Below are 123,643 nucleotides of genomic sequence, written 5' to 3'. Positions count from 1 at the left end.
ACTTACAGGGTTAAATTTATTATATTCACAACAAGGTACTCAAGTTGATATATTCAGTGTACTCACAAGAAATATATTTATTGCTCTCACAGGGATATATTTTGTAATACTCAATGGGATACATTGAGTGTAGTTCACATGGATACATTCAGTGTAACTCACAGGGATATATTCAGTGTAATTCAATAGATATATCAGTGTAACTCACAGGGATATATTCAGTGTAATTCAATGGAATATATTCAGTGTAACTCACAGGGACATATTCAGTGCAATTTAATGGATATATCAGTGTAACTCACAGGGATATATTCAGTGTAATTTAATGGATATATTAGTGTAAATCACAGGGATATATTCAGTGTAATTCAATGGATATATCAGTGTAACTCACAGGGATATATTCAGTGTAATTCAATGGATATATCAGTGTAAATCACAGGGATATATTCAGTGTAATTCAATGGATATATCAGTGTAACTCACAGGGATATATTCAGTGTAATTTAATGGATATATCAGTGTAATTTACAGAGATATTTTAGTTTAAGTTACAGAACCAATAAGTGACGACTGCCGTTTCCTTCTGTACTTACACTGTTTACCCTACCCTTGTGGTTAAACAACATTTCTTTTTTTGATACTGTTCGTTCATTGCTCTTTATTGAAAGATATATCGGAGGATTACCAGAAGGGCTTTATATTATATACAGACTACACACAAGGTGATTCCTCACATATCAAGTGTTATATAAACTTTCTACTAACAGAATGTTCGTGTTGGGAAGCGATGGGGTTTAAGAGCTGCCTTTCTATAATATAATTAACACGTGCCTTTTTCCCATTCAAAAGATATTGGGATTTACTATATATATATCGCTGGTTGAAATAGGAAACTCTAAGGATCCGGCTTGAGTTTTAGTGAGTTGTAGACCACACAGGTGTTAAGTAAGTCATACAGTACTTATGCTTGTATGCCTCTCCACTTTGCATACCATATAGGGAACTGTCATACGAATGTTTTATTCCAACAAGCCTTACTAATTTCATTGCCCTGTGATGTTAACACGAAGTTATGATATTTTCATCACATTATCTTAGTTTTCGAATATTATACATAAATATTTCTACTGCTGGCTTATCTCAGTATGTATGTTCTACGTCACAGTGTAACACGTCATTTAGTGTAGTGTTTAACTTGTCATATAACATTAGGTTTCTACGAAGTAACAAGTCAACCTTGCGATAAAGTTACAAAAAAAATCAAACAATCATACGTGATACAGACCTGGAAAACACGTATACTGTCGGAAGTTTCTTGAAACATTTGAAACAGAGAAAAACAATAAATAAAATGTGCTAGATAGAACTTACATGAATAGATAACATACCAATACACATGGTCTTTCATTAATAGGAGGTATCATATCAGTGGATATACACAGGACTAAAGACCAGAGAAAGCTGAGCTAACACATTTCATGAAAAACTGTACTGTATAATTTGATACAATTCGAACCATTCGTGCTTTGTTGTCTCGCCCATTTAAACTAAAGTATTAATGATATTATATACGACTCTATCTTGCTGCCTGATTAGTGCTAACGAAACAGATAAGTATTCAACAATATCCATACTCCTGTACAACCTTCAACAAACAATCATTTATCACGCCACTAAAACAAACCAGCGACTAGACAAGACCTAAGCAGCTTAGACAGCACCTGGCTATCTCTAGCTCGAATTATTACGATTATGATACACACAAACTACAGGTACAACAGGTGCGAATCAATATTTTTGACGGGCTATAGAGGAAACTGCCAATTACCTGATGTAGGGCTAAACCTAATGATAGGGAATGGTTCTGTCGCGGATGATACCATCCCGGAAACTTTCATTCATCGAACCAGTTAACACACAAATTACAAGCATAAACATTTTACTAGGATGTTTTAATGTGTAAATAAGTTAATGACGACGACAAGTGACCTCACGTGATAGACCAATATCTAAACTGCCTCGTAATAAACGGCCAATTTTATGTACTAGTAATATTGTCAAGGGCGATTGTGACAAGGACAAATACAATTGCTGTTCTAGAAGCTGGTGTCACATACGATGTGCTCTATAACTGTCCTAAAGTTAAAACTGTTGATAATGGTACAGAATCTTATTGTTTCTGATAACAATAAAAGGCATTAGAGCAGAAACTGTTAAAGTACTGTAGCACGACTTAATTGTTGGGACTAATTGAGCTAATGAGTGTTTACGCAATTTCTGCATACAGTTATGCAAGTCAGTGGAAACATGGAATTTTTAAGAACTTTAACAAGGATAACAACAATGTTACAGTAATATTTCACTTTGTTGGAGGAATCAACCCATATTTCTGTATGTACATTCAAGACCAGTCATTGATACTCAATAATCAGTGCGTCCCATATACCGTAAAAATCATGGAACATTTCAGCATGCTCAAACGTTAAAGTGTGTGACACGGCGTTTTCCGTATCACATATCACTTATTTGCTGAATTAAACCATTCCAATCATATATCAATGAACAGCAAGCTGCTTCACACAAAAGCTGTGGACGATAAACGCACTGTATTGACGCTAAACAAATCAACGCCACTGCCATATCGTCATAACACACTTGGACATGCGGTTTGGTGACGAAAGATTGAAACAATCAGAAGCAATGTTTTTAAAACAATGCACGATCACAGCTATGTAATTGGGTTATCGACAAAACCTATTGGATGGTTTAGCCAGAACACGCAAGATATAGTTTAACATTTCTTTTTGCGTCATAGTTATTTTTGTATTACGTATTATTCATCAAATCAATACCCCGATGATAGTTAAGACCTTTTTTGCTGTAATGATAATTCATAATTTATTTCGCAGGATTAAGAGTGCTTCATGTGCTGTGTTACAAGTGTTAGAATCTAGGGTCAACATCATAGTTGATTTTAGTTCCCACAGCCTGAAGAGTGCCTAATGTGTTGTGTTACAAATACTTTTACAGGGATTGATGGAATTCAACTAGCAAATATTATAATAAATCTTTATAGAATTACTGATGCATTCATTTCTCATCCTTTAGATTTTTGTAGATAATATTTCGCATTTTGCCTCTGATAGCTTCCTCAGCTTTTATTTTTAAATACCTGAATCACACTGATCCATAGAAAAGTGGGTAAGTGAATAATTTCCTCTGTATAATGCCGTATGTACGCCTACTTCTCCCATCTAACATCTTTTCATGTTTGTCAATGTCATATTATTTACCTCCAATAATACTCGATCACAACGTCAATAGTTTGCGGTATCTATTTGTTATCAGAAGTTTGTATCGCTGGACAGTAAGCTGTAATAAAGTAAGGTTTTATTGTGTTAACCTCTTCATGATTAGCAGGAAACACAACACTCTTTCTGTGGGCAGTAGCCCACGCAACGAACAACTAAGGTTAGTTAGATAGAGAAGTGTTTTAAGTATTACCACTCAATAGGTCGTTAGAACAACAAGCATTAAATATATATGACCAGTTGAGCATTATTTCAATTGTATAATGAATGAATATGTACTATACCTGCCATTTAATCCGCAAAAGCAACGAATGGTATAGCGATATGTCTACATAATCTTTATTAAAGCTCACGATCGATGAACTGAGAGATAAACATTTACATTGGACGGATTCATAGAGACCACGGAAAAAGGACATGGAAAATAAAACCAGGTAATCCAGAAGGATCAGCGTCTTTTGCTTCATGAACAACTCCTTCCTGAATTAATACACCTTTGTCAATTCAAGTATGTAATGTGATGTTCCCAAGTTTCCCAAATGAGAACCGGGTTGATAACAACAGACACTGTTGATTTAAGGATATACATTCTACCCGAATATGAAAGCATACACAAACATGCAGCTTCTGGATGCTAGTCTTTATGTCACAATAGGATGGACTTTGTAACTGAGGGAGTTCGCTGTGAACAAAATCTCAAAATTGTATTTGTGTACGTCTAATACAATCATGGTTCAACTTTATAGATAGCACATTTTAAAAGCACATCTGGTATATACACAATGTAATGTAAATTTCAGATCGATACTCGTATGGAAAAGCGTCTGCAGTAAAATTATGGATTTTGCCTCCTCTATGCATGGGGAAAAGACGAATAAAAAACCTGAAATATAAATAATGACAAAATCCATACTGTTGTGATGCATTGTTTTATGAGTTCGTCCCTGTCGATACAGAATATGTGTGTTATATTGCTATGTTCAGAACAATACCGACTACGTTATTCCGAAAAATATTCAAACCATTACATCCAAAATAAAATTACAAAACCACGCAAAAAATATTTAGTGTTAAAAAATAACACTGCACAGCTGGTGTTCAACGTGACATGGTGACCAATAACTGTAAAACAAAATGATAAGATAAAAAATCCATTAATTTTTCAATATTGTTCATATTGTACATTGGCATACTCAGATCAATGTTCACAGGCCAGTTCTCTATGCTCTCGATGGTAGTCTGGACATATTTACAACGAAAAAAGAAAGAAAAAAAGATAAGAAGATGGTAATACACACTTTGGTAACAACGATACAGTAGTTTGTATACAAAAAAAAGTAATGCTTGTCTATATTTGAATGTGAAGCAAAAAATATATCCGTAGTTTAACGTCCTGGTCTAAAGCCTATCCATCTAAATTATTCGGCCGATAGGTGATAAGCCACTGTTATTGACTGAAGCTGTCAGTTTATGTCGTCCTGCATAAATAATGGGACAGGAACAATTTTTGTACAACCCTTAGGGATAATCCTAACGTCAGCATGCTCTGGGAATCCTCAAAGCCTAGAAGATGTTCCAACAACAACCAAAAAATTATCTAAAATACACAAAGAGCATAATTCACAACGATATCCTCAAAACTATTACAACATGAACAAATTTGTTAGTCTATGAACTCCACTATCCACGATCACGTGTGCTCATATTTTTTTTTTTTTTTTTTTTGCGATTTTTTTACAAACTGAAAAGTGAACTTATCATGTTTCTATCATAGTGGAAAAGGACCATGACAACATCGCATCGACGGAAACATGCTAAATAAAAACATAGACATATATTGAATTGAGCGTATGAAATTTCATGTAATTTGTAACATGTTGAACACCACCAAACAAAGCCCGGTAGATCGATGTTGTAATGTTTGTGATGACTGACTGTTGGTAGGAGAAATTTCCCTTGACAAACACGCCAGTCTTTCACTGTTGTCCCAAACGTTACGGGGCAGGGCAATAGTCCTATCAATAATTGACTCGTGACAGTATCGTTACTGGACCATATTTCCTATATGTATCAACTTTGTTATATAACTACCAGACCGTATTTCCGAGAAATGTCATCAATATCAATCAATCTAGTACTCATATTTCACATAGTTGTAAACTCTGCTACGTAGTTCAATACGTCGTACTTCCTATCATTATTAAATGTGATATGATCCCAAGGCCACGCTCTCCATGACCAAATAGAAGCACCAATACATCATATTTACCATAGTTGTGAAATATGTCGTTTAATATGTCGTACTGCCCATAAATCAGTCTTCAGACCAAACCATATTTACACTAGCTGTCAACAATTGTAATTCCTAAACCGTGATGTCTATTGCTGAATTTGAACGCATTTCATGGCTATCTGAAGTGTCATAATGTGTATTTACCATTAATTGTGTCAGGTCATGATAATTTTGATGTTTTACGGACGATTAGCATTTCAGTTGTTCTTTTTAGGCTCTATATCCTACACTCATTCTTAGATGGATAAACTTCTTTGATATGAAAAAAATGATAATAGCAGGTAAATAGTCCGCCACCGTTGTGTCCGTCCGTCCGTCCGTTCGCCATTTCGCTATATTATCTGGACTCTATGTATGGGTCCACCTTGGTTTGGTTTGGCATTGTGTCAGCGGGGATTGTTACAGATGGTATTGTTTAATATTTTCTACACGCGATATTGCATGAATATCGGCAACAAATATTATCCTTTAATTTAATTTGAAAGTTATTTGGAATTGTTTGAAATGGTACTAATGTTGAAATCGCCTGCGTGAGAACGTCTTAAGATGGTATCTAATTCGAACGTATGATATTTGAATGAAATGTTGTGTTTCACTGCCTAGACTCTGAGTAGGGTGTGTATACGAGGCAAATAAAGGCATCTAGTCCCGATCATTTGATAGCTTTTATGAGTTTCATACTTTGGATATCACACGCTGTTCGTGACATCATATCCGGTGACCTACTGACAGGATTCCAGATTTATTCGGTCAATTCGTGACAAGCCAGTACAAAGAGGATTGCGAATTAAAGTATACAGTCGTGATACAGATATTTGCTGACAGGTTTTCCTATCATTTCACGTCGATAAGACATTCAGTAAATCGGATGCGGTAATCAGAGAAATAAAAAAACCCACAAAACCATAACACACTGTACGTCTAATGCAAGGATTGTCGGATTGTGTACCTATAAACAATATTTTGTCACCAACGGCAGAGTCGTTAATCCACGACTACCAATTTCCTCATATCATTCAATATTTCTGTGAATGGCGATAAAACGGTGAGTGAGCACGGCCGAGTATGAAGTGATGTGGTAGCGACAGTAGGTGTGGGACGAAATAATCAGATCGATGCAAAAACCTGACAAAACAGCAATAAACCTTATACACAATCTTGAAATGACACGGCAGATAGTCGCGACTCGTACAATATCCTTTGATAACGGACTAAATAAGCGTACGTATCGCCTATTACATTCGACAAACTCGTAAACAGTCAACAATATAGAGTAATCCGAAACGGTAGAGTGCACACTTTCACGTCCAGAGACGTAAATGTCGGTGTATTACACTCACTTAAAGAGTCTAAAAACGGAAACTATATACGGATTAGTATACATATACACTGTATGTAATCAATTGCTTTAATAAGCTATTATTAAGATTAAATTAATGACTGTTTTAATCTTTTCATATTGATTGGGTTTTATTTAATATCATTATGTTTTATTTCTTGTCCTTCAATGTATCGACATGCCACAGTAGCACAGATTCAATTACTACATCGAGCGATATCGACTGGAATGTTATAAAATTACATAAGTAATATTCAATATTTCATTACAGGAACTAAACAGCTGAAATTATAGGTTACGTTTTCACTTTATATATCATAGATGTTTCTAAATGAAAGACTCCCGAACAAACAAACAAATGGCATATTTGAATAAAAAGGGAAGTAAGTTTTGTCTATGTTTAGTACAGTACAATACTCACACTGGTTAATATTGGAATAACCCTATTGGCATAACCCTTCTCTGTGGTAATTACAGGTTTTATGCTTACAAAAAATAATTGAACCCGATTCTTTCTATTTGCAATATGAGTTAATTATTCATCATTGTCCTGAAATCACCATTTTATTATATAACATATCTGTTTCATATTTAAGAACTTATTAAATATGAAATATATCATTGGCGTTTTATACAGTGTCATATATTATCCATTTAACATCTGTATGATGAGATTGTATCATAGCTTGGATTCACTGTATCTAATTTAATTTGCGACCGACTGTTTTCAATCGTGACGTCATGCTGGCATTAAGTATTGTTGACAATACAAGCCCTATACAAGAAAAACATATGATCATCAAAGATTGTAAGACACAAGTGAATAGCGCCTTTAAAAACAACTTGAGAATTATATACAGTAGAGCCCAACAATAAAGTTACTGTAACATACAGCTGTTTCGTCCATCTAGGACTCGTCAGTGATGCTAAGGGAATCAGTTTGGAGGCCTAAAAGGAAACATAGGACTATGTCAGAGAGCTTGATTACTAGGCCATAAATAGGATAGAGTCTATGATACAACTGATCAGGTATACATTCAAAATTTGATATTCGTAACTCCCATACATAAATTAAATTTAAAAAAATGTTGTTCATCGCATTTGTAGTGACGATATATATTTAAGACTATTTTTTAAAAAAATGACAAAATTACATATATTCTGATTTAAGCTATACATATGCTGATTATGCTATAATCTGCTGATAATGATATACATATGCTGATTACGATATATATCATTATGCTATAAATATGCTGATTGTGCTACACATATGCTAATTATGCATTACACATGCTGATTATGCTAAACATATGCTGATTACGATATATATATATATAACTATGCTATAAATACGCTGATTATGCCATACATATGGTTATGCTATACACATGCCGATTGTGCTATACATATGCTGATTACGATATATATCATTATGCTATAAAAATACATATACTGATTATGCCATACATATGCTGATTATGCTATATATATACACTGATTATGCTATATATATGCTGATTATGCTATATATATACTGATTATATATATATATATATATAACTATGCTATATATATACTGATTATGGCAATATATATGCTATACACATGCCGATTGTGCTATACATATGCTGCTGATTATGCTATATATGCTGATTATGCCATACATATGCTGATTATGCTATATATGCTGATTATGCCATACATATGCTGATTATGCTATATATATTCTGAGTATGCTATATCTAAGCCTTTTGGTAAATGATTTATGAAATGTGGGTAAGATATTAGGATATGGATTGATTTTGTTTTAGGCTGTCATCCTAACCGACACAATTTGAACTGTAAATAGGTTTATTTACTCCGTTCTCTATATATTATACACATACTAAATTCAAATGTCTTTAGAACGGTACGTTTGGTACATCTTCTACTCATTGTTAGGGGATAACCCCACCATAACTAATGTAAACTATATGTACCTACAAATGTAGTTAATTACCGCGGAAGTCTCTTCTATTTCAAACGTATATTTATAACCATGATGAGAGGTTGCGAGGACAACAAGAACAAAGGCTAACACTTAAATGAAATAAGATGTAAATTCACATATCTTGATGATGAGTGTGGAATACGGGAAGGGGGAGATTAAAGTATAACCAAATAGATAATTAACTGACGCAATTAAAATACATTTATTCTTCAAGGATTTCCCCATGGAATAAACATTTTACTAAATGTGACAAAAATAGTAGTGTATTCCATCATATTTTGGATTGGTTGTGTAAACGCATTCGCTCTAATGTAAAGCTGTCTAGTCTTCGTCCTTCAGCAAAGTCTAAAATCTGAAGTGTCGTGTTTTATGAGACTGGAAAATTGATTATGTTATCAGCAGGACTGAACATGGGAGCAAAAGTATTTGGTTTTAAGAAGGATTTTCACTAACGAATCCTGGAAAGATGAAATAGGTGTATGATGCTGTTATTCTGATAATTCCAGACGTTTGTAATTCTTAATTTATATTGCAGGGCTATTCATTCGGGTGTCTTTTGCACAACGGTAGATAATAAGCGACTATTAATTAAAGTGTTAATTTAAAGTTGAACGACACCAAACATATTTTATCACAAACAAACGCAAGGTAGGTTTGGTAAAAGAAATGAAAATAACATAAAACCCATATTTATGGGGACTCGTGTAAAGTCTTCTATATATCAAATTTGTGGGTGAGGGAAGGGCGACGGAAGCGCAGAAGGAGAAGTTCATATAAAGGATATGATAGCCAGTCATTGATGTAGATATCATTTCAAGTAACCTAACACATACTTACCATCACTCGCAGATTCCCGAATAAAACCTTAAATCCCACTTTCCTTCCTTTGTCAAACATTCGGTTAACACAGAATAGTAATCTCAGGGTTAAAAACACTTAATGATACATCAGTTCATTAATGTTATAAGCCGTAATAGTATTCCCAGCCTTATAAAACAAGAGCGGAACCAAGACACACGATGCTGCAATGATATTTCAAAAACGCATGAAAAAAATAATTCTTTTGTTTAAATATCAAACGAAGTGTAACAGATCGGGCACATAGACATCGGTCCCATACACCTGACGAGCACGTCATACCAATGGCAACACCTGTGTTGGTAAGTCTACAGACACAAACTCAACAGAGAGAAGTTAAACTCCGAAAGTCTGGTACCAACATAGCATGCATGGCTGAGGCCATAGCCCAGTACAAAGCTGCGCGAACATCCAATCGATGGTACAACACCGCAGCTTTCCGCCATCCACACTGTTATAGGTGGCTTCGGAGGATAGCAATGATATAAATTCAATGCTTCGCCATTTATGTTAACATTTTAATTGGCTAATAAATAAGGTATAACTTGCTGCGTTGGTAACAAATCAAAATATGTATTGTCAGTCGAAAACAACCGAGCAGGTCATGATATTTGTTCTAAATTCTATCCAGTAACTTAAATGATGTAATTTGTTCTAGATATTTTATTGTATTCACAGAAAAGAGATAAAATTATCTTTGAGATACTGGTCCGCTTTTGTATTAGGCTTTATAAATTGATCTACACAGGATAAAAGTCACGTTCGATACAAGGAATTGTCAGTGACGAGCACATTAAAGTGACTTGCACATTACACTTTAATCGTGCGTCATAGCGTTCTTATGTGATAAGAAATTTAATACGGGTACATCTTTATTCCTTGTTACCTCATTAAATAACAAATACCAGCCAGATAAATAGACCAGGATCTTTCACTATAATTGAAGGAATAAAGACGAAATGTTTATTTCAAAGGAGCGTCACACGATAATTTCAAAATATTCGGAAACATCACGCAAAAATGTTGTCATTTAAAATTAGTAACTTGATCACGGGAAACAGTATTCCGTCTTCATCAAGATACGGGAAGCTAGGAGTCAACACCAGGGAAGCGGCATGCACATAATGGCATTAATCACGTGATCATAAGTCAATGGCAATGGGGCTCAAGTGACGTTGAGGTGGAGGATTTTCTTACACTAGACTGTGTTTTTTACTAGGAAAGACATCGTTGTGTTGTATGTCTGCAGACTTTGTAGTAGTGTAGGGTCAGACAGTTAGTTGGAGAGGCATTAATCTCCACCAGGGAATCCCAGCTATATGTCTTTCAATGACTTAAATGGTTTCATCAGCAGTGATGTAGTAGTGGTGTGCGAACATTTTCTTCAATACCGTAGACTGATTTACCATTATCCTGATGCTTTGTCCTCGGAGTGTGATTTGGCTTCTTCCTAGCAAACAGAACAACAGTGTTCTCTTGTCTTCTATGACAAGTTTTATCACATCAAAGCGTAAATTGACACGTTAGAGGGATAGAAACGGATTCTGACGTAGGACACAAATCTTGTTATAGAGCATTCATCAACGACTCCCAAGACGATTGGTTACCACATTGTCAGCAGGCTCATTGAAAGCTGCGAACCCCAGCACAGAGATCATAGTATTAACGGAGGGAGGAAAATACATTTACAAGGATGTGGAAGTTAACATGTCTTAGATGGAATGAGATGAACACAGATGGACAAAAAAGCGGCCATCCAGATCCAGATTAACGAAGGCAAACATAATATCTATTGAATATAAAATGTATTATTTCTTGTAAATGGAACATAGTTATTGTGGTATTGTGGATAAGAAACCTATATAAACGTTACATCGTGTTTATCATTAGATATATGTAAAAATAGTACACAGTAAACGGGTACATGCAAATATAACAACATTGGGGACCTCGTTATCTATAGCTTCAACTGTTGCCATGTAATACAAGTCATAGTAACGTCAAAGACTTTTATACTTTAATTTTTCTCTCTTTCAATTTTTTATAGTTTACAGGTTCAATAAGCTTCTATAAGAATACTGATTTGAAATTGGTTTTGACCGTCTAGACATGATTGAGAAATCGTGTTATAGATGTAGCTGGACTGTTTATTTATATTCTATTCCATCTCTTGCAAATTGTTCAATGAACCTTTGTTAAGATGCAGCTCTATCACAAACATTTACGATAAACACGGTGTCAGGAATATTTTACTAGTGATTTCATTGTTAAGATGTTTGTTCTTCCTGTAACAAAAAAAATCGTTTCAATTACAGTTATCGTCTTGAAGTTTCCTGTCGTGGTGTTGAAATAAAGCAATGAAAATAGATTAATTGTTTTTGTTGTGAAAATCATTCTTAGAAAATATGTCTACCGATCGCAGTATTGAATCCTGAAACATTACGTAATCTCATGTTGCAAAGACTCGACACCATGTTTTATATTCACATCATTCTATGCTTCATAACCCGAGGAATGCTCTTTTCTGTCCATATGGAGTGAAATGAGCGCAAAGAGAACAAAAAATGGTCAGCTACCTGTTACTGGTATCACATTTATATTTAGCACTGAACATCAATTGCCAAGTATCACGACTCTGCAGTCTATTTGTAGAGTCGATTAAAACACCGCGACTTGTTTGGGTTGTTAAGCCTGACAAACATTGCGTTGCTCACTGTCACGACCATCACCCTCGAACCTTCATCAACAGACGCTAACACTGACGATACCACAGGGATTTGTACAGTAAGCCTGAATTTGATGCTAGTTAAGATAACGATAATAGCTTGGTTTGCTTCACTCTTCATGCCTCAAACATGTCTCAGTCTAAAGCTAGACAATACATTGGTTACAACATAACTACAGAAACCAAACTAGATGCCTAAGGTTTGCCTTTTTTCTGGAGCTGGAAAAAACACCAATACTTATCCGTTATCGTTAATTAACTACATTCACCAACAGCAAATAATTGCTTACTTTGACATTACAGGAATATTTTTTTCGTTTGTTTACTCAAGCATATATAAAGTGCTACATATTGCCATCAATATGTCATAAATTTAATAATTGGGGCCTCTAAATGAGGACTGAAGTAGGTCAACTGACACAATGCTTCATGAATTTACAAAGTCTACCAGCACACTATTACAAGGTAATGTATGCCTTCACGCAGTCACTAGTAAATGTTTTTCTTACTATGCAATACTTTACAAACGGGATGAAAGAATATTTAAAGCAATGTGCTACACACAAACCCAGTGCTGGGTTAGTTTTTATTATTGGTAAAAAGCCTTTTCTGAAACAAGAACATATCCGGTTTATTTATTTGAAATTGATGAGATTGACTTTCACATCCGAACATAGTTTTCTTTGTCACACACCGACAGAAAATGTATAACGTTATTCAAAGTCAACCATTAATAAAAGATTGCAAATTTCTTTTAATGTTGATTAACAAATCTTTCATTGGAAATTAGGAGAAAGATTATCGAATGAGCTTTTTGTTACAGATAATTATTCATTGGAATGCAAATGCTGGTCTGTTATTTAGAGCCATGTCTTTTAATGGTCACACGTTTAAATCGGACTCCGCAACATCACACTGGAATTGTTGAATTCAAATCCCGAACATATATGTGGATTTGAATATCTTTTTTAAAAAACCTTACGCGTACATGTGTTATAGTATCTAGTTTGTAACCTTTATATAACATTATCATACCATTTTAGTCCCAGCAGAAAATATGGTGTTTTCCTGCAAAAGCAACCAAAATGCTCAGATATTGTCGCTCTTTTCATTTGTCTCATCATTTCATGCCAGTGTTATTCATATGTTCACATCACGTCTCCCTTAGCAGTGCACTAATGTTCTCCTGTCACTATCTTAATTGCCATAACATCCCGGCGTTGATGCATTTCAAGTAAGACGCTTTTCAAAATTTAAATGTAAGTTTGTATCTAAAAAATGGTTCTTGCTCATTGCATAGTTTGGAATAACACTAATGATGCTCTTGAAATTATTAGAAAAACGGAACAGTTATTGTCTTGAAAACTCTTTCTCCAGTCAGAGACATGAAAATTGCTGCCAAGGCATTTCTACGAAAATTTCGATGACTTCAGCATCTATTGACGACCTTTAACCGTAAGGAGAAGAATTTACCACGCTTTGACTGATATCCCACTAATGCTGACTAGGTGGGAGGCGCTACAGTATGGGACCTGAAGAGATATTGGGAGGTATTACAGTTAACAAAATGCGCCAAATTGATTTTGAATTATATTCTACCATCTGTTAGTCTGATGAACGTGTTAAATCTACATTCCATTTAGTACTTAACTTCACCTGTGTACAGATATAATACGTACCATGAAGTAAAGACAAAGCTTATGTAACTATGAAACCATACATCATTGTTATTAATAACTAGTCCACAGCATTAACACTGAATCAAGAAATTTTGATTGATCTCTGTTTATCAGACTCTCTAATAAAATTAAACGTAAACACCACTACAGATACGACAGTTATATGTACTTCCCGTAAGAGATTGACAGTGTTAGCATGCATTACAAGAAATATCTGGAGTGATTTCAGGATTATTTTGTGATAAAACATAGTAGAAAAAATATCTCTAATACTGGCAATTGCTAAATGTTACTTAACTGTATGTAATGGTGTATGTTTCAAACCACAATATCACGTTGAGTAAAATAGCGACAAAAACAAATATTATTGATAGATTTGATTATCTTAATGTTCTGAACAATGCTTATTTAAAACAATGTATGGTAACTTACCACTAAATATCAGATATTGATATATTTATGCTAATCTACAATTCAAATATATACCTCAATTATGAAACTTGAAAAAACGTTCTCTAAAACACGAATTTTTGTTGTTGTTTTGTTTTTGACCTACGTTGTCTTTATGGAAGTTTCGAGTACCTGAATACTGATTAAATTATCAGAATCCAAGAATCTGAAGCTTGACCTTTTCATATTGACATTTTACCTCCCTAACACAAAACTGGTGCTGGGAGTAATGACGAACGGAGCTGTTCATAGGTTCGTTATTTGTATATCCTTATTGTTAAAAAACGAAACAAAAAAGAAGAACAATAAATAAATAAATGAAGACTGATGGTTAAAATACATAGAATGATTTGTCCTTAATGCCCAATCTACGATTAATTAAGCTAACAATACGAAACAAAATTGATCGTTTCAACGTCATTTTGATAGATATGATAAGCATATTTAAGCATGTGTACTTATGGTACACAGTCTCTTAAAACTTCCAACATGGGATTTGAAGGGATGCGGATTAATGAAAACCATGGAGACTTTTTCTAGTCGTCATCAAAATCTCGATAAAATTGCCTGGTACTGTTGTATTGATACAATATTCGTAAGAGAGCCGAGCGCTTTTATTTTCAATACACCAGTTCCACACTTAGAGAACATAACTTGTATTGATTAATCTAGAATCATCTATACTTCGCATCGTTAACCTGATAACAACAATATGACATTAATAAATCTTACAGTGGTCAACAAACATTAATATTACTGTCCAGAGTCAGATAAATGCATATTCTTTTCCTTTCATACCCTTTTGTATATGTAATATAATGATATGTCTACGAGTTATAGATTTAAAACTCAAGCCAATGGAATAATCGTTTAAAGAACTAAAACAATGTCAAGAAATCCTGTTCAAAATCGGAGTGCAACAACCTGTGCTGAAAGAAATGATGTACTTTAATCAACTTCAAACTTTTTTAAGCGATGCCTGATAAATAATCCATATTATTCCCGATTACAGTTGGACTTGGACTAGATGTCGCCAGTTTCCATCAACGAAACCGACTCCACAACGTGCACATGTCGTTAACATCGGAATCAGGTCTCAACGAGATCTGAAATAAAGCGTTGTGAGCCGTTTCTAAAACGCCGATGAAGTAATTTTCGTAACATCGCTTTTTAAAATGCAAATTGTTTATTAAAAAGGTTACAAAAAATAACATTGTACGGGCAGATTTAATAGGAGAGAGAAAAATAATCATAGTTGGATTAACAAAAAAATGAAAACATGTTCATTTTCAATAAAGAATAATTGGTTTTGCCAGCATTTTATATTTGTGATTAGCATGGTATTAGGCGATATGACTCACCTTACAACCATGCAGCATTATGGTAGCCCATGTGTATGGAGGAAAAAATGATGTATAACACAAATTGTGCTCAAAATTTATTGGTTTAACCAGGTCTGGCATGCTGAAGTATCTCAAAAGCAATAAAAGTCATCGAATTCACGGAAAATGGTTGATGATATCATCATTAACTCCCAGTAAAACACTTGTATAAAATTATAAACCGTTAAAAAACTGCCAATATTATAGTGTGCTACACACTTCTGTTTGAGAAAGTCTTCAGTCAAATGAAATAAAATAATAAAATTTCTGCCGTTGTAGATATCAGTTGATAACATTTATATGTCTTGAATGGGACAACAAATAATCGTTTGTACCGAAACATGGATTACATGGAGAATATAAATTACATCTGGTGTTTTCACAACTGTTCGCGAACTTGGTAACAGGACTGGAAAGCTCTGATAAAACACGTAGAATATCTAGCTGTTCCACGATTACAGGATTTCAAACGCAGAATTATGTCACATTGAAATATAAAATGTTCGTTGAATTTAAATCTATTTGTATGGGGTTTGTTATTCAGATTTTCGCGGTAATTATTTCGAAAATGTATTTGGAAATAAATGAATAAAACTTTGATATAATCTAAGATAAACTTATTGGCATGCGAAAATGTGAAACAGATGGCTTATATAGTTTATTGCAAAATATAAACGTCAATTTTTACATGATTATATGCGTCAAATCAGTTATCAATATGCGATATGGAGGATACATCTTGACGACAATGAAGGAACCCTACAAGAATGTGCATGAACAATAATAAGGTTATATTCAATCCAATCCTCGTCCTCAAACTAATACTTCTTTGTATATTTTAACAATGTAATTGTTGGTTTTATATACATGATGTAATATGACACTAATCCTGGACGATTATAAGCCGTTCGATACTAAACTGTCGACATAAACAACACTTGTACAGGGAGGCTTGAGATATTATTCTAGCCTGCTGTAAAGCTGGGTCTCCTATTGGGTCGTGTTCTCTAATACTAAAATCTGGTATTCTGGAGAAAGGAAGAGCGAACAACAATGCAGTGATTCCTGCGTGAGACACAGAAAATTGCACGTGTATCTAACATCTGAAGGGCAGTGTTAGGTAAATCTGGTAAGGGGAGTAGTCTTAATTCTAGCACAAGTCGACATGCCACCTGGTCAGTGACACCGTAAAACAAGCTTATTGATAATGCCTCTTTACTACTCGGATTATGGATTAACTTTTCATGAAAAAATGTCTCGGTTGTGAAATTATTATGGCTATGCGTCTTTCAGCCGGGATCTAAGCCATTATACACTGGTATACAGATATGGGGGATTGCGTTTACGATATTGATAAATGTCATTGCAAAATGCTTGCAAATAGCTTCATTTGATCTTCCAAAACATATGGACAAAAAAAAATATCCACAGATAATTCGATGTTACAGCCCCTGTAATAATGTTGGGCGTCTATTATGAATTACTTACTCAATGACGCTACACATGAAGTATTTAACTACTTAATCCCAAATAATAGGGCTATTAGGACCTCATCATTTTCTCTAGGTGATACAATAAACAAACATGGAGATATTTATAATAACTGTGTTTACAGTAGAACGACACAGAAAATCATGTCAAAACACAAAGATAGAATTACTGAGGAATTGATAGAAAAATAGAAAAAGAAACATGGTTTCAGTACCATAGCAGAAACAAATATACATTACAAGGCAAATACTGGAAGATTTATAAAAGGCGTACAAGTGAATAGTACCATTTAATAGGAATTTAGATTAAGATACAGCAGAGCCAGATAATGAATTAAATTGCAACAACTGTTTCTTCCTTCTAGCACCCGTCATTAATACTACTGGCACTAGGAGGTAACTTCAGGAGAAACGACGAGGAAAATATATAATAATTAGCACACTACACTGGTAGAAATGGCATTCATTGAAGAACTGAGAGGAAAAACTACAAAAATTAGGTAAAACCAGGACAAAGTAAAAGTTCAAGGCACATGTGGTACTATCGTAATGAGCAATATTTGTGTTTGGAAAAACATGAACTACGCGAAAGATACAAAACCCTTTTCCATGTAAAACAATGGGAAGAAACAGCCTCCACGAGGATGGTTCAAGAATATCAGCTACACTGGCTATAGCATTTCTAAATATAACATCTATACATGGAAAACTGTTATTAAAATCACACGTTCAGTACAATATTATGTAGACAGTCCAATAACCATGGAGACATTCATCTCTGTCTATACCAGTACATGTATTAGTACAGTGCATTAGTCAACAATGTTATCGTGGTATATATATGATAAATGTAGACTTGATTAAGGACGGATACAATATTGTAATGTTAGAGAACAACAACATATACCTAAAATAAAAAAAACGGCATGTTATAATATCGGCATGTTATAATCTCGGCATGTTATAATCTCGGCTAATTTAAGTTGTTATCACGAAAAATAAACTGTGCTTATCTTTTAATTAAGTGTCATTGTTTTTTCACATGTTGAAAGTTGCTGGTCGCGTTACTAAGAAATTCTGGGAGTTTGAAGGAAACCTTGGGTGGATTGTTAATGAATTACAGATGCTAATGACGTCATCCGAGCTATCCAGTATGAACAGTGACAGTGAGGAAATAGTACTTATGTATCACTCGTCCTACATAGAGCAGAAGAGGCTATTATTTTGGACTTGAGCGTGTGTGGGATATTTTAAATTATTTCTTCCTGTTTCCGTTTTAGATATAAATGATGAGCTGAATTTTTCGACATTTTTCTAAATCTCAAATCACTTGACAAGCATAAATTATGCGTTAGAACGTAAACTGTTAAGCTGTTTTCTACCTCTGTGACATATCTACACTAACTTGACATCTACGTTTCTTGTTCCAACGAAAAAACCTACCAATAGAAATAAAGAACTGTTGTCAGTTAGATGTTCTACTATCACCTTTCCTAAATAGATCCAATCGCTAATATCGCTACACATGTATGAATTATTAATTGTATCCAAGTAACGGGCTCTGGGTCTGTGTGTTCTACGTGTACCTAATGCCATGTTTAAATCAGCCTTAAGAAATAAAGGCGATAGGCACGAAATAAAGGGTAGAAATCTATTTCTATTGACAAAAACAACAAGAAGATATCGACATGTTTTTTAGAATGTTAATTTACACCAAAATTGCCAAAATGTCAAGGTCTATGCCACTAAGTTTATATAAAAATAACTTTTCCTGACTTTAATTGGTTTCGAATATTTCTGTAATAAAAGTAAGACATTCTGGCGATCACAGTCTTAAAGAATAATTTTGTTGTCAAAATTAAAAATTGTATAACTGATATCAAATTATCTTAATCTTCTGTACATGACAATACAACCCCAGTGAAGTGTTAGGGTAGATGTGACTTACATTGTAAGATACAGATGTGTCTTGTTAACATTGTCTGATACATTTGTTTAAAAAAAATGAAAAAATATCAGCGACTAAATTGATTATTTTATAAAAATTCCTTAAATGTCATTAATTCATTCTAATGAAAGGTAAAAAGAAATACACGAGACATACGGAAGCCGCTTTTTAAAAGCAATGAGAACATTCAGGTTTGAAAGAAAATCGAATCATTTTTAAAAGCGTAAATATTTGGCCCCAAAATCGATAGTGTTATATTAGTTTTACACAGGCGAAGTGTGGGAATATGGTACAATTCACTGGTCTGAATCTACTCTGTCAACATCGTTGTTGTTCGCATCCTGCAAATGGAACTCAATGATTTTATGTAAATCACCCCAGCCTTTTCAAACCCTGACTCGTGGAGGTGTAAATACATTCCAATCTCTTTTCAAAGAACCTACCTGGAAGTATCCGAAATCGATTCCAAATCTGATCTTGCATACAGCTTTAAATTGCAAGTATCTGAATCCATCCGATCCTTTCGGTATGATGACGTTGTCAAGCATCACTGTGTACACACGAAGTCAGGTAGGTAGGTACAGTTGGTGGTGCGTCAAGGTTCTGGTTCCATATGACTGATGTTTTCACCAACGAAGCACTAATTCGTTAAAAATATATAAAGATCTCAATGGGCCTCGGATCAGCAGATGATAAGTAAAGCGGTTCGTTTCTAAGGAGATAGTAGTAAATTTGAAGCACCTTTTACTGTTTGGATCTACTTCTATCGTCTGCTACGTCTCGAGCGGCAATGGTACGCGCGACTATTGTACGGGATGTTCGGAAAGTACACTGAGACATTGACGACATCAATCAATGTTTACCACATTAATATACTTAGTTAATAGACACTCATCATGTACCGTATCGAGCGCCCTTACCATCCATGTGTATACACATCCAGCAATCGACCTAATTCAATCTCTCAACCCTCTCTCACAATGCTATAAGAGTATTATGAATTTGAGAATGACCAGATTTACGTCACTTCTACAACTGAATGTCATACTGGTCAGGATAATTCTCCAGACCTACTTGACCGGAACGAACAAAATTGGGTTTAAAGCTGTCCGTATCGACTTGCCGAAGGTTTACGTTAAAGGAAATTTTTCATACTGCGATACACAGACGCTTAACGATTAGTAATATAAAATACACACGAAGGCGGTCATTAAGACATTTCAAACTTGTTTTACGTACTCAGTCCTGTAACCGACTCAATCGTTTCCCATCAAACTTATTCCACTCTATACATAAAACACATTTGACATTTAAGTTAATAAATTAATGAGACATTCGTGAAACCTATCGGTCCGTTCGTCGCTCGTGAGTGGGACAGTATGATATCTTTTGGCGCCAGCTCGTGTGTGGCAAAGATTTATGGAATTCAAACCAATAATGATGGATTAGTGAACACATGAAATGCAGCTGCAGTTTAAAAAAATTACAATCGACTAGGATATAAAAGAGATGGTCATATTGGATATTTTGGAATTCATTACAGCATTCATGACGGCTAATTCTGCATTTTGTGGTGTTTTATATCCTTGTTCGTACATTTAAATGACCTTTATTTGTGTGATATCGGTGTCGCTTCCAAACAACAATCTGCTTTGGGATGTGATAGTGTTTAAATCTAGGCGTTCAACATTCTGTTGTGTACACTGTATACGAAACAAGAGATGACGTCACGACAGCAAAGCTTAAAACATGGAGCAGACACGGGGATGACGTCACGACGGAGTCGATACATTTTTGAGAAAGGGGAGGAGGGGATCAAAAATCCTTTGGATATGTCGGTAAAACAAGACGATTCCATGCCAGGAAACTACACAAACATGTGAATGAGAGGGGTGGGGAGGGGGTTGGGGACGACGGCACGTACTCTGCTGGGCATCTCACTGAAGAACAGCGAGATTTTAAAAGCGCAATGTCAAGCTAGCACGTTTGTAGTAAAGTAGGAATGAGACAATGCGGTATAAAGGCGATGTCATGCTACATCAACAATCTAATCGTGATACAGACAGTTTTATGTCAAGCGATAAAGGACAGAAGATATATAGCAGCGGTTCAGGTAACGTCATGCTTGTTCGGCCATCCAACCGTGGTGCAGAAATCTCTTTACAGTTAAGGCAGCGTCAAGCTAGTTCCACCAGCCAGCAGAGTATGGAACGGGTAGTGTCACGATTGCTGAGGGCGACGCCATGCTTGGCCGACAATCAAACCGTGGTGCAGAAACATTAGAAGAAGAACAAAGATCAAGTAGCGTCACGCTACCACGAACCACAAGATCAGGAATGAGGCAGTCACACAGTTTTACCGTCATCCACCACTGGGATAGTATAGGGTCGAGGCGAAGCTTTGCTAATTTGACCAGCAAACCTTCGAACAGACGTCTATCGCCGTATGGTAAATATCTGGAGGACGGGCAACGTCAAACTAAGGCGTAAACAAATAATAATACTAACGTTGAGTACTGTATAAACAATATAGTTTATCTCTATACAGAACATACAAAACTTAAACATATTTCAATTTAGGTAATTTAGCAACATAACATTACATATATGTACAATCGACTTTGGTGAGACTACACAACAGATTGAGGTGTCCTTCGATACCGTCAATGTGTTGACAACATCATGGTTGAAACTGTTTGATAATAGGCCACATAACAACATGACTTCAAACACACTTCAATTAGTATAATTGACTAAATTGTGGGTGATATATATATATAATGGTAATACCCACGGCGTCATAGACCTTACCGTACCAATGAATTATATAGTAACGACAAATTACGGGCGTGAACATGCAAAGTGTTATTATAGCGCTTACAGACCCATATTATTATTATTATATATAGTACTAGTTTTGTCAGAAAAAAACTGGTGTTGAAAGGACCATTTCCTGAAATAAACATACGTATACTTTTAGTTGTCATAATAATTTAATAACGTATACGTCGTAGTTGTATAATATACACCTGGATCAATCTATATGCTTAGGGAGAATTATTTCACCTTTAACACGTGTTTGAACCAAACTGAGCAATTCACGTCACGCATCATTGATTTGAAATTGCAGCTGTTTCATTGTTTCTAAGAAAACAAATAGTTTCTCAGATGAATCATTGACGTAATAAGTGACAAGTGTTCTGAAAAAAAACTTTAATGGCTGTTGTTTATGTTTCATGTAACACTTTCTCCATGGAAACCGTAAAAACCTCGTTATTAGCTAATATATGATACGTATACGTTTTTATATAATAAGAGACTTTCATAAAGTAATGCTTAGAGCAGTGATTGTAATACTCGCAATATCCACATACATATCATTCAGAATACTTGATCTTCTTGTAAATAAACTGTCTTTAGAATATTTCAACGTCACCCAGAGTCTGAGGGCTAGTCTGAAAACCTAAACGTGTTTCCACGGATGTGTTGTGCTGCACTTTGAATATTTTGGGACTCATTGATAAACTACGACTGGGATTAAAGGGTTTTTTTCAGTATAACAAATAAAATGCGAAAATTCTGAGTCCATTAACCTATGGCACTAATGTACATATGAAACGAGTCTAAGAAGTTTTCATTTTGCGAGCTTAAATGGACAATTCGTGACGAGTTTCATCATTCACAAACCAAAACGAAAATATAGATCCCTTCTGTCACATGATCGATATTTTAAACAAACATGGTCGATGATGGACATTTCTTCGTCAAACTTTAAATCATGTCCTCTCTATGGTCTCCATTGTTACTACACAATACAATCAGTATGGATATCATATTTTATTTTCTAAAGTGACGTCACAATACAGTCAAACCTGTCTTAAAAACCACCTTTAGACAAAGGCCACCTGTCAATAAATGCCACCTGTTTATGAAGACCGATTTTTTTGGTTCCCTATGTAATAGAATTCAAAGTAATTCCATTTCAATTTAAGGGTCCCTTTTCTATAAAAGTCACTTTTCTCTGTTGAATGTATGTTTAACTTGTGTAATACACTAAAACATTACACGAGATATTCACTGAAAATCAAGGCAATCGTGTGGTATATGTTATGATATAAAACCAACAGGCGTACACAGTATGGAAATGGCTTTAGTACGTTACGTACAATATTACAGTAGCATATCATGTATGGAATTCTGGATGCATTATACACATGTAATACTGGCACCATTCAGGAGTTACAAAGATATCCTCAAGCATGTTTTCACGTTTGTTGTCCTTTTCACGGGAAACAATGAAGTAATATCATAAATATATAATTTGGTACAATTTTTTTTACTAGATAAGGACAAATCAGCAATCAAACGTATTGTCATCAATAGTAATAATATATTGATCTTCAATATGTACAGGTATATACATCCTAATCATGGGTTTTAGGATATAGACAGTAATCAAACTTTAATATGTAATTGTCGACAACGATATATTATTTCCACACGCATGATCTTCTCTATCAATTATCATGTTTATGTAAATAAGCTTTCGTCAACTAGAGCGACAGCGTGGATATTAAATTAATATTGCATGACAGTAATTTTGTTTTTCTCTTCGGTAGTGCCGATGAGAAAAAATCATGTTAAACCATCCCAGCGGAGATAAAATTAGACAAGCGACTCCTGAATACTGATAAAAAAATGTTTAATTACCAAACTGGCAATCAGCGGCCAATTAGAGACAAAAACTGACAAAGACATCACACTATATATTTACTTCCGAACTGACAGTAGTGCATTTTCATTCAGTACAATTCCCGTAGCCGTGTAATAAATGATAAATTGCCCGGAAGCATGTGACACAGGCCCTATAGAACATCTCTTCAATCGCTGTATGAAAGCATTGTGAATTGTGAAAAAAAAAAAAAACCTTTTTTGATACATTTACAGCTAATATAAACAGCATTAGCATGTCCAATTACACAAAAGAGTAGATAAATCGAAGTTTGGTTTCAGGCGTTGTGGCGTTATTGTATGATTTCACTTTGAATCTGCTCACGTCATGGTGTGTACCAACTGCCAGTTTCACGACTACATACTGCCTTATTTTGTGTAAATTCATGAAAAGCAATGTCGTGTTTTGGATTAAATATTTAAAATATGATAATCCATAAAATCACTAGGGACCCATATATTTGAAGCACAAGATAAGCTGATCAATATCGTTCTTAATCACCAGAAAACAATGTCATATAGTGTTTCACAATGGTTTCCATAGTATCACATCAATAACATCGTCACAAAGGAACTAGTTTTTTGTAACGAAAATGTGACCAGACATACTCTATTGTGTGAATAACAGTCAATACTAAATACGTAATGTCAATAAATGATTGAAATGAATACCAGGAGAAAGAGTCAAATCAGGTAAAAGATGATGAAATATTCGCAAGAAGAAATATTTACAAATACACCTGAAAAATACAATGAGAATTACCAATTGAAAGATGGCGCATTTTAAACCAAGGCTAAGACATATGACGTTTTCAAAGTCAAAGCGAAACTTGAAAAAGACATCAAATCACTATGTGTGAGAAAAATTTTGAACATGTAAAATATCACACCATATATTACATTGAAATTAGGACCGCAATTGCAAAATTTTCACATAGTCCTTTTCCATATATTTGGACACTGTTATGATTTGTCCCCGAGTTGTAATGAGAGAGAGAGAGAGAGAGAGAGAGAGAGAGAGAGAGAGAGAGAGAGAGAGAGAGAGAGAGAGAGAGAGAGAGAGAGGGGGGGGGGGGGGCGGCAAAATCAATACCAGTTTTCAATATGGTATCATACAAAGAGACTAAAATTTTCTGAAGATTTCAATACGTCGATACAGATACTGCATTGCTATGTATCAGCACAGACTTGCACAAGGACAGTTCTGATATGAAATAAGCGAGCGAGATAGAGTGTATCAGATAGCTCGTCCCTCAATTATCATGAAAGGATTCTATGTGAAGGCGTGAGTACGACTGACATTTCGATAGACGGACGACATCCTGCTTTTTAAATTAAGCCTTTCTATTTACACACAAATAGTATCGATATTTCCGGTATCTGTTTCAATATAGCTAGATTTTGAAATATATCTATTATCTGGGTCTGGCGGGCGATTCCAACAAATAGTAATATTAAAAAATTATGAATGCCCTTTACTTATATTGCCAATACACCGGTTTTAATGTCGTAGTTCTTCACATCTGGTAGAAAGAAGAAGAAGAATGAAAATTTTCAAATTTTATGTTATGTGGTTCATTAATTTACATGCGTATGAAATAGAGTCAAACTTCTTCATGAAGGAACTATTAAACATTCTGCATTATCTTGTTATTTTGCCATACATAACACATATAAATAACGTATAAATTCTAAACATGCTTGATAACGGTTGTGAACTATCAAACGAACAATTTATCTCACAACTCTGTCGTTGTTTATGAATAATCCTTACCCAGATCCATAGTACCGGGCCGTCGGAGTAACGGACCTTCGTGATATCGGGCCTTCTAAATACAAGACATTCGAAATACAGCAGTATTAACCTGTCAACCCTCCGTAAACAGTGGGGGGGAATCTGAACATTTTTTATTTCACTGTCTGGACTTATGTAAACACGTGTCCCATGACACGTAAAATAGAAATCGGCTACATACTTATGTAATGAAAAAAAAAGTAAATATTTGAAGCTTCCGTTAAACTCACTGTCTTGCCGAACTTTCGATTTATTGTCTGCTACAATACAAATGCAACGTTTAAAATCTTGACGAAAAACACACTGTATTAGAAGGTATTAAATGTGTAAAATAAAGATGTTATTGAAATATTGCCTATATCAATCAATAAATAAATACATCAATCAATCAATCAATCAATCAATTAATCAATCAATTAATCAATCAATGCGATACATATATAAATGTACACATTCTCTTTTTCTTTACCTTCTTTCACGTTGTCTGCATTTGCAAAGAGTAAATGCATCTGTAAGTGTACTATTCGTAATTACAAGTAAAAGATCGTGATGAATATAGAAACCTATGAGGTGCTTATGGGAACTCATTAGTTCAGTACATAATCTGATGTGGTCCGTTTTTCCAGAGAGAACAAATATATAGCATCAAAAGGAACACAGAAGTGAAATGAACAATTTGTCTCTTTTATTAGCGAAATCATTGTAGTTTTTATTCTCATTCATATCTTACGTATTGTAGTAGATGATCGAATTGTTTCATTTACTTTCACAGTACAAGGTGCTCAATTAATTGTAGGTGTGTATTCTAGAATCCAAGAGAAAATTTTGGCAGGTATTTTTAAGACTTTCTGAACTACTACGAATCCACATACGTAGTTGAGGCTAAATGTTGTATTTCAAGAGGATAAAATCGGGTAGGTCAAACATGATATTGTTGGGGCGTGTTTTCTACCTCAATCATGATGTGGGTTTTGATGCCATTCATTCAACTGAAAACTGGCTCCACATTTCAAGACAGACATGTTATCGGGCTCACATGTTTGTATGCATGAGTAAATATTCTAAAAATTGACATTCTACGATAATATCAGACAGGATGATTGGCTGTAAAATAACACATACAATTGTTCTGGAACGTGAGGTCTTTTATTGCTTTATGAAATATAGTTTCTGTTTGTGTAATTACGTCAGAATCAATACATTGATATGAGATACACGTGACCTTAACCAAGTAACAGATATACAGATATGACGTGATCTATAGAGAGGGACTTGGATTTCCGTAATATTCGAACCATTCAAACGGTGCAGATAGGAATCAACTGGTTTCAAGTATGTACTATGAATAACAAGTAATTTGATTTATTTATTTATTCATGAGATTTAATATGAATATTTATGATAAGCTATATGGAGTTATATGAGTCTAAACTTTAACAGGTATATGGATATAAAAACATTACACACACATATACACAAACGTTTCGAAAACTCTCAAATTGAATATTTTTGCAAAACATTCATGTCAGCCTTGTTGAAAGCGTAGAAAGTTTCGTGATCAAGGACTTGGTCCCACTTGGTATGATATGAATGGTGGTTCCGTTGTTGTTGACCATGTTCTTATTTGTAAACATTATATTACTAAGTTTGATTGACATTGGTTGATATGGCAATGCTGTTGATGAACCTTCCAGTACATCTGGTCTTACTCCTCTTGCGCTTTAGCAGACGTATCCTCGTAAATTTTTCCTTTGTCTAAATGTGTTTGCCCTTTGAGTTTGAGTTAATATTCTGTTATCACGTTGATATTTTCTATGTGCGTAGTCAGCATTGCTTTCGATTTTGTGTTTGAATTAGGGTTCTGTTGAATTGTCGGAATGTGTTGTCCTCCGCCAGTACCGGACATATGAGTATAATTTGTACAAAACAGCGTGATAACGTTTCTACGTGAATCGTGACATTTCGAAATTAAAACTACGTTCCAATTATGTTGGCATTGCGTATCTTAGAGCGATCACGTGATTTCAAGTAAACCTTACGTCCATACAGATCCCTTTCGTTCTCGCTTGCGGTACAGGCATCCATGATTTATATAAGATGTGAGTAGCATGAACGAGTAAAATAAGAGGGAAAAAAACCCGGTAAAAGGCAATCAGGGTGTCGGATCTTTCCGTAGCTTGCATCATACGCTCAACCAAAACGAAATTAGGCAAAGTAAGAAGAACGCCAAAAATTATTTGAGAGCAAAGAAAAGTTGTATAGAATTAGGAAATGTCTGTTGTATGTAATTGTTGTTCATCGAAGTGTGTAATTGAATACAAAAAATCATTATGCATATAAGAGTTCTTTAAATTGATTGTTTATATTGTAATTAAAAGATTCTGCCTATCACGATATACTGAGGAGACGTCCTGTGATATACAATTATAAAGATTCTGCCTATCACGATATACTGAGGAGACGTCCTGTGATATACAATTATAAAGATTATGCCTATCACGATATACTGAGGAGACGTCCTGTGATATACAATTATGATACGTCAATGACTTTGATTACTTCCACATCTCCCGATATAAACACGGTACTAAAAAAGAAATACAGTTGCCCAATACACGTGTGCACGACAAAACAAGGTGGAGGGTCTGCATACCACGTGCAATTTTATCGACTTTAAAGGAAAGGCTTGATAGTCAAACTGTACTAATTCGCTATTTATCAAAAGAAAAAACAGTGTGTATATAATCAGGAAGCTTATAAAAGTGATATCCCAAACTAGGCAGTATTTCGGTATGATGCAGTTGTATGCTGAGATACGTTCATTTCGCAGGTAATTTGTAAACCAAATGATACGAGAAGCGACAGAACTCTTTGTTCAGTATGCGGTAAGCGGCAATTTTCATTTTCATTTTGTTATAAATCACAAAAAAGAGTAGATTTAATGCAACTCACAATACGTAGCATAAATTGAGACACTTTGACTGAAAGTTTTATGGTGAAAACTATCAAAATAACTTCTTTTTTTTTCATGAAATGAAATCCTAAAGAAAGAATTCAATATTCAGTTATTAATTGTGATTGCTAGGATATCATGACTGCAATAATAATTTTTAACATCATCACAACCACATGTAGTGATAGATATAAACTACTTTCAGCAAGGTGGTCGTTGAGTGTAAAACGTTCCAAACCCTGAATAACTACTTGGTAAACTACCTACGTTATCTATTGATTCATTGACTTCAGCGTTTGTTTTAATTCACCGTCATTCTTCTGGATGTAGCAGGACATGTATCTTAAACAAACACAGTTTTAACTCTACAGAAACAAATCAGCCGCTGCAATACCAAGTAAGTGGTATAGCTATATATAGTTCTTACTAATGGAGGTGTAAAGCCAGGCCATGACTACAATCGATTTCTAGTATTCTTGTCGTCACAGCTGTTTGTTCAGGCAGCTTTGAAGATCTCTTCAACAACCAGTTAGTAGTTTGGACGGTTAAATAAACCAACAGTGACATGGAGTTTTGTTGTTTCATCATTAACCATTCGATTCCTGATTTTTACTTTCATAAAAGTTACTTTTGAAAATTGTCACGTTAGGGAGAGAGATATCTCGTTAACGGTCGTCAAACTTTGATAATTTGACATTTTACGAAAAGTTGTTAGTTAGATCTTTCAAAAAAAAAAAAAAAATTCAGAACGACATAGATAATGATAGTAATAACTGTTCTTAAGGCAAATACATGTTCCTTGTGACGGGAATATTGCAGGTTGACAAATAAGGCACTATCTTCAGGTAATACTTTTCGAGTGTTCTGAGAGATTGAAGTATTCTGTTAAAACGCAACGAATATCATTATAAATATTTTCAGGATAAATAACGAGGTAATTCATTTATAAGATATGTCGCTTATTACTCAATACATGTATATCGGTAAATTTGACTTATGAGATTTGTTATCAAAGTATATAAAGTATTATATATTTGTTCCCAAACAGAGCTCCGATTTCTCAGCAGTTCAGTATTGATACTCATTTTATTTTTCATAAACATCTAAAAAAAATGTTCTTTCCGGTTTCCAGAACTTTTCTTTTCTTCTTAAAGAATTGTTGTTTCTGTCGTGTTACGTAAGCCATTGTTGTTCTGATCCCACCCCGATGCGTACTTTGAAGGTGTTTGAATCACCATTTCAAGACTTTGCTAATTCTAATCGGTCGTTGTACAGGAAACCAAACGAGATAATTACAAATGTTTTACTTTGAACTTAATTAAAATTATTACATGTATAACAAAAATATTCAACCCGGCGCTGCCACCACTGAAACGCCACCAATTACTCAATATATAGGTATGTTGGGTCCATCTGGTCTTAGTTTTGGTATAATTTGTATAGAGGACACTATTCGATAATTGTAATCTTTACTAAGCCAAGTACAAAATTCAACACAGAGCATTTGCAAGTATAACAAAGAAATCTTTATTTTTGTATCGTATTATGTACAAATTACACAAAACTCTGATACAAGGTATTATAATTCATACCCAATGCCGATAGTCGTCGTCGCCGTAGTAACAGAACTCAAAACAGTCGAATTTTTTGCGTTTATTGACGAATTTGGTTAAGTATTGTGTAAATGCTGTTAGATTTAACTGAGTGTATACGTTTACATCAAGAACACTGAAGTTTATTCGCAATGTCCATTGCTTGTTCGACGTATTCTTACTACTGATATTTATGTAGTGTATAACTCTCTGGTTTCGAGTCAACGTCCCTAGCTATTAGCGAACATGTAAATTCATTATCTGAAATATCCAGTTTGTCTACAACTCCTGAATAACAAAGGTATCAGGTAATTGATATCTCCATATGGATCCCTTTGTTTAATTATTTAGTCTCACTATACCTGTTTTGACAATGTCAACATGAAAGAAAGAGGTGGCGTTGGTAACTGTATATCTTTAGCAACTCCATCTGATACATAAACATCAGCAACTGACATGCCATGATTACGTGTTGGTCAATAAACAAACATGCAGTGGCCTTTTTAACGACAACCAGAGGATTACATCAAGCACCATTATTCACACAGAATACGTAATATCAGTCATTTAGTATTATGTAAGGTCGGAGATAAGATTACCTTACATTTTATTGATGTCTTTTTGTCAAATCGACTAAGGTTACCCGTTTTATATCAAGTATCTATAGATTTATTGATTTAAAACAATAATAATAAATATTAATTATAGATATTGGATATTGATTATGAAATGTGATGTCTCCTTCGAGAGAACAATTTATTGTACAGGGATTGAACCCAGTGCCCTTCATCCTTGGTGCCCTCATTAAAAATTGAATATGTTTATATTGGTATCCATAAATAAATATCAATGTATACATAGAGCAGTCGAAGAAACATAATTTGCTGGTGAAAAATATAATTATTGCACATAATATTAAAAAAACAAAAAGGAAAAACAATGCTTGAAAACATTGTAACATTGATTAGTCTTTGACAAATTTTTTTATCGATGTTATGTTGGCGTAGCACGCAATATACAAGATTTAACCACTGAAAACAAATGGCTGCATTAAGTCAATGTGATGATAAACATGATGACTACATTGTTAAGTTTTCAATTAAAAATGATTCTAAGACCTCACAACAAATATGTACGCATGTAATGAATTGATGGTTTTGATATAAAAAAAAATACTGTTTTGATATAACTGACCAATGGGCATTCAAAAACTCATAGGTGTTGTCATTCAAAACCTCATTCGTGTTCGTATAGCATACTATTTAAGTGCATAATTGAAGATAGCTGAAAGAAACACTCAAAGAACTGGGAAATTGCATATGTTGAAATATGAAGGTCTTCTATGGTTGTTTTGTATGGGAGTACAGGATGATTTTTATTTCATTTTAGAAAATGCTTGATTTTATTGATTATCTTTCCCTTTGTTCTGTTGATTCCTGAGGTGGTAAGGCTAGGTTTTCTATTGTACTGTTGATTCCTCGGGTGGTAAGGCTATCTTTCTTTTTGTTCAAGTGATTATTCAGGTGGTAAGGCTAGGTTTTCTATTGTACTGTTGATTCCTCGGGTGGTAAGGCTATCTTTCCTTTTGTTCCAGTGATTATTCAGGTGGTAAGGTTAGGTTTCCTTTTGTTCTGTTGTTTCCTCAATCGGTAAGGTTAGGTTTCCTTTTGTTTTGTTGTTTCCTCAATCGGTAAGGTTAGGTTTCCTTTTGTTTTGTTGTTTCCTCAATCGGTAAGGTTAGGCTTCCTTTTGTTCTGTTGTTTCCTCAATCGGTAAGGTTAGGTTTCCTTTTGTTCTGTTGTTTCCTCAATCGGTAACGTTATTTTCCTTTTTCCAGTGATTCTTTAGGTGGAAATATCACTTTTCTTTTGTTCCGGTGATTCCTCAGGTGGTAAGGTTATCTTTCCTTTGTTCTAGAGGTCTAGTTATAAAGACGACCAGACACCCTAACCACTAAGCCACGGCAACTTGGGTTCGTATCTGAAGATGACGTACCATTGACTACAAATAGGGTTCGAATCTGGCGACGACAAGGACGTAGGAGTTATTTACATATCAAGTTCTTCTCTGCCGATAAAATTCGTCTTTGCTTTAGAACCTGTAAGATATTTACATTTAATGTGTCCCTTAGCCCCTGATATAAACTGGATATAGCATTGACGTTATCAGAATATAGTTCATAATGGTAGCCTGCTTTAAATTTCCATCGATCTACTTACCTTTATTGTTCAATTGCAGGAATTCATATTGTTACCTATGTCAGGTAGAATTACAATGAAAAAAGCATAATGGTTATGATAGACATGTTTTGCTGATGTGCATAGAAATGTTCGATATTGTATCTATACTGTTTAACAGATGTACAGATCATCGATCTGAGTAGAGACAAACCGACGTATCTTGTTACTTAACGGAAGTGAAACATTTGTCTGTAAACTACATGCCGACGTATATAGTATATGTTTATAATAGGTAATGTAGTGCAGCACGTAGCTGTAGCACTTCTTTTAACTTAATTAGTATAATTTGGAGGCTTTTACCTTAGAGGGTCTTTTGTGTTAAATTCTTTAAAATTGTCACATTTGGGCATTCTTTTACAAAATGTGTAGGTTCTCATTTGTTTTGGACATGAAAACGACAGCTATGTCTAATTTGAAAAGTTATTATTTTCTTTAAAAGTGTTGACCATATCATTGTTTTTCACTTGCTATGATAATATACGTTTTTGCAATTGGACAATCATACAGCTATCGATGCTTTTTGTGTTCCAAACTTTTACCTCATATTACTACACTCGATCTGGCACTGAAGCTAGGTAATATCTAACTGACTTCTAACTATCTGGCATCCAACGCCTATTACCTGAGGCAAGTCCTTGACAAATATACCTTGGAACCAAATATAACACAATACGGGCCTTCAGAGGAATCCAAATACTGCGTCACGGTCTAGAATAACATCTTTTTTAGTAATATATATATCATGATTTGTTTTCATTAAAATATTTCAATACAATATTTTTGACATATGAAATCATGTTAGAGGCCAATTAAAACATAGATCCGTAACCCACTATGCTGTATAATTATTTTTGCAGGATTGGATAAATACCCTCAGCTCATTTTGATGAAAATATTGAAAAAATATCATCGAATGATATACAATATATATATATTGTTTACAGATTTTATGGCATGGCTATATAAGTTCAATAAATTGTCTCTTTAGGACTTCACGTTTCGAACTATTCTGTACACCTCTTGTGCATGTTTTCATGCGCGGAGAGGATGAATTTTTCGTAGTGATTATTAAATCTGATCACAAAGAACTCGCAAAGTAATTCAATTTTACTTTCAGTTATATTGATAACAAGACGTTCATTGACCATGTTCATCGTCTGTACCAACCTGAATCAGACAAGACAGACTCTACTACAATGGCCACGTTCCTCTGTCTTCTCCTTTGATAAACCAATAGGGGCAGCTTTTTACCAAGTCGTATGGTGAGCGTGATGATTTCAATTTCCCCATTGTGAATTTTCCATTTCTGAAGAGCGACATCCCTGTTAAGCGCCTAAAACTGGTATAACATTTTCAACGCAAAAACTTTTTTTTCAAAGAATATAGATAAGCACTTCATTTTGCATTTTTTACAATGTCTTTTTAAACTGAATATATCTAAGGGAAACATTCCTCAATTTGATACTGCAAACAGATTTATATAAGAAAAGTAAGCTTTCTAGTAACAAGAATGTTCTTCATTAGGCAACATTGCCACCCAACACCAAATTCAAATACTATCCGAAATGCACTTCCGAAATGCTTTGGCACACAACAGTGGATCTACCAGATCAAAACCATTAGTGCTACCTTATTAGTAAAAACCTGCAAATAATCGAATACCAATTTCAAGTTCCGTGGCAATATCTTCCAAAAGACTCTTGACATATATACCTATGGAAACAAGCTGTGCCTCTGTCTTGGCTTATTTGTTTCTGGTGTTCATAAAAGGATGAAATCTTCGAAGAGCTTATCAACTCTGGTCACCAAGGGCTTGCGAAGTTCTTCACTTTCACTTTCATATATTGATGAAGTCTTGTGTTTCAGTGGCAAAATATTTATTGACAATGTCCATGGTATATACCCACTAGATTTGGAAATAAAGTTTTATCGAATTAGTGTTTGAATTGAGATTCTGTTGACACGTTGTTATTTTCTTTGTTGCTGTTGAAAACAATATGTAATTCGTGTAGATTTGTACCTATTTTTCAGCATGTTTATGAATGTTGAAATGATATTGTCATATTTTTTTCTTTAAGTGTTGACCACATCATTGTTTGGTCCGCGGTTTCAACATCACAAATGCTGACTGAAAATCCAGTCTATAAATTTCACCTATTATTGAGAATGCCATCAATGTCGTGATGTTGACTATTATTCTTGGTTAAACATCTGGAATTTCAGACTTTATTCACTATATAAAAGTATAGAGAATTGATAGTAAATGTACAACGATTTAGATTTACTCTAATACAGGCTTCTATTTTTCATATATTGCATGTTATTGCTTTGTATGTATATGACACTCCAGAATAAATTACTCTCTTGGTTTAAACGTCAAACCTTCTAGAATAATTAACTAATCAAATGCAGTACATTTTTTTCGAAAATAATATCAAATAGCTTTCAATAAATGGGGCACCAACCGACGACATACTTGTATGAGATGTGAAAGGGGAAATAACTCTTATTGAAGCCAACAGCAGCTAGCTTCCTGGTCTGGAATACTAAACATTAAACTGCTTTCAGAATGGGACTGACAACTGAAAGAAATTCAACTGCATATGGGGAACGTGTTTCATAATTGACATTGTTAAGAAGGGATACGTTTAGAATATATTGCATAATTTATCTTCAATACATTGATGATTTAAAATTGTTTTGGCTTGTATACAATAATTTGAACCGACAATCATGCATTAGTGCAGACAGGTTGTATGGTTGACTAGAACATTTGTATGCAGATACAGTTAATGGTCTTGCCTGCCCTCCACCGAATCATCATTAAGGTTTTGGCTATTCCTTCTTTCATTATACTACTAATACAACTTGTGGTATTCAGACAATTTCTGGACACTTTAAAATAACTTTTTCGACTCTACAATTACCAGTAAGATATAATTATATGGTGTAAGGTCTTTATAGCAGTAAGATGGGTATTGATAGGGGCGATATATCACTTAGGTCATTTGTATGTTGACAATGACAAATTATTGAATTGTGTATCAGATTACATGAAAATAATTTATTATCGCTTCTAGTATAATTACGTGGCCTAATGTTCTATTATTAATTTATTATTAATGCAACTACTTTTATCATCGTTTAGTATCGTTTTATGACCTGATTTCATTGTACTGTTCTATGGTTTCTGACACTAAGTAAATGATTCGCGAAACAATTCATTTAACATTAAATTACGTTATGATTTCATTCTTCTTCTTTATGATATTTTCACAATCAGTAAATAGGTTTTTACACAACACAAGTGCATATATTTTTCCTGCCAGGTATATTCAATATATTTACTCGTTTCCTTTTTTGGTTTCTTCATTCCTGTTAAATGACTTGCAAAGTGTATATCTAAATAGCTTATTTCATGTTCTCGGTCTGTCATAAATGTAATAGTTTGGTTTTCGTGTCTCTTTATCAGGAGTAGCTGTTTTCAACATTTTCGGAGTGTTCAATTGTTTTGGTTTTCATCCCATATCCATACTCACCAGTTCACTTGATGCAGTGATCATTCACTTAGTCTAAAACTCCGAAATTCGTTGAACGCTCTTCTTCTAAAACCATAAACTAGACGTATATAAATACATATTCGAGTTGGTAGAGATTTATGTATTTATCGCAACAGTCTTACGTGATTTCGAAATACGATTATTTATTAATTTGTCATTATTGCAATTTCTTTTTTAAAATAGATATCTCTTTTTCTCAAAATGATATTCCGTTATTATTTTTTGTTTAATATTATCCGGAAACGTTAGGTCGGTAAAACGACATTTTTGTAAATTTTTGTTTGTGTGTTTAAGGATTATTGTTTCTCTTAAACGACTTTTTCCGAAAAACTGCATAATTAATTTGCCTTTTAAATTTCTCTTCTTCATTTCATGTATTGACTAACCACAATCCGAAATAGTCATGTCATTTTCTCCTTATTCATCTTAATAGCCCCTTTGGAACGATAGTTGGACCAAACTTGATATCAACCGGCTTGTATCTGATTGTCCATCTGTTTGAAGATGTTTGTATGTGTGATGGTATCATGCAATGGAGCTATTCGATCGATAAAAACCTACTGGGTTGAAGATGAAAGATGCATAATTAACAGCTCCCAAATTAAACTTGGCATATACATGCATTGGATGTGTTGAAAGGGAAATAAACTCCTACACAGAATGCTTGTATTAAGTAAAAACAGTTCAAACCATTCTTATCTTTATTTTACATTTAAATTGTTTTCTTGGTGTATACACCTCTCTATCGAGAATAATTGAAAGGTGGAAACTGTACAAAATGTCATTTATAAGTTTCTCAAGACCCACAGAACACCTCTAAAAAGGCACCTGTTCCTTCCATCATCCAGTCCTGTTGAAAGTGAATCCCTCTTGACAGGTGATACTTCATAAAATCAATAACAGTTGTTGTCTTTATTGTTTTGAGAGGCGGTTACACGTAAGTAAAACAAACACATAAGTTACCTGGCCATGAATTTTAATATTTCTCTACGTTGTCAAATATCAAAATTGTACAAACTGTGAATTAATATAAATTAATTGTTAAAATACTGTTACTTTCATATTTTTCATATCACAGACATTTTTGTTTAAAAACATGACATGATAAAAAACTAAAAGCACTATGATCAAATGCACTATACAACTGGTATAAAGATGACATAAATGAGTAATGGTGTGATACAGAACAGCGATGTATTTACTGAATTGTATTTATTTAAAAAAAAAAGAATATTTTTTGAAAAAAAAGGACTAGGAAAACTTTCACGACAAAAAGCCATCAGCAAAGACCCTGAGATAGTTTTTTTTTCTTTTATTGTGACAATTGCAAAATAAATTTGAGAACAGTAAGATGTTGGCCAGTGATCATAGAATCTACAAGGCTTCTTTGGTTATTACATGGTGACGTCTGTTCACTTCTCATATTTTTATGTCGTTACTAGCTACTCATCGTCCATCTGCGTATTTTACTTGATGTAACTTTTTAAATGTGACTATTTCTTTACAAAAATATCAATATAATTGCTTTTTGATAAAACTATCTTAAATAAAACGTTATTTTGTAGTTCAGTAATTCAACCAATAACATACACGCATTCCTTTCATCCTGGCTACCACTCATTTTTATCCAATTAACGGATATAAAATACTTTGATGGAATCGAAATGATAGACACAAATACGATTGTGGGTTAGATTTTGTATGATATAAAACTTTTGATACGGAATGGTATGACATAGGCAAGTTTCTCTATCAGGGGATACAATGCTCCCCTCTACATTTATCACAGCGTTGTTAAGAATTAATAGTTTAAATAATGGAAAAAAATACAGCATGAAAATAAAAATAAATCTTCATACAGTTTATCAGCACTCATAAACTATTCACGATATGTAACAAATAAAACAAAATAATGCCATATAATGATTTCTGTTCTATTAAAATTTATCAAACTAGTACCATGGCCAGTTAAAGCATCAGTTATAGTTTGTTTCATCTAAGAAAAAGAAAATAGCATAAACATTTCTGTCGTTATATTTTTTTCCTTTTAATAAGAAATAGGATGGACGGAAACAAACAAAAATGTAAACTGAAACACTACCGAATAGCCAGTTATTTTGCGGGGGAAAAGTTTCTCGATTTCAATATAAGTCCAGTAGATATAATTTTCACGAACTAAAATTTGGCGATCTACCATTTACTTGATATCAATCTTTCTTAGCATGAAAGATTTACATATTCTTACTGTGACGTTACGGTGCTCCCAATTAATTGATCTTATAGGTTAAGAGCATCGAAACATGTAACACGCCGTTACTCTAGACAGATCAAATTTACGCGATCACGTCATTGAACAGCCAGGAAATAGCGAAAAATCTCTTTCCCGCGATAAATAACCGACTTTGCGGTATCACATATGCGATTCAACAATTTTTTTCTAAGGTCCTATAAGAATGTTATGTATACACCCTGAAAAGGTTAGTTCTTTGGTAGTGTTCTATCTAATAAAGTCTTATCTAAACTATACATATCTACATAATTACAAGAAATGGACGGAAATCTGGGCAGTTGTCACTTCACGACATCACAACCTATGCATATAATATCAATATAATGACTCTCTCATATCAGCCTAGTACAAATCGCCTTCTAGCTTTAGCTTTACTTATAATAAGCGTTTACATTCAATAGAAGTCGGAAACAATTAACTTGCTGATTATTATTTATCAACAGATCTATGACATTCTATTGCGACAAAGTCACTAACTAAAAGCATTGGCTCAAAATCATTTGTCTGTGTTTTGATAATCTCCTCTACTTTGACATACACCTGGTACCCTATTGTTAAGCACTGAAGTCATGTGATCCTTTGACAACCTAACACCTTACTTTATCTTATTTCTCTATTTGTTACGCCTAAAATCCTGGAATGTATTCGTATGAATTTAACGAAGCCAACAGTACATATAGTATCCACACAAAAATGCAAAATGAGCCCGATATTATTTTGGGAACTTTGGGTCCTCCAAGCTCTCCTTTTCCAAACACTGTCACGTTGCGTCTGAGTAGTAGGAACATGATCGTTATCAGGGAACAGATAGTAAACACAACTACACTGAACCCCAGTGCTCCAGCAGGTACCTCAAACGTTGTCCCCTACAAAAGCAATTAACTTATCATTTGGTTTTGGTTTTTTTTAGAATCAAACATCTCCGCAACATTTAGGGTCAGATTTAAATCGATGCAATAGTTTTCCTGCCAGCTGAATGTGATACAGTATAATTTTCAATTTTCATCTTCAATACTTTTTTTGAAACCAAAGTATGTTCAAATGCATAAATTAAAGTATAAATTAATTAGCCAGTCTAGAACATTGACGTTTCACTGAATTTACCTTAGATCCCCAGTAGATAGCCGCCATTGACCATGGCAAACCGAGACCTAGAAAAACGTTAACAGCGTTGCTTCCTGTGACGTTTCCAACTGCCGTGTCAGCATATTTTTCATTTAGCGCTGCTGTCCGACTGGCAAACAGGTCTGGTAGACTGGTTCCTAAGGCAACGAAAGTAATGGCTACGACGCTATCATCCAGGCCAATGAGGCAACCGAAAATTGTGGCCAGATCTCCGATGAAAGCTGTGAGAATTCCGATCATAATCAAAGACACAACAAAACAAAACCATCCTCCCCATATAGTGGCCGGTGGGACACAGGCAAAGATAAGCTGCAATTAAATGATTAAGGCAAAACATTAATTCACTTATATGTCCTTTGCATAAAATTATAATTCTTTATAAGACACCAGTATTAGAGTCCATGTAAGTTATCACAAGTCATAACCAAGATCACCTATCAGGTGTCGTCGATAAAAAGAGTTCCTATGGTGGCTTCAATGACTAGCACAAACTAACAGCAGTTCAAGTCTGGTGAAAAATTAAATTTAAATGAACGGGACACGTTTCTGATTTTTCCCCGTATTTATCAAAGGAGGTAATGCTTCTGGTGTTATTTTGGCTTTGATGTTATTTGGGTATGTCATCTTGAAAGTCAAACCAAACATAATTCGAGGTATGTTTTCGTTATTTTTCCAAGTAAAAATATTAATTGTTTACCTTCCATCCAAAGGTTAAAAAGTGCATAACATAGTCAAATGTCGTTGCGGTTTCCAAATCTCCTCCATTGACATTCATAGCTTCTACAAACTGCTGTCCCCACGTTTGTTTCTGCAGGCGGAGCGAGTCCAAGTTGGCATTCGTTAGACTGGTGATTCGACTTACAAGACCACTGAATTCTGAAAGTATATAGAATATCAATAGAAAAAATAGTCAATATCGCGTTTGGATTTTATATTGATCAAATCTGTACTTATATCATGTTTCATGATATATATACGAAGGCAGAATATATATTCATTAATATAAAGGTTAAACTCTCTCATTTTCATATGAAGACTATGTCATACCATTATACAGGTATTTTCTTACAATTTGCATATAAAGTATTGTACAAAAGATACACCTTTCAACAAATTGAAAGTTAGATACAGTTGAGTCAAAGAGTGAATTAAACTGCATCATACAGCTGTTTCGTCAATCTTTTGAAGCTGAGGAAGCAACTTCGGAAAATCCTAAGAAATCGAAAAGTGTGTCTCGATGGGCAGGTGCACTAGCCCCATAATGTAATAAATTTGGTAATTTTCATTTATCTTATAACTTAATGAGACTGTAAAGTACATGTGTTTATTCTGAACAATGTCATTATTCGAGTTAATTAAAGCATGGCATACACCTTGCGGCAAACTGATAAGGTTTAATAGTAAACGCTGTAAAATCGTACCGTCGTCGTTGACAATAGTGACAACAGTCCTCTTCAGTTTTCCAAGTTTAGCTCCACCAGTTGTTTTTATCAGGCTGATTTCAAAATTTTCGTCTTTTTCAAATTCCTATCAATAAGAACACGTCAAAAATATCTAAATATCTATGTGTGATTTTAGTGTGTCATTCTCTTGATTATAAAGAATGCTGACTGCAAACCCATAGAATCCCTGTACCTTTATTCAAATGTTTGTTTTTCTTTGTTAATCAACTGTCCCAACTCAAATCTGTAGCAGGATAGATAACTCACTTTTCAGAAAGAATAGCAGTCAGCGTGATCATACGTAACTACAAATTTTAAATTCACCAAAATGAAACCAAAACTATGAGAATTTACTTAATATTACCTTTCCATTATTCACGTGTAGAATGATACAAATATCAGTACATGTTTAAAATTATAGTTCAACTTGCAATGTGAATGAGTTACATAAAATGTCAGTAACACTTTACTAAGATTTCTTCTTTACAACACTGTAATCAAGGTTAAAAACGACTTTTTTCAAATAAAACTGATGTCTGACGACATGACGAATTAAAAAGGGTAATATAGGGCTGTTACCTTGTCGTCGTTGATCATAATTTCGATGAACTTTGTCCTCTCGCCGTGATCAAATGTGAGCGTTCCTTCGGAATTTTCGTAGTCTCTACTGTGAATGGCGGTCATGTCCTTGGTTTTCCATTCAACTGTAATTTTACCGTCAGCTCCGTCTATCCTGTTCACTGGAATAAGCGCTGTCCCTACACTCTCCTTGAATAGGAAACTAGGGTGTTCGAACTCCAATACCCCGGGGTCTAAAACAGATAATATATCGAAAATCACAATCACGAATCTTATAGATTTTCACGTAACATGTATGTATGTTATAACATGTTTTGCACTTATCTTTACTAGAAGAAGTTTATCAAACATATCAGAGGACGGGACAAGCAGAGGGTGTCAAAGTTTACACAGAAATGTAAACACCAGTAGCTATGTAACTTTTAAAAACTATGTATGGTCTAGGACTGAATTAGGACATAATTTTTAAGTATAAAAGCTATCAAGAAAGATTGTTTGCATTCTCATATTTTCTCCTGAATTGGCCTGTTGGAGCATTTCTTTCATATGATATAATCACGTTTTTAAAAACCCGACCTCTCATTGATTGAATAAATGTTTTGAACATAAACCGGAATATATCGATAGTTATAAAATATTCACCATCGTCATTAAGTATAACAATCTGAGTTATCGCCCTTCGGCCAACTACTGCCGGCTCTTTCTCAGAATCAAGTGTTATTCTGCCAAAGAAAACCTCATCAGGTTCCCAAATGTTGTCGTCGATAATCTGGATATCGATGTGTTTTTCTGTTTCGTTGGGTTCAAACACCAGAGTCTCCTTATAGGAAATGTAATCCTCTCCCTCCACAGCTGTTCCGTCTATTGTCTCCACCCTAACACAAAAAGAAAGTTATTCGCTAAAACTATTCGTCGTTGTATGTTTATTTGTCAATACAAATATGACATAGCACCAATATAAGACAAAAGCCGATCTGAATACCTATTTGAAAAATAAATGAAAGAAAAATTTTCCTTGGATCATGTGTTGTATAATCATAATTTCCTACAGTTGCAAGCCTAGATACAGCAGTCAATCTTACTGTCTTCAGTTAAATCTCTAAAAGTAGTGAAAGGTAGCTTTATAATGTGAAAACGAAAATGAATCATAACGTAAATATAATTATTTTGCAGTAGGGTGGCTCTGTCAATACAGATCAAATATCGCATTCGAAAAACGATCCTGTTATATAAAAAAGTAATAGCAATAGGAATCAAATCAAAAATGTGTAGCCTGCATGTAAGACCTGATGGAAAGCTTAATATTCCTATTCTATCGGCAAAATTATGCGTATAGCAAAATCCAAAGTGTATGTTACAGCCTACCTGTACAAAACACGTTTATTAAGGTTGCCATGTCGCATAACAGTAATTCGTGCATGACCATCTTTTTCGAAAACTGCTGTTGACGGCGCTGCAAACTCGACGATAGCCTTTGAACCACCATCACTCAAGGATGTAAAGGATGGTGTTGAGCCCATCTGATCTTCAATCAACAAGGCCTCTAGCAGCTATGATAAAAGAAAAAAAAATGTTTACACTATTACAACAAACTGTGATGACTTAATACAATATTGACGTGTAGGGTCAGAATTTGGCAGATTATAATCTACATTCTTCTTCATTCCTTTGCCGTAAACGTCCTTGTTTTGTTGCGCAACACTTAATCAAGAAGGTAACCCACCTCGCTGGTTTTGTTGGTCATTGGAGTTGTGAGTTTTGTTCCTCCAGAGAGATTCCTGATAGCATTGATCCTGTACCAGCCGCGGCCATGGGACTGGTTCTGCTCCATCAGATGTGCCGTAAGTCGGGCCATCTCATCTGGAGACGCGTCCTCTTTCTTCAACCTCTATAAATAACGATGACATAGAAGGTCAAGGACAAATAGGTTTATGACACGTTTATATGGAAATAATGAAACTGGAGGTAATGCAACATTTATAATTTTTATTTGTTTCTTTAATCGGAACTTTTTGAAGTCCTTGTCAATATATTATGTATCACTTCATCTTATATTCTGATCATTCGTTATTGTTTGATTTAGCGTAGAAAATTCCTAGAATTAAAGGAACTGTTTGGGCCCATGTACAAATGAGTATATCTGTTCTTTCAAACGCAAATCTTTCAAATAAATTGTAGATTTAGTTCTGAGAATAGTAAAGCGCCGTGCGATTCCTATCGGCAATTCTTTATGACAATGCATGACTCAATTAGGTGGTATATTTCACTGAATTACAAACGACTACATCACAAGAGCAACAGTTTTAAGCCGATGAAACAAATATGCCGTCATATACAGAATCGTCACGTACCCTGAGAATTTCGACGATGACCTGTTTATCAGCATGGTCTCCGTTAAGTAGATTGTCATCAGCTGAAAAAAATAAGGATTTTGTCTCAACATCAGACTATTAAACAGCTCGGATAAAGAGTAATATTTAAAAAAAATTACATATAATGAGTAATCAAAATTAGACAGAGTTTTCTCAGCCGGAATTGTGGCCTGTAATTAGAGCCTTTGTATAAGATGAACATGAGTCGGATTACATTATATCGTCTGCTAGTCATAAATTCTTACAAGAAACCCCAAAGAGCAGTTGAGACCATTAATGTGTATTTATTTTACGACACTGAAAATTAAGTTGAATCGCTGTTACACGTCACAATCGAGAATTTATCATTTCAAGGCAATTTTAACTTAATTGGGAAACTACAAATGTACACTCCCAATATTAAAAAATGAAATTGATACAGTTAACTAACAACGATAAAATATTTTATAGACATGATATAAACTACGAAAGGGTTATTCATGCACTAGGCCATGCCACTAATGATGCTATATGTGGTCCAAATGGAACAAAATATGCATAAAACAGTGTCTTTTTTTAATGTGCCTATTAAAATCTTTATTAACAAATACTTGTACTGATAAAACAAATGAACAAAATAATTGCGGTGTTTGAATTGGTACATTCATTTTGATAATTTGTCAAGCTATTGCCTCCGTGAGAACCTGTATGTTGTCAATGGCGTGATTTTACAGCCGTCCGCAATAGCATGAAAATAAATAGCAAAATTGATGTTTGTATTGGATACCAAAGAAACGTCCCAATAAAGCAGAATGGCAAAATGAGAGATAAATTGCTTTAAGGACAGAATGGCGGAGGGGATGGTAATGTGATACTGGGATTTTACTGTACAACATTGACAAAGGGCCACAACCAATTGTTACTCACGACAAATGCACGTCTTGCATTCTCCCTGCTCCTCCACTTACACACATGGAGAAAGGACAGTATCAATAGACCATTACATAAAACGTATATTGTAGTCGACATACATATACAAAATTAGAGATGTGGTCATGCTGATTTATAGGCGGAATGATTCTTATCACTATTTGTGATGTTGGACACTTTCCCGGGTTAGTTAAAAAATGATTGAATATCTGTTTTTAAGTTTCCACAACGCATGCACATACTATATATACATATATCGTTATCATATTACTATCGCATTGTACAATGTAATAAAACCGATGTCATAATTATGCATTTGCAGTGTTGCTCGGTCTTGTCCATTTAGTTGTGATTTCAATTCGTACGTGAGAAAAAGACCAAAGTTTTACTAAACTATCATCGACATGGCAGCTGTTACGATTCACATAATCGGAAAAAATTAATCCTAGAGACAATTATGACATTAATGTTTGGACAGTCCAATCTGAATCTCCCATGCTCAAAAATGTAGTGTGCTCTTCTGGCAGGACAGTGATAGTGAATGACTCAATCACGTGCCGTAATTCTTTTTTGAATTATAAATAAATTTAAGTATCTAAATATAAACAGCACTTCATTGAATAAAGATAACAGTTATCTAATAAAAAACCGTTGACGATCAGACAGCAGCGAAGGTAAAGTGAAAGTAGAAAGACAAAGAAAAAGTGATGAATCAGTCACATGATAAAAAGAATATGACATTCGCGTCTCTTCACGCAGTATTTATGACACTCCTTTTTAATTATTTATTTTTGCTCCCCTGTGACGCAAAGAAGTGAAAAGATCTGATATGAAGAAAATCCCATGTCATATTCTTTAAATACATACGAGTTTGTCATTTTGGTTGCGATTGGACAATCCACATTACTAGGTACATCCACTACATAACTGAGAACTATTTGTTATTCGTAATCTATATACATGTATAATGACAGGCCATATGCAACATAAAGATAAAGAAAACATATCAAACCGCATTTCAGACGAAGTCGTCCTCCACTGTTATCTAATATAACAATAAAACATCGTTATCGACTTTCTACACTTTTTTCTTCTTCTTTATTTTAATGGACCCGTTTTATTTAAAGACTCTTTCTGGTAACGTTAGAAAAAACCCAAGATAATACCAAATTGTTAACATAATCATATTTCCAACTCAAATTCAATAAAACTAGGCAAAATAGGAAGAAAGAAAGATTTGCATGGAGACTCCCGAAAGATTATATCTAGAAAAGAACCAGGTGTAGCAAAATGGGAATAAACGACAAGAGAATATTAAAAGAACTATTCCAAAATTACCAAATTAGACGTGGACACAGGAAATAGAAATATGGCTGAGATCAATCTGTGAATTACTGTTATTAACAAATCTCCAGCTTATAGTATTTTGTATCTTCATCGGGAAGGCACAGAACATAGATTTCAACTGTTCATTTTCTTTGTGTAATAAGGAAAGCGAAATTACAATGTCTGTATCAATATTGCGAATTATGAGACTAGAAAAACCTCCATTCCCTACCCTAGAGACGAAAAAGGCCATGATTAATTCAATATAACTAAATGTACATGTAATGAAGCATCCGTCTTTGGGTACAATACCCCAAAAAGCATACGTAATCATAAATATAGCAAAATACAGTATGGGGTAAGTCTATTCTTTCGTCAGTGATGAAGTTGATTCATCATTCACGACTTCAAAACACACTTAGACAAAGTGTCATACTGAATATAAAATTTAACTGTAATAAAAGTTTGAAATATTGTTGCTACATTACACTTTAAAATGGAAAAAAAATGGTAGATCTTTTGGAGATCTCCGAAAACTGTTGGAATTTGATAAAAGAATAATGTGAAGTTTTGTCGCCATTAGGTTTCATTTCAATGTCTTCGTCAATTCATAAAAAATACTTTTAAGTTCTTTTACATACGATTTTCTTCGTATTGCATGTTTGCACTTAATTGTAATTCATATTTTACCTGCGACTGTAAAACATGCGTTAAAGGTTTGTTCGAAAGTGTTAATTCAATTGTAAAATGAAATTTTATTCAATGCATGTTTGGTATGATTAACAATATGTTTGTTACTAACATAACTTACCCATTTCAAGCAGCTTGCTTTCATCGTCTATTGGTCTTTTGCCACAATAGTCCTTGTCGGCGATATATGCTAGGATGACCATGATGGGGAAGAGGAGCAAAGTCACGATAGCTTCCCAAAAATCGATGAAATCGGGTGTTATAACCAACAGAATTATGGCAAGCCAAATATAGGCAAATACACTGAATATTGACGTTACAGCGAACACCTTGATGCTCTTAATGCGTTTAGAAAGACCATCAGGGATGCTGATGATGCAAACCCCAGTGATACACATCAAATTGAAGGCAGCAGAACCGACAATGGTACTAGGACCCAATGGCCCCGATTGGAACCCATTTCCAACTATTTCAATGATGGACAACAGAATTTCTGGAGCACTAGAGCCAAGTGCCATAAGAGTGAGGTTCGACACGGTTCCGTTCCAAGTCTTTACCTCCACTTCGGTATAGCCGGACTCATTGGAGGGGTCAGGCATCTTTAATTTGGTACTGCGGCTGGTAATAGTATCGATAGCCTGCATGAAGATGTCAGCTATGATTGACACACCCATGAAACTATAAAGCAATCCTACCACGTATATAAAGGCCCTGAAACCGATAGCCCATGTGTACTCGTTCGTAAGGGGCAAGATGAGCCCCTTATCGGAGCATTTGTAGTTCGTTATGTCACAAGACATGGTGGTTGTGGGGTTTGTGCCCTTAGCAATCTAGACTTGTTGTTCCTGTACGATCGCTTCCCTTTTACCTGTGTAAAAATTGAAATAAAAAGAAATTAATTGTATTTCATGCTTACAGGGTAGAAGTCAAACACTAAATATCTCTCACCAGTATATAATTTCTAATCATATCAAGATAATCCCTTAAACCTATTAGACGAGTACCCTAAGGTACGTGCAGTGTTTTAGGTGACCATTTTGGCAGTGGCCACGTTGACTACTGTGTCACTTAAAGTTCAAATAGATTATAATACACACCCCGTTGATTAGAATAACATCAAAAAGATTGTACAGAAGTCGTTATGATTATATATGAATAACATTTAAATCAAATTTAGTAATCTACCATGAATCAAAGAGTTGTTTCCCTCTAAAAAATCTTCATAAAAAATTAGACAGTCGATATGTTGAGTTCAAATAAAATTACCATGAAATATTAACTATGATCAACACAACGTTCAAAATAAAACTTTGATATAACTCTATAATAATGTTTCTGTTTCCTTTCAGAAAACTTTTAACACTATATGTTACTATGTTTGTTAATAAATGACAAGGACATTTGTACCTTAGAAGAACAAATTAATCTATGTATTAGTATTATCTGTTGTGTTTCCTTTCTTATCAAAATTAATTAAATCGAGTAAATGCATCAATTGTGAAAGGAATTTGGATCAGTGACGTATCAGAATTTAACTGCAGATTCGCATGAAATATTCACCTTACAAAATGAAAATCGCGAATGATATTGGATGCCATTTTTTTCTGTCTTAAAAGTTATGACAGGTGTTCATTGGTATTAATATTTATACGATTTCAATAAATTATTTTGAAATTGCTTTAACTGCATATGAGCAGAACTTTTCTTTTTTATTTTATCTCATTGAAACAAAGACTTTTGAATTGATCTCAAATGAGTGTTCTTAACACAACTCGATTCTCCTTGTGAACAATCCACGGCGAATGAATGACTACATGGATTTCCTGGTACCTGGTAACTAAAGCTTTTACTGAAGTCAAATGAACATTCGTCATCGAACGTCTTTCCCCTGTTTGACTGTTGTTTGTATTAGATACATGTCAATTTCTTAACAACGAATTAGTGATCGAGAGTGAGCTATTTGACATTGAAAAATCGTTAAGTATGCCTCGGTTTCCAATTCATTATTTTCCTGTGTCGGCATGGTGTCTGAGTCGAGTACAAATGCTAACATGCCTAAAATAATCACAGAGTTTCTAAAACAATTAAATTTACCACTGAGGCTACCAGTTAACGTATCAACTATAATAAGCTTTCATTACAGTAATGCGTTTCACAACATATGGCCGATTTCAAACACGTTAATTGATTAAATTGTATCTGTAGTTAGTCGATTATAACGATGGAGTTCAAATAGAATTAGCCTATACAATTCAACATACTAAGACTTGTTCGAATAAGCCACGAGGTACCTTCGGAGTTATCTTTCCATGGAATGACAGGTGTATTAAACATGTTTGTTATTGACCATTGTTGACTATAAATGAAGCGTACCGTCGCTGGTCATTTGTGTTGTAGTAGCATAGTAACCCACAGCACACCACAGACCGCGACCTAGACTGCATAATGTCACCACATTGTTTATTAATTATCATCATACGTCACGGCAGAAGGAGAATAGAAATAGCCAGATCCTTCGATAGGACATACTCAGTTGCTTTATGAAGTATACGTCTGTGCGTGTATAGTGAATAATTAATAAAAATCGACTGACATGTTCGGTAGGGCAAAGGTCCCCATAGGATTAACTATGCTGTCTTGCAAACAGACAACTTTACAATTGTCTGCGTTTTGAGATTGCCAAAATGTTGGGAACTAGAATTGGAAATCATAGAAGGTATTTAACTATAACCGACAAAGTAAAAAATTATTGATATATGATATATAACAATATGTAAGTTTAATTACACAATATATGAATTACATATCAATGTTCACGTTTAAGCTAGCATTTGTGCAGTTTGTATGGTGAATATAAAGTGGTTTGTTGTGATCGTCTGAACTCAATCAGTAGCGTTACTGGGAACGTTCGTGTCAGAAATCAATATCTCTTCAATTCATCGTTACGTATGTTTATTAGATCAGTGCTACATTTAAAATACGCAATATACAGTAAAGGGCCGCGAGAGTGACAAGGATTGTCGTTTCTTCTTAAGGTAATTAAATGGTTGACGATTTGTCAGAAGTCGACCACGGTGAACTGTACAGAATTCGATCTCCTCTGCGAGTTCAATGGAGGATGTATTTGTATATGAGTAAGTACACGAACACAAAGTTTGAAGGCAAAATGAACTGAAAATCATTAATCAACAACTTGATTTGGTTATCTTTAGCATTGTCAGCTTAAATAAAATGCTTATGATATTAGTTGCCATTTAGTTTGTGACCATTTGTGTACAATGTTGATATTATCTCTTACTTTAGCTAGCTATAGTGTAATGAAATCCGAGAAGACAGAACTTTAAAACCTAAAACATTTAAGTTGACTAAATCAACGTGGAAAAAAAAATACCTGGTATACCGTTACGTAACGACAAACATTTGATCCGCTTCTGTTGAGTACGAAAACGTGTATATATTAGTAGTCGGTTGTTTTTGAATTAGCTCGTGTATGCAGTGGGAGGACGAGCCATACTTTTACTGTTGACATAATTTATAATAAGCCTTTATGTCAATCTACGACCCAGATCCTTTCAATTCAGGAATTGTGATCGGGTCGAGATTTGTCAAGGATGATAAGCCCTTGGTGATGGCCTTACTCCCTCCATATCGGTATGAATTTTAGGCAAATAAAAGTTTCATCCGTACTTGATCTCGTATCACAAAGCCACGTCGTTTAACTCGACTATCTTTGTAATGACGGTATGCGCGTGTAAGACAACTTAAAAGGTCTGTTCATAAGCTCAGTCTATCAGTATATACACGTGTATATTGAGATGCGTTTTTTTGTATTTAGAAAAGTACATACACAATACGGATTACATCTGTATTCACTGACCGAGAGACATCAATGAACAGTACTGAAAAATTACAGTGAATGATGAAAATGAACAGTCGTTATTTTTCTATAACTTCCCACTAAGACAAACCCATCCACCTTTTTTAAGACAAGATTATTATATAGTATATTATAATTATTATATTAATACATGTATTTGTCCCTCTCCAAGCAAGAAAATAATCTAAGTCATATTTGAATTGGTATCAAGCCACATAATCGGCTTTGTCCAAAAATTCAACTGTAACATCCCTGTTTCAGTAAAGGCACATAGACGACATTCTTGGTATGAAAAAAAATGCAACTAAGCAAAAAGCTAGCTCTTTCCACACTTTTTCTCACCTTTTTTCTGATGAAACATCAGAAGGGGAACAAGACAGCGATATGCAGGTCAAAATTATGCAAAAAATTATAACGTATAAATATATACGGCCCTTCCGTCAATTTTCAACATGGTAGTCGAAAGATAATGTGCGTGTTTCTGACGCAGCAACGAAGTATTGGCCATAAAAAGAGTAGTGCTAGGAGATGGCATATATAACTTTCGCCTGGAATGCCACGAGGGATTATGTCTCACATACTTTGTCTTTATGTATTGTAGTCTAGATACCTTGTCCGATGTGTCCTCGTTTACAGTGTAACTTCATTGGAAACATACAGTATATCAAAGAGTAGATTCAAAGGATGAAAACAAGATTTTTTTTCAGTCACACAATTCATCTTGCAATTATACTATCAAATTAGGCTTTGAAATAAAATTGTGTGATATTTTTTACCTTATTTCAGTTTGACTGCTAGTTTAGTTTGAAAAAAATGGAATAATTGATGTTATTATATCTAAAATTTTGTAAAGGGAATATGATAATTATAAAGCATTTCTGCATCAAAAGGCATTTCTTTAATATCGCTAAATTAGAGAGTAATTATATACCGTGACTATTGGTCTTCAGACACTATCCACGGTCTAACTCCATATCTTTTGTCAGATACATGCAAGCAAATCAACGGGAACATGGTTCCTGAATGATCACTCAGTAGTCAGACCAAAGTTGTTGTGTACAGCTGGTATATACATAGAAATGCCACAGTCATTTAAACATGTTCTTTCATTGTGCCCAACTGACCATATATGTGATTGGCAGGTGAATAATGGCGAGTACTAAGTAAGCAGCTCAGATGTTATTCTCTTAGCTGAACAGCATTCTAGTGGTGCTTCCAGCTTGGTGTGTTTGAATGAAAACCAGCTAGCCTTATTAATATTTTTACCTGTTTTCAAATTCCTCATACACACTTAGAGCGGTCATGGCAGTCTACAGGCCAATAAAGCAATGATATAATTGTAGCTCTGGTTATACCGCAGTACTGTCATATACACACGTAACAATAGTATTAAACATAATCTTAAGGTTAGAGTCGTGTTGTATTCAGTGTTGGTGATTTTCGGTGTTGAAAGATGACAGAATTTAATGGTTAATTATAAATCAGGAGTTATGAAAATTAATATAATTTATGAAAATACATGTACTTTTTTTAGACTTGATATATCACAATATTTCTAACGAAAACAAGTATTATTTCTTTAGAACTAAAATCAAGATGATATAAAAACGGGCTAAATTTTTTTAGATCTCTCCAATTTGATTATAAAGAAAAGTCAGTTTCAGGAATATCTGTAAACAGATGAAGTATACCACATGCTTCGTCTGTCCAGGTCATATAATACAAAGCTGGTCAGGTTATTGATCAATGGTATCATCAGAAATTCTACCTGTCGAATATTGAATGCCTGGTACAACCTTATAACAGTGGTTATTTCATTACCTCGTATCGCCGCTTATGTATATTCCGAATATTATGTGCTATGAAAGAAATAGCGGGTTCGTCAAAAACACGTCTACGAAGTGAGAAACATGTCACACAGTTATAGAGTATATTCAATATGACTGAAAGTATAAACATTATTTTCTTGTTTATGAATTAATAAATAAAATAACAAAAACACAAGACTATCCGTAAGGCCTGCCTTCCTTGGTTTCTTCAGGCAGAATGTTCGTCGCCACTGGTGTCTATTGTGTGCATTAGAATGACCTCATTTCAAGACGAAAGGATGTGTGCTTATGTTACTCTGGGCTACTAATTAGAGTTTGACCTTACAGCACTGTATTATTTACCTGTCAGTATAAAACTAATCACGGAACCTATAGTGAATATCGATCCCCTCACAATTATATATATAAATCACAGTCAAGATATGTATTACTATTTAAGATAATGTGTAGAAAATTACAAGGGATTTAAGTATGTTTGTATCACATTTCAAGTTAGAACATGGAGTTTACTTATTTCTGTGATAAATCATTTAAAATATCAAGTCCTGAGAAAAGTCACAGTTTCTTTACCTAACAGTATTTCGTTCTATCCGTGGATAGATACAGATACATGTAAACATTCATATCGCTCTATATTGGTTATAGAAGGATTGTTAGAGCCAGAACGATTCACTCGGTAAGCAACAGTATAAACAGTAAACAAGTACACATACCATTTCCATTGGTTTTTCAACATTTAAACCCACAATTTCATTAAAAAAATATTCTATCGTTGACTAAATTATTGTATATGGTATAAGATAAGCTTACCTTACTTTTGTCAAAATATCATGCCGTTTCCTGGATTACTAGGCTCGTCCCTACGCCAACTAGCGTAGCCATAGATCAACCACACGATCGGCTGTTTGTTGGTTGCTAAAACAGCGCAGCCTACGTTATTCCTGTAGTACAGTGATCAGTCAGTCGTGAAGACTCAACAATCAGATAAGGGACGTAACTCCAGATAACGTACTATTGATATTGAAAGCTATTAGAAAAAAGACAATTTTATATATTCTTAAAGTCACTTTGAAATGTTATTTTATTACCTGTCTTTGCATGTTTGACATAAAGGGAATGCAATATAATTCAGCACAACAGGAAAATATATAGGATGTAGCTTTGGATTTTTGATAAACATATATCAAGCGCTTGAAGGTGTGTAGCAGCATAGGTATTTATAAATAATCATCAAAGTATTATGTTTTACCAGCCAAAGTAAATACAAACTCTTGTTTAAAAAAATGAATCGACAGATTCCACTTGTCTTCAAAGTTCAAAATCAACTCCTGGTAACATTTCTACTTATCAAGTATATCTGAATCCTTTGGATTGTTGTAAGTAGAATCCATACCCATCACCCTCTATCATAACGGCGATTTAAATGATGACTGCTGAATACGAGGTGTTCATGATTTGGAAAGACCTTCCAAATGACATGTGGATTGACCGACAGTGCGAGCGTGGATTGACCGACAGTGTGAGCGAAAAATGATGGCTGTGTTATTGTGCCTCATAATAATTATGTTCCGTGAATGTCAACTTTTTTCCAACAGAGGTAGGTACTCTTTCGATCTGAATGATGTTATTTAAGACGATTTTCTCACCTGAATGTCAATTAAGATTTAAATATTTTACACAATACATTTCAAGAATGACGTTGATCTAAAACAAAATGGTTCATACACGGTTTTTTTTTATTATGAAATCATGTAAACACTGATGTAATTTGCAAGACTCAACGTTACACGCCTCCGCACGCTATTTGTTCAAACATATCTTATTACTTCTAATATTTACTTTAAGCAAAGTTGTTGGAACTCAAGTATCAGTTTTGTCCCTTCCCTTCCTTGAACAGCTACTTAAGAAAAACAACCGTATATATATATATATCAAGGAAGGAAAAATATTTACGATCTGCATGGATACGAATAGCCATTAGTTTGTAACTATGGTTTATTGTGTACATTGTATGTAAATAGACTGCCTCACTGTCACGTACAGGAAGCATATCCTTGCCACCCATGATCCTCTATTAAAGAGAGACCAGACTGTTAGAGACACCAGTTTTCTACTTTCGCATGGCAGGTCGTTTTGATCCGAGTTCAGTCTTGATCATACACGCGTTAAATAACATAGCCTAACATACTTCGAAATAAATACAGAATATGCAAGTTACAGTACGTTTAAATAAGTAAACGAAAGAAGGTTGAATTATGATAAATAGTTTCTGTTTATTTAAGTACATCAAAGTACGTTTAAGTACAATAAAGAACGGTTAATTACGTGTAAGTACGGCAAATGGAGGGGTTAATTGTAAAGTTAAACAACATTTAATTACGTCAGGAAAAAAGTTGAATTACGATCAGGTACGTGATACTACTAGTACAGGAGGATGAACGCTAAAGTACGTGAAAGATGTGAAAGTACGTTACCACAGTGCGTTCATGTACGTGAAACTACGTCGCTAAAGTATGTGAAAGTACGTTACTAAAGTATGTTAAAGTATGTGAAAGTACGTTACTAAAGTACTTGAAACTACGTTACTAAAGAATGTTAAAGTACGTGAAACTAAGTTACTTAAGTACGTGACAGCAAAGAATGTTAAAGAACGTGAAAGTACGTTACTGAAGAACGCTAAAGTCATCCGAAGAACAACCAAATGTACTCTAATTATTTTCATACTTGCCGTAGTTATCTTCTGAACACTCACGGCTTTCTCGGGGATTTTGCAAGTTATTGTTAAGTGTAACTATGACAAGTTGGGACATTTTCTTGTCGGCAATTTTTGGTAGTTTTGTCAAGACACAGTGGTTTAATTGGATGTGTCTAAAATTAGCGTTTCCATCAATCCTGTATCAATTTTTGGCATATTTTCTTTCTAATTCAAACTTTACCGTCATGTATTTGCTGGGTTGTGTACGTAGAGTGTTGAAAGGTGTAAGGTCTACTGTATAAAGGTAATTTACTCGTATAACATGAGGATACGATGCACGTGAATTATTCCTATATATGTACTTAATATGTTTGTGTTATCAAAAAACAATAGACTTGTTAAAATCCGATTTACTGGTCTAGAGACCACGTTTTCTTGACTATTCAATACGTTTAATGACAGGTTACAGTTTTGTAAACACTCTTTCGACCTGTTTTAGACCCAAAACCTTCTGATGATGGTCTGTAATCTTCGAACAAGAAAGGAAGATGTTGTGTTATTCGCATTTATTTTTTTTATATACAACGTACCCATCTGTTCATTGACGATTTTAAAAATAAGACTACAGTCGCCATTTTGAATGGGGAGCCGTTTGACTTTTTTTATTCCACTTAAATTATATCACTAGATCGATTAGGTGACAACACCATTTGGTTCAACTGTAGATATCTCTTACCCATTATGTGTCGGTGATTTCACTATACCTAGTCAAACGTTTTCGAGGATATTGCCATAATAAATTGGGCATATCGCTATAATGAAATGGTTATTTCACTAAATCTAGAGACATCACTACTTCATTATAGTGCTATCATCTATTCGGTTTGATTTTGTGATATCATAATAATACTCACTCCGCTACACACTCCTCACACTATAATAAATAGATGGCATTAAGAATTCAAAATTAACAGATGATATCACCATAATGAAAATGTGATACTACCACAATGAATAGGTGATACTAACAAATCGTTTTAGTGAAAACACTCAAGTAAATTAAAAAGTAAAACAGCGTAAGTTTAAACTTGTTTCTTTTATGCAATTAGTTTCGAAAAAAGTGGTTTTTGCAAAGTCAATTCAAAACGACGATTTGAAATAAGTAAGAATTTTCAAAATGGGCGATTAATTCTCACCTTTACCCAAATAATTTCTGAAATTATAATTGACAAATGATTGTTGTGCTCCCACTAAAACTATTCACTATCTCGTAATCAATATGATAATGAAAGTTAAACAAGGTATTTTGTCGCGGACTTAACTATCCATCGAATGGGACTTCATACATTGTCATTTTGATACGACTTTATACCTTGTCATTCTGGTCCGACTTTATACCTTGTCATTCTGGTCCGACTATATACCTTGTCATTCTGGTCCGACTATATACCTTGTCATTCTGGTCCGACTATATACCTTGTCATTCTGGTCCGACTATATACCTTGTCATTCTGGTCTGACTATATACCTTGTCATTCTGGTCCGACTATATACCTTGTCATTCTGGTCCGACTATATACCTTGTCATTCTGGTCTGACTATATACCTTGTCATTCTGGTCCGACTATATACCTTGTCATTCTGGTCCGACTATATACCTTGTCATTCTGGTCCGACTATATACCTTGTCATTCTGGTCCGACTATATACCTTGTCATTCTGGTCCGACTATATACCTTGTCATTCTGGTCCGACTATATACCTTGTCATTCTGGTCTGACTATATACCTTGTCATTCTGGTCCGACTATATACCTTGTCATTCTGGTCCGACTATATACCTTGTCATTCTGGTCTGACTATATACCTTGTCATTCTGATCTGACTATATACCTTGTCATTCTGGTCCGACTATATACCTTGTCATTCTGGTCCGACTATATACCTTGTCATTCTGGTCCGACTATATACCTTGTCATTCTGATCCGACTATATACCTTGTCATTCTGGTCTGACTATATACCTTGTATATACCTTGTCATTCTGGTTCTGACTATATACCTTGTCATTCTGGTCTGACTATATACCTTGTCATTCTGATCCGACTATATACCTGTCATTCTGGTCTGACTATATACCTTGTCATTCTGGTCCGACTATATACCTTGTCATTCTGATCTGACTATATACCTTGTCATTCTGATCCGACTATATACCTTGTCATTCTGATCTGACTATATACCTGTCTTGTCATTCTGATCCGACTATATACCTTGTCATTCTATATATATACCTTGTCATTCTGATCCGACTATATACCTTGTCATTCTGATCCGACTATATACCTTGTATATACCTTGTCATTCTGATCCGACTATATACCTTGTCATTCTGATCCGACTATATACCTTGTCATTCTGATCCGACTATATACCTTGTCATTCTGATCCGACTATATACCTGTCATTCTGGTCAGACTTTATACCTTGTCATTCTGGTCCGACTATATACCTTGTCATTCTGGTCCGACTATATACCTTGTCATTCTGATCCGACTATATACCTTGTCATTCTGATCCGACTATATACCTTGTCATTCTGATCCGACTATATACCTGTCATTCTGATCTGACTATATACCTGTCATTCTGATCTGACTATATACCTTGTCATTCTGGTCCGACTATATACCTTGTCATTCTGATCCGACTATATACCTTGTCATTCTGGTCCGACTATATACCTTGTCATTCTGATCTGACTATATACCTGTCATTCTGATCTGACTATATACCTTGTCATTCTGATCTGACTATATACCTTGTCATTCTGATCTGACTATATATACCTTGTCATTCTGATCCGACTATATACCTTGTCATTCTGATCTGACTATATACCTTGTCATTCTGATCCGACTATATACCTTGTCATTCTGGTCCGACTATATACCTTGTCATTCTGATCCGACTATATACCTTGTCATTCTGATCCGACTATATACCTTGTCATTCTGATCCGACTATATTCCTTGTCATTCTGATCCGACTATATACCTTGTCATTCTGATCTGACTTTATACCTTTGTCATATATACCTGTCATCTGACTATATACCTTGTCATTCTGATCATTCTGACTATATACCTTGTCATTCTGATCTGACTATATACCTTGTCATTCTGGTCCGACTATATACCTTGTCATTCTGATCTGACTATATACCTGTCATTCTGATCTGACGATATACCTGTCATTCTGATCCAACTTTATACCTTGTCATTCTGATCCGACTATATACCTGTCATTCTGGTCCGACTATATACCTTGTCATTCTGATCCGACTATATACCTGTCATTCTGATCTGACTATATACCTTGTCATTCTGATCCGACTATATACCTGTCATTCTGATCCGACTATATACCTGTCATTCTGATCCGACTATATACCTTGTCATTCTGATCTGACTATATACCTGTCATTCTGATCCGACTATATACCATGTCATTCTGGTCCGACTATATACCTTGTCATTCTGATCTGACTTTATACCTTGTCATTCTGGTCTGACTATATACCTTGTCATTCTGATCCGACTATATACCTTGTCATTCTGATCTGACTAAATACCTGTCATTCTGATCCGACTATATACCTTGTCATTCTGATCCGACTATATACCTGTCATTCTGATCTGACTATATACCTTGTCATTCTGATCCGACTAAATACCTGTCATTCTGATCCGACTATATACCTTGTCATTCTGGTCTGACTATATACCTTGTCATTCTGATCCGACTATATACCTTGTCATTCTGATCCGACTATATACCTTGTCATTCTGGTCCGACTAAATACCTGTCATTCTGATCCGACTATATACCTTGTCATTCTGGTCTGACTATATACCTGTCATTCTGATCTGACTATATACCTGTCATTCTGATCCAACTTTATACCTTGTCATTCTGATCCGACTATATACCTTGTCATTCTGGTCCGACTATATACCTTGTCATTCTGGTCTGACTATATACCTTGTCATTCTGGTCCGACTATATACCTGTCATTCTGATCCGACTATATACCTTGTCATTCTGATCTGACTATATACCTGTCATTCTGGTCCGACTATATACCTTGTCATTCTGATCTGACTTTATACCTTGTCATTCTGGTCCGACTATATACCTGTCATTCTGGTCTGACTTTATACCTTGTCATTCTGGTCCGACTATATACCATGTCATTCTGGTCCGACTTTATACCTTGTCATTCTGATCCGACTATATACCTTGTCATTCTGGTCCGACTTTATACCTTGTCATTCTGGTCTGACTATATACCTTGTCATTCTGATCTGACTATATACCTTGTCATTCTGATCTGACTATATACCTTGTCATTCTGATCCGACTATATACCTTGTCATTCTGGTCTGACTTTATACCTTGTCATTCTGATCCGACTATATACCTTGTCATTCTGGTCCGACTTTATACCTTGTCATTCTGATCTGACTATATACCTTGTCATTCTGGTCTGACTATATACCTTGTCATTCTGATCCGACTATATACCTTGTCATTCTGATCTGACTATATACCTGTCATTCTGATCTGACGATATACCTGTCATTCTGATCCAACTTTATACCTTGTCATTCTGATCCGACTATATACCTGTCATTCTGGTCCGACTATATACCTTGTCATTCTGATCCGACTATATACCTGTCATTCTGATCTGACTATATACCTTGTCATTCTGATCCGACTATATACCTTGTCATTCTGATCCGAATATATACCTGTCATTCTGATCCGACTATATACCTTGTCATTCTGGTCCGACTATATACCTGTCATTCTGATCTGACTATATACCTTGTCATTCTGATCCAATGATACATTGTTATTCTGGTACAATCATACCTTTTCGTTCTGGTCAAACTATTCATGATACAATTAGGTACAAGTCTGTATCACCACAATGCAGTGTAAAATTGAATTATCCTTTTGTAGCATTATGGGTGTAAATGTTCACATTCATACTATATTTCTCATTACATATAATCCAGTCTGAAAATATCTAGTGACGTCCGTTTCAAGAATAATGACCAATAAATCCATTTATACGAACCTCTTTTATTCATACATAAAACTGATGAACAAAATTTTGCACATTGCAGGATTGACATCCTAGTCAATAACAAAACGTATATAAAATTTCAATGAAATAAACAGTTAAAATCAAAATTACTGTATAATGATAGAATCTAAAGTCCATCAAAGACAATGATGATCAGAGCAAGTCCGTGACATTTGAACATTTTACTACAGCCAATGAATATTTTTTCGAATAACAACAATGTCTCTTCTAAAGTAAAATTTAGCAGACACTTTAAACTGAAATATTGTCATTGAGATACTTTATCTAGGTGATGATGATGACAGTGCTTAACAAGGAGCAGTAATGATGATGATGATGATGATGATGCTAGATCAGAAGTTTCTCGATGCTATTTTGAATGGCACTGATCTGAGTCTTCAGCTGAGAGCCCTCATTGACAGTTACAGAGGCTGCAATAACTGGTCGTGATACTCCACAGGCTCTACCCAGAGCTGCAAACAAAAACCAAAATACTTGGTCATCTTTTGGTTGATACAAGCAAGTCAATTTTTTAAAAAGATATTTAAAAAGACTTAACAGTTTTTACTTTACGTCTTTAAATAAAACGAAATGTTACCAGAACTGTCATATGTCGTAAGTTGCTGAGTACATCCACGTAAAAAGGCCTCGTTAGAATTACATTTTGAATTACTGGTAATCCCATGATTTTTTCATTTTTTAAAACAATCTCAAACATTTCTTATGGTTACTATTAGTTTGTGAGCTATGAATATTTCTACAAAAACTTGTGTACAGCGACCACGATGCCTACAGCAGACAAGATTTTACCAATAAGAGGTCTTCTTTTGGTTACTGTGACAACTGATATTTTGAAACTAGCAACAGTGTATATGCCATCCCTCAAAATCCTTATTTGGACAATATTCTTATTTTGATTGATCAAAAGTCTTCAGACAAATTATGTTGCCATAGTTTCTGCTTTGTAAACACCTAATGTGAAAATGTAAGCAAAATCTTTGCAAAACATGGACGCAGATCTCCAGGTGATTCATAACATTTTTGTGTAGTTTCATTATAATAGGTTCAAAAGTTTAGGACCAGTTATTCAAACAATATAAGACAGATAAAATGATTCCAGTATACCCCTTACTTTGTTGTGGGAGAACTTGTACACCCAAAACATAATAAATGATTTATCAAGGTTATCTACCTTTATGAAATTTATGTATAATACTATAAATATTTTACCATTTCTTGTTTAGGATACATAAAATATAACAAGTAATGTTTAAGGACAGACAGATACACCATGGACAAGGGACAATTTCAACAATCCAATACTTGATTATGGAGATCTCAAAAACATTCTAATAAGCTTTATTTTATTGTATCTCCAACTGCCACTGGATTGGTTCATTCACCAGGTTTCTGCTCTTCAGAAATAGTATTTTCCACTTTTGTCTGCCATCACTTTCATTCATCAAAATTTAATTTTCTTACAAATCAAAGCATTTGTTCAAAATCTATTAAGTGTTAGTTTTTTCTTCAGTATCATTGCTCTAAGTCTGTATTTACCTTATTTCCCCATTAGTAGTTTTTTTTTTTTTTTTTTTAAATTTCAACACATTATTTTTTTCTTGGATATTAAAACTCTCACATTTCATCTCTCAAATCAACCTGATCTTCATGTTTTATGATGGACTCCACTCGTGCACATTCCTTCTAATAAACTGTTCCAAAAACTTTGTGCTTCTACAGTCTTGATCCTTTTCACACACTGGTGTGGTCTCTGTACACAATTTTTTGTAGAAATATTCATAACTCACAAACTAATTAGTAACCACAAGAAATGTTTGAGTTTTCTTTTAAAAAAAGGAAAAAAACATGGGATTAATTCAAAATGTAATTCTAACGAGGCATTTTTACATGGATATACTCAACAATATATACTTACTTTCAAAACATTTTTTTTTCAAAACAATTTTTTGACACACATACAAACTCATGTAAGACTGTAACCATTACATCATTTCTGTTTATTGACATAAAAGTGTTCTTACCTCCCTTGGACCTCACAAATACATAGGGTACATTCTGAAAAAGATAAAGTAATATATCTGTACTGATCTGAAATAACAGTTTATTGCTATGAATTAACATCAGTAAATTTCATGAGTCCTCCAGTTACTTGAATTGCTAAACTCTAACCTACCTAAATATGGTTTATTCAAAGGCATTGGCATGTCTCTTTACTTAGAATCAACCAGTTGTAAATATACTTCCCTTGATCAATTATAAACCCTTGAGATCAATTTCTAGGTAACAACAAGGCACTTCATAGTTTATACGACAATAATGATTCCATATTAACATTACATATATTATATATAAAAAAACATCTGACAGAAATCATCCCAATATCAATTTATCTTTACAGGAAAGGGGAAGTAACTGTATTCATTTAACTTCATAAGTAAGGGGAAGTAACTCCTTAAAAAAATACCACTGTAACTTTATGTGACAACTTTTGATATTTTCACTAACTATTGACCAATCAGACCACAGTGTTGCAGTGAAACTATATTCTACTTGATCACATGTGGTTATTTCATTGTCTCTATGTTGTGTTTCAGATTTGTTACCCAAATCTACAGTCAGAGAGAAGTACAGATTATTTACTGACAGTGATTAGATATATATAATCCACAGATTGTTAAAGATGTTCTCAAAGGTAATGCATAGGTCTAGTTTGTAGATATATATCTATGCCAATTTCATTGTTCAATCATAAACACTTCACCATTTTGTGACTTCGGTTTTGATAATGATACTACTTGAGTATATTATTTAAGTTATGAAATAAGAGGAAAGTCAAGCTACATTCATGTCAATCATGCCAACACTCTCCTTATACACGAAGACTTTCAGAGATAGTGGTTTAAGTGCTCATGCCATATTGCCATATTTGACCATATTAATTAATTTCACACATCTCACTTATTTCTGTGAAGCGTAAGGATGTGCTGAATGGAAAATTCTTAAAAGTTTGCTTACTTCATAGATTACTCTGTCTTTTAACTCTGTGCTTCCTATATACCTAACTCCTGAATAATACTTCTGGAATTATCCATATATATATAATTCAAATTGTCATTTTTTATAAACAGTTTTTAAAAGTAGTAAGGTTCTGTCATTTTTCTTTTAGCTTTATTTGTATTTCTAGCAAGAAACATACACTCTTAATAAAAAATATTATGCAGTTTACAATGTATACCTACCTTATCTTCACACAAGAGTGGGAGATGAAGCAAAATCTCCAATGGTTCAGTATCTGCTGCCATGACGATGAATTCAGCAATTCCACGATTCAGAGTTTTTGTGGCTGAAAAAAGATGTCTTGTGACTTCATTGTGTTGTATAATTCAGATCAGTTCAATTTACATATAGCCATCTAATGGTGAAAGTACTGGCAATATTCAAATTTCCAAACAGCAACGGTGTATTTATATATAGCTCAATCTGAAAAAATGTTTAAAGTCAAATTCATTATGAGAAATCACATTAAAGCACAAGATGAAATACACAAGAATGTATTTATGTAACAGAGGTCATTATCTATTTAAATGCCTCCGCTAGGAATTGAATCTGGGACCCCAACTCAATAATCTGGTGATCTCTCTAGCCGAACAGTATATTGTGGCTAGTATTTGGCAGGGTTACATGTACATGATTATATAGTGATTTTACCTAACACCATGGAGTGTCCTCAACTTACAGTCATGAATTCATGTATAAGTTATAAACTGATGGAAAATTTTAATATATTAGCATTTCTATATCAAGGTGATGTTACCGATGGCCAGGTAACAAAATGTCAACATATTGCCGTATTTATTGTCGTTTCCAAATAAAGAATACTCAGATACAGAACAATACACACCTTCATTGGCTCCTTTTTTCAGTTGTTTGAAATTTACACATTGCTGCAACAAATCTATGATTTTTGTTGTTAATACTTGATCAGCCAGAGGATAGGCTTTAGGGTTAACTTCTTCTGTCTGAAAATAGAAAGTTCAAACAAATATAAACAAACACAAGGCTTTCTGCATTTAATGTTCACTCTGAATACTATATAAGAATGATGTTTAATCTCCAACTATTTATTTTTCTGATACATGATTTTTGTATGATCACATGAAATGAAATAAAATGGCACAATTTATTTAGAATAATCTAACATTCCAATCAACAAGATGTAGCACTAAGATGTCATACTCTAAACAGTGTTCCCTCAAACATTCGTTTTGAGACTGCGGGTATAGAGTACATACAACTTAACAATGAGTTTTTATACAAACAATGCAGGAAAACTGGAGGTACAAGTTTTCAATTTTACCAGTTCAAGGATTTTCAAAATTTACGCAGGAATAATGTGGATCAATGTCTTAACAGAAGTTACGAAGCTGTTCTACTTGGTGGAATAAGTATATAACTGTATTTTAGGAATAATTAATTTGTGGACTGATCAATTCAGGCCAAAAATCCAGACCCATTCTCTTAAATAGAAAGAGTTAACATTGGCAAGTATGAATTAACACATCTATGGAGTATTCTTCAAAAAAATTGATTTTGAGAACATGACCAATATTGTCAAGTGAGTTACTGATTAGTCAACATACCATATTGACTTCTGGAGAAATAGCTTTCAAAATTACACAAGGATCAGGCTTAATCGGACATGTGTTTTGGTAGGGTTGTCACTACAGCTTTAGACATGAAGATTTACTTTTCAGTAGATTTATTGCAGCAACCGTAATGTGCCTGAAACTGTGTCATGGTCAGATTCGTATAAGCATATGCATTATTTTCATTGGTGTTAGTAACAATTATGTTTTCTTATTGATAGAATGTCAGACTTGTGTTGATTCATAAAAAATCTTCATAATCTTTTTCATTTTCAGAGGAACATATGGAGTTATTTTCAATGTATACATATTTACTATATGACCATTTTTTTTCCTTTTCTTCACTTTTCATTCAATGTATTTTTAAAAAATAGGTTAACAGGGTAAAAGATAGGTAGTCTGGCAATCCTCTTGACTGCACAATCCCTAAATCGTTTGACAGAATTGTCACATGGCTTGATCAAAGAAGATGGGTTAGTCAAAAGGTTATGCATTGGAGTGAAAGGAAACAGTTCGAATGAAGAAAGAGACTTAAGAGTAGTACTGTATTATGAATTGAACAGCGCTTTTGTCTGTTGTTTGTTGGTGTTCTGGTTCCATATACAGGAAATAATGGAGGATGAAATTACATTTTATTTATCATATTACATATGCTATTGTATAAACATTTCATGTAATAACTGAGTAATGTTTCACAAACTTATTCACATAATGATCTATATTTGGTGTAAATTGTGGATACTGGTCTTGGCTATCGCTCCGATTTGCAAGAATCAAGATGCCACTGTGAAATGTTTACGGAAAAGCGCGTTTCTATATAACACGTCCAACTGCTATTTAATTATCTTTAACTAACAAATGTTTAAACTAACAGTAAAATAGAATAGACAGATATTTAAAAAAATTGTTCTTATTATGATTGCATCCACAAATGAAAGGGAAACGTTATACCAGTGTCGATGCTCATCGCGCTTAATTTGACCAATATCTGAGTGTACTTTCTCCATTTCTTGATTGAAAAGAATATAAAAGCTTACCATTTTCGCTGGTGTATACAGTTAATACGTAAAATATTCAAGACTGGGTAGATGTTTGTTCCTCTCTGCTTACCGCTTCACGGAGGACTGTAAACATAAAACGTTTTCAACACGTGCGCCTTAACAAAGCCTCGGTGTGGAACAGGAAGTGACAATGGGAACTATATATTTCAAAATAAAAACTACGAAATGCAAAAGTGATTCACTGAAAAAAGTAAAAAAAAAAAAAGTGTGAAAATAAAACTACATCTTAAATAAAATTTTCACTTATTTCTTTTTGTAAAGTCAATAGCCTTTAGGTGAGTAGAAAACGAATACGTAATTTTATTTCGTTTCGTACAAAAGCCACAATGTAATCTGTATCGAATCATAATATAGCAGACGACATTAGCTAAGCAAACCAGAGAGAAAATGCAATCAGAAGATCAAGTAGTTGAAGAAGTGTTGGAAAATGATGACGACGACGTGAGCAAAATTCTATATTTGTAATTTTTATAATAAGTAACTATAAAACTTATCGGTGGTATACCTAATATTTAATATTTGGAAGCTGCTCTTTCTGGAAACTGTTTTATAGAAAGGGATAAAAAAATCTGCTTGTATGGAATCAATCTCTTGACTTTGTAACGCTACATAGCGGAGAAAATCTAATTAACTAGCATTGTTGTGTTTATAAACCCTTTTTTCTCCAAAAGAGGATAACTAATATTTTCAAAATAAACAGTAGACTTATAGAAAGCTTGATTATCAAATTGATCTTGTGACCAATGATTTCTGTTAACTTTCGATAAAACACAAGTATGTATGTTTAGGCTAAGTACATCCGAAACATCACCCTATATTGTTTAACACTTTCAGTTAGAAAAATAAAGAAAGCTATCTTGAAATAAATGGCATTAAAAAGCTGCGTGATTTTCCTATTGACACGTGTAAGTTTTGTGATACAACATTTTAATTTATCAATATTCTTTTTGTGACTAAAATGATATTCACTTCTCACTGGCTGACTAAATGGCTTTGGTCAGGCAGACCAGTGCAATTTCCACACTAACTACTAGATAGGGTATAGGCAGATAAGGTTTGTAACATGATGGAAAAGGGGCTTTGATGACTTCATGGCCCAGTGAAGATCACACAAGCTAATGACAGTGAAGTCACCACTGTGCCTAGTTTTTTTTATCCCCCTTTATCATACATCCCTGGTTTTATCATGATCAGTTCTATAACGTAGATTAGACATAATCTTACATTTTAAGAAAAAAACCCATTCGGTTTAATTTGTATTCGGGTCCGCAGATATAAAATAAAAGTTTTTATAACACTATCATAAGAAAATTTGAGAGTGCCATTTCGACAACTACGTGATCATCTTCATCAGACGAATGACCTTTGTGAGGCGTGCTAGGAATGGTGTACAAAGTGAACGAGATGGCAAGGAATCGACCTATCTTTTTGGCTGCAGTGTAATCCTGTGTAGACGAAGGTTGAAAATAGTGTGACGACATTGCAATCAGACTATATGAGAAAAAGGATACAAAATATACTGTACTCGATTCGGCTACGCTTTGTTTGACGTTGGTGACTGATGTGCGAAAGTCTGTGGCCCCCTCTTCCCTGTTTAGTACTGGCCCACTGCGGCATAGGCATATGGTCTCCATGACCGGCCGTCTGAACAGACTGTACCCATTGTCGACTTTTTTGGAATTTTTCCAGTCAAATCTATGAATTAAGTTGCTGCGTGGAATGATTTCTTATTGATCTTGGAATGAGGATGTTTTCGATCTGATCTAGTAGTTTTTTGCCTAGATGGAATTCCTACTCTTTCTGATGTTCATTATGTCGGAACCCGAATCTCTTGCCCATGTCCGATATACCATGCCACACAGTTAACCTACATGCGACCCGAAGAAAATGTTCCGGTAGCCTCACCCTACTTAAGTTTTTTCTTCACATCACGTTTAAAGTTTCAAACCCGCTAAAAAGTGAAGACAGAAAGAAATTAGAAAACAAATGAAATAGATCTACATTGAAAAGCGTTAAAAAAGAACAGAGACCTAAATAACAATTACTGAATGAATTAAGTCTTGTAAAATATTTGCAATATGATAAACGTACAGCTGTGAACATTAATAAATGTAAAGTTTGTTGTTTTTCGTTGCTGACAAAAGTGAAAATTTAAACAAAAAGTATATCCGGTCCACCTATTGTTTTAAGGCTTCTTTTTTGCCATGGATTTATTTCGGATAAAAGTTTGGTAAGAGTATAACACGGTACTGATTTTATGCTATTTAGAATGAAAAATACGCAGTTTGGAGTACATACTTTATACAACACCATCGATATTGCTCCGTTACATAATTTGTCATCGACAACCCACGCTCCTACAATGGTCACTGATTATACCGTGTCTGATAGCTAGTTCCTGGAGGCTGGATGGGGATTACCGATAACATAAATTATCATAAACCCACGCCTACCTGAAGGGCAAGATTCTACACCTGTAAAAATGAATAATCACGATATCTTTTTACAGGCCATGAATTTTAGCCAGCATATTGAAAGGAAGTGCGTTCAAGTATATTTGTGTCGGACAAGCAAATCAGATTAACCTATTTTACTACTTCAAGGATGAAATCTTGTGACATGTATCGAACTACATGTTAGTCTATATTCAGTTTTTATTAACAAATTAATCATGTGTTTTGCAAATACAGATATACATTCATAAGAGATTGTGCGAGATAGCTAATAGTAAAATAATTCATGTTTGTATAAATTTGGATACAGAAGACTTTGCCACATTATTTCTTTTGTGTCATTTGTTCCAGACAAATGAAATAATTTATGCATAACTTTTCTGTCAATACCGTTACCGTACCGTCCTTTAAACACGAAGGAAACTTTTGCATCGCCAAGAATAATGGAGGAGAGGGTAGTGTCTATGAATTCTTTATAATTTTATAATTGATAAAATATGACACGAATGATTATCATGTTTCATCACGGCATACAATGGGCGCAAACGCCAACAATTTATAATTCTCATGAATTTATTTCATGAACTTTCTTCAAAATGTTATTTTTAAAATTTGCTTTTATTTAATCTTTTTCAGGAATCCCTTTTTCAAGACATTGATATGCTTCAAAATCACGGGATTGTAAGTTTCCATTCTTTTTTCATGATAACAATTCAAGTCTTTAGACACAAAGCTTTAATGTTGTAACCAATTTTGTTAGTCGTATTAGTTACCATTTACATAGTTTTTCTTGCTTTCTATCCACATACATGTACGTTGAAATCCAGTTTTCCTGTTAGATGTTTAGGCCACTTTAGAATTTCCATACGCTTCATAGATATTCCCATACTTTTTACTCAAAGCCAAAAAAAGAATGATCATGGGATAAATCAACTGATATGTTCAAGTCCTACTGTTTCCATAATCAAAGGGGACACATAGTGTAACCATATTGTGATTACTACATCAGAATTTGTAGCGATTTTCATTTGCAGGGGCAGATACGCTTTAATGAAAAACTTTTCTCGAAGGAAAACTTTAGCTTTGTGTGTAAAAAACGTAAAGTCAAGAGGAGGGAATAAATGTAGTATAAGTAAAGGGAAATAACACGTTTGAATTTATTATTGTTTGATATTTTTTTCTTTTCTGAAACTTAGACTGTCATAAGGGATATGGCAAAGGAAATTAAAACTGTTCAAGGTTTATTATTTTATATGATCAATATTAGTTTCATTAGCGATTTACTACAGAATTATGAGGCTCTGGTTTTGACTTGTACAACTTGCACCATGATACAGATGTTTTAAAATATTGCAGAATGTTGCAGACATTAAAAAGTTAAAGCAAGCAGGAATATGTACTATCAAGGTAAGTGTTTCAATGGCATTTTAAAAAACACTTTCCATTGAAATAAAACAAAGATGTAACATTGATAACTTTTCACTGTGAAATGGAGAAAATATACATGCAAGTCGTTTATGCATTTATTTAACAACGTTCCAGACTGGGAAATCAAGAACACGAAAGACTCCATATCATCCGCTTATCTCGATCTTTTCCTACAACGAAATCAACATAGGCAGATTTAACCAAGCTGTGTGATAAATTTGATGATTTCGATTTGGATATTTTGAATTTTCCATTTCTGGAAACAATATCGCTACATCACCAACATATGATGCTACATGTTGCATTTCGGATTTGGTATTCGAGAGCATATTCTCAATATCACGAGTTCCATGCAAGATTTTGACAACTGACAGACAAACTAACAAAACCGAGTTTCGAGAGATGCAAATTATGAGGTGTTGCGGTCGTCATACTGGTCTCATTGATCACTATGACGACCTTTCTATGTAGGATATGAACTTGGATCTGTTTCGGACATGTTAGCTTGTTTGCTGGGTCTGTTGTTGTATATCCGGTTCTCATTTGGGTACATTACTTACTTGTATTGGTCAAGATTTATGTGACGGGTGCCTTCGATGAAGCAACAGACGCTAACTCTTCCAGTACACCTGGTCTTATTCTCCATGTACTTTTCACAAATCTCCATGTAGCATGTAAACATATATTTTTTTCATATATTGTACTAATTTGATTGAATCTGTGTTTGGGTTATTCTCTTCTTATGTTGGTAAATTCTTGCTATAATTAATAAGAAAATGGCTCCATATTCTTTATAAACCTGTTGTATTTGTGAAGGCTTTGTTCAAATGATGTTGCAGGGAATTCAAATGACAACAAAGAAGAAACTTTGTAATATCAAAGGAATATCAGAAGCGAAGATGGAGAAGATCAAAGAGGCATCTGGAAAGCTCAGTGTTTGTAACCAAGCTATCTTTCAAATTGCAAATTTGAACAGGAGAAATGTGTATAAATATATACGAGTATAGTAAAATTGGGAAAATATCGTTTAGTAAGCAAGTGCTGCATTACGTGAGAACTATTCCTTCTCACTGTGGTACATCTAACCACAATTAATGTCGCCGTTATCAATAATTAGATAACATATTTCGTGTATCAAGGCAACCAACTCTCATTCAAATATTAATATTTGTCTAATTTATTTACAAATTATGTTTGTAATTTATCTCCATAGACCTTGTTGTTCATGAATCGCAAGGACTGGACTTTCATATCAAATTTCCTGTTAATGATGTACTAGGTGACGAATCACATGGAAAATACTACTGTTGTCGCGCTGATAACGAAATCGTTTTTTTTTTTTTTCATCCACATAAATCTGACTTTCCACTAAATGATGTCTAGTGTTCTTGTTTTGGATTGCAATTTATTTCCTGGTCTGAATGTCACTGAAAAAACGTTGAGTCTGTCTAAGAAACGTAAAACCGTTCTCTAGAATTCTACATCTCGTTTCGAAGATGTCCAATCGGAGTACACATGTGAATGACATTTTCTTTATGGTTTACGATCATAACACACATTGAACTACAATGTTTATCTACATCTGTTCCAGGCTGATGGATTTCTAACTGCATTGGAGTATTCCGATAAAAGGAAACAGGTCTTTAGAATTTCAACAGGCAGTCAAGAATTCGAGTAAATATACATCATTATTTCTGTTTATCTCTGATAAATGTATCAGTTAATTTTTAATTGTTAATTATATAACATAATGTATTAACATTGTATATATTATCCACATGTCGGTAGACGTGTTGATAAAGATGTATAAAATATATGAAATGAATGAAAATGTTTAATACATATGAGCAACGGGTGTTCGTCGCAGGAATTATTTCAAAACTTCACTCCGATAATAAAACCTATTACGGTCTATATTTCTTTGAGCATTTTTTCGCATATGTAGGAGTTGTTTGAAAGTCATAAGAGGCTTTACAGAAACCATTCGGTACACAAAGGTAATCATCATCCAAAGAATTTTTTAAAAATCCAGCTTATGCTTCAATATTACAATCGTGCAAGTAGACTATTCATCATGAGTATTGAACCTATGGTATTTACATGTCACAGTTGATTCGATATTCAAGGGCCTGTTCCCATTATCACGATTTTCGTGCAAGAAGTAGTCAACTGACTGACAAATTTGTAACACAAGGGTTAAAAAGATGCAGGTTGATGAAAATTATGGGGAAGTTTTATTGTCGCCATAGTGATCTCATTGAGAATTATTCTATTTCTTTGTGCGACATGAAGCTGAACGTATTTGATGTTCGTTAGTTTGCCTGTTGGTTCCATTGTTGTATTCCTAGTACTCATTTGACAACGTGGCATTACTTACTTGAATTGACCAAGGTTTACATGGCGGGTGTCGTCGATGAAACACAAGACGCTTACTCTTCCGGAACAAATGGGTTTATTCTCCTTGTTCATTTTCAAGAGTATCTTTCTTTTGTTCATATTTTGCCCTAGTTTTATGGAATTTGAGTTTGGATTATGATTATGTTGCCATGTTGGTATTTTCTAGATGTTTGAACCCTAAACTGGTTTTATTCTCTTGTACTCTTTCATGGGTTTCAATGTAAAATCTTTCTTTTATTCATATTTTGCCCTCGTTTCATCGAACCTTAGTTCGAATTATTATTCTGTCCATATGCCGGCGTTTTATTGATTGTTTCGATTTCGGAATTGACTGCATAATATTTATACTTGGTATTTTCTTTTGTAGACTTTAAAGATGCTGAGTAAAGATTATCCTTTTACTTTTTATGTAATATATAATACTTCAGTGTTGGTGACGTGTTGATGGGTCTTATTTTAATTTAATTGAAGAGAAATAAAGAGTTCAAATGTCACAGGATTTGCTTTGCATTTTACGGTTTTGAGTAGTGGCTGGGAAGTAGACGGATTTGCAGATGAAAAGAATGGGATTTTTTAGAGAGGGAGCGGGCATTCAGATGCAATTAAATGATAAACGTTTTCAAAATTTTATTTATTACTATTAATCACAGCAAACTTATTGGTGGTGGACTTGAAAGTATGGCCATTACAGAAGCTTTTGGGGAATTTCGCACAGGAAAAACACAGCTTTCGCATACATTATGTGGTAAGTTTAAATACAGTAATACTAGACTGTTACCATAGGAATAAGTTATGATTAACAATATCGACGTATTTCAACATAAAGGTGATATTTTCAACACTTGATCTTATGAAAGATAAAGGCTGAATTGATGTTGATAAAGGTGTAACTTGTATGCAATCATATATCGAAGTTTGAACAGTTTGCCTTTAAAATACCCGGATTATCATTATTCTCAATCAGTACAATTTACATGTTGTTTTGTATGTTCTTTGTATTTTCAGTGACAACTCAGCTTCCAGGAGCCAACGGTTACACCGGAGGGAAAGTGATGTTTATTGATACTGAAAATACGTTGTATCCTTCAAGAATGTGTTACTCCAAAACGTTTTTTGAAAAACACAACAGTTTTTGATAATATCAAGAGTACACCGTATATGAAGTCATTCATTTGGATTACAAAGACAATAGATGCTTTCCGTTACTTTTATTACTTAGTTGTTTTGTTTTTATTATATGTCGTAAAAGGTTTCATAATCTTATAAAAAGATGAGTGTAAATAGATCCTTGATTTTATAAAGTCGTCCAGACAGACTGCGAGCAATTGCTGATCGATTCAATTTGGATCAAAACGCGGTTTTAGATAATGTTCTCTATGCAAGAGCATATACAAGTAAGTGGAAATCTGAGTGATGTGTATGTGGACTGACAACGTTTGATGAAACGTCTCTTTAAATCACATTTAATTTCATATTTTGTTAAACAAATGATATGTATATTAGAATAAATTATGAAAATAAATAAATGAATCGATAAATAAACGAACTAAGATTACAGTAAATTCAATGTTCTTATTTAAGCATCAAATCTATATTTTATATTTTAAGGTGAACACCAATTTGAACTACTTGACTTCGTGGCTGCAAAATTTTATGAGGAACCTGGCGTCTTCAAACTTTTGGTAATCATTTGTACACCGATTTTGTATTGAATCTGATTATTCATGGTTCAAAGATTATTCTATTTATTTGCAGAGTATTGGAGAGATTTCAATATGAGATGTATAAAATCATGAGTTTGTTTCTATAGTTCACAACAAGAAGAAGACCATGAGACTATTCATCGGATACATATGTATCGCTTTGAAACATGAATTATTTGAGGATACATGCAAGTCCCTATCTTAGCTTCTTTTACTTAGTTTTCAGTTGCACATTTCATTTTCATCTTAATCCAGATGTTAGTTTGCAAAATCAAAAAAAAAAAAAAAAAAAATCAAACGTACATAGCAATTATAAAGATATTGCGATGGTGAACACCAAGATCCATCAAGAATATCTTGTGATATGAACAATTTGTAAATGATTAAATGAAATTATATCCAAAGGAAAAATTCCACAAACAAACATATTTGAGGCATTTAAGAACGACTTAAAACTATTCATAAAAAAGAAATTAATACTAAAATTATATTGTATGTAGTTTGATTTTTAATTGCTGGAAACGATTTTATATGCACAAAAGAAGAAATGAAAATGCACTTCTTGAGAAAGAAAGTCTAAAGCATAATGCAAAATACGTGTTAAATGACGTTTCTACCAAGTAGAGTCAATGAACAAATCTAGATATTTCAAAGGCTGCGTTTTAAAGACAATGTAACTGCTTGATAGTTAGATGTTTGTTCGTTTGATTCTAGATCATTGACTCAATAATGGCTCTCTTTAGAGTGGACTTCAGTGGCAGAGGTGAACTTGCTGATAGGCAACAAAGACTAGCTCAAATGCTGTCAAGATTGCAGAAAATATCTGAAGGTACAGCATAATTATTGCACGAGTTGTCTCTATTGACTATGATTGATTTTGAACGATTTTCCCTTAATAATTGAATATTGTTTCTTGTTTGTTGCTATTCAAGGAGTTTGAATATGGGTGTTTCGTGATTTATTCATTGAAGTAATGCTAGTTGGTCTGATAGGACTGAAATTCACACCGAAGTAATGGAAATCGGTCTGATAGGACTGATATTAACAACAGTCGACAATTTCATGGGTTTTTACAGAAACTGTCACGCAAAAAAACGAGATGAACGTCTGTCATGACATGATGTCCTCTTGCCTTTTGAGTAACCAGTGGTAACCGATGACTGACATTTTAATCTCATGCATGCTAGATTATAATTTTCTGAATAAGAAATGTGAATAAATTCTTGAAAATTCTTCAAAATGAGTTATATTATTTCAGAATACAATGTAGCAGTATTTGTAACAAATCAGATGACAGCTGATCCAGGAGCAACGATGTCGTACGTATGCTTTTTCAAGTTTGTGTAAGCATCGATGTCATTATGAAATTAATAATACTCATATAAAACATTTATCACCACTAGAAAGTGTAAAAAATTTTGTTTTCAGTTTCAACATAAAGTTAGATTATTTGTACGATTACTCCTACACTGCCACCTGCACTTAAGTTGATTCCGTTTCAGCTTTTATTTATTTTTTTTTATTTTCACAGTTTTCAAGTTGACCCGAAAAAGCCTATTGGAGGGAACATATTGGCTCATGCCTCTACAACAAGACTTAGCCTACGGAAAGGCAGAGGGGAAAACAGAATTGCTAAGATATATGATAGGTATTTATCGTGAATTCTCTTTATGGAAACTATAAAATAGATAAATAAATAAGTGTTACAAATTTGGTTGTTTGGTAGTCAAGTATATCCAGTTTTAAATATTATACAAGAAATCAGTGTCCTTGTTAATTTTAATGTTTATTACGAACTCAAAAATGTTAATTGCTTCCTCCTACTCTTACTTATACAGCCCTGATTTACCTGAAAATGAAGCAACGTATGCCATAACAGCTGGTGGCATTGGTGACGCAAAAGAATGAACATGGACATTCAATTAATGCTCTACACAAAGACACTCGGGGCTCTTCCACCATCAATAATTTTATTTTGTCCTTTTATTTTACAATCATGTTGATATTAAAATTTGTTTTAAAGGCATTCTTTCTTCATGATCTTGGTTTCCTAACAATCGATAATAATCGTGTTTGTCACATGATAATAATACGAAGAGTATGTCGTTACATTGATGTACTGGTGCTTCACTTCAAATATATTCATACCTACATATATTCATTTTGCAATTGACAATTGACCTGGTGCTCACTAAAAAGGAAAATGATAAAAAGGACAGTCACTTTGATACTTAACATTATAAAGACCTTTGTCAGGGCACATGTTTATCAAAATAAACGAAATATAGACAAATTGTTATTAAAATTCATTTCGATTTTAGCGTTTTCCGATTCTTTAATAAAAAGACAGTGATTCCAGGACCACGGGTTTTAAAAGGCATCCAGTAAGAGCGAGAAAAAGACTGACTCTTTCAAATGCTACTCGGGAAAACACTATTAATGTATAATGTGTGACAAAGTCGAGCACTGAAAATCTCATATAAGTAGATAACTTTCCGTTAAAAAAATCTGTTACTGCGACTCGGATTTCTCCACTAGATCACAATCTATCCAGGAATTGAGCGACAATAGTCTATATCCACGATTTGCGGCAAAGGGAAGTGATCGACAATATGACATATGTAGAACAATCGGTCAAAATGCACTCAGCTCAGTTATGGCGATTGCCAACAAATGACGGATAAATTTAACTTTTCATTATAGAATTACGATACGAGTTTGCAATCTTTTTTCCTGCATGGAAGTATTGGTAAAATGTTTTCGCTAGATCCTTGAAGTACTCTTGTGACCTAGTGGAGACAGTGTTTTGATGTAAAGCACTGATGGCAAAGATGATATAGTTTTATTATATCAAAAATAATTCATCATGCGGCGAGGATATGAAATCTTATGAAAATCTAAGCGGCCATTTCTTCTGTTTTATGAATGTATGTATATTCCATCAAATTAATTTATTTTATGTAAAACACTAGTAACAAAGATGATATAGTTTTACATTTTACATCAAAGTTAATGTCTTATATTGATGATGAAAAGAAATTCATTTTATGAGCTTACTGTGTATCATTTTTGGATAATGTTTGCTTAACAGAGGTTTACTATAGCTGTGTGCTATGATATGATAAAATACACACGTATGTTGTACTCTTACATAACCTGTGCATAATTTACTAGTTCATTTAATCACGAGGTTAACATACATTCTCTTCTATATCTCAATAGAAGTGTGACGCTTTGCTAAATCTGGACCACCTATTTCGCATTGGTCGATCTAAAATAAATGACAAATGATGACAGGCAAACGTACGAAATGAAATAACAACTGATAATCATTAAGATACAATGTACATTGAGAGGACATTTCACCATGCCACCAACACTGTCTAGTCGGACTCTTGTCACTAGTAATATATAACTCACTTCACAAGAGACAATAGTTCGGGGCATTGTCCAGTAGTCGCTGCAACGCATAAGGATAATTAAATAAAACGACAATCGCTGCTTGAATCACATTTTAAAAAGGTACATTAAAAACAGTGTGAATAAATAATTGAATCATGTTGTCCATAGTAGGGACCCCATGATCTCACTACTAACGTCTTACCTATGTAATCAACACTGACAAGGAAAGCATTTCCATTAAAAGTCTAAATTCAAGATGGAAAAATACTATTATGTTTGGTCCAAGTTGGCTGCCACAGAATTCATATATGTGTACGTTTTACACTATTCACAAATTATCTAGCACATTTACTGATAATAGTAGCATATTGGAATATATTTATGGCGTTGCTTCATGTTTTTCATAAAGCTTCGAGATTTGGGACTTGAAGAATTTTCGCAAGTTTGGTCTCTTGTTCTTGAAGGTCGGCGTGAGTAAGTTGTTGTCCATTGAAAACGGTTCTGGGTGAAGAATGATGTCTTTCACCTGCAGAGAAAATTAGATAATGTTGGCATAAACTCTTATTAAAATGGCGTTCTGATATTCATCCAGGCTTATCAACATCTGGTATGGCATAAATGATTGGAAACAGTCAAGACGAATTTCCAAGGAAAGAACATGGAAGATGCCAACTAAGAGAGAACAAATGTGATCATTACATTTCATACGTAGCGGCATGGAGATGGTCAACCGATAGAATGTGTTTCGTTTCGAAAGGCTTGATAATGAAATGTTAATAGACGACACAATGTCGGAAACTAATGCTAATCCTTATAACACAATTACCTGCTCAAACGATTTAAGTCCCATGGTTTTACCGATATTGATGATATCCTGTAGTATCACGTCTTTAAGTTTCTGTAACAGATTTTAAAAGCGACATCCAGCTTTATTTTCTTACAGGAATTCTATTATTTGATGAGATGGAAATCTTAGCTAACTCCATGGGTATGTTAATCACTTTCATAATATGCTGATTTATGCACTTTACATTGTTTTTGTAAATCTTATGAGTTATACATCAAATTCGAATTATCACATCAGATTCTTTAAAATACCTCTGCTTAGAACGGAAATTTGATAATGTTATTCAAAAGATAGTTATATGTACGAAATTTGTTCCAATCTTAAGCAAAGAAATATATAATAGTCTTTTCCTGAATTGAAGGTATTTTAAACTGCGCATTTATTCACTTTGTCATTCTAATCAGCCACCATGAAAAGGATTGATATCTTCATTTTAGATATACCAACCTGACAAGTACAAAGTTCATCCATGCTTGTAGGTAGGCCTTCTTTTGCAGCCCATGCTGGAACAACTTCTATGTCTGGCACCATTACACCCATCAAGTATGGCTATAAAAGATGTATCGTAAGAAACAGTTTAGTATTCCATTTTAGTTCAGTTTCCTTTAACAGACATATATGTCTACAGCGCGTGTCGTGTCCTCGGAAGAATAAAAATTGTCCTATGTATTATTGCGTTGTAATTAAATTTTATCAGTTGAAAAAATATTAAGAAAAGTGCAATAACAAAAGAAATGAATATTGTTGAAAAGACACACAAATGAATAACACTACTTAATAAAAAAATCTTTCTTCTAGGACTCAATTCAGAATACTGTTGAAAGCTATATGTGTTTACTCTTGTCATCTGACGATTTCATTTATGGTAATATTTTAACACGCTTAATGTTTTGCTCAGACACCAGCTGCAAGGAACAGACATCCACATTTCGAACTTTGAAAGCAACGTGATACTTTTATATTACTTTCATTCACATTGTCATGAGCTACCATATATCAGAAAATAATCACGACAGAAATCTTTTGAATTTTAATTGACAAAGCAGCATTCAACACGCTTATCAGTTTGCCGATTTATTGTGACAGATTTGTCAACATAGCTTGGGAAATAGCAAAACCATTCCATAAATGATCTTTTCATTTTCAGCCTAATTTCAACCAAGAAAGCATGTATCGTAATAACTAACCTCGGGTGTTGACTAAATTTCAAAACTGAGTATTTTAGTAATGAGTCTTCAAAAATTATGTTGCTGTCCGCGCATCTTTTGAAACTGACCAGACATTTATTAAATATTTGACTGCTTGCGGACTACTTTGCGAAAGCGAGGAGATATTTCTTTTTATTTGCACCACTTGTAGCGTTATTTCAGGAATTCCGTCCATCGTGACAATTTTTTTGACAGCGACTGAATACTCACTCACGCGTTTTCGATCTACGTTTCAAATGTCACTACGATCCCGTCTTAAACGTTATGCATTATGATTTTAGACTGATTTCATGCATCTTTCTTGTTCTAAGATTTCTAGCCAACAAGAGTCAAATGCTTCCCACCTTACACGTTACAACCGTATTCATACTGTCTTCGCTTTATTTTATGATTACAATTTACTTGGTTAAAGTTTTGTGACAATATAACATATATCATGTAAAACAGACAATATGTGAATATGGCATAACGTTTAAATGAACTAACTTTTAAACTATCTCCTTCAACAAAGGCTTGTGCGACGTATTCGCTCCTCATATACACATTTTCGATCTTCTCTGCCGCCACATATTCGCCCTGAATGAAATTAATTTCAAATATATTACATATATACAAATGTGATTAAACACAAGAAAAAAACAAGTACATATTTTTAATCCTATTTCATGGGTAGTCACTCAGGGTGCTACAAATACCACCACTTTTATTTATTGCCATTGTTTTTGAAAGATATCCTTTAGTGTTAGATACAGTAGAGCCGAACATCACCCATCCGTGATGATAAGGGCCTAAATTTTGAAGCATAGGAAGCGCTTGAGGAAAGTCCAAAGTGATAGATAGGAATATCAAAATCTTTATGAGAAGGTACACAAGACCGTAATGCAATAAATTTCGTAATTTTCATAAATTTGATAATTTAGAAGATCGTCAAGTACATGTGTTTGTTCTGAACCGTACTACTGTTCGAATGAATAAGAACATCACGTGCAAGTTACGATAAACCTTTGGGACTAAACGTCTACCAGAAATGTCTACCACCTGTAATCTCGAAGATGGTACAAAAGTCAGAAGTGAATGGCACCTTTTGATACAAACTTATTTTTATTGAAAGTATCTTTTTACTCAATGTTTTTTATACTACACATATGCAAGAAAAAGTACTGTTTTATCTAAGCGTACGGCTGAAATTATATACATTTGTGAACAGTAAACAATGTATCAAACGTACCTGTGCCAATTTAAATATGTTTTTCTTTCTGTCGATGATTCGTAAAGCTCCGTTCTGTTAAGAATATAAAAATATACGTTAGTTGTACATTGCAAATATGAATATGACTCCATAATGTGTACTGTTTTGGAATTAGGGAAAACACGAAATAAGGATTCACAAATAATCAAATATAGGAAAAATACATTTAATCATTGATTGATCATGGACCAACTACGATTACCGAATATTTCTAAGACTACGTCATTTAAATAACAATTTTGACTCACAGGCAACCATTCGCCAATGTCTCCTGTATGAAGCCACCCATTTTCATCTTTAGCTTCCGAAGTTTTCTCTTCATTTTTATAGTACCCAAGAAACACATTTGGTCCTTTCGCACAAATCTGAAAAGAAAAGAAATTGTTTCTTTGTCAAAATCGTAAAAGCATACAAATTACACAGACAATATATGAATGAAAGTTTTTTTCTTACTCAAATCTGATGTATCATAGATAAATGTATCTAATATGCATATATTTTGGTACTTTGTACTTACCTCTCCTTTTCCATCAGTAGCATAATAGTCCATCTCCGGTACATCCACTACTTTGACCAAGTTACAGGGCAATGGGCAACCAACATGGCCTGAAGTTTGAAAGCAGTTACGTTTACTATAATAATTACTAACGATATTATTCCCGGAAAGAGGACATTTAACCAGGCTATTAACTCACCTGATTCAATCTCTCCTGGTACATTGAATGTAATTCCAGCTGCTGCCTCCGTCTGTCCATAGCCTTCTAACACCTATAACACAGAATTATTTCTACTCCTTTGAACGCGTGTGATAAATAAACATTTGTAACACAAGTTTCCGCATTCTGATTGCACCTTTGAACCATATATGTATACTCAATACAGTATTCAAATTCATTATACTAAGCGTAAAATTTAGGTCACGACCTAATTCAGAATGACTGAACAGCTTCATATATTATTTTCAAAAAAAGGGGAAAAAGCTACAAAACGCTTACCAAGCATCCAAATGATGCTCTGACAAAATCTAAAACCTTGCTTCCTAGTGGAGCAGAGCCAGTGATGATGATCTTCACTCGGCCTCCTACCGTTTGCTGAACCTTTTTAAACACCAGGTGGTCCCATATACTGTCCCTCCTTACCACGCCTCTACAATATTTGTAATTGTTGGAAATATAGAAAATTCGTTTCCTAAACCCGATCCCGAGATAATTATACAGCAAGCGCCATTACAAATGTATTTGCTTTAGAGACTTCAAATGACTTAAACTGGATATGGCTGTTTACATAATGTTTCTTCATAAACCCTTCAAAATCTACCGATTTTCGATCCCCTCAGACATCACTTAACAACATCATCACGTACTCACATAAAAAAATATGCTATTACTTTTGAACAATATTCAATAAAACAAAAATAACAGAAATATTCGAGGCGCTTCAATGTAGACTGCAACTAGCTTCGAAATTGTTTTCATTAAGATTTCAAATACTTTTATGGAATCAGAAAGAAATGAAAGATACTAAATATGACAACGTAAATAAGGCAAAGCAAAGTTGATTATGATTCCAATAACATGTCAATATTTTCCTTATTGTTTTTGTAACATTAAGAGAAGCAACAATATGCATGTAGGTATATTATTATTGTCTAAAAATGCATATGGTCTTAATTTTCTCTTAACTAGCAGTATACATGTTTTCATTTCATGACGCTGCGACTCAAGTCTGCTTACGCCATATTTTTTACTAAAACGTAAAATTATTTAATTTTGTACCAACTGTATTTCCAAGTATAAACTATATATATACATGCATATGAATTGTATGTCCCAACTGGTATTTTTACTCTCGCTTATATTTTCTTATAAACTAAGACAACAGTTATCTTTCGAAAAAATAATGCTTGAAATTTAACTTACAAATTTAACGAGGTATTTAAGTATAACATACCTTTGAACTTCACGAGTTTTAGAATACATTGCTAAGTTGAGCAATGTTGTTTTTAGTTTGCTTCCCTGTACACTGGACAATATCTACAACAAACCAAAACAACATAATTGTTGCAGACAACATTTCTGAGAATAGAAATAACAGATGTGATTGCTGTGCGAAATAGCAAAACAGCATCTCAAAGCTTATCTTTACAATACTTTCTCATGAAAAGTTCATGCACTAAAGAACAAGATAAACAAGGGCTCATGCACTAAAGAACAAGATAAACAAGGGCTGATTGATGAGTTGTCGGCTTCATATCTAAGGATTTGACTGCATTATATTTCAACGCAATGCCCTTCAGTATATATACACTTTTGCCAGCTATGTTTAAGAGCATCAATGTCACTTTTAAAAGAAATCTTGATCATTCAGAATGTCTTTCACTGCATGCGTGACATCATCATCTGACCGAAGGTGTATGCCGGAAATGACCTTTTTCAATATTCAAAATAGATGAAAGCCTGATAGAGCGAGTCAGACGAATTAGGTGGAGGATCAATCAATTCAAAGCCACAATCGTTAAAGGCAGCCATGGCAATGGCAGACTTGTGAACAGAGGCATTGTCCTGATGGAACAACACATCCGTTGCGCTAGAGCTTTCCCATGGCAAGATATTTCGTAAGAATGGAATGTCCTCTTTCCGTTGAAATCCCAACTGTACTGGCTATATATATATATATATATATATATATTATATATATCTTTCTGTAACTCGCCGGTCAACCATAACAATATCATGAACATTATTAATCATGTATGGGGTTACAACAGTGCCATGCCTTACAGGACGGACGTCATCCCCAAAGCTCTGCCTGCCACGCTTAAATTCCGCCACCCACCTTTTCATTTTAGCATATGAAGGAACATCATTCCCTAGTGTTACTACTATATATGTATGGATATATTAAGGTGCTAGACCTTTCTTATGCAAATGTCGAATCACTGCTCTTTCCGCGATTTTGTCCATTTTACAAAAGACACTTGCCTTGTTTAATTTAGTGCTACCTCTTCGACATAAACTGATGAAATGACACCAGTCTTCGGGTACGCAGCCTTAAATAGTCAGGAAATAGTAGTGTTCCCTGCTTAACTTATTCAATACAAGACTCACAAATCAGTCCGGGTATTACTAATGAGAATGACAAACTTTCTGTATATGCCAAACGGTCTCTAAATTATCTCATTTATAATTATGTGAAATGGATATGATAATACCTTTTCAACAGTATGAAATAAACATCAAACACCAAAACCGCATTCTTTATCCAATATAATATATATAAAATACACGCAAGTGAATAGCGTCTATTTTATAATAGTAAAATAAGTGACAAAATGCAGCATAAAGCGGTTTAAGGACTTTTCAGATCCTGAGATATTTGACCTGCTAAACAGTAAGACAATCCGTTATATTCGTTTACACAAAATTGTTTCAAATACAGGTTCAGTGATTTCATACAACGGCAGCTGTGGAAACCGCATTCTGCCGCGATGTATGACTATAACGTACTCACTTCAATAGCTAGCTCCTCTTAAAAATCGACTAGAAACTTGCACAGACATTTTAAAAACATCCCAACCTATATTTCGGATACGTTAGTATTCTTCATTATCATTTTAAATAATATTTAGTCAATGTCACTACATGTATATCAATTTTAGACTTTGTTATTTGAAATATCACACGTATTTTGTATTTTCTCACCTTGTCGTACATGCGATTGAGAAGCCGTGGCACAGTTATGAATATAGTTGGTCTAAGTGCTTGAAGGTCCTCAGTAAGCAACTTTACGTCACCCCTGGAAAACCCAACTTGGGCTCCGTGCATGAATGCTACAATCTAACGTATATGAAATAACAAATAATAAGGTAGATAGTAATACATCTGTAAAAAAAAAACCTCATTATGAATTTGTATAAATCTATTCTAACGGTGCACCATTTAAAACAGTACTCAAATTTTTTCTACTGAAACATCTAAAATCCATGTTGACTAACACAAATGTTGTTTACATATCAACCAGTGTAACTTTCTTTTTACCGTTTGGCTTTTGTTGTAGATATATTTGACTCAAATTTTCTTTTGGATTTGACTGTTTTTCGATTATTTTTCTGTCGGTATCATTTTTTCCTTGTGTAAGCTATTGACCAATACGCGTGTATAAACCAACCAATTGAAACATTACCTGCATGCCCCTCTCAAACACATGTGCCATTGGTAGATAAGATAGATGTACATCCTGTGGAGTCACAGTGACACCTTTCTGAAACATACAAAATAAAATTGTAATGTTTTGCCCAAGATATTTTCCTTGCTTCGGCTAGTATCTATGATTAAATCAGATAATTGTGTAAGAATAAATCTACATTCACCTTATACTTTGCCTAACCAATCTTAAGTCAGGCGATGACAACGATGACAAGATGTGTCATTAAATATCCATATTAGAATTATGTATGTTTTCTATAAGAACAGAATCTAAGTTAAAAATCAAGTTTTTCTTAACACTCATCAATGTAAATTGAGATATACGTTAATAGAAGTTTTAAATAAATATAAAATAATTCGTCTTCATTTGATAAACTTAAAGTTTAAGAAAATCCTTGTCAGATACACACTCGTTTCTGAGTACTGTATTTCAATATAAATGACGACAATACATAGTTTTAAAAGATGTAAGCTGATGAAAAGTATTGGGAAGTTTACGGTCGTCAGAGCAATCTTGAGAAATATTCTACTTCTTGGCGCGATATGAAGCTGGACGTGTTTGATGCTCCTAAGCTTGCTCGTTAGTTCCGTTGTTGTATATCTTTCTCATTTGAGAACATGACATTATTTACTTGGATTGACCAAGGTTTACATGGCGGGAATCGTCGATGAAACAGAAAACGCTTCCTTTTCCGGAACATCTGGTCTTATTCTTGCACTTTTTTCATGTGTCTCTGTATAATCTTTCATTTGTTCATATTTTGCATTAATGTTATCTAGTTTTGATAATATTTTTAATATACTTAACCATACTTCTATTTCTAGTGCCTTGCTAGAGTTATATTGCAATGGAATATTGAATAGTGATGATTTACCAGTGCTATTAATGCTACTGCTGACATGTTGCTGATCAGATTCTGGTGAGAAAGCATTACACCTTTTGGATCACCTGTATAATACATAATCAATGTAAGATTGCAATTAGCTTCGCTTTGTCTGATACATTCGTAAATACATGAAAATACTTGAACAGGACCGAAGGCCAAAAACGTGCTTTTGATTTTATTAACTCCTTGAGAACTTTCATTTCACTGTCATGTAAGGACTATACCATGTGCAATTTGATATACATCTATTTGTGCAACTTGCAAACCGACATTTTAAAAATTACATCAGTTTAATGTAGTTATAAAATCACTTCAAGTAGACATTGATAAAGAACGGTAATACTCAAATCAGTTACGTTTAAACAATTTCAAAGTTATTCTAGACGAAATATTGAAAAGCATTACCTGTTGTCCCACTTGTGTAACAAATAGTTGCCAAGTCTGTAGGAGTAGGAGGCTGAGCAACACAGAGTTGATAATTTGTTATACATCTTATATAAAGTAGCATCTAATGACATTATCAAGTTAATCACCAAATTCAGACTCTTCATTTTTGTATAGTGTTTTGGATCAACATGATTCTTTAGAGATATCAATGGAAGCAGTAATGAGTTTGTTCTTTTTCTTTTTCAATATTTTAAGTATTTGTAATTTTTCCTTTTATTTTCTACTTGTGTGAAATATTTTCATATAACACTTCTTTTAAATATACATGACAGCAATGTTAGGAAAGGCGTCGATGTCATTCTTCTGAGTAGTGATTTCAGCAAAGCAAAAAAGAATGTCCAGACTTTGAAATGATATTCTATTAGTTGATTGACGATGAAAGTGCGATCAAATACCTTTTAGTAGTAGTAACAGTAGTTCGTACCTTAGGTTTCTTTAGGTTCGTCTGTCCAAGTGTCTGTTGATCAGGAAAATAGCAATATTTAAGAAATAGAAAGGAGTATGCCGTGTTCTCTGCTTTGACATTTGTTGGTATATGATATACATCGATTAATTTCAAACCATAAAATTATTACGTATTCCAGCTTATAACGTCAATCTCTCTCTCTCTCTCTCTCTCTCTCTCTCTCTCTCTCTCTCTCTCTCTCTCTCTCTCTCTCTCTCTCCCCCTCTCTCCTCTCTCTCTCTCTCTCTCTCTCTCTCTCATGTTTACTAATACAATAAACAAGAATATCCCTTCTAAGTATCATAAATATGCATTCTTACTTCTACAGCGCTAAACTCCTTAATCTCGACATGAGCTTCTTTTGCCAGCACCTCCAATTCCGCCGTCACCTTTTCTATAAGGACGATACACTTCAGAGTTTGCGTCTTATCTATGTTCGACATGAGGGTCTTTGCCTTTTCTGCCTTGTCACATATCACATGGGTAATGCCAACTGTAGAGATGGAAGTCATACACTATTTATGTTTACTGAAGTACCACAAAAGTCAAACCTAAACTTTGTTGCAACAACACATTGTCAATGTATGAATCTGTAAACCAAACTGTTCGGTTTTTGACATTGTTGTAGCAAAATGTTTTGCCACAAGGAATAAATAGCTTTTGATTTTATTCTTTAAAATGATACTATTACACCACCATTTAGTATACGATATGTTAATATCTCTTGTAATGCAATATATTCTGAAGCAGGTCAACAAATTTAAGTATGTGTATTGTCATAGTAATGATGATATTTGGTAATATGTTTTGTTTCAATACAATCATGCTAGTTGGACGTACTTTGGTTGATGATAAAGCTGCAGGCTGTCGTGCCCAGGGTATCGTATAGTGGTACTGAAACCATGGAGAACATTATCCCTGCCTGCTCAGCTATCACATACTGAAAACATAAGAAGACATTTACTGTCGGAATCTTAAATTGTTTCATCAGAGAGATTCCAAAAATCAATAACCTACTTATAAAATGCAAAATCAAAAACGTTATTGATTACAAACGAGCATAACGTTTTATATTGACTTTAAACAAATTGAAAAACAATAAAATTAATGATTTATGCGAAACAAACCTCTATCATGTTCATGCTATAAAAACCAATGAATTCCTCGTTGCTAGCCTGTAGTCCGATTTCCAGCAGTCCCGAACCAAATGCATTCGCTCGGTCATACACCTATCGATATATAAATATTTTATGATGTTGATGTTAACGAAATTTATCCCAAAAGACAAATCAAAATTTTAAAACTACTAAAACAAATCCAAGAGAGCATTTAAAAGTTAGGTACCTTTGTAACGATCGAAGAATTTCCTTGATTAGCTCAAATTGTAGGGAACTGAAGATTCAGTTTTCACAATAAATAAACGAGACCCCCTTACGGAGTTTAGATATTTCCACCCATAGCAAGTAACTTTGTAATGATATCTTGAAACGAAGACAGTTTATTTGACTATGTAATGTTTTCAGCACGCAGATCATACTCATTTAGAAGAAAAAACACTTTGTGTAGATAAAGATAATTTGTTTACCTGCTGGTATGAAAGCCATTCGTACTCCCCCGCTCGACCGGTCCTTGCTCCCAAACATGGTCCATTGTCTGTTCAAACAAAACCCGCGGTGATGAAGCATTGATAGCATACTCTACTCAAAAACAATGAAATCTAAACTCAGATATCATCAAAGATTAAAGAAAAAAATATGTCTCGCTACAACTTACTTGACACCCGGAGTCCCCTTTGGAAACAGTCATATGTAGTTTTGACATCTTCATATAACACTTCCATAAGCTTTTCATCCTTCATGAAGTGAGAACATCTTGAACCATCCTATGATAAGGAGAAAAACAACCATAATTCTTAACAAAAGCATTGTTCGACTGGCCGGCGAATACCTGGAAACTGCTTTACTTTCCTGTGTCTTAAATCAGGTATCCTACAAAGGCGAATTCATATATAATTTTATATTTGAATCAGGCCACACGGTACTCACCTTTAGTATGACAGACTGGTTCTGCAGGTCGACAGGGGGGATTACTGGATCTGCTCTGGTTGCCAGGTAATAGGTAGCGGCTGCTGCAGCCGTGACTGCGCCCAATCCAACCAAAGCCCCGCTGTTGTGACCTATACAATCCATTGTCTTCTTGTACATTAAACTCACTGCCTAATCAGCTGGCAAAATAAGTATACACACTGGTTTCAGACAATTAGATGCGGATCAGTAATGCAAAAATGACCAAGCAAAGATGTTTTATAACAAACACAACATAAACGGACGGAGAAACAGTTTCATTTTACGTTTTATCTCATCCCATAAGGTACAGATGGATGAAAGATCACGCGATCCTGCAGGCTATGACAATATTCTGTCCTGGAAGCCAATGTGGTTGTGTCTCAGCGTAATGTGGTATTGCAAAAACGGATGTGAGTAGTGCACAGTGTAACACAATGACTAAACACGGTGTTTACTTGGGTTGACCGAAACGTTTATTTCATCGTATAGTGGTTTTCCATAGTTAGTACTTCGCGTTAATATCCATTACAAAAAAATAGTTCCTAATCAACATACATCAGTTCGTCGTGGCACCACAATTAACCACCTGTGTAAGGCAGAAAAAAACTAAACATCTGCCATATAGAGTTCCCTACAAATGTCCATGGGCCAACTTGGCCAGGGCCCGCTCCATCGCTGAGCAGGTCCCATACGGGACTCTGTCCGTCTCCACGTCAGACTCCCAACTCTCTCTAGCTACTCGATCCCAGACTCGACTCGACTTCTACTGGCTATTGTCTTAGTATAAATAATACCCAAATACTTAACTTCAGCCCAGTCCCTATTGGACAACAATAAGCCAACCCCCGGAGCATCTAATTATGAAGGCACGTACGACTAGGAGTACCCGTTATCAACTTCCCATCTTTGATCTACCTTATACATTGTTTCTTATCTTGGCGATATTCTGCCACGGTGCTTCAACACTGGGGTACACACCCCGCCCGTTATCAGGCGTGCATCCCTACCTATCACTCACGGGGTTTTTACCTCGGTCCAGCATTGACTGACTTTTGACCTGATGTACTTTAAACTAAGATGTTGCTCTCTACGATACACACCATTCCAAAGTTACCATTTAACCCATTTTTTACTCATTTTGTTACAACAGGAAAGTCTATGATATGGGATTTAAGGTCTCTTCACGGTTGCTTACACCTATCAAATTTTCTATCTATGATCATCAAGGTGTGCCGGTCTAACTAAGACTATAACATTCGCTCTAAGATACATCTGTTCAGGAAAGATCTTTCTAAAGCACACTCTTGAGCGTCTATTCTTACTTTCCAAACGGAACCAAGCCTTGTCTAACGTCAAGGTATACAGTTGATTCCGTCTAGTAAAGAGAATGATGTTGTTCAGGACCGGGATAATCTTTAGACATCATGAACAAATGTGCCGTTCATGTAATTAGTTTCTCTCCGTTCTTGGCCTGACTCTACGTAGAACATGAATACGCCAGGCCGTCAAGGCTGCAGCTTAGAGCGATTCTGCAAATGTACAACCCAGATGCAACTGTCTCGACGTGAGGACATTTTGACCTGGGACAGTACTATGTACCAGACTACTGGAAATGCTGTCAACAACAGCACTTTGGGCAAAATAACGCTTAATCATTCAAACCGTTTAGTTTTGGCCACTTTTACTTTGTTACAGAAGTTACCACACACTTTCATTGGGAATACATTGGTTTGATTTACACAAAAGTTACAAAATCGACAGCTTGTCAAGAACAAGTACCAATGCCGTAAAATATGAAATTGATATTTTTGCGTATTACAATGTACACATATATAATATAACTTATCGTGACGTCACTTTCTGTAATTAACTGGTGCTACACTATTTATCTATCTAACGGGTTTAATGTCCACTATTACGGCCTTTCAGCGGACGAGTGTGATGATGCTAAACACATTGGAGACCATAAATGTAGAGCGGAAAGACTTCAAGCTTGACGTTTTAAGCATTTTTTACTTGAAAAATAGATCGTGTATTAAAAAGCATATAAAATTCGTTTCCAATTGAATGTCACGAACTTTGCATTTCAGCTACCCTTATTCCAATTGATATGCTATTTACAAGACTCCAAAATGTCTAACGTCGCTGAAACGAAAAATTTATTCGTTTCATAAATATAAATCAATATAAATTAATTTAGATGCTATATTTATTGGTATTAACTTTACGAAAATTTCTTTCCATGAGTAGTAACAATACTTATATGAAGATTCATAACTTGTGTGGATGAGTATCCCCTGTAGGAAAGGTGGCTACCAAAAAAATATAAAATCATCATCCATTAGATGATATACAATTTCTAAATAGTGCGGACGGTCAGGGGGTGTCCTCGAATTTTAAGGCATACATGTCCCGTACCCTAGATTTTGTCATCTAGTAATGGGATTTTATTTTCATATTCTGCTCAGATCTCTAGAACTCCAGTGTTGTTTGACGACGCGTTAACCGTGTTGTAATCCAGAGAACTGTAGTACGATCTAGTACCATTCACCACAGACCAGAAATACATGCCGTGAACTATACGATAGTTACACACCAATATGATAACAGAACGCTCTACCAACTGGTACATGTTCGCCCTAGATTTGACACGGCCCATCACGAGGCGCCGACAACCCATAAAGGATATAAAACGGTGTCAGTCACACAGAGGGGGTATTTTTATGGTAAACTTGCAAAATACACAAATGGCAAAAAATAGTTTGACACAGTTCTACTTACCAGCTTCCAGCCCGCACAACCAGCATTGAGTGTAGTCTTCGTACTTTGCCCCGTCCGTCCGTCATAATAGACGTGTTGGGTCAGACAGGTATAAGATACGCATGTACCGGTTAAGGGTAAACAGCTACCCAATCATTGACTATGGACTATACCCGTATCTCCACTAATCGCACTCTACAATCAATCACTGTTTGAACATTGCGAAAAGCAGTGTATGATTTAGCATAATCGAAGAAAATGGCTGACGTATTTCTCACTTTCCGTCATAAAAAGTGCCAGATGACAAACATAGAATAGCACGTGACTTTAAAGGGTCATGGTATATCCGACAGGAGCGTGGTACTCGATCTTTTACCACGATAATACTGACACGTCGCGTTATCTTACCTCAACTCTTCTCTGACTTGACATCATTGTAAACATGCAGGTTTTATAGATCACGTCTAATAGTTTTAAAACTGGTATTTATAATAATTTGATAAACTCGACGGATCAACAGCGAATCATGTAATTCAAATTTGTTTCACTACATTTCTGAAAAATATCCTATGGTAGCATGTAACTGCCATCTATTCGTCGCGTTGCCATGCTAATTTGTTAATATATCGCGGTCATTTGTCATATTAACAAAAGTCGATAGTAATGATGATTATCGCGACAAATTGATATATTGGTCGTGTTAAGAATCATGACAACACGACTTTTTGTCGTGGTAATGCTCGAAACTGACATTAGATAACACCTTACTTGTCTGGAGATAGATGCAAAAATGTACCGTCGACAAGTAGTGATTGACTAGCTCTGGTATGTATGCCATCTAGTGATGGTTCACAGGTATCGACTTGTGTTGCTGTACATGTATCGCGTAGTAGTGGTGTACAGCTAAAACTTGGTGATGGTTTACAGGTATCGCCTTTTGCTTGTGTATGTGTACCTCTTAGTGATGGTGTACCTCTTAGTGATGGTGTACTTCTTAGTGATGGTGTATGTGTACTTCTTAGTGGTGGTGCATGTGTACTTCTTAGTGATGGTGTATGTGTACCGCTTAGTGATGGTGTATGTGTATCTCTTAGCGATGGTGTATGTGTTCTCTTATTGATGGTGTATGTGTACCTCTTAGCGATGGTGTATGTGTACTTCATAGTAATGTTTACATGAGCCTATAGCGATGGTGTATGTGTACCTCTTAGCGATGGTGTATGTGTACCGCTTAGCGATGGTGTATGTGTACTTCATAGTAATGTTTACATGAGCCTATAGCGATGGTGTATGTGTACCTCTTAGTGATGGTGTATGTGTACCTCTTGGCGATGGTGTATGTGTGCCTCTTAGCGATGGTGTATGTGTACTTCGTTGTAATGTTTACATGAGCCTATAGTGATGGTGTATGTGTACCTCTTAGCGATGGTGTATGTGTACCGCTTAGCGATGGTGTATGTGTACTTCATAGTAATGTTTACATGAGCCTATAGCGATGGTGTATGTGTACCTCTTAGTGATGGTGTATGTGTACCTCTTGGCGATGGTGTATGTGTGCCTCTTAGCGATGGTGTATGTGTACTTCGTTGTAATGTTTACATGAGCCTATAGTGATGGTGTATGTGTACCTCTTAGTGATGGTTTACATGTACTGCGTAGAACATGCACTGCATAGTAATATTTGACGTGTACCGCCTGTGATGGTGTACGTGTACCGCGTAGTAGTGTTTTACGTGTACACGTATCCATCAATCTACTTTTTAGACCGCGGCGGTTCAGGCGCGTGCATCCACGGCTCGTAATTACGATGATGAGGAAGTAAACACTTGAATTTGACCCGATAATTCGGTCGATAATAATTAACTAGTAACCTACCATGTAAACCATCACAAATTCCTCTTATATATCTACAGTGTTCCGTTCTCGGACGTCCGACTCGGCGTGACTCTTTGATATACAGGTATCAAAGTTCCTACACCGCCGTTATCAGTTGTACAGTTACCATACATAACTGTAGATAGATAGCTGGTATTTTTAATTACATGCTAGGTTTATCGTGATGGGATAAAGACAGTTTCATGTACATATACTTCTAGATCACCAGTGATATAAAGTAATTAAAAACGAGACAAATGAAGAGATATACTATTTATACACAAAGAAATATCGCTTCATGTCGTGATAAATTAAGTATTCCCTGTATAAATTCTCGTCTTTAACGTGCAAACAGATCATTAATCATATCAAATAAAACTACTGTCATTGTTGAAAGCAAAACTTTGCTTTCAATTGCGTAAAAGGACGTTGGGGTCAATTCCAAATGTGACACCAATGGCAACGGGTTTTTAAGGTATACAGTATTGCAGTGTGGTCGCATAGAACTCGAAAAGTGACGACTAATTCAGGGAGATATATTGTTCCATTCATCCTTCAAGGTTTTGGTCAGCCCCTGCAAGTTGACGGCTGATTTTAGCGTCTTCTGCGCGTTGCCAAAGAACGTCCTAACATGCTTAGTTGGTGACAATTAAGATGGTTTCAATTCCGCTGCATGAAAGATCTGCTGTCGCGAATCGTACGCACTGGGGCGTTATCCTGTTGGAAAATCGTGTCTATGCCATGGTGTCTTAAAGATGGTAGAGTCACTGGTTTTATAATATCGTCCTTACATTGAATGCCATGTAATGTCCATTATCAAGACTAGTTTGGTACCATCTATCCCCATATTATTACATTTCCGTCGCATAAGCGGTCCGGTTCTGCAACGCAAGTCCATAAAACGCTCCAATCGTCGCTTCCCCAGGTATAATTATTACCGCGACGTCGTTACAAAATGAGTCCAGTGGAGGACGCCGTTTGTTCCGTAGGTAGTGTAGGTTATCAACCTGTTGTGTACTGTTCTGACAGACACATGCATTACGCCCAAACAATGTACTTGTTTTGACTGCGGTAATAAATCGATTGCGCTAGTACATTGACTGTATACGACGGTCATCACTAGCGGTCGCTTTGCGGGGTCGATCGCTACAGGGGATTGGATACATTGGACACTGTTAAGGTTTGATGTAAACAGCAACATAAAATGTTGTACCACTGCACGTCGAGGTTTTCTAATCTGTATATCAACCAGGGAGGGAGTAATGGTTAATAAATAGCAAGTTTAAGGAACATCAGTTTGGTTTTTATGAAATCCAAACGAAGACACAAATTAGTCACAGAAAACCCCGTGAATATAGACATTCGCGTTCGAATGATTCTGGTTATCGCCATTTCATTCATTTACAGGTATTCGCCAATTAAACATACCAATCTTTCTTTATTTTGATATACGTCTCGTCACATAAAACCTATGAATATAGTATCAACCTCACAGGTACCATTAGTATGCATCTGGTATCAGTCAGAGTCGGCTTAAAGTCATATTTACCGTTTCATCTCGAGCAGATCTCCACTGCTAGAAATGTGAATAATTTAGAGTTGTAATCCACGTTGATTAATTCGCAGGTTTTCTTGACCCCCCTTCCATATACGATTCGTAGTAGTTTATAAAACTTGTGAAAGTTTTTGTTGCATCATATCAAATTAATGTCAATTACTATAACCCTTTACAACAACAAAGATTGATTCAATACACTTTTGGAATCGAGTACGTGACAACAGGGTTCTGTAAAACGTCTGTCTCCTACACGCAAGGAAAACATGGCGATCGTTCAAAGGAAACTAATGAATAACATCTTTCTTTAACCAAAGCATGGATCAAAGTCTATCATACAGTTGTTTCGTCCCTGAATGTGATGCTCGAGGTCTAGTGTTGAAATGATTTAATGATATCGTATTCATTATGGTGACATCACCTATAACAGTAGGTGATATCCTCTTATCATCAAGGTGTTATCACAACGATTCATTGATCGTTCAGTAATACGGCCTTTCAGCGGCAGAGAACAGGTAGGAAAATAAGTAGAGAGGCAATAGCATGGAGTGATAGGAGAGAGTGGGGACACGGAGATGAGGGCTCGTCACAGAGGGTGACCGCAAGACAGTGAACAGGGAAAGAAGAGGATGGAATCCTACTTAATATCAATTGCATGTCTATAGTATATTTTGAGCCTGAATCTGAATTATGTTACCTGTACAAATTAATTTTGTTAGTTCATCTCAATGTAAGGGATACTATTATCATCAGTATTTCAAATGCTTTGTCGAATGGTCTGACAAAAAAAAATATCCCACGTTGTTTGAAAGCATCTAATATTTCACTAAGGGTGATGATGTAACTACATGGATGTCACCAAAATATCATTCCTCATCTGGTGCTAACATCAATTTAGACACTCTCCATGAAAATCTCCAAAAGTTAGGCAATACTGCCACTGCTTCAAACACAAAAAAAAAACACATAAACTTAGAGTAAAAAGTACATTTTATTGAATAATGTAAAAAGGTATTGTATTAATACCAGCACTCTGTAAACAAGATTCAATTACAAATTCCTTTAAAGAGTAAGAAGCATAAAAGATAAACACACATATTTTAACTTTACAATATATACACATTGAACTATACTGAAACTGTGGAGCATAAACAAGGAGAGGTATTTCCTATGCATGTTGGTATATTTTTCAGTAAAGGTTACAAATTAATATGTATATTTCTGTACACAATTTTATCAAAATTTAATGCTAAATTCTGTAGTAAAGGTGATGACGTCATTTGTTTTCTATAAATAACAAATTTTGTAATGACTTTAGAACTATAAACTGGAACACAAACTTAATGTAAGGGATACTCATACTTGATCATTTATCAAGTTTTATCATAATTTGTTATCAAGTGTCTATGTAAATATACCAACTGCTACTGAGTGTATGTGGAATATCTTAACGATTACAGAGCATCTACCTGGTATTTTTATTTCTTATGGCAAATTTGCTAAGGAAAAGCCCTTAATGAAAACTCTGTTATAGATTCAAAATTAAACATCTATTGCACAAACACGGAATAGGTTGTCAAACTGTCTGCCTTTCTCAAGATATCTGGCTATGATTACTCGGTTTTGTAAAACAGTTTACAACAGTTCCCATTGTAGTTGAAAGACAGGAAAGCTGTTTCCCAATGCAAGCATCTCTAACTTCAGTTCAGCTACTGTTGAGCTACTGTTGAAGGTTCTAGTTAGTTGAAATACAGGAAAGCTGTTTCCCAATTTAAACATCTTTAACATCACTTCAGCTACTGTTGAAGGGTTCTAACCTGCCTCTGTTGTGGTTTACCAGTCTTCCTCTATCAGGTCCCACAGATAATTTGAGATAAAAAACTTTGACACTTGTTTGCTGTTCAATGAGAATGGTTTGACATCATTCTTGTTGCAAACAACTGAAAATAGTCAAGGATCCTAACAACATTAAACTACATGTACAATGTTTTAACTGTACAAAATGGTATTAGTGTCTGATCAACTGACTTTACTCTTCACATTGTTACCAGCTTAACAGGAGGATGTCTTTACCAAAGAAGGCTTCCAATTAAGGTTCATTTGAGGAGAGGACTTCTTTTTTCACTAATATTTTTTATTATTGCATATATGTATCAAGTATATCACCTTATGAACAGTGACAGTTGGTTTTTGCTGAAATATGCACATCAAAAGGTTAATTAATAATTTATAAATAGGAAATGCTTATCGGTCAATCAACACACTAGATGTGTAGATTTGTGCATCATATATGATAACACATGCACACAAAACATAGTTGCTCATAAACAAAATGGCTTTTCGCCTGAATTGGTCATGACAATGTTGGCTCATTTCATAATTCTGAATTGAATTGGAGTTATCAAATAACATTTGCCATACCTATATCAAACTCCATTGCTGAAAACCGAAATTCTACCTACTACTGCTGTCGCTTTCATTTCTACCCACCATCATGTGTTCGTGTTTACAGAATAAACTGCCTCATTTACAAAACTATTACATAAGGTTATTAGTGCTGAATTTGAGAGGGGTTTCCTGAACCAAAGAAGTGGTCAAGCTGGACATTTAAAATTGATTAGGAATACTAAGATAGCATAGAAACGTAAACGGAAATGTATAAAATATGTACAGTAAATAACAAAATTAATATTTTTACCATGATGGCCCATTAACCTGAGAATGGTTCTGTTTGGGGTTAGTAAATCTTCATATTTGTCTGAAAACAGGTCAACAATTATTCTATTCTTCTGAAATGTCAAAAATCGCAGATCAGGTGACTGTATTGATATTTTCACCTTTGAGATGCCAAACAGGATTTTTGGGCTGTTATATTCACCTCATATACAAGGACTCTGCCTGTTTACCTGTAATATATTGATATATTTAGACCTATGAAAGGTGTTCTGATCAATCAGCATGTATGAAATATGACCATCATATAATAAACTGGATTAATAACTGTTAAGAATTAATGATTTATTATTAATGCTGTTCATGTTGTTCACAGCAAAATACCCACATGTATTAACTCATATATGTAAGGATACAGCCTTTGATTTCCTCAGGTTCACTGTCAAACTGCCACCTTATGTTTGTGACATTCATGTACAGGTTTACATCATATCTACAAAAACAAAATATATTATTGCATCATATGAAATAAGAGTGACAAAAATAGGCAAATCTATGGGGTACCATTTTCCTATAAACAAATTTTCTCCTATCAAAATATCTATTTCTTGACATGATATCAAAAATAGGATTTTTTGATAAATCTAGAGGAAGTTTTCTTATATACAGTGTGATGCATTAGTGAATAGCTTTATTTGGAATCCTTATGAAAACTTTCTTGTGAAATTCTACTAATGGTGAAATAAATGAAATTTCACTTTTTCAATGAAAGCCATTAGTATTTAAAAGTAAGAAAATAAACTATCAATGAAAAATCTAGTATTTATGGTGAAAAATCGTTTAAATCATTTCACTGTTATCAAGACCTTTGAACATCTGAACTGGTTTGAAACACAAAGTTTTCAGTTGTTTAGTATACAAGACAAATATTCTTTTTTAATACAATTGTAAACATCATAGTGAAAAAATACCTTTCTTCTTTGAGGCACTACAGAGATTTTTTTCTTTTTCCAATTTAAATTCTGTTGCCCAATTCTAAATATAACAACCCTTTCTCGAAATTCTAGATCTATGGTATGTATATTTTCTTCTAACATAGTGATTTGTTACTCAAATTTACATATTTATGTTTATAAAATCTCACAATAATGATGTTCTGCTTGAAGGAGAATGTCACTTTTGTTGCTGTATGTCTTACATTAAGTCATTCTATTACTTAAGACATTATCAATTTGAAAAATTGTCATACTTTGATGCCATTCTGTAAACACAATTCAGAGTGAAACTCTATTGAAATTAAATGTTAAATAGTAAGTATATCAACTACATTAACGTTTCAATTTTGGTCTGATAAAAACATTGCTGCAGTTGGTTGCATCTGTTGATGTGATATAACAGTACATTGACATGCAGGGTGAATTACTGTCTGATGTATAGTTTGATTGTACTACCTGGCCTTTGGAAGTGACTGTGTTGTCTGTTTCTCTACAACTTCTCTATCTTGCACCAGTTTGTCTAGCTCTGCCTTACTGACTTCTAACTTTTGTTGGACATCTTTATGCTCCTCTTTTGCTTTAATGAGTGATTGTTTGGCTTGGGTTACCTCCCCTTGTACTGATTCTTCCTGTGACAATATGTGTGCGGCATCTTGTCCACAGGTTGTTTTACTGGCCTCATCATGCTCATAATCTTGCCATGCTGAAACAGTGTTAATATGTACATATGGATGATATTTTCTAATGAATTAAAACAGACATTGCCATCAATAACCCTTAACTCATGGAACCAGTTCAAATTTTGAGACACACCACATTTTGTAAATAACAAACTTTGGCAATTTAGAAATATGCTGAGAAATGAATTCTTCTTTTGTAAAACTCTATCTAACCACACAGGTGTTATTAATGTAGCACTAATGTTTTCCAAAACAAAAATCAAGACAGTGCCAATTCTTAGTTTGATCAAATTTTGACGTAAGTTACTGAACTATGAAATTCAAGGCCAATTCAGCATCCACAACATGCATTCTCCAGAACAACCCTTGCTCCATCAATCATTGAAGTGTTATGCATATAACACTTAAGATAATTCCGGATATGGACAAAGTTTTTACTAAGCATTTTGAGAATGGATCCTGCACTGCAATTGTGAAAATTTGACATTTTACCACAAATTGGAGAAAAAAGCATCAGTTTTAGGTCAATTTTATTCCACTAACGACTTAATGATTTTTCAGTTATGCTCGATTTATTCATCATTCAGGGGTGTATCTTTTCTCGTTCAATCAGCAAAAGGACCTGTTAACAGTAAAAATTTTCATCTCAAAAATCTGCACTAACAGCTGGCTACATCATATCAAATGTATACTATTGTAAACTTTTAACACAAAGCAATCTTTTAACGACTTTGACAAAACACAAGATGATTTTCAATTGGGAATGGGGCTCAATACCAGACCATTCAAGCAGCTGGCGAAATCCCTGATTCACTGGATCTTTTCAATCAGAGGACACTGATTTTGAAACTTCCTGGCCAACTACACTGAGTTGTGAAAATATGTAAAAAAAAATCTGCTCTGATTGAAATCCAGTGTTGTCTGAATTCCTGATTACATATTTATAATACCAATACTTTTTTACTTTATATTGTATAAAACATTTGCTAACTTTGGCACAATAAACTTGTTACTGTAAATGTACTGAATTTAGTGCAATCAAATTTAAGTTCAAATAATGTTTGGCAAATTACCAGATAGTGCAATGATGAATTAGTGCATCCACAATTATTGCTTCACATATAAACAAAATACTGAATCTGCAATATGTACAGTCATATTTCAGCTTTATATTTTCAGTGTGAAATGTACTAAAAAAAGAACATCATTGAAATAAGTATGTTTATGGTATTTATATCAACCTATTAATACTTGTTGGAAGCAGTATGTTTGACTTCATTTTTTACAATCAGCATAACATTTCTGTCTTAACTTTTTCACTATTTTTTGTTTTTGTTTTTTGGTTGGAGGTGGGATATGTTTTCAATAAGACTCAACAACATTGTAAAATAAAACAAAGATATGTCTTGCTTGTATAAACATTCCAAAGCCCCCAAATTTCTTTCAAATTCCTAACTTCATATGATATTATATCATTAATAGCATTTATCATACAGTTGATATCTGCAGTCATTGATGATGGCACTGTGTTAGGAACGTACAGGTGTATATACATTTTAACAACACTTCTATGTGAACATTACCAGTTTAATTTGGCAGAGGGTACATATTACTGTTATTGAAAATTGATAAAACTGAGGTGTTTCTTAATGTTTGAAAGATCACAAAGGCTGTACTACCATTGTGTTAGATATTTCTGTACCTCTATCACTTCCTAGTTTAAAGACATACATATGTAGTAAACCAACAATGAAGTTTTAATCACTTTCCAGATAAACGTTTTCTGACCCTAAAGTTACATGTGACATGTTACATACATATACAGTGTATTTGTACTTTGGTACAAGGAGCAAGCAAAGTATAAAAACATGCAGTATAATGACCTTTCATCAGATTCTTGATTTGATCTTGCTGTGATTCCCGAATTGTCCTGATCTCTCGCCACACTGCCTGGAGCTGCCCTAAAGGTTTTGTGTTGTACCAATCTGTGTTGCTTAGAATGGCAGCAATTTCCTGTTGTATACTCAAGAACTTGTCGAAACTAGTTAAGTTATCTGTGTCATCCATCCTGACAAATAGAAATACTACCATTTATAATATCAATTAAAAAATGTAAGATTGAATATCATACACAAACTATAATAAAACTTGATGTGGTTGGAACATCTTAGATTCTTGGCTACTGTGGTAGCTGTAGAGGCCCATGTGTATTAGCTTGCATTGCTCAACTGGGCATTTCAACAAATATGAAAAAACACAGAACATTACAAGTAATTTCCCATCTTGGTGTACAAGACAAGATTTAGAAAAAAAGAACACGTGTAACTCTGAAAAAACAGTCAATTTTTTCTGTCGTATTGTCAGTAATGAAGTACAAATTAAAGCCTTAATCCTCCAAATCTATTCCTAATTGAGAGGTCAGACAAGGTCAGGCTTGTTCAGATGAGTTACTCATACCTGGTACCTTCATTTGATACTTTCAATTCAAAAGTTGACACCAGGTGTTTGTCTAGATTGGCTAATGTGGGTGTGTTAGTTTATTTGTTATTTAGTCATGACGTCCAGTTGCCAGTTACAACTTGTGTAAAACTTAAATGGAAGACTATACAAACAGGATTTAAAACTTTAACAATGGGGCTTGAACATACTTGTTTGGAAGTTTGTTGCAGTTAGCTGCTTCTTGTCAACAGAATGTACCTGCAGTGATTTTGCACCTAATTTTAAGTTAATTACCCATTTACCATGATTGGCGTTGGTTGATTAGTCACAGGTTTACTGCCTGCATGACTCTTTCTATTGCTTGATCAATCTTGTCTTACTGACGAAGTTGAATGTTCTGCCAACATAATCTCCATCCCCATCATTAAGCTGATCAAAACTACACATAAATAATGTACACTGACCTCTCAGTTTGCATTGTCAGGTATGTAATTTGATGAGGATATTTCAAAATGATAGTCATGAAGCAAACTGTACAATAATGCAGATATTCTGACCCCTAGGTCATTGTGCAATTTTCTGCAGCAGAGATCTCATGACAGAAATGCCTAAAAATATCATATATTTGAAAGATGCTAACAAGATTCTAAATCTATGTTTACATTATCTACATTGATGTTGATTGTAACTGAGAACTTGCAGTTGTAGGATAGGAAAAGAATTTTCATTTTTGTGATATTGTTACAATAGAAATGTCAAAACCGATATGATATTTGTACATAAGATAAAGAAAACTTGTAGAATAACATGAGTTTAGTTCAATATATAGTGAAATTTCAGTTCAAAACTGAAAGAAGGGACATTATAATAGAAATAAAAATTACTAATAAACCCTTTGATTTTTGTTGATGCCCCCTCTGTTTGACACATGACATGTCATTTTAGGACGATAAAAAAGCTTATATATTGACATAAAGAGGTTTAAATGATTACTACAGCCTTCAATAGGTTTACACACCCTTACCTTCATTAGATGTTTTCATATCTATAACATATACATGTATTTGAATTTCAAGAATGTCACCACTTCATTTTCCAATAAAGCTCAGTTTATAATTAAGAACAATTTACTTTTATGTTTGAATAATTGCCTATACATATACATGTGCTGATGTTGATTTAAGCTTGTGTTAACACTTGTAACAATTTCGTAAAAAATGCCTCAAAAGTAAAAAAAGACAAATACATAGAAATCCAGTAAACACATAGATGCTAAGTTGTTTACATGCCCCCAAATTGAAATGTTTCCTCCAAACCATGCACACGTATTTACAAAACAAATGACCTGTCACCTGTACAAGATATTTGAAATGTTACACATTAAGTTCATGTTTTGGAATATTCTGTCAATGATCAAAAACAATAAACCACCAATAAAATGTATTTTAAATCCACTTATGCTTATGTGAAACCTGATTTGAATAAAATAATATTTGGGGAAAAACTGTTTACAGCCCCATTGAGACTTGTAAAGATGCAGTCGCTATGTAATGCTTTTAATACACTTGAGTTGTCTATCTACCTATGACTTAAAACAGGTTATAAGTCGTAGGTAGACAAATAGCTCAAGTGTATAAGATATAAGCTTTATGATATTGAAGTGCCCCTGTAGTTATCATCTGTACATATACTATCATCTTGCAGTATCAACTGGTGCAACCACTTAGCCATCCTATGTCAACAGACTAGTATTTGTGTGCATTCTGACCACACAATCACAGCCAATCTGAAATAGACTTATCTTGACAAGCTTGTGGAGATTTCAATTCAAAACAGTTTATTTTAAAGTAATATATTCAGTATATTTAATACAATAACAGTCCCAATAAGTGCATAAAGAAATGGATAGGACAATTGGTCTTGCCTATATCAGCCTTTTCCAAAGACTTCAGTAGTCTGAAGGAAGGGTTCTGACTATCTATCCGCAACTTTCAATTCTGTCCTGAACGTGGTTGATTGCACAAATTCACTGTCATGCATTAGAGGGACAGTTACTGCTTTAAGTAATCAACTAGTTACTCAAATAAAAGGTTGTTTTGAAATTAAAATCCATAAAGTTAAGCATTTGCAACAAAAAGAGCATCATACTTTTGACATGGTCCAATAACCAATGCATCATTGTACATTTTTACACAAAAAAAGCTAATAATTCAGCTAACTCACAGTTTGTAAAGAATCAAATTTTAACACCTCCTACTTTATCAGCTGCTTAAAGTGTGGCTAAAACACACACAGGTAAATTTATGTTCACTTATTACATTCGCACTAAATGCTCCCACTGGCTATTGTCATTATAACACAAAGTTTAACAGATCTAGAAACGAATAGTTCTTACGCAAATATGTACGTTACATTGGCTATAGGGTATGATATAGAGATGAAACCCTTTTTGTTGCAAATATTTAAAAGAACTGTAAATGTTTCTGTCGCAATATGACCCTGCATTTGAGAAATTAGTTGATTACTGAAAGCAGTATCTATCCCTCAAATCCATTAATGCCGGGGTGTGTCCAACCTGTTTTCAAAACTTTTTTCATTCTGTGTGAACATGAAAGAAAAGAATTCGCTTAAAATGGAAACATTTTGGGTTTTTTTATCCGCAATCATGTGGAGATTCGAAAAGGCTGTGACTTGTGTCACGATCAGTCAACACTCAACTAGTCGACTCCGTGCCCTGCTGACAGTTACGTACACCCGATCATCATGTAAACAAACATATAGGATCGTTAGACTGCAACATAACTATAGCATCTCAGCACAGAAACTTATCTCTCCCGCCTATTTCAACATATTACAACAATAGCATTCAAATTGTCTTCAATAGACACTATGCTAATAAATTTTACCTGTCTCAAACTTTCAGTAGTTCGAATATCGCGGTATAAAAATAATTTACGACAGATACAGCAGTTTTGATTGGTCAGGTTTTTACATCTGAACCAATACAATTTCCCGTTACATTTTTGGCCACCTCAAATTTGACATTTTTACCTCCTTAAAAAAGAGTTATAGTTTTGTGTTCAGACGTCAAAATCCTGAAGACAGACACCTGAAGACATATAAACTTTCACAGACATCACTCATTAACATGACAACAGAACGGTAAGATTTAATATGGACCTCTCAGGGAAGTTAATAAGTCCGGATAAAGTGTATTTTTTTCGTATCCCATTCATTAAACAAACTGTACCTCTTATTTTTGGGTTTACCCTTCTTATAAAAACGCCATCCATGGTTGAATGCCCATAGAGTGTATCCATTGCGCATTAGATTAGGACCCTTTAAGAATCATTTCTTGCTAGCCACGCCATTTCGACGTATTGCCTACAAACAAATACATAAATGAATTCAAATGTGTTTGTACTATACGATTTATATTCAATAAATATTCATCGATAAAACACTAGTATAGTTATAGAAAATATCCTAAATATTCAGATCCTACTTCACATTCTCTCACCTGAAACGACCGACATGTGTATCGGACATGTGACTGCACTTCCGTCTCTGATGACACCACTAAATCATTAAGATGCACAAGTTAGCTTACAGTGAAGTTTTTATCACTAATAATGAGGAAGAACAAGTGGCGATTGCAACAAGTGTCATCTCATAATATACATTACTTGACAACAGTTTGAAGCTGTTCTGAAGAATTATTGTTCCTTGTTGCTTTCATACTGTTTATCTTGTCCACATATTTCCTCTCTCTCAGGTTATATCTGATTTCTTTCAAACTATATACCGGGAGGTAGGCTTAATCACCATGACACAAAATTGCATTCTCCTGAGTGTTAGCATGATTTAACATTATTAAGGAGTTTCACCGTCAGCATTTTGATACTGTACAGGGATCTCCTCCCTCAATTTCATACCAATATATTTGAAACATAATCGGCTTTAAAACAATAACCAGACATTTTGCATTCCTGAACATCATTTGATTCAACATTATTTCAACTATATTATATATATATTTTCTTATCATTTTAAATTCCGCCCAAATACCTCATCCCATTTCAGCTACATTGTTATAGATATATGTATTTTTCCTCTAAGCATTTTGACTCAATATTTAGATTTTCATGTTTGCATTCACTTCAATACAATAAATCATTAATATGGTATTTCTTTTGCATTTGGTAGGCATATATTGTTCTTCCCCATTATACTCTTGTTCATAGTGTGTTGTTATGGTCACAACTTACAGAAATGGTTATTCAAGAATAAAGATGTTGATCTGTAGAATCTTAGATATTTCACCAAATTTCCTTTATGCGTATATCTCATTTGGCATTTTGTCGAATAAAGGCATCTGTTTGGCAATAAGAGAGTAATTTTTCAATTGATGTACCTGTAAATTAACTAACAGAACTTTCAGAAATTATGATCCTTTTGCTTCAATTTTTGGATTACCTCCATGAACCATTGTTTATTTAGGATGAATGACTCTGGTTAAAATAACACTGCATGCCATCAAAGCATTTATGATTATTGTGAGTGCTATACATGGATGGAAAATCAGTGGTTGAATTAAAATTATTGATATAAAGCATGGAAATTACAGGAAAGCCTTGAGAAGAACTTTGACCAGCTAAGTTAAAATTTGTCTCTTGTCTGAAACATCACCACAGTTGCAGCAATAGGGTTCCTCTGGTGATGGTGCAATAGTAAGATAAAAGTGAATTTGAAAGAGATTGAATGATTTGTTCTGGTTCTTACGTATACTGTTTACTGTAAACTGTGTACTTGGTATGTCTTGATCTTAAAGGAATTTCCAGTTTTCTGCTTCTTCAGTTGTTATGTCCGATGAGCCATCTTTAATTTCAGTATAATTTCACAACACCTCAAGACATCTTATTACGTAAGCTCAGCTGAGAAAATATTATAACATTATTAGTATAATCAGACAGTGAAAATGTTGTGAAAATGGGTAGATGTATGGATTTTCACTCAAAAAGATAAGTTTTCGATTCTGAATGATTTCTACACATTTCTTTCTTATCAATGGTTAAAATAATTCTAGTACTACTGTTCAGGTTAGATATGTATAATAAAACTAAATTTAGGTTTAAAAACATTATCTGTATTGGTCACAATCTAAATTTAAATTTGTACCTGGTACATGTGTCACTAAACACAGCAGAATTAAGACTGTGTTTTATATATGGAAAGTATCTGTGTAGATACCAGGATTTATGTTCTCACTGTTGGTCTGTTTGATTTTGAAAATGTAAGATAAAAGGCTATGCTAAAAATCTTAAACCTCAAAATTTAATCACATGATATTTATACAATCATAAAAGTAATAGTGACCTAGACAATACTGAACATTTTCTCAAAATTTAATCACAGGAATTTTAAAATTAAAATTTTAAAATTTTAAAATCATAAAAGTAATAGTGACTTAGACAAGTCTACAATGCAAAGGGATATTGAACTTACAAGATAAGCCACGTTGTCTTAATCATGAATTGGTGTGGTGTACATGTGTTGACCTTTAAGTTGTGTCACCTACATCATTGTTTACAGGAAGTAGGGTCTTGTTGTATCAGTAACCTCACAGTTACACTTACATCCAGTCTCCTCCATAGCTATCCAGTTATTCATGGACTTTGTTTCCACTGATTATACTTTGCTATTTATTGTGTGTGTACTGGATGTCAGCTGACCTCAGCATGGAGCTGTCACGTATGACTTGTGCTTGACTTAAGTCTTATCAGGACAGGCATGAACGGGTGCTGGTTCTGCTGCTGATCTTCATCATTTAGCTTGTGATACATGATCATAATATAATATTTGGGAAGGATAATTTCAACCTTGATAAAATGTAAGTTATTGCTAAACTTTTTTACGACAAAAAAGTTTTTGTCAATAGTTTATTGCAGTTTAACTTTTGCATGTATAATAAGCATTGTACACATATAAAACTACATTACAAGGAATATGATGTTTGGAACACACAGTTGATACTTGGCTTATTCACTGTTTTACTGTAATTTGATGTATTATGGATCTTACATACTTGTATTTGAATTAATATTGCAATTAGTTTAATGTATTTATTTTATAATTAATATTGCAGTTAGTTTAATGTATTTATTTTATAATTAATATTGCAATTAGTCTAATGTATTTATTTTATAATTAATATTGCAATTAGTTTAATGTATTTATTTTATAATTAATATTGCAATTAGTTTAATGTATTCATCTCATAGCTAACTTATAGAAGTTAAATAAAATGTTTACATGATCACGAATTTAATAATGTGAAAATGAATTAGATTTAAAAGATATAGTGTTAAATTTCATGGAAATTTTGACTTAAGGATTTTTCATTCAATCTGTCAAAATGATTTTCACATGACATATTAAGGCCGGAATTAAAGTGACAATCTCTGTACTTTTGACAATCAGTGTTTAGATTAATAGACCAAATATGTGAAATATTTTATTTTACATGAAGAGAACAACCATGTTTTTAATGTACTTGCAATACAGCTTTATTTCTAGAAGAAAAATTTCAAGCATTTTTCCAGTTCTTATGTTGTGGCTCTAAGTGCATGATTTATGCTGATTATTATGGGTTTTAGTTATACATACTTATTGATCCTTTTAAATCAAACTGGCCTGTAGGGAAAATTGAAAATGCTGTCCCTGATGATGTATCCATTGAAAATCATTGTATTTTTGTAAATCATGAGATGTTTTTGAAATAGAAATTATCAATTAATTTCTGAAGTAGGATTGAGTTTTGTCAGTTATATAAGTTAGACTGATTTTGGTAAACATCTAACTTTACCTGTTGTAATTCAAATGAGTACAAATTTATGTATGTATAACTAACCCATAAAGTTGTAGAGGAAAAAGAAAAAGTGGACTTCTTATGCATTTTATATCTGGAGATTGCTCCAGTCCATCACTACATCATACTTTAGTTTCCATTTATTTATTCTGTAACAGAGGAGGTGTTTAATGTTTTTAGAGAGAGAGATATGACTCATAGGCATTTCAAGAACTTTTCAGTTTTAGCTCAGTTTTTCATAGCTGGATGAAGAATTAATTTAAATTGATGTGAAGCTGTTTGATAAGAATGCCAAATTTCCATCTTATGGTGGATGACTTATTTTTTTATAGAGTTATAGCCCTTGGATATTTAAAAAAAAAATTGGGTTCCATTCATTTTATTATGCTTGAAGAAAAATAACACCAAGTTAGCTGTTAAATGACTGTCAATCCCAGTCAGCCTTGGTTAGCTAGGATCTGTAACAGTTTATAAAGTCAAAAGGTCACTTCTTTAAAGACCAGTATCACTAAAATGCTCCACATTTCTGATTTTATCCTTGCTTGGCTGCTAGGGGCATTTAAGTGTCACATAGATCTGTTTTCTCAGAAGAATGTCCATATCTTAACAAGTATCATCATTATAGTGCTAGAGATATATATTAAACATTTAGATTAGTCTGAGAGGTCATGTTATTGTATCTAACTGATAGTATCTCAACTCAGTGTATATACAGTTTTACATACAACTTAACCTCTTCCAATTATTTTTTAGTGTATACATGTACTACTATCTTATCAACTCAACTCAGCATCCTTAATTAGGTGGTTATTGTTTTACAAAAATACTATCTTTTATTTCAGGACTGGTTCAAGATGGATGATGCACCTTGGAGACTTTGCAAATATGCTGAAAGCATTTATTGGTTCCAACTATCTAGGTGTCGCCTATGCATTTAAACAGAGTGGATTGTTGGTGAGTAGAATAGGCCCGATAACATCTCTGTAGATAAAAGCACAATTATTTATGATTATATACATGTACATGATGTAAGTGGACAACATCTGTTCAAATACCAGTAGTACTTAGGAGGTATAAAAGGCTTATCTTCTCTAACTGTAGTCAGACCAGTTTTGTAAATTATATATTCCCAACACATATATCTTCTTGAAACGTGAATGCATGTAACTTATATATTCACTATGTAATCTAGTGTGTTGACTTACTTAAACAGTTTTTTGTCATTTACATCCACCAAAACATATGTTACAATATGGATGGATCTAGTAAGCAAGCTTAGGAGACCAGATAGAAAAAAAATCAATAATTTATTATTTATTACATTGCATCATATTTCTATTGGTGGCAGATTGAGTTAAATATTCAAATTTCTTTTTTATGGTAAATGAGTGTGAATAAAATTCAGTTAGAAATGTTAATGAGTCAAGGAAACTTTTATAAACAGAGAGTCTTTCACACTCAGGGCTGAGGGATGGGACATGACCAATGTTAAGAAATAGAGGTCTGCATGTAATATTTGAAACCTTTCTTCTTTTATGATTTTAATTGAAGCACTAATAAGAGAAAGAGATATGCTTTTTTCATAAATGAATGTTTTCATCCCTCTGTCGGCAGAAAGATGGGTATCAGAAAGAAAATTGAAAGAGTGGACTTTGTGATAAGACAAAAAAAAATTCCATTATGCATGTACAATAATGATTTTTGAAAGAAATGTTTTCAATCATTTAAAAAGGACAAAAAATATGAAAAAACAAATATATTTTTATTCTTATCACAGCTGGGAGTAGTCTGTCTTCTTATCATCGCCAGCCTCACTGATCACTGTTGCCATCTCATAGTTAAGACCAAGTATCATGCTATGAAGATATTGCTGAGTCAGTTTAAAGTCAAAAAACAACTCTCTGAACGATATCAAACTGAAAACCACGTCAGCAGTGACAGCAGTGACATCCCCAATGTGGACATTGAAGTTGATGAACTGGCCATATTGAAACACCATATGATGAAGCACATGTCGTATGGTGACATTGGTAGACTATGTTTTGGGAAAAAAGGTCTCTTGCTTGTTAATCTTTTTATTGGTACCACCCAGTTCTGTTTTTGTGTTGCATACTTCATATTCATTGGGAACACCATCCATAAGCTGTTTCCTATAGCTGTAGAGTGTAGGAATGTAACAGCTAACAATACCATAACATACCCTGTATCCTTTCCAACTACAACCTTGGCCTCTATGCCACACTTAAGTGATAGTCGAGACATTGCTGCTGGGTTAAGTGATCTGAATACAACAACCATGCCATTAAGTACTGGAATTCACTTCACCATACCTGATAATAATTTATCTACACCAAATCTAACCACTAGTACACTCCCATCCAACATTACAATGGCACCGACTCTGTCACCACAAAACATGTCCACAACTCCAACTGAAAACTCCACAAAACCATGGACACAGTCGTGTATGGATAAAAGCACTGCTCCTGACCTGAAGATGTTGGTGATGACACCGCTGCCCCTCTTTCTTGTGTTTGCTCTCATACGCAGTATCCGTAATTTGAGTTGGATCAGCGTCACTGCCAATATATCTATACTGGGAGGATGTGTAGCTGTCTTTCTCTACATGATCTTCAGTAAGTGCTTTTACTTCAGGAAATTTGTAACTGTTGATGTTGTTGTGAGGTTTTATAACCATCCCTCATCATTTTCTTTGTGATACTTCATATAAGATAGGAAACCAAGTTTTAACAAAATTCTAAAATGTGAATTCATTGATTAGATGACTGAGATCAATTACGTTTCATTTGAAATTTATAAGGAAAAAATTACAATAAAAAAATAAAAGTGATCAAATTTGTTCTTATCTATGGTTGATATTTAGGGTCACAGTAACCTTTTGAAATCTTCAACTGATTGAAAAAATAACCAAAAGACAAAAATATGTTCTAAAATAGTCATGAAGTGGAAATCCCTCTGTCTGGGCATTAGATGTTTGTTGGTGAATGATGTATAAAATTTACTGAAAACCTGATATTTTTTATTTTACTTTTTTCAGATTTTAGTGTGAGCAAATTTGCTTATGCAAATTTTGATGGAGTGCCTGTGTTTTTTGGTATGGTTACAGCAGCATTTGAAGGCATAGGACTTGTGAGTATATTGTATGCTATAGATAATTGTCTAATAGTACTTGGATAAACGGGTACATGGACTATTTAAGGATTGTATGATTGTGGTCATTTTTAAGTCAATTTTCATGTATTTTATTATCTAACTGTTGGAATATATGCTTGAACAAGTTTTCAAGGAAGAAATACTGGAATATATGTAAATCTCTATGAGGAGTGTAATGTTTTATTCAGGGCTAAAACACAAAATATCTACATTCCTCCTCTTTAAAATTAATTTTCCATATGATTTTTGAAATGTTTTACCTTTTTATTGTACATTTTTATCATTATTTGTTATTTTTACAATGGATTATATACATTAATGATTATTTTGTGTTGTGATTGATATTCAGAAGCAAGGATGTTTTGTATTTTTTTGTATTGACCAAATCACAAATGAGGTTTTTTTGGATTTTTTTTTTTTTATCATACATATTTATTAATCAACTAAGATATATACAAGCAGTATTAAATCAGAATGTGTTGTTTCTATAAGAACTGTTATGTGCTCACAGGTGATACCAGTAGAATCAAGTATGGAGGGAAACAGACACAACTTCAATTGTTTCCTCCACGGGGCAGTGGGGGTACTCACTCTCATCCTCGGTACATTTGGTATTATGGGGTACATCATGTTTGGTGACGACGTGCAGCAGATGATCAACCTCAACATCCCATCTACTGAATGGGTGTCATTTGCTGTTAACATTGGAGTGTGTGTGGGAGTGCTGCTCACCTTTCCTCTACAGATATACCCAGTCATTGAACTAATAGAAATTATCCTCTTTAGTGAAGGTGTGTATCATCAAGCAAAAAATTGGTTAACTTAGAGCCAAAATAACCCCTTTGAGTAAAATTATCTATTCACAATGCCCTAAACATGTGGCCCTTTGCCAATGTCTGATATATATACTTAGATGTAATCAGTGGTTGTGAACCCTACATTTTGCTTCATGAGAATTGTTTTCGTAAAAAGGAAAAAAAAGTTCCTTCTTACAAGCAAAGTCTACCAATCCACGTCATAGAAACTGATCATAACGGATCAATGCTGTCCAGACTGTCTCTGTTATAGTGGTATCTTCCTAGATAGAATCATGTTTTATATGTTGTGTATTACAGTATATTAAGATAACTTGTTGCATAACACACAGATATCTATACATTGAGGTATAGGATAAAGTAAAGGATATATATGCTTGGTAAATTTTTCATTTCTCAAAAAAAGTTGACCTTTTTTATTTAATGTCTGAAAAACTATTATGTACGATGACTCATATCACAACATAACCATGAAAATTTGGGTTTTTTTTATACTGTTTGGTATTTTTAGATTGAAAAAATTCATATGGAATTCTGCTGAAAAATGACAAATGTCAGAAAAATATTTTCATAAGATCATCTTTCTGTACAAAAGTGATACATTTGACTGATATAAGGAGTTTGGAGGTAAAATATTTCTACAGCAATGCCCAACATAGTTTTTAAGCTCATGATAGGATCCAAGTTGTATCCAAGGCACACTAACATCATAACCTTGGTTTTAAAATTGCCTTTGTATTACAATCATTTCAGGAAGTATATGTGGGCCTAAACAGAAAAAGGATAGATTGTTACAAGAGGACGACTCGGAGGAATCTTTATTGCCAAATGTTACAGAAGACCTTCCTGTTACAGTAGCTGTACACATCCCTGATTCTGTAAGTTGTCATTTTTTAAAGTGACTTCATTTCAGAATGGATATTGATCAAACTTCATATATTTGTTTAGTATGAGAATATCTAAGACAAGTTCCAAGTTTCAGGATTGTAAGGTCAAGGTCACTGTTCCCATTTTTAGAGCTCCAGTTGCTTCACTCCTTAAAGAAGACACATACTGCTGTTTTGTCCTTCCAGGTCTCCTCAGTGATGCTAAGGGCCTAAAAATTGAAGCCAATGAGAAAACTTAGGAAAATCTGAAGTGATCAAAAGGCAAAGTCAAAATCTAGACAAGGAGTCATATAATTAGATTAATTTTGTAATTTTCATACATCAGATAATTTTAGATTAGCATCAAACTTAACATTAATATCATAAATGAGATAGAGAGTGTGGGTTATGGGATCAAGGTCAAGGTCACCTAAACTATTTTTTTAAAAAAATCCTTTGCAGCACCTTAATGGCTTCATTCCTTGAGGAACTTTGACAAAACTTCATATATTTAGCTTTCTTCCTTACTTCAGGCAAGTCCAGCTGGAACTATGGCTTTGTAGTGTTTGCAATCCCTTGTTTACCTTATACATTGTTATCAGCTCACCTAGCCTAGAAGGGCTTGGAATGAGATTTGGCTGGTATGTTCCTATGCTGAAGCCCAACAAAGTTTGAGAAAACAAATTACTTTGTTATCAATTCTGTTCTGAAAACATATTCATATTTTGTTAAGCTGTTATTGTTACTTCCAGGTGTCAGCATGGAAGAGGAACATTGTACGGATTTTGGTTGTAGGAGCAGCTGTTGGTTTAGCAATCATTTTTAGAGCCAGTTTTGCTTATATTGGAGGGTTTACAGGTAAGTTATGGAGCTTTGTGAGTTTTTTTTTTTTTTTTTTTATAAGTAATATTGTACACGTACATGTATTATAATGAACGAAATATAGGATTTAAGATATATGTAAAATTTTACTTTATTAGTTTGGAGTTACATTTCTATATATTATAATTACCCAGTAATAATAACTTAAGAGCTTGATGTTTCTCATCTCTGCTGGCAGCTCAACAATTTCTAGATTTGAGTCTTTTTTACCTAATGGCAAAACAACATTTTTTCTGATATCTGAACTCCAAATTGATCAATTGTTTGCTCCCATCTTGACTGCAAAAGGATTCTGGATACATTTTTTATGTTGTGTTTGGTGAACAAGCTTGCATAAAAATTCTCCATCTTGTCTTTGTAGGAGCTGTTGGGAGTTCAGCACTAGCCTTCATTTTACCCTGTTTATTCCACTTGAAATTGTGTCACAAGGATTTGTCATACGGAGTGATAATAAAAGACATACTGATCATAGTGTTTGGTTGTGGTGCTAGTTGTATCAGTCTGGTATATGTTATCAAAGCACTTGTGAGTCATACATCTGTATGATGGTTGATGTTTTCATATCATCATTTATAATTCCTCAAATGCCAAGACTTATTCACTCACAAAATACAGGACTTGTGACATACAGGTTTATTATATTATGCATAATGTGAAGAACGGACTTACTAAGGTGGCATTATACAAAGTTGTTCTCCTCTTATATTCTTTTTAATGTTACTGATAATTTACAGAGTGAGTAACAGGAAGAAAGGCTCTGCCTTTACACTATTGTATTATTATATGACACCACTGATTTGTGCTAGAGAGAGTTTAACTGGACTTTAAACGAGTTTCATAATACACAGGTTTTACATGCATTTTAAATACTGATTATACATTCACTGTAAATACTATCTTATACCTCCCATGGCTTTCTATACATTAAGGAATTGTTTACTTTCATTTTGTATGTGACATTGAAAAAAATGGTTTGCGCTGATAAAGTACAAATACATATTCAATTGCATGTATGAGACATAGGAACAGTTTCTGAGTACTTTCTGTTTCTCTGAACTTCTGAAGGTGAGGAACAGTTTTGTATGTGATAATGTTAATATATATTAATATCTATACCATACTATTCCCTAAAACATCTTCATGATTCAGAAAGAACTCAAATTCTGTGATAATTATATACGTGTGTGTAATTATACTTCTACATAGATAATGTTTGTATATTGAGTGTCTGATCTGTCCTCATTGGTGAAAGTACTTCTGGAATTTTTTTTTCACTATCTGCATAAAATTTTTTTCTCATTGTAAATCTCACTTTTCAGCTGACTGTTCCAAGATCTGGTAACAAATGTTGTCAAGCCTTTTGGCTGTGTTATGGTTGATGAGATGAAACAGTTTTGTTTACTTTATGATTGATGTATCCGACTTTTAAGATTTTCAGGTCATCAGAGACAAAGTCATGGTGACCTATTGTAATACCATTTTCTCATGTATTATCTGTTGTTTGTCTGCAAACTTGTTACTTTTGATACCTTTTCTGGAAAACCCCTGAACCGATTTCAATGAAACAGAAACTTTCCATGGCCAAAGGTAAACCAAATTTGTAAATAATATGGTCCCCACATCGTAGCAGCCTAAGGGGAGTGATCAAAAAGGGTTAAATGGACTGAAGTTTCCAAAATCTTCTTTCAGTACCCAAATATGGTAGAATCAAATATTCTTCATGAATGAGAGGGACTTAAGTTGCTTTACTCTTGTTGACCTCCAAAGGCTGATAGGCATGGCCAGAAAGGATAAAATTGACTGCAATTTTTAAAAAAAACTTCTCAATATCCAAACATGTTAGATTTAGATACTCTTCATTGATGGAAGGGTCTTCAAGTAAAACTCATCTGTCCCTTTACGAAAAGTCATTCCAGTTGTTTCCATTTGTGTGTCGAACATTTAAGCCCCGGGCCTCTTGTTGTTCTTAAATGTAACTAAATGCTAGCATCAATAAAATTTGAATACAACTTAAGATAAAATAATAGTAACATGAAGGAGACAGTTTTTGTGCTTCAAGTGGGTCAACATTAAAGTTGTATGTGAGAATTGACAGCCACCTCAACCATCTTGTTACTTGGGACATACATGTATGGCGTGGTAGATATCTGAACTCCAATGGAATTGTCTTACACATCTCTTGAAAAACATGTGAATGAACAGCTGAAATGGATGTACTAGCACTTGGAAGAGAGAAAATATATAACTGCATTAAAAATGGTTAAGTAGATAAAACTAATTTCTTTAGCATATGTTCTCTAAAGTTTCTTATTCCATTTGTTTACAAATCTGTAGAGATTTATTTGTGTATACATGTGTTGGCATTACACAGCCGTACTGTAACTTTTGTTGTGATTGTTTGTTTCATATTAAGAAATGGAATTTTCCTCTTCTTAAAAATGATTGAGCTGTGATTTACAGTCTTAATAGCTTAAGTTTCTGTTTCAATACAAAGACAACTATAAAATATACCAGTATTTGACTTGAAAATTATTTTCTTTTCTGAAATACCATGACGTAAACATTTCTGATATTTTTTATAAATAATTTTACAATGTGATTATGAAACATGTACAAAATGTAGAATTTATAAATAGATGAACATTCTACAGATATATATCTAAATACATGCACAACCAAGCAATCCTAGTAAAGTTGTTTTGAGGAAGTAGAACAATTTTATCCCATGTGTACATGTACCAATTAATTTTCCCATGGACTGACTGTTAATATGACTCATACCAAGGATGTGGAATAGAATTTTATTCTATGATGGTGCTCATACCAGTAAAAGAGCATTTTCTGTACCGCAACTCGTATTATTGCATGATAATCAACAGTAGTAAATTTGGATTCAGTTTTAATAGACCTGTAACTTTCACTACTGTTTTGTGTAGAATATTTATTGCAGTTTTTTTTTTCATAATATTTTTATCCAGCATTTTTATGTGCTGTACATTGCGTATATACTTCCTTATTTTTCTCCAACTACTATGGTGATAATATAAGTTCAAGAAAGTGTGAAATTAACAGGCCATTCAATGGAAATAAATCTAGATGTTATCTTAATATGTCTGTGGTTGGAGTGTTGGCACAAGTAACCTCAGGTAAACATCTGAACTCCCTACCAATGGCAGTTTTTGTTTCTCACAAAGCTGAGAAAAGGATTGGTCTATTTTGATTTAGTAGTGTCCTTGGACGACACATTTTACTCTGGATGGCATGCTATAAGCTTCCTACTTATTAAATGAGATAGTCACTAGCTACCCCAAGGAAACCCTTTTCTTGATTCAGTTTATTGTTGCTTTACATCCTATTAACAGATTGGGTCATTTACAGATGTGTTAGGTTTGAGTGGTGGATGAAAGCCAGATTTTCCAAAGATAAACAACTGACCTTTTAAATTTTAATGCAGATAGTGCTATTTTTGTTATTTAAAATTTGTCTAAACTTCAACGACAGATGGTAGTTTGTTCTCACAAATCATTGTAAATGATAGTGTGTTTTTTTACAGCTCATTTAGTTTGTACATGCACAGACAGATCATGGTAATGAAAGTACATGTATAAGTCAATAAGTGAAATTTATTCATTAATTAGTAGATACTGATATATATTTAAATATTGAATTCATGACTTACTACACAAATATTTCTTTGTATCTTGCCTGGAATTCTGTTTACATAATTAGTAGGATTAACAGATGTTGTCATATACATGAAAAAGATGTCATATTGATGGATATATGTGTAAACACTTTTATGTATGGTTTATGTATGAATGTCTGTTTTATATGTTGATATACAACTCTTTTAACAGATGGAATCAGTGTTAAGTCACTTTACAGTACATGCTTTGTTGTCAAAAGTGAAAACTTATTTTATTTGTCCATTTGTGGCACCCATTTAAATTATTTTAATATGTTAATGTATTTCTACTGTGCTCGTTTTGCCATATTTACGACGTGAGTATCCCGTGTTGTGTTTTGCATTGTACGTGTGGTGCACTCGTTGTGTTACTTCTATATGTTGTGCTTTGTATTGTGAAAGTCCTATTATGTATACTGTATGTGTAGTTCGTGAATGTCCAGAGAGTGAGTTTGTGTGACGTATGTAGGTAAACAGGTTTGACAGGTGACGGATACAGTACTGGACATGCGTGCTGGTCTTTTTCATTTTTGAAATGGTATACATGTAAATAAGTACAGGTTAAACTTTCAAAATTACTTCTGGAAGTGATATCGATTAAATATAAGTTGTCTTCAAAATGTATATAAAGCAATGACAAAAAACTAAGTACCAAGAATTGAAAAAGAAAAAAGGACCATGGAATTTTAGTCTGTAAATGTATAAAACTTATAAAGTTTTCTTTTCTGCCATCAACCAAGGGCCTCTTAAATTTCCAAACAGATATCATTTTTGCCCCACAGAAATATATAGAATTGCCGTCTTAAACAATTTCATTAAATAATGTAGATATATTTAGCATGTGTAACACTATCGCACACCAAGTCATTTGCTAATTGCTATTTTGATGTTGACATTAACTTCACCTTTAGTTTTCATACTATTTCTTACTGTATGTGTATTATCGTTGATTATAGTACACTCTTATTTTAGTAAAATCTTAAATTTGCATAAAGGCAACAAGAATAATTTCAAAATTCGCTGTGATGTACTTTTCAGATATACACTATGTTTCAATTATCTTGAACATCAACCATGTACAAGTGAACTACAACTGAGCCATGTTTGTTGTGAAGCATGCTATACTATAGGGGTGAAGTGACGTTTCTAACCTACTAATAGTTCTGCATGTATTAATCGGCGTACAACACTCCATTGTTAGATGTGATGCATTTTTATGCCCAATAATAGGACATCAAAATTTTAGCATTAGAGAAATGACTTAAACACAAAAAGTGTCAATATTAGAATACTGCTTAAGTACACATACAGTTTTTCCATTGGAAGAAATTTATGAACATCTATATCAGAAGCTTTTATTTCAAATGTTTGTAGCACATATTTTCTTTACAATTTCATACATAGGAGTGAGGAATTAGTTGACATCTGGCTTACACATCAGATTCTGTGGGGTTTTGTCACACTAGCTAGAAGCTTGCCCTTCATTCCTCATATTATAGTTACATTGTATAATTAATTGCATATGATAATCAAGGGCTTTCATAATTTGTTGATTTCCTTATGCTGCTTTTTCTTTGAAGTTATTTGTTATTTCTTCAACATTTTATTTAATGTGAAATTCTGTTAGGTAATGGACAGTTCAGATGGTCCATTTGTCGTATAGATTGGGGCCAGGATGTCACGCCTTCTACCTCTAATTCATTAAATAGAAATGAGAGGCAAATGTTTCAGATATTAGACAATTAACCATAACTAAACTTACTTAAATATCTTCAAAGAATTATATCAGTCAAATTGTCATGATGAAAATTCACCAAAAACTTGTTTTTTAATATTACAAAATTAATGTTAAAAGTTTAAAACATGTGACTTCGTCTTTCCAGTGTTCAGTTGTGGTCTCATTTTTTGAATATATAAAAATAATACATTTGTATATGTAATGGTTAGAAGTGTTAAGACCTCTTCATGTTCTGGTTTAAATCTTCTGTTCTTGTTTAAAAAAAAATTGGTACATCTGATTTAGAAGGTACATACTGCTTATAAGCAGTATAGTACATCTGTTTGTCATGATCTTATCCTCAACTTTGGTTTATGAACGACTAAGGCATCGCAGATACTTTTGTTTTCAGGTTTTGTGTATAAGAATAAATGATGCTGTATTTTACATATTTAGTTACTTTTTTTTCCTTTATTAGCTCACCATCTGATGAAGGTGGGCTTTTCAAATCACTCTGTGTCTGTGGTCCTTCATCTGTCTGTCCGCAAACAGTTTTTGTTATCGCTATTTCTTGAGAAATATTGGATGGATCTCTTAAATTTCATATGTAGGTTCCCCTTTGTCACTAGTTGTGCCAGTCTAATTTTGGGACTGATCAGAAAAGCAAAGTGGCTGAAAGGTGGCCATCTTCAATTTTGATTTTTAAAGTTTGTTAATGCTATTTCTTCAAAAGTGGAACTTCGTAAATTTCATATCTAGGTTTCATTTGGTCCCTAGTTGTGCACGTTTGATTTTGGGATTGATCAGAAAAACAAAATGGCCAACAGGTGGCCATCTTGGATTTTGACTTTGCAAGTTTGTTATCGCTATTTCTTGAGAAGTACTGGATTGATCTTTCAAAAATTTCATATGTAGATTTCCCTTCGTCCCTAGTTGTGCCCATTTAATTTTGGGACTGCTCAGAAAAACAAAATGGCCTATAGACGGCCATTTTGGATTTTTCCAATGAAGTTTGTTATTGCTATTTCTTCAGAAGTACTGTATAGATATTTCCCAAATTTCATGTATAGGTTCCTTTTGGTCCATAGTAGTGCCTGTTTGAATTTGGGATTAATCAGAAAAACAAAATTGCCAACAGGCAGCCATCTTGGATTTCGCCAAGTAAATATTGTTATTGCTTTTTCTTAAGAAGTTCTAAATGGATATCTCTCAAATTTAATACTTATGTTCCCTTTCATCTCTCCTTGTGTCCATTTGATTTTGGGACTGATCAGAAGAAAAAATATTACTTTCTGGTGGCCATTTTGGATTTGACAGGTAAAGATTATCATAACAATTTCTAGAAATGTATGTTCAAATGTCATGTCATAAGAGCAAAAACAGAGAAGAGAAAAGAAGGGAAGAGATCCATCTTCCAAAGAGCAAATAAAGATCAAACAATGGTGGGTGCCAGAATCCCTCTGGGATCTCTTGTTTGGAAACTGAACTGTTACTTTTTAGGTCATCTGACCCGAAGGGTCCGATGACCTATAGTCATCATGCTTCGTCCGTCGTCGTGCGCCGTGCTGGGATGAAGGGCTATCAAGTTTGTTTAAATGAATGACCTTGAACAACTTTCAAGGTCATAGGGGTCAAATATGTCAAAATCTTTAAATAACTTCTTCTCAAATACTAGAAGGCCTAGGGGGCTAATACTTGGCCCATAGCATGCTGGCATGGAGCCCTACAAAGTTTGTTCAAATGAATGACCTTGGCCCACTTTCAAGGTCACAGGGGTCAAATATGTTAAAATATACAAAGGACTTCATCTCAATAAGCAAAAGTCTATGAGTGCCGATATTGGGTCTGTAGCATGCTGGGAGGAAAGGCTACCAAGTTTATTTAAATGAATGACCTTGAACAACTTTCAAGGTCGCAGGGGTCAAATATGTCAAAATCTTTAAATAACTTCTTCTCAAATACTAGAAGGCCTAGGGGGCTAATACTTGGCCCATAGCATGCTGGCATGGAGCCCTACAAAGTTTGTTCAAATGAATGACCTTGGCCCACTTTCAAGGTCACAGGGGTCAAATATGTTAAAATATACAAAGGACTTCATCTCAATAAGCAAAAGTCTATGAGTGCCGATATTGGGTCTGTAGCATGCTGGGAGGAAAGGCTACCAAGTTTATTTAAATGAATGACCTTGAACAACTTTCAAGGTCGCAGGGGTCAAATATGTCAAAATCTTTAAATAACTTCTTCTCAAATACTAGAAGGCCTAGGGGGCTAATACTTGGCCCATAGCATGCTGGCATGGAGCCCTACAAAGTTTGTTCAAATGAATGACCTTGGCCCACTTTCAAGGTCACAGGGGTCAAATATGTTAAAATATACAAAGGACTTCATCTCAATAAGCAAAAGTCTATGAGTGCCGATATTGGGTCTGTAGCATGCTGGGAGGAAAGGCTACCAAGTTTATTCAAATGAATGACCTCAACCCACTTTCAAGGTCACAGGGGTCAAATATGTTAAAATCTTTAAACAACTTCTTCTCATTAACCAAAAGGCTCAGAGTGTAGATATTGGGCCTGTGACATGCTGGGATGAAGGACTACCAAGTTTGTTCAAATGAATGACCTTGACCCACTTTAAAGGTCACAGGGGTCAAATATGTTAAAATCTTTAAACAACTTCTTCTCAATAACCAAAAGGCTCAGATTGCTGATATTGTGCCTGTGGCATGCTGGGATGAAGGGCTATCAAGTTTGTTTAAATGAATGACCTTGAACAACTTTCAAGGTCACAGGGGTCAAATATGTCAAAATCTTTAAATAACTTCTTCTCAAATACTAGAAGGCCTAGGGGGCTAATACTTGGCCCATAGCATGCTGGCATGGAGCCCTACAAAGTTTGTTCAAATGAATGACCTTGACCCACTTTCAAGGTCACAGGGGTCAAATATGTTAAAATATACAAAGGACTTCATCTCAATAAGCAAAAGTCTATGAGTGCCGATATTGGGTCTGTAGCATGCTGGGAGGAAAGGCTACCAAGTTTATTTAAATGAATGACCTCGAACAACTTTCAAGGTCGCAGGGGTCAAATATGTCAAAATCTTTAAATAACTTCTTCTCAAATACTAGAAGGCCTAGGGGGCTAATACTTGGCCCATAGCATGCTGGCATGGAGCCCTACAAAGTTTGTTCAAATGAATGACCTTGGCCCACTTTCAAGGTCACAGGGGTCAAATATGTTAAAATATACAAAGGACTTCATCTCAATAAGCAAAAGTCTATGAGTGCCGATATTGGGTCTGTAGCATGCTGGGAGGAAAGGCTACCAAGTTTATTCAAATGAATGACCTCAACCCACTTTCAAGGTCACAGGGGTCAAATATGTTAAAATATACAAACGACTTCTTCTCAACAAGCAAAAGTCCATGAGTGCTGATATTGGGCCTGTAAGATGCTTGGAGGAGAGGCTACCAAGTTTGTTCAAATGAATGACCTCAACCCACTTTCTAGGTTTGGCTTGCTTTTTGTCAGATGACCGTTAAGGCCCATGGGCCTCTTGTTTTTATT

The 123,643-nt window shown here is 34.2% G+C and overlaps 6 protein-coding genes across 6 annotated transcripts; 2 read left to right on the top strand and 4 right to left on the bottom strand.

Moving 5' to 3' along the window:
- Window positions 1-39,231: 39,231 nt before the first annotated feature.
- On the bottom strand, window positions 39,232-47,874 carry LOC132556444 (sodium/calcium exchanger 3-like). Its single transcript, XM_060220856.1, has 11 exons — window positions 47,196-47,874; window positions 46,071-46,103; window positions 44,129-44,190; window positions 43,501-43,665; window positions 43,143-43,327; window positions 42,420-42,652; window positions 41,778-42,010; window positions 41,178-41,283; window positions 40,454-40,632; window positions 39,736-40,065; window positions 39,232-39,497 (listed from the first exon to the last, which is right to left on the bottom strand). The coding sequence occupies exons 1-11, from the start codon at window positions 47,872-47,874 to the stop codon at window positions 39,258-39,260; spliced, it is 2,445 nt and encodes an 814-aa protein (XP_060076839.1). The 3' UTR covers window positions 39,232-39,257.
- A 12,737-nt stretch (window positions 47,875-60,611) lies between these two features.
- LOC132556437 (NHP2-like protein 1) lies at window positions 60,612-66,441 on the bottom strand. Its single transcript, XM_060220848.1, has 5 exons — window positions 66,336-66,441; window positions 64,554-64,671; window positions 63,892-63,995; window positions 62,674-62,707; window positions 60,612-61,104 (listed from the first exon to the last, which is right to left on the bottom strand). Exons 1-5 carry the CDS (start codon window positions 66,336-66,338, stop codon window positions 60,980-60,982), a joined length of 384 nt encoding a protein of 127 aa, XP_060076831.1. The 5' UTR covers window positions 66,339-66,441; the 3' UTR covers window positions 60,612-60,979.
- Window positions 66,442-66,746: 305 nt separating this feature from the next.
- On the top strand, window positions 66,747-76,248 carry LOC132556443 (meiotic recombination protein DMC1/LIM15 homolog). The gene is made up of 13 exons (XM_060220855.1): window positions 66,747-66,800; window positions 69,449-69,493; window positions 70,169-70,219; window positions 71,080-71,175; window positions 71,832-71,914; window positions 73,288-73,382; window positions 73,643-73,715; window positions 73,940-74,031; window positions 74,246-74,319; window positions 75,055-75,169; window positions 75,599-75,659; window positions 75,872-75,988; window positions 76,179-76,248. Exons 1-13 carry the CDS (start codon window positions 66,747-66,749, stop codon window positions 76,246-76,248), a joined length of 1,026 nt encoding a protein of 341 aa, XP_060076838.1.
- Window positions 76,249-77,523: 1,275 nt separating this feature from the next.
- Window positions 77,524-91,948, bottom strand: LOC132556395 (long-chain-fatty-acid--CoA ligase 1-like). Its single transcript, XM_060220803.1, has 22 exons — window positions 91,878-91,948; window positions 89,076-89,254; window positions 88,804-88,912; window positions 88,616-88,683; window positions 88,158-88,259; window positions 87,871-87,970; window positions 87,351-87,523; window positions 87,010-87,042; window positions 86,544-86,595; window positions 86,127-86,200; window positions 85,229-85,306; window positions 84,748-84,882; window positions 82,997-83,079; window positions 82,042-82,192; window positions 81,742-81,814; window positions 81,564-81,652; window positions 81,295-81,411; window positions 81,026-81,079; window positions 80,284-80,373; window positions 79,037-79,138; window positions 78,569-78,640; window positions 77,524-78,268 (listed from the first exon to the last, which is right to left on the bottom strand). The coding sequence occupies exons 2-22, from the start codon at window positions 89,232-89,234 to the stop codon at window positions 78,122-78,124; spliced, it is 2,061 nt and encodes a 686-aa protein (XP_060076786.1). The 5' UTR covers window positions 89,235-89,254; window positions 91,878-91,948; the 3' UTR covers window positions 77,524-78,121.
- Window positions 91,949-96,317: 4,369 nt separating this feature from the next.
- Window positions 96,318-101,701, bottom strand: LOC132556441 (kinetochore protein Spc24-like). Its single transcript, XM_060220853.1, has 4 exons — window positions 101,518-101,701; window positions 99,411-99,657; window positions 98,376-98,452; window positions 96,318-97,226 (listed from the first exon to the last, which is right to left on the bottom strand). The coding sequence occupies exons 1-4, from the start codon at window positions 101,699-101,701 to the stop codon at window positions 97,120-97,122; spliced, it is 615 nt and encodes a 204-aa protein (XP_060076836.1). The 3' UTR covers window positions 96,318-97,119.
- Window positions 101,702-109,361: 7,660 nt separating this feature from the next.
- On the top strand, window positions 109,362-120,527 carry LOC132556389 (neutral amino acid uniporter 4-like). Its single transcript, XM_060220792.1, has 8 exons — window positions 109,362-109,387; window positions 109,784-109,895; window positions 110,719-111,577; window positions 112,000-112,091; window positions 112,627-112,906; window positions 113,684-113,808; window positions 114,549-114,654; window positions 115,040-120,527. The coding sequence occupies exons 1-8, from the start codon at window positions 109,362-109,364 to the stop codon at window positions 115,222-115,224; spliced, it is 1,785 nt and encodes a 594-aa protein (XP_060076775.1). The 3' UTR covers window positions 115,225-120,527.
- Window positions 120,528-123,643: the final 3,116 nt, after the last annotated feature.

This window comes from Ylistrum balloti, unplaced genomic scaffold (assembly GCF_031769215.1).
Source record: "Ylistrum balloti isolate Yb309-2 unplaced genomic scaffold, AGI_CSIRO_Ybal_v1 Utg370568, whole genome shotgun sequence".
NCBI lineage: Eukaryota > Metazoa > Mollusca > Bivalvia > Pectinida > Pectinidae > Ylistrum > Ylistrum balloti.
Note: the sequence above shows the minus strand (reverse complement) of the source record. Positions and strands in the feature narration are given on the sequence as shown.

Coding starts and splice junctions, on each gene's coding strand:
- LOC132556444 (XM_060220856.1), bottom strand. CDS start 47,874: ATGTCTTGTGACATAACGAACTACAAATGCTCCGATAAGGGGCTCATC. Junction 43,328..43,500: donor TGACCAACAAAACCAGCGAG/GTGGGTTACCTT, acceptor CTTTTATCATAG/CTGCTAGAGGCCTTGTTGAT. Junction 39,498..39,735: donor CTATCTACTGGGGATCTAAG/GTAAATTCAGTG, acceptor TTGCTTTTGTAG/GGGACAACGTTTGAGGTACC.
- LOC132556437 (XM_060220848.1), bottom strand. Junction 62,708..63,891: donor CACTCTTGTGTGAAGATAAG/GTAGGTATACAT, acceptor TATCTTTTTCAG/AATGTACCCTATGTATTTGT. Junction 61,105..62,673: donor ATTTGTGAGGTCCAAGGGAG/GTAAGAACACTT, acceptor TTTTGTTTGCAG/CTCTGGGTAGAGCCTGTGGA.
- LOC132556443 (XM_060220855.1), top strand. CDS start 66,747: ATGCAATCAGAAGATCAAGTAGTTGAAGAAGTGTTGGAAAATGATGAC. Junction 70,220..71,079: donor CAGGAATATGTACTATCAAG/GTAAGTGTTTCA, acceptor ATGATGTTGCAG/GGAATTCAAATGACAACAAA. Junction 73,716..73,939: donor ATTGATACTGAAAATACGTT/GTATCCTTCAAG, acceptor GATTTTATAAAG/TCGTCCAGACAGACTGCGAG.
- LOC132556395 (XM_060220803.1), bottom strand. CDS start 89,234: ATGTACAAGAAGACAATGGATTGTATAGGTCACAACAGCGGGGCTTTG. Junction 78,641..79,036: donor ATGAACTTTGTACTTGTCAG/GTTGGTATATCT, acceptor AATCTGTTACAG/AAACTTAAAGACGTGATACT. Junction 78,269..78,568: donor GACTTAAATCGTTTGAGCAG/GTAATTGTGTTA, acceptor TTTTCTCTGCAG/GTGAAAGACATCATTCTTCA.
- LOC132556441 (XM_060220853.1), bottom strand. CDS start 101,701: ATGGATGACACAGATAACTTAACTAGTTTCGACAAGTTCTTGAGTATA. Junction 98,453..99,410: donor CAGTCACTTCCAAAGGCCAG/GTAGTACAATCA, acceptor TTGTTTTTGTAG/ATATGATGTAAACCTGTACA. Junction 97,227..98,375: donor ACCTGAGGAAATCAAAGGCT/GTATCCTTACAT, acceptor GACTATTTTCAG/TTGTTTGCAACAAGAATGAT.
- LOC132556389 (XM_060220792.1), top strand. CDS start 109,362: ATGACTGTCAATCCCAGTCAGCCTTG. Junction 111,578..111,999: donor CTTTCTCTACATGATCTTCA/GTAAGTGCTTTT, acceptor TACTTTTTTCAG/ATTTTAGTGTGAGCAAATTT. Junction 114,655..115,039: donor TTATATTGGAGGGTTTACAG/GTAAGTTATGGA, acceptor TTGTCTTTGTAG/GAGCTGTTGGGAGTTCAGCA.